A 144,179-nucleotide genomic window follows, 5' to 3' on the forward strand; every position below is an offset into this window, starting at 1 on the left:
TGCACTTGGTCGAAAGCTTTCTCAGCATCTATTGATATTATCATATGGTTTTTATATTTCTTTTTGTTGATGTGTTGGATAACCTTGATTGATTTTCGGATGTTAAACCATCCTTGTGTCCCTAGAATGAATCCTACTTGGTCGTGGTGAATTATCTTATGGATGCATTGTTGGATTCTGATAGCTAAAATTTTATTGAGGATTTTTGCATAAGTGTTCATTAGGGAGATTGGCCTGTAGTTTTCCTTTTTTGTGTTGTCCTTGTTTGGTTTTGGTATTAGTGTAATGTTGGCTTCATAGAACCACACATGCTATAATTTTTGATAAATCAATATGGTGTGCTTACTATGTTTCAGGCACTATTTTAAGAGCTATTTAACTTAATTCTTACAACCACCTTATGATCTTGGTATTAATATTACTCCCATTTTATAGATGAGAACCTGAGGCATTAGGGGGTTAAGTAATTTGCCTGAAATCTTCAGTTAGTGAGTGACAGACCTGAGTTTGAATCAACATAGGCTGGTTGCAGAATCCATACTCTTAGTTACTATTTTATATATATATATATATATATATGAGATATATATATATATATATTCATCATTGTTCATTTTTGTACAGTTTTTGATTCCTCCTCTCAGGTATTGTCTCCATAAAATTCTCACCATCAGGTTATCAGTGAACCATCACCTTAGTCCCTTGTGCTCTTCCTCCCTTTTTTTGATCCCCTTTTCTATCCCTCTTGCAGAATGTCTCTGATTTATAGTTGCCTGATAGTTTTATTTTTATTTTTTTTTTTACTGATCCCTTACTTGGTTCCCCTATTTTCCTCCTATCAGTGAAACCACCCAATATTTTTCTTTTTCCTTTTGCTTATTTCACTGAACATTCCTTCCAGCTCCATGTATGTTGCTGTGAATGGCATGAGTTTATCTTCCTTGATTGCTGAATAACATCGGAGTGCAGGTATCCTTTTGAATCAATGTTTTTGTTTTCTTTGGGTAGGTTCCTAGGAGTGCAATTGCTGAGTCATATGGTAGCTGTTTTTAGTAATTTCAGGAAACTCCGCACAGCTTTTCATAGTGGCTGGACCAGTTTGCATTCCCACCAGTGTAGGAGAGTGTAGCAGTGCAGGAGAGTTCTTTTTTCCCCCCATCCTTGCTAAAATCTTAGCTACCATTTTTATTGCTCCAAATAGTGCTTGTCATTTTCTCTTCCCTCTTATTACCATATCAAGAGCATTTTCTTCTTTCTTAATGTTATTTGTAAAAGTTTTATAGCATCTCAATGCTTGGATATGCTAACTCTTCTATTTTTGTCAATTAAACTTACTCTTCTATTTTTAAAGAATTGTTAGTTTGTCCTTTCACCCTCTCCTCTCCTCCTCTCTCTCCCTCCTTGTCTCCTGGTATGAACAATTCTGTACTAAGCCAGCTTGAAGTAAAATCTTTATACACCTATATTATGATTTCCTTAGGTTACAGTGCTCAAACTGAAGTTCAGCAAAAGCTGAATTTAAAGTATTTGTGAACAACAATTTTGAAAAGTGAACAATTTTTTTGTTGAATACGTTTGGAATATTAGGAGCTGCTTCAAGTGAATTTCTTTAAGGTCCTCCTGTATATCCTCTTAGCAGATTTTTTTCCTGCTAAATATTCATTTGGTAATCAGCCTGGTACAAGTGAAAATATGTTCCTAAACTGAGGAGGCATTATGACTGTGGGAAGAGCTATAAATGATAATGGAATATTCAGAATTAAAATTCAGGTTTACTGAACAAGTACTGTAAACTAAATCTGTATACTTAATAATACAGTCAAGAAAAACTAAAGATCTTTCCTTCTGAAGACAGAGCTAATTAATCTTTGTCAAATCGTTTTTAAAATACTTGTCTTCTGGAATAATTTAAACTCACTGCTGGAGGAATTAATCTATCCTTTGCCATTTGTAATTGTCGACCTGACAGGTATTTACATTGGGTTTTTTTTTTTTTTTTTGGTAATGTTAAATGTTTATTGTGCAAAATTAACATTAGACAAAATGTCACCCTTTGGTTGAAAACATTGAACATTTTTACTTTTTGAAGTGTCAGCCCAAATTCACCTGTTTGAATATGGTGCTATTCCAGGAGAAGGTCTCCAGCTGGTTGATTATTTCCTTTGCTGACAGTCTCAAACACACAGCATGGTCACACCTGAGGCCTAGGTGTTTGTGTACACACATGTCCCTGTGAAAACAACTGTATATTGGTTCAATAAAAATACATGTAAATGTTTTCTACCTCATCAGTCAGAGCTCTCAAAAATATTCAAGTGCAGTCATTTTAACATTTATTCACTAATCAATTCAATAAGCATTTATTGAGCATACTATGTCTGCACTGCTTTAAATGCTGGATTGCAAAGATGAATGAGAAGTGCAAGGAGTTTATGGTATGTGGAAACATAAGCCAGGTGATCATAGGTCACTGGATATGTGAGATGCGGTCATGAATGATGATCAGTGAGTTAAGCAGTAGCATGAATCAGAGCGGCCTACAAGCAAGCAGCAGACACGAGTGCTCACCTGTGCTAGGACATTCCTTAGGTAGACAGTGGCAGAAGGGATTCTAGACAAAGAGAAAACAGTGTTCAAAGATACAATTATAAAACAGCTTGCAGTACTCTAGGATTTCAGTGACCAAATACTGCTGGAATCTGAGCAGGGGCTGCAGAAACAGCCCATATCTGCTCATCCTTGAGTTCCAGAAATTGTGTGCTGCCATTGGTCATCTTTAATATTTTAAATTTTTTTATTTAAAATTTTTTTAAATTTACTTTTATTTTTCAATTTTCTAATGTCATCATTCATTTTTGTACAACCTATGATTTCTCCCCTGATATGTAGTCCCCATAAATCTCCTACCACCAAGGCACCTGTGACCATCACCACAGTCCCTTGTGCTCTTCTCTTCCTTTTCTTTTTTTTTTTGCTTTTTTAATTTTTTTTTAATTTTTACATCATTGTTTATTTTTAAACAATATTCATTCCCCCTCACCCTTCTCCCTCCCCTGCTCTATGCTTCAGATCTATGGTTTGCTGCAAGTTTTGTCTTTTTCCTGATCCTATTTCAGTTTCCCTATATTCCCCCTACAAATGAGACCATCTGGTATTGTTCGTTTCCCTTCTGCATTGGTGATGTTTACATTAATATTTCAGACCTATGGGAAAAATCCATGGCTCTCAGGTAATTTCTGAAGCTGCCTAGAATTCTACAGTTAGGATTGATTTGTTTGAGATTAGTCTTGGTGCTGTTGTCATTTCTTTAAATGCAAATATCCCTAGGAAGATATTTATCATCGTCCCCTTATCACCAACTGTGGCCCTTGCAAAACTGCTGTGCATAGGTTTGACTTCATATATTCTATGTAGTCTTTGTTTTTTTTTTTTTAAGTTTCACCATTTTTTTAAAAGATTTATTTATGCATACAAAAGCTGGGATACAGGCCAGAGATACAGGGAGGGGGTGAGAGGACTCACCAGAGACAGAATAGGGAACAGATCAGGCAGACTGACATACACTGCTGAGGGGAGCAGCGGGCGAGACAGGAGAGGTCTGCTGCGCTGTGTGGGTTTCTCCCTGGCCAGCCGGGGATCGAACTCGTGCTGCAGAGGCTATGGATTGCTTCATAGTGGGGTGCTTAACCCCTTGCACCACCAGGGAGGCCCCTATGTAGTCTTGGATAAAATGTTGTTTAGTGGTTGTGAGGTGAGAGCTTACATTTATTTCAAGAAACTCCAAGTCTTGTAGGAGGAAGGAACTATAAACATGCAAAGGACTCAATGTTAGATCTAAATAAATTATATGCAGGAGATTTGATAAGATTTTTTTCTTTTTTAAGCAATCATTTTTTTAATTGTTCTAATCTACTATTAAGAAAATAGTATTACTCTGTATAATTTATGATTAGATTTACACACCTCCAAGACCATTTAAGAACCAAAAGGTTGGTACAGATCCATGTTTCACATTACTTTTATTTTTTTTTGTGTGCGTTTTTTTTTTTTTTGGGGGGGGGTGGTTAATTTTGTGTATTTTTTACATCGTTTTTCATTTGATAAGATTTTTATAAATTCCAAAAGAAAAAGTAAATGTAGGATTTACTAGTAAGCATCAAAAGTCTGAAAATGGGCAGGAATACTGTATTCTATTATATTGAGGGCATCCGTCTACTGTTTTAGTAATTAGTCTTTAATTAGGCCTTTATGAACTACAGTTCTACTGGGTGGGTCAAACAAGAAAGAGAATGGTCTATATAATTCTTTTTTAATAAAAGTAGTAAACATTTTTATTCTTTGAATTGAGGTAATATTGGCTTACAGTGTTAGTGTTTTAGAGGAATAGGATCCCTCCCCTTCAGGTGTTGTTACCATAGTGCACCCACTACCAAAGCACCCCTACTCCATCGCCATAGTCCATTGTGCTCCCTCCCCACGTTGTTTGCACCCCTCTTCTCTCTCTCTCTGGTAGCCTCAGTTCTTTCATCAGATTTCTAAGATTTGTTACTAGTTTAGCTTTATCTGATACTTTGTTTTGTTTCTCTACATCCCACATATAAGTGACACCACCTGTCACTCTCCAGCTCCATCCATGTTGTCACAAATGACAAGAGTTTATCTTTTTTTAATCACTGAGTAGTATTTGTGTGTGTGTGATCCACCCATCTTTTTTTTGGCACCTAGTTGATTTTTATAATAAGGTTATTGTAATTAGTACTACAGTAAACATAGGAGTGCGATTTCTATTAGAATCAGTGTTTCTGTATTCTCTAGGTAGATGCCTTGAGGTAGGATTGCTGAATTGTGTGTTACACCTATTTTTAATTTTGAAAGAAACTTCCATATTTTCCACAGGGGCTGAATCAGTCTACATTCCCACCAACAGTGTTACAGAGTTCCTTTTTCTCCACATCCTTTTCAGTGCTTGTTTCTGGTCTTTTTGAAATGGGCCATTCTCACAGGTATGAGAGGTATCTCATTGTACATTTTGACTTGATTTTCCTGTAATAATTTATGATGAGAATTTTTCTCATGTACTTGTTGGTCATCTGTATGTCATCTTTGGTGACATGACTATTTGGTACTTCTGCCCTTTTTTAAAGTTGGTTTCTTTGTTTTCATGTTTCTTTTGTTGAGGTCTTTGTAGATCTTGTATATCAGCTCCTTGTTGGATGTATGTGTGCCCATATTTTCTCCCATTCAGTAGGATGTCTTTTCATTTTAGTAAGTCTCTTTTACTGTGCAGAAACTTTTTAGTTTGATGTAGCCCAGTTTATATTTTCTTTTGTTTACTGTTGGACATGATTTCTTAAAGATAAATCAGTGTTTTACCTGTTTCTTTTATTTATTTTATGGTTTCAGGTCTTACGTCTTTGATCCATTTTGAGTTGATTTTTGTTTTTGCTTTGAGATAGTGGTCGTTTCATTTTTTGCATCATTTGTTGCAGAAAATAACTTCCCCAGCATGATTTGTTGACAAGATATTCTTTTCTCCATTGTATATTTGGGCTCCTTTGCCATAGATTAACTTTACATATAATTGGGTTTATTTCTGCATTCTCTATTCTATTCCATTGGCTTGTGTTTTTGTTGCAGTACCATGCTTTTTGATTATCAAGTTTGAAGTCTGGAGGTGTGATACTTCTCTTTTTCCTTTTTTGTCAGGATTACTTTGGCTATTCAGGGTCTTTGTGGTTCCATATGAATTTCAGTAATGTTTTGAGTATTTCTTTGAAGAATGTCATTGGAACTTTGGTAGGGATTTCATTGACTGTGTACATTGTTTTGGGTAAGATGGCCATTTTCACACTGTTAATTTACTGCATGAGCAGGGAATCGCTTTCAATTTCTTTGCGTCTTCTATTACTTTTAACAATGCCTTATAGTTTTCTTTGTATAGTCCTTCATCTCCTTCACTAAGTTTACTCCTAGGTATTTAATTTTTTTTTGCATGTAATTGTAAATGGAATGGTTTTCTTCACTTCTTTCTCTTTTAGCTCATAGTTTGCATATAGGAAGGAAACTGATTTTTGTGTATTGATTCTGTCATCTGACACTTAACTGAATTATATTGTTTGGATTACTTTTTTTTTAGTGGAGTCTTTAGGGTTTCCTATGTGTATTATCAAGTTGCCTGCAAATAATAACTTTGCTTCTTTACCAATTTGATTTCCTTTTATATATTCTCTTGCCTAATTGCTCAAGCTTTGATTTCTAATGCTGTTTTGAATAGTAGGGGTCTTTACTATGTCTTGGTAGAAAAGTTTTCAGTTTTTCACCATTGAGAATGATATGGGCTGTGGGTTTGTCACATATGACTTTTTATTGTGTTGAGGTTTGTTCTACCTATCCCCAGTTTTTGAGGGTTTTTATCACAAGTGGTTGTTGCATCATGTAAATGCTTTCTTGGCATTTATTGATATGCTTATATGATTTTTATATTTTCTTCTATTGATGCAGTGAATTATGTTGATAGATTTTAGAAGTTCAACCATCCCTTTGTCCCTAGATTAAATCCTGCTTGGTCATGGTTTATAATCCTTCTAATGTATTGTTGAATTTCATTTGCTAAGATTTTTTTCAGGATTTTTGCATCTGTGTTCATGAGGGAAATTAGATTGTACTTTTTTTTTTTTTTTTTTTTTTAATAGAGGCATGCTTTATTTATTTGTTTGCTGGTTTGTTTGTTTGTTCTGTTCATACATGCACTGGGTACAGTCAGAAGCGCGGGAGGGTGAGAGAATTCACCAGAGCCAGAGCGGGGAGCAGAGCAGGCAGAAGGACCGAAGTACACTGCTGAGGGGAGCAGCGGGCGGCAGGAGAGGTCTGCACGCCATGTGGGACCCTCCTCCGGTGGCCGGGGAGCAGCCGGGGATCGAACCGGCGCCGCAGAGGCCGCGTGCAGCTTCGCAACCCAGCGCTCAACCGCTGCGCCACCGGGGAGGCCCTAGATTGTACTTTTCTTTGTTTGGCTTTGGTATTAGGGTACTGTTGGCCTCATAAAATATTCTTGGAAGTATTCCCCCAATTTTTGGAAGAGTTTGAGAATAGTAGGTATTAACTCATCTTCGAAGGTTTGGTAGAGCTCATTTGTGTATGTAATTATTTTCTTACTATATATTTATGAGTGATTACTGAGTCAAATTATATGATCAGTTTAGACTGTTAGTATGATTTTCAGTATAGCTGTAGCTGTTTACCCAGTCATGTGTAGTCCATAAAGGAATTTGTTTCATCCTAACTGTTAAAGTTGGTTATTGTCATTCAAAAGTTTTTTTAGGGGACAAAAATTTTATCAAGATGAGATAATTTTCACTGCAGTTTGTATTTTTTTGTTTTCCAATGAGGTTAAACAATTTTCATTTTTGTTTAATAGTGGTATTTTCTGTTGTGTGTCATTTTCCTGCCAGTACTGTGATCCAAAAGGAGGGCAGGAAAAGGTATTTTTGCAAATAGAATAAGACTGGAGAGATAGATACAATGCACTGCTGCTACATCACTATCTTTTTGTTTGGTTTGGTTTTTTTTTTTTTTTTTTTTGTAGCAAGTGAAAGAAAACCTCACTCCAAATGGCTTAAATAAAAAAAGGAAAATAAGTCATTTACCTAACTGAAGAGTTTTGACAAAACAATTTGGCTTCAGTTACGGCTCAAATGATGTTATGACCCATTTCTGGGTTCTGTTATATACATTTTGATGTAGTAAAAGACTCCAACAGGCTGGTCACTTGTGGTTGCTAAGTAGCTGCAGTTGTTCTCACTCTTTAATTCCTGATTAAGTTTCATATTGCAGAGTGGAGTCTCCCTCTTGTCTCATTGGGTCTGTTTGAATCACCAGAATATCCTGAACCAATCACAGTGGCCTGGGAGAATGTGGTGTTGTGATTGGCCCTGGCCTGTCAAGTGCTCAGAGCTAAGCTGAATTGGAGCTTCACACTAAGCACTAAGGCTTAGAGAAGAGGAAGCTCTCCAGTGAGACAGTGGAAGTAAAGCCAATGGCAAATTAAAATGTTGTAGCTTCATCATTGTTTGGGAAAATGGAGTTTCATGAAGGGCATCCCACTGGATATACAAGTGATGGAAAGGCCTGAAGATCCCTTGCCTCTTGTGCTGTGAGCCTCGGGATTGAGCTGAGCCTTTCTAGTGAGCAGGCTGCCCTGCACTTCCCAAGGCCCCATTCCTTCCTCATATTTCAGCCTGCCAGGATGTGCTTTGTCAGCTTTTGTACCCCTCTTGTGGATCATGCTGAAGTCCATTGCTTCCTAGTTTGACCACCCCCAGGGTAGTCAAGGAGTTTTTCAAGGAGCTGGAAGAGCATTGATGATGGGTGGTTGTTAAGCTATTGTCTCTCAGTGGCAAACTCCTTTATTACTCAGCTTTGTGATCTGGAGCTGGGACTCTGCTAACCACACTTGTCACTCCCTGTTAGTTCTGCCAGTGGGAGCTGGGAGCTAGCAGAAGCTATGAAGCTGGAGGAGGAAGAAAGGCATTGCACCTGCCCTATTTCTGTAAGCCAGAAATGTGCTTGTCTTGGCCTGTGATACTTGCATCTAGTAGCAGCAGTTGGTTCCAGTTTGTTTTTTTAACATTCTAAGAATCTACCTCTTGGTGTCCTCCCAGTGAGCACCTGCTAGCTAGCCTCTCCTTGGGAGTCTGCATCCAAATCTGCTGGATCCTTTAACTTTTGAGAAATCAGCATCAGCCAAGCAGCATCATCAATGCAGAGATTTAAGCTGGAGTTTTTCAGCACTCTGCTGCCTTTCAGCGTACATATTTTACAATACCAGTATCTTTTCTTTGCTGACTGCAGGCAGCTGCTTCCTGCAGTTACTCCATCTAGGATGCCTCAGTATCTTCTTTTGGTCTTTTCAGTTTTCCTACACCTGGATAATAATTCTTTACATGAAATCATCTCAGTTAAAGTAATTGGTGTGCTGTCCATTCCCTTACTAGACCCCGACTGAAGGCATCCAGCCTACTGCAGGGTCTCTTCATTTGAACTAAACCCAATGAAGATCATCTTGGTGGAAAATTAATATTGACTTCTCATTGCCCTTAGGATAAATTTTGTTTGGCCATCCCTGATTTGATAACTGCACCTCTGACCATGACCACTTGAGCTTGCATTTTATGCTCTAGGCACATGGAACATCTTTAAGTTCTTCCAGTGGTGTGACTTTCAGACTATTAATGTACAATTCCTCCTCCTAAGTAAATTGATGCTTTCCACCTCTTATCTGGGTAACACTTACCTATTCTTCAGGTTCCAACAGGGATGTTATTTTCCCTGTGAAGTTTTTATTTCTCTCTTTCCCGTGGTATCCATGGGATGGTGGCCTTCATTTAATTGTTTGATTGTGTCTTCTTCCCACTGGACTGCAAGCTCCTTTAAAGGAGTACCTGGAACTCAATACGTAGTTTAACAAATATTTGACAAGGACTTCCTTAGAAAATCTCATTGCTTTCTTTTTACTTTTTTGGAGCAAGGACAAAAATCTAGCTACCATTACTGCTGATGCAAGTCACACCCTAAATGATTACCCAGGGTTTCATGTCCCATCTAAGGGACAAGTTAATGTTGTGAAAATTGCCAAAGTGGGACTCAAGGGCAACAAACAGGATGCCTTAAAGACCTGCGATGTCTCTGAGGCTGCCACATGTCACTCCTGTGATGGAGGTGGACAGGGATCAGCTATTGATTCACCGGGTTAAAAGCCTTCCCATTACCCACAGCAGCTGAAGGCATCATGTCAAAGATAAGCAGCAGATGAAAATGAAACCTTGTCAAGTCCTTACACATATGATTTCAGGATGCTAATGAGAGGCATTGGATCAGAGGGGAAGTCTGTGAATGGTTGTGCAGCTCTGAAGCGGCACCATGCAATGAAAGAACAGAGACTGTGGAGTCAGGATTGGCTTCAAATCTTGGTTTTGCCCCTAACTCCTTTGGGAGATAAGAAACTTGTAAGCTTCTTAGACCATTAATCTTTAATGGAACTGGTAGTATTACTTTCTTTGAAGAGTACTAAATGAGGTAATTGATTTAAAGTGTCCAGCACAGAGTTAGGAAATATTGGTATTATGTGAAAAATGATCAGATCAGCAGAGCTCATCCCATTCATTCATCAGTTCAAAAAATATCACCAAGGATTTTCTAAATGATGGTGCTATATAAGCAAAGAAGTTAAAAAATGTCTTTCCCTGCATGTAATTTTTACCAGGAGGGGAAAATCTGAAAATGTAACACACCAATAAACAAGAGGATGACAAACTTGCCAGTTGATTTAATAACGTTCCTAAGATTTTTTTCCCCCTGATCTTGGATCAGGTCCAGAACCACACATTAAATTTAGTTGTCAGTTTCCTTAGTTTCTTGACTTTAGAATAGTTCCTGGGCTTTGACTTCCGTGACATTGACATTTTTGAAGAATGCAGGCCAGTTGTTTTGTAAATGTCTCTCCATTTGGGTTTGTCTGATTGTTTTCAGAAAATGTGTTTTTTAAGGTGATGTAGCCAGCAAATGGCAGAGCAAGATTGACCCCATGTCTCTTGTACATTTTCCTCATAAAAGCCATCTGGTGACTGGGAGGTCAGAAGAGAATAGGTCAGGAGAATAGTCCTGTTAACATGACTGGGGTGTTACATAATAGCAGTACTGACACGGCAATAACCAGAGAGAACATCTCCTCCCAGGTAAAACTACCTTTTTTTTTGGTTTTCCTTTAGTAGTTCCACGTCTGAGTGACAAGTGTTTAAAAATCTGTAGTTATTTTATTACTTTTTTGTATTCATCTCTCAAGGTGATGATTTACCCTACCTTAATAGGGCAGCTGGGATAAACATTTGGAAAATTAAGCCAAATGTGGGTGAAATGCTACAAGACCATTTCAATTCTATCATGATGTATTTTTCAAAATTGTAGGACATTGAACAAAATGCACTAAAACTAAAAAAAAAAATCTTTCTATTTGAAAATTCTTTTTTAGGGCTGAACAATTGGTGCATCGAATCTATAATTTACTCAAATGTTGGGTACTTTATTATATTGGCATGCTAAGGGTTAGCTTATTAAATTTCCCTAAAGGGGCAAGTAATTGATGTTCTGAGCTCATGTTCTGCTTCCCATTTTTGAATTGGACCTCAAGTACACTTTACAATTTGTCCAGGTGTTATTAAAACAAAGTTCTCCAAGGTAGTCCTAAATGAACCCAGCCTTTCTCATGCCTTCTCATTTCTAGTTGAGCATCTTTTCCTCTGCTATTCCAAAAGTGAGGTTAGAAGGATATTACTAGGTGGGTGTCACTGGGGGTAGACCCTACCCTACTCAATTATTTTTACTGCAGGGCCTAGTGGGGATGTATAGTGACTGGAAGTATTTCACATTTTATGTGTTTTTTTGGGTGAGATATGTTAGAGGTATGTGGATTGTTTATTTATATTGTAAAAATTAATCCAAAATTATTGACTCACTGTTATAATCCAGGCTCTGTGCTAGGTTGTGGACTGAACAAATGATTAACTCACATATTCCCTACCCTCAGGGGATTTATAAGCATATGTGAGGAATGGGTGAGGCAATTATGTAGGAAATATGTCAGATGCTCCAGGGAGGCAAGTTAGATTTAGGAGGAAGTAGAGTGAGTGTGTTTAAATGTGTAATTTGGTTGGTAACAGATGCTGTTATCCCCTGGTCCTGGTAAAGAAGGGAGTCTTCACTAGAACAATTAGACAAGAGAAGGATATAAAAGGCATCCTAAATAGAAAAAAAGATAAAAAGCTATCATTATTTGCTGACAATGTGATAATAGCCAAGATATGGAAACAACCTAAATCCCTCACAACAGGTGAATGGTTTAAGAAGGCGTATTTTACACACACACACACACACACACACACACACACACACACACACACACGGTGGGATATTACTCAGCTATCAAAATGGGTACTCTTGCCATTTGTGTCAAAAGAGATGGCACTGAAAGATATAATGTTAAGCAAAATAAGGAGATAGAGAAGTCCTGGATGGTGTCACTTACAGGTAGAATACAGAGAAACAAAACAAAGGGTCAGATAAAGCCAAACTAAAAAATTAACCCTTGAAATCTGACTGTGGAATGGGACCAACCAGAGCAGGAGTAAAGAGAAGTGATAACAAAGAAGTGAGGGACTGTGGGTTCGCTGGTGGGCATGCTATGGCAACAATGCCTAAAGGAGGGTCCTATGCTTCTGTAATGTAAGTAGTGATGTAACTAGTACCAATGGTAACTGAGTAAAAAAATCGTATCTAAAAAAGGACAAAGGCAGCAGAGAAACCTTTGCCTTGTTGAAAAGTTTTATAACTCCATGTTATCCACTCTCATTTAACATGGAAAACTAATGACAGAGCCTTTCAAAGATTGGAAGTATCAGGAGACCAGAGAATTCAAACAGCTTTTGGAATTCTTCACAAATGCTTACCGTACCTTCCTCATTTCTGAGACAGAAGCTGTTCAGTACAGGGGTGCTGATCAGTTTGTGGTGGTTTTTTTAATTCCCTTCTCTAGGTGAATTAGTCATATTACCTCTGCAAAGAACACCTACTTTTCAGGAGTCAGTGGTTTTCAATCCTTTGTACAGTGGGTTTCCTACCTTTTCCAGTCGTGTTTACTCATTTTCTTAATAAAGGCAGTTGCCCTCTGGTTGCTGGGTTGTGCACTTGTGCACGTGCTGCGCTCGATCTCTCTCACTCTCTCTCTCACACACACACACACACTTTGATTAATACACAGAATGTTGCTCTCTACACTCATAGACAGCATTTCACAGGACTCCTGAAACAGATGTGAGATCATAATGAGGGTTATAGTTGTGTTTGTAGTGAGTATTGAGGGTGGAAAGAAATGGTAGAGGGGAACCTTCAACACAATGAAGTTTATCCTCTAAATTCTTACCTATCTCAGAGAAGAATTCTGAGAAGAACTGACTTGAAGGCATTGGGATAGAAACTGTGTTCTAGAAAATAGGTGTAATATTTGCAAACATCTGGATACTGGAGGAGACATGGTATATTGCATTAGAGACATTGAGAGTAGCTCAGTGTGACTGAGGAGTGATGGTGTGGGGAAGTGTTCAACCATGGAAAAGCTTTGGAAGTCTCTTTTTAAGACTTCCATCCCAAGGGACATAGGCAGCTCCTGAAGTTATGCAAGTGATAGGATCATATGTATATTTCAGGTGGCTACAGTAGGAAAAAAGAATTAGAGGGATAAAATTGGAAGCACAGAGCCCAACTGGAAGGCTGCGATGGGATAGTAGCAGTTGGGATGGGGAGAGGCAGAAAAATGACATTATTATGGAAGAGACTTGATGAACTGCATGTGGAGAGGGAGGGGGAGGAATCAAAGATGAACAGCCCAATTTTCTCAGCACCTGTCCTGGAACCCACCCTTGGTCTTGCACTTGGAAGCCTTCCAACATCCTTAGTTCTACCTGTGTCAGGATCTTGTGTCTTGGCATTTACCTCAGACCCCCTGGTCTTTGTGCCCTACTGGTGCCATGATTACAATTCATGCTCTAAACGCTGGTCATTACCTGACCCCAGGCTGGGTTTGCTGACGTCTGTCCTGGGGGTGTAGTCATAGGACATTACAGTGGTTAAAAGCAGGGAATTTAAAGTTAATGGACATGCCTTCAAGGCCCAGCTCTGTACTTACTCTTTGGTGTGACCTTTGACAACTCACTAAATCTCATCCATAACATAATAGAGCTATTGGGGTTATGAGGAGTAAATGAAGGCACAAACGAGAAACCCAGTGCTGCACAAGGCAAGCGCATAATAAAGGCAACCATGGAAAAGAAGAAAGGAAAAGGGAGAGACTGTAGAGAAAGACGATAGGGTTTAGTTGTTCTTTCTCCCTTTCTCTGTACAATCTGCAGTGTGACATAACCCAGTAGGATAATAAAAATGGTCATTTGGATAAAGAAGAAAAAGAATCTCTTTCAGCAGGTGATAGGAAGCAGATGCACCAGGAAAGCCCATCCTGGCTGTGTGAGAGTTTTAACTGGTTCACCCTGGACTAGAGCCAATTGCCTAAGGTGGGTCGCCCCAGCCTCTCCCACCTAGCATGGTCCTGCTTCTGTTTACAGCGGTCTCGCTCCCTCCACTCACGTGGTCTTCACAATTTTTATCTTTCAATCTCTGTCTTCCTTTACTTTATTCATCCTCCTGCCACCGCCCGCCTCCAGTCTCTTCTCACAAAGGCTCTGGGTGTTCGTCCAGTAGTCCGGGCACAGGCATGATGGAGAAATTCACATTCTGAAGACTGCTTTGCCTCCTGGACTCTCACCTCTAGGAAACGTTGAATCGTTTTGCCTAAAAACTTGGCATATCCTTAAGCAGAGGCATTAATGAAACTGGGTATGCTACTTAACGGTAGCACAGCCATGTCTGCCTGTTTGTTATGCTGGCTCTACATAGCCAGCGTCTGTTCTGACTGGTGGGCTGTTAAGTGGCATCTTTTGTGGTTGGTTGGCTCCAATGTTATACTGGATGTTAGGGGTCAAATTGCAGAGCCCTCCAATTCATTTGTTGAATCCCTAGTACCTAGTACCTCAGAATGGGGCTGTGTTTAGAGAGAGGGCCTTTGAAGAGGTGATTAAGTGATAGACCACTAGGGTGGATTCCAATTCACTCTGAGTGATGTCCTTCTAAGAAGAGGAAGTTTGGACACAGGGAGAGACAGTAGGGATGTGCACATGTAAAGAAGAGGCCCTGTGCAGACACCGTGAGAATGGTCAGGCTTCAGGAGACACCAGCCCTGTCAGTACCTGATCTTGAACTTCTAGCCTCCAGAACTGTGAGAGAATAAACTGCTGCCGTTAAAGTCCTCCTCTCTGTGTATTTGTATGTCAGACTTAGCAACCTAACACATGGATGTATTTACCACTATAATGTACTATAATTACGAGTAAGTGCTTGCTGAATACTAGAGATAACAAAGATTATACCATTTCATCCTTAGGTACTGTATAAATAGTCCATTTCCTCATTTCTAAAATGAGGAAACAAACTTGGAGAGGAAATGACTTACCTAAGTCAAAGTCACAGAGCTAGGAAAGAGCAGGACGGGACTCTAGTCAAAATCATCCAGACCTCAGGGCCTGGATGCGTTACCACTGACTACAACTGCCTAGAAACACTGGTCTTTTGGCCCACTTCCCTTCCCCCCAATGTGAACAACACCCCTCGTTTTCCTCTCTGGCTCTGTTTCTTTCCTTCAGAGCACTAGCTACAATTTTTCATCCTAAATGTAATCTTACCATTTTTTCAACGTCCACCTCCCTCACAGCTCCCACAGTGTAAGCTCTGAGCTTGTCATCATGGAAGATGGGGTTGATTGTGGAACGAGCAGGGTAGAAAGGTCTCTTCATTTTTCTGCCAGGTGAAAGGAGGCCAGCCTTTTGCACATGGCAAAATGATCAACATCAGTGGGCATTGATAAGTGACAGCAGCCACTGCTGGGCTTTTTAATTTATCCCTTAATATTGTACACATGTGGCCTCAGGCCTGGCTCTCGTCACTCACCCTTCCGCCCGCCCAGAGGGGCGTGTGCTCCTTGTGGCTCTGGCCATGAAGAGCGGCACCTGGCTCAGCGTCCCAGAGCCATTGTCATGCAGGTAAAGCAGGAGGCTCTGAGCTGCATGGGGCGCCACTGGGGCTTCCTTTGCTTTTATTGACTCTGTACCCTGGTAGCACATGGTGATGAAGAGGTAGCTGCTGATTCGGGGACTAATGAAGTCTAAAAAAGTGGTGTCAGTCTGTTATGCCATATTGGAACTCCTCAATGAGAAAGATCGCAGTAGAAACTTGTTTGGGGGTCATACTGTGTTAATCACGTACTTCAGCCAGTGGAATATTATGTGAGTGGTCATTATTTTTCCCATGATGTTTCCCCTTGAGTAGAAATACTATGTACATTTCCCCTCCAACCTGATTTAATAGATTCTCTAGGATTCTGTACACCTCCGAAGACTGAATTTCATAACGATACTTTTCTCTGCTAATTTTTATTTTTAGGTTTCCTTCTCCCTCTTCCCTTTTTCAAAAAAAATCATTTAATGCTTTCAGAAAGGATGAATAGTATTCTACATTTTTATATTCAAAACACCACTCCTGCACAATTCCATTGAATTCTTTGTTGGTCTCCCCCCCCCCAGTTATGGTTATAAAAATAATCTAGAACTAATTTGCCTAATGAATATGCAATTACTGCAAGAGGCTTTTGAAGTTTCTGAAAACCTTCAGTCAGCATCTTTCTGGGATGTGGTGATGAATGTAGCATCAGGCACTTGGAAACTGTTTCTAATTTGGCATGAGCAGGTATAATTTTTGCACATTTCAGAGCTGGGCACAATGCAGTAATTTACTGTGTGCATACATATCATGATTAGCTGCTGTGGTTGCTTTCTACCTAGTGTGTCTCCCTCTCCTGGTGGGATGGATGTGCCCATGCTACTTGGGCCCTGGGGCTGGTGGAGAAATCAGGTGGTGATAGAACAGGCAGGAGGAAGGGGACAAGGTTTGTTTTTGTCTTGGCTCAGGCTGGCACTCAGTAAGGGCAGCCATTTTTAATGTGCTTATCTGATGCAAGGGACTTTTTGTATGTATTAATCATAATGCAGAGAACAAGGAAATGTTATCATTAGTTAGTAAGGAAAACAAGGCTTGGAGAGGTTAAGATTTCTAAGATCACACAGGTATAAGGGTGGATGGAGCCTGAGCTTTTAGACATTTATCACGGATTGTTTTCTCTGCAAGACTGTGTTCTGCGCTTAGGCAAGTCGAGAAATGAACTTGACCCCAACCCTCATTTCAGACTGTTTATCTTCTGGTAGAACAGGAGAAACAGCAATGATATATAACCAAGAAAACTTAGAATAGAGACAAGATAGAGGGTTATGTCATGGAAATGGAAGCAAAGGAAAGGGAGAAAAATTTTATCTCCTTGGAGGTACAATTTATCCTCAGGGAGGAGGGAACTGATGTTCAGAGGTTTCTGCTCCAGCTCCCTGTCCTGACTCCAGTATACATTCTGTTTTTAAAAGTGGCCCCTGGATAGAATTTTTCAGAATTTGTTTTTGACATGGCAACCAGATTCCTCCTGTGGACTTTTTTTCCCCCAGTACCTGAGTGAAGAAGCCAGCTGGGCATTCTCATTGCTGAAGCAGGCAGAAGCTTGCCACCTCCAACCATGGGATTCATTAGCCTCTCCTGTCAAATTGCCGTGACCACGAAGGTGTGAAAGGCACAGTGACTTCCCAGCTCTAGCTGGGGCACAGGCCCTCCTGTCCCCAATAAAAGCACCCAAGGCCTGCTGTCAAGTGCCGGAACATGACATCTTGCGAGACTTTCTGTGGGATTGCTTTTGTTTGCTTCAGCAGTGGGACAAAGTGGGTTCTCCCATACTCAGCCTGTTACACATTTTTTTTTTCTCTCCTCGTCCTGTGTGAATATCAGTATGCTTTTGGCTGCAGGTGGCAGGATCACCCCTTGTAGCTTAAGCAGATAAGGGGCATTTATTATAAGAATCTTAAGGACTAGACCTAGAACCAGCAAAGTTGTTAGGAGACAAGCTGGTTCCCCTCGTGGTAATTCTCTCTTGGGTCACATAGACTTGTGCTTCTGCTTGTTTCTTCCTATCTGTTTATTTTTCTTTCTCTACCAGCAGTTGTCTCTTCTCATATGTTCATGCCAGAACAAGGCTTTTCATAGCTCCCAAGTGTCCATCTTCTCAGTTTGAGTTACCAAAGAAGCTTAATTGTGTGTGAATTCTCTTGCTCCAAGAAACAAGCCTAATTATTTGAGGCTGGATCTAATTAGCTGTAGTGGTGGGGGGTCATGTAATGTGGACATGACTTCAGGGCCATGGGTGGGGTGCATTTTACAGAAGAAGTCAAGGAACAGGCAGTTATATAGGTAGTGATATATTTATACACAAGTCATCTGATGTCTTTTGATTATTTTCTTGGGAGTCAGTGCAGCATGCTAACGAGCCATAGGAGGGCCATGGAACAAATGGAGTTCACATGCACCCTGTAAGACAAAAGTTGATGAAGCTATCCATATAATTCAGGGAAAAACCTACTGCTGAGGGAAAAGGGTTGGGTTGTTTTGAATTAATTTGGTCAGTTAATGTTGTTAAAATACACAGGGTAATTGCTTAGGGATCCTCATCAAAGTATGAACAAGAGTTAAGTGGTTCTCTCTGGCATAGGAACCCAACACTACCACCTTGTCACATGCCTTTTCTACAAGGAGTTCTCTTTGGTATCACAGGGCACAAGAGATTTTTTTCCTTCTCAAATTTCCAAAGAATTATACTTTGCATTTCTAGTCTATTTTGTTTCCTTATGTTTATCTGTATGCTAATGGTCCTGATAATGTTTATTTCTGAGGACAGAATCTTAGTTTTACTTTCCCTAACCTGATTATAGTGCCTGAACATGGTAGATTCCTAAATGATATATACATTTAATGATAGGAGTCACTTTTGTGACCCATAGTAAACCAGAACAACTATTAGCTAGTTCAGAACTCTTTGTATCAGGAAATCTTCATTTGACAATACACTAATCAAATAAATACACTAGTGCTGACAATGTGCTTAGCATTGTACTTAGTGCTGCTAGGTAAGTGGCTTTGTAGTTTATTGGTTAAGACCTTAGGAGCCTAACCAGAGCCTTAGTCTCCCCATCTGCAAACTGGGGGCCAGAGTGAGAGAAGTGTGATGATATTTTCTTAGTGGGCTTGTATTGTATTAGAAATTATGCATCAAAAGCATCAAGCATAGAGTAAGTCATTTCTTGGTTTAATTGTATAGGAATGAATTCTCATGCATAACGTTCAAATGCAAGAGAAGTACATTTCTTTGTTTCTCTGATTCATATTGCATTCTCTGATCTCCCTATTTCCCTAGGAGAGAAAATCAGTTTCTGTTGTATTCCAGTACCCTCTAGGCCTTCCCAGGGTGTGAAAAACTTCCTTAGATCTCAGTTGTCCTCTGTAATTGGGAAGGGCACTCCGGTCCTCAGTCTGCTCTACTCCCCACTGATGAACTTGTCCAAATCCTTGGCCCCTAAATGTAGGTGGTTCTGCATCGTTTTGGCTCTACTTGTGACTTATCTTGATCTCTAGTGTGGATCCCAGTGCTACGATTTGTTCTATTCTGTTTCCCCTGGGCTGAGAAATCTTCCACTTTCTTAGTTTGACACTTATCCCCTTCTCCCCTAACAATGAATGCCTGAGGCAAGGTAGAAAGGGGTCTACTTGGAATCTGGCAACTTCTGCTTTCATTTCCTAACCATCAAAGTTGTTGTAATCCTTTAAATAAGGAAAACAAATCTAAAAACTTGATTACTTCTTGATGTTGGGGAGGAATAATGACATCCATTCTTTCCATTTTTTTTTTCTACAGCAACAGCAAGCAAATAGAAGTTAATGCATCAGCAAATCATCTGGTATCATGCTTCCCCAGCTGTATCATGCTAAAGGTCTACTCGTCTTTCTGTTTTTAAAAATAGAGCTTTGCTTCAGAGCACTGTGTGTGTTCATCTCCCTCTTCTTGGGACATTCCCTCCACCTGTTCATAAATTGTTTTTTTGTCACTGTGTACTCTAAGTCCAAAAGTTATCAATTCAGAGAACTTTCTGGAAGACCCTTCTTAAAGTAGCGACTGCTCTCAACTTTGGTCTAGAATTGAATTAAAATCTTAGAATTTACCACTACCTTGACTTATCTTGATTTTTAACTGTCTCTCTGTGCTAGGGTATAGTTACCCCAAGAATAGAGACCTCATCTTTTTCTCCGCTGTATCCTTAGCACGATGCCTGGCACTTACCAGGTGCTTAGTAAATAGTTCTTAATGAATGAAAGACTTAGTTATCCTGCCAAATAGAAATAACAGTTAAAAAGTTGATGAAAGGAGTTATATGTAATACTTGTTTTTAGGTTGCTTAAAATATTTTGAATGAATATTCAAAAAATAGTTTGAGGGCCAGCCCAAAGGTTGTGTGGAGAATCTGGGAGAAGTAAGATAGTATACATACACATGGAGATAAATATATATATACACACACACAACTCCATGTATATATGACTGTATTTGGAAAAAAGTTAAGTTCTTAAATCTCTAATGCCTCTTTCAGTAACATTAAAGGTAAGATCTTTATGTCTATTGAAAGGGGACATGGATTTACAGAGCAATATCAATTTAAATGCTAATAGCAGAATCATTTTTTTGCTGACTCCCTCAGCATTACTGGGAATGAGCTAAAAATACAGAGAAAACCACCTGGGGATCCTGGTTCAGAAGTGTGGGTATGGGACTTTGAAATCTGCATTTTGAAAAAAGATTCTGTAGGTGCTTTTGCTTCATAATCAAATTGGGGAATCTGAGTTTACCCTAGAAGTCTATGGGATGTCAGGGAGTGAATTTAGAAAGGAAGATCTTTGTAGATGGTGCAGAATTTTACCTCAAAGAACAGGATTTCCAGAGGTTAACTCTCATGCTCACTAGTGAATTTTTTTTTTTCTTGGTCTGGCATTTGTACTGTGTTCTTTAGTCTCCTCATTTTCCATTTTGTGTGGATTTTAGGAGGGAATAGATGTTCAACTGTTGCTTTTGTACCTATTGGAGCAGTTGGGGGATTGGAGCCAGTGAGGATTAGTGGGTATAAAAGAGGATGGGGCAATAGGCATCAAAGGATCACCTCCAGTGGGCTCAGGAATGTGAACTTCCTGTTGTGAAGTTGGGGGGTTGTAGGGGGGTTGGGGTGGCAGGTGTTTGGGGTAACTCAGCCTGGGCTTCAGTGGTGGGCTTTTCTATAGGGCAATTGGAGTGCTCTGACCCTGTTCAGGCTACAGCTGTTCTGTTAGAAGTCTCAGATTCAAGTTAATAGTCCTTACTCTGTGCTCCCACCTCTGCAGCTGTCCCTCAGGGCACCTTCCATCTTGAGTACCTGCTCCTGCACCTCCTCATCCAGGCAGAGCCGGGTCTCAGGAGTGGGAGGTTGGCCCGTGTCTGAGTCATCAGCTGTAGAGGCTGCACTGTGGGCGCTCCCCCATCTTGTGGGTGGTACCGCCCTGGTATCACTCTAAATGGAATTCACTTTTCTCTGCCCCCTGCAGTCAGGCTGATGGGCCTGTTGTGTGTGGTGGGGGTAAAACTTTTCTGTCAGGGTTTTTTTTTGGGGGGGGGGGCTTTGTTTTACTACAGTTTTTCTGTATGTGTTTGGAGGAGGTGAGCCCAGTCTCTCCAGTTTGCTGCCATATTGTTGGATTCCTCAGTGGCGAATATTTTTTTTTAAAGATTTATTTATTTTTATACAAGAACTGGGGTACAGGCCAGATGTGTGGGAAGGTGAGAGGATTCACCAGAGACAGAGTGGGGAACAGAACAGGCACACTGCTGAGGGGAACAGCGGGCGAGACAGGAGAGGTCTGCTGCACCACGTGGGATTCTCGCCAGTGGGGATCGAACCCGCGCTGCAGAGGCTGTGGACAGCTTCACAGTGCGGCATTCAACCACCTGCCCCACGAGGGAGGCCCATCAGTGGTGAATTTTAATGATCATTCACACTGTTCCCAGCGCTTGAGGTGAAAGGTGGTGGTGCTCCACTTATTTCCTTTTTCTGGTTTCATTTAAACATGAAATTATATTATGAAACACTTCAATAAATTACAGAAGTAATTTCTGTATCCTGTGTATCCATCATCCAGTTTCAGCAATTACCAATTGATGGCCGATTTTATTTCATCCCCACCCTGACTTACCCAATCTGCAGATCTGAAGAATATTGACACATGATAAGATATTTAGATATCACTTAAGATATATCATTACTGATTGATAACTATTTCTTTCTGTAAAAATGAGGACTCTTTAAAAAAATTTCAAAGCCATCATCATACTAACACAACTGATGATCTCTTCATTTTGTGAAATATTACTCAGTGTCAACATTTTCTCATATCCTCAGAAGTGCTTTTTCACAATTGGTTTTAGTGAGGATCCAAATAAGACCCATATATTTTAATTTCTTCCATCTCCTTGTTATTTTTGAAATTTATTTTTGACAAATCTGACATTTTTGGTACAGTTTCCCAAAATGTAATTTTTGTTGATTTTATTCCTGTATTGTCATTCCAAAGCTTTTCCTGCCACCCTCCCCCTCCATGTTTTCTACAAATTGGCAGGTTTTAAGTCTTAATCAGATTAAGGTTAGATTTTTTCCAAGATTATTCCGTAATTGATTGTCTTTATTTTTATCAGTAGCTGCCTGATGTCTCTTCCCTCTTTTGCCATGGTAGCAACCACTGAAAATTATTGTCTAGACACATGATTTTTATAAGGCATTCAGAAATGGTGATACCCTAATTTTATCATCCTTTCTTCTTTGATTAGTTGTTGTGTTTCTATAATAAATAGTTTGATTACTCCAGGATAACAGGTTAAATGCTTGATTTTTTTCCCTTTTATTTAGCTGTTTCAAAATAAATTGGTTCATTGGCATCTACATTAGTCTTCTCAGGCTGCCATAATAAAATGCCATAAGCTGGGGTCCTTAAATGATAGAAATTTATCTTCTCACAGTCCTGGAAGTTAGACTTCAAAGATCAAGTTCTGGCAGAGTTTAGATTCTGGAGAGACTCTCCTCTTAGGTTGCATATGATGCCTCTGGCTGTGGGCCAGAAGAGACTGAGCTCTCCATTGTCTCTCCTTAGAAGGACACTCATCCTATTAGATTCGAGCCACCTTTAGAATCTTATTTAAACTTAATGACCTCCTATAGACCCTATCTACCAAATACAATAATTTTGGGGAATAGACCATCATATAAATTTTGGAGGGGGCAGTGGGGTGGGGAAATACCATTATCAATTGGTACAGTATATTTAAACAGATTTTATGTGTTTCAGTCCATTGCAGTTATTGTTTCTAGTCTTCATTTTTTTTCATGTCGGTGTAGTATGGACAGACCATGTTGATTCATACAAAGGTTCAGCAAACATTTTCTGTAAAGAACAAGAAGAAACACATTTGTCCCTTTCTCTTCTCTTCCTCCTACCCTTCTCATTTTCCTTCTTCAGTCTTTTAAAAGTACAAAAAACACTCTTGAGGGCTGTATAAACACAGGAATGTGGTTTGGCCCAGGAACTGTAACCTACTGATTCCTGAGTCAATTTGATTGATAACCATTTGTTTTGTTTACAGACTTTTACTGTAATAAAATTTGCTGCAGTCAATAGCATTTTGCATACATCTTTTGCTATTTTTGCCTTTGGGATGGAGTTTTAGAAGTGAGACTTATCAATGGGTTAACTTATATGAATCCTGCTAGATTCTTCCAGTTTCTTCATGGGTTCATTCTATTTTGTACTAGAAATGTATGAGAATGTTTATTTCTCCCAACCTTGCCAAAAGAGTAGATTGTTAAGCTTTATAGATTACTCATCACTTTGTATGAGTAATAAACGTAGTCTTAATTTGCATTTCTTTTAATATAAACGAAATCGTATTTTTCACGTAGGGTAAGAATCATTTACTTTTTTAAAATGAACTGTTTCTATCTCCTGCCCATATTTCTATAATTTATTGATCTATTCTCCATTTTAAGAATATGACATATTATGCCTGAAAAAAGTGGCAAGTATTTTTTTGTGGATTGTTGTTTTTATTTTTAATTGAATTTTGCTATATAGAAGTTTTTATTTTAAAAATTTTTAGGTTCAAATTTAGCAAACTTTCCCCTTATTGCCTCTGATTTTCAATCATATAAAAATGTTTCCTACTTTCAAGTTTAGAGAAATTCATGCCTATTTTATCATTTATATAGTAGTAGTCTTAAATTTAAAATCTTTGATTCTTTGGGAATTTATACTGGTGTGTGTGTGGGAATGGATCCAATTTTATCTTTTTCCATATGACTCTCCAGTTATCTCAGTATCACTTATTAAGACATTTATCCTTTCCAACTCATTTGAAATGCTGAATTTGAATTAATGAAAAAAATTCAGTTATGTAAATTCAATTATTGAATGCTAACTTTCCATGTGACTAGGTCTATCTCTGGATTTTTTATTTGTTCCATTTGTCTTTCTGTCTGTTCATGCACCAACCAATAAAATACTGGTTTAACATAGGTTTAAAAAATGTTTTTGTATCAAACTCATCCCTCTTATTTCTCCTATTTTTCATAGTTTTCAGAAATTAACTTTATAATTGACTTTATCTCTAGGAAAATAAAACGTGACAGCATTTTGTTTGAGCTCATTAAGTATAAAAATTAACTTGAGAGGATTGACAACTTGATATTGACTCTTCCTAGCCAAGAAAAGTTTATTTCTTCAGGGCGGTTTTTTGTGTCTTTCATAAATATTTTGCAATTTTTCTCATGTATATTTTGCTTAAGCATTTTATTACTGTGATAATGGTGTTATTGTTCTCATAAATGGGCTTGGCCCTTCATGTGTCTTCTAACAGGCTTTTGCTTAAATGTCAGTCATTTTACAGTTTACCTTTCCTTATCTTTCTGTTTTGAGTGCTTTGAATTTTGCTTTCTTAGTCTAAAAAAATTTTTGTAGTTGGATTAAATCCATTTACATTTAGTTTAGTGATGTGCTTGAGACAGTTAACCCCAACTGTGTCATAGTTTTATGTGCTGTGATGTGGTATATACTTGTGCATGCTACATATGGAGTATTTCACTATGGGTTTATTTTATTTGCTTTCTATGTCTTTTCGATACATCTTTTGGCATTCAGATAGGTCTGAATTTTTGGTCTACTGGCTATTCTCAGGTTAACATCTTTATATAATACATGTAATGTCCCTGGTTTTGGATAGTGTCTGATGTTTTTCTACTAGAGGCAGTGTTGCAACTAGCTAGCAATCTCTTCTCTCCATTCCTTTCCTTTCTCCGTAGCACCTAACAAAATTTGATACTAAAATAATGTCATTTTCCCATCACTTAATACTTACAAAGCAGTCACAGAGTTTAATCTCCCATCTCCCTTCTTCATGCTCTTTCCTTCTGTTTCCATTTTGACTGGCTATTCCTGAAAAAGGAGGAAGAGAAAAATGACAACATCTTTCCTCACACCTCATCCCCCCTCATCTCTCAGAACCGGAGAAGTATGTAGGCTGGGGAATAAGAAGAGATTTTGACCTAAGGCAACCATTTTAGTAATCTTTTTTGAATAACTTATTTACCTTTGCAACATCGGGGGCTATTCTTAAAGTATTTAAAGCATTATTCAAGAGCTTTATAAATGAGAGATAATTACTATTGTGGGAAACAGTAACCCACTATCCCTTAATCACCCTGTGGGAAATGAGAAAAACTGAGTGGGGAGGTAGTTTATAGTCCCTCCATGAGTCTGGAATTAGGATCTTGGAGTTCATCTTTTAGCAAGCATCCTGTACTCAAGTTTCATTGGAAGGTGAGGCACCTCCACTCAAGGGGGCAGTGCAAGTGTATCTAATGGACATATAAGTGGTAACCAGTGAGGAACTGAAGAGATATTTGTCTCTGAACAAACTGAAGAAAGAACACCTTTCTCCAATTATTCTAAACTGTACATGTCACAAAGCATATGAAAAAGGAAAGAAGCTTCCTTGAGCTTAACTGAAGTTGAATTTTCCATTACTAACCTAGCCATCTGATAGAGCTACAGACAATTTTTGGTTTTTACATTCAGTGCTGTGGAGTACAATTCTTATCTCAAGGAGTGAACTCATAACATGTGTATGGGACAGCAGGCTGGAATGGAAACTGCAACTGAGTCAGGATGGAGGATAAGGGGAACCGAGACCTTGAAATGCTAGAGTGTAGTCATCAGAGCTTTTTGTTGGGAGCCTACAATTGTGGTGGGAGGCATCCATATGGTGATTCAAATATATGTCCTTTTCTGTAGAGGTCTGGTGGGTTTGGAGTCTGTGGTTCTTGTCTACCTGGCTCTTCTCTCTCTCTCTTGTCCAAATAATTGTTTCTGACCATGTGGGAGCTTTCCAGCTGCTCCCTTTACCTGAGTCTTCTGTCTGTTCATCCCTCATAGAATCAGAACATCCATGCTTAGTTGTCCTGAGCTGGAGAAGGGACCATAGGGAAGGATACAGCATCCTGGTGTTCAAAGCTCTTCAGAGTACATTTTTCTGGACGAGTTATAGAATTCAAATACAATTGGGTGTCACTATGAAAAGTTATGTGTCCCACATCTAGAAGAAAAATTCAGCATATCAGTGGAAAGATCAAGACTCCTTTAAAGTTAGGGAAATGATGGCCTGGTCGTACTTTCTATCTGCCCCTTTTCTTGTTTTTATTAAATTTTTTTTTAACCCAAAGCCTTCCTGTTGTGAAATAAAAGTCAATGGAGAGTTTACTTGGATCTAATTTTTGGTGTCTTTAATGAGTTAAATCAAGGCTGACTGTTAAGCGTCTCTTTCCTTTCACATTTTGTATTACATGAAGGAGAAATGAGAGAGAAAAGTACACAGGAGGAAATAAGCTCTCATCATTTGAAGTGAGTTTCACCCCCCCACCCCAGGCTCTGTGGGGAATTCTGAGCAGTAGCTTCAATAAAGCCTTTCCTTATGCCAAAATTGCTTTTAGATTTGGCTTGTTGTGGGTCTCTTTTTGTGAACTTCATCACTGATAAAGGGAAATGTTGATTCTTATATGGAGCAAGGGCAAAATAATGGCCTAAAATCGTAGAGTAGCTCTATCCAAAAATTTCTAGAATGTGATAATTCCCAAGCTGTCCTCTCCCCAGTTAATGAAGATACTGATTTTCCTTTTTTCAGTACCCACGCCATCCATGTCATTCCAGACTGGATTTTTCCATCTGGGGCATACAAACTTGGAGGAATTTGGGAAGATGAGATGGGCAAGAAGGATGGGTGACACATACCTTGAATAACTTAACAGGTGTGCCATAGAAGAAGTTGTATGTGAAGGAAGTAGGGGGGAAAGAAAAGTGACAATTTTAATTATCCCAAGTTCAATATATCCTACTCATGATATTTAAGAATACAAGTAAAGAACTTGAGTTATTTTTAAATTCTTCTTACTAGTTTCAGGACTGGCGTTCTTTAATTGCAATAACATTCTAAGGCTAGTCTGGATAGGTAGTGCTGTCATAAAGTTGACATTTGTGTTTCTTATTATGACAGTTTAGTTTCTGGTCTCCAGCATGAGAAACAGGTTATGTCTTACATATTAACTCTGACTGAGTGATGTAGCTTCTGGAGCCCTGTGTTGGGAAGGATTAAGGAACCTCATTTTGGTTATGGTGGGAAAGAAGATCCTGATTGATGAGTAATATTTGCATGCTTGCTACTTGATTATAAATGATTCATATGCCATAGATTCTGCCCGTAGTCACTGGAAAACATTCTTCTTTACTTTCTTGAAATCAAGCTAATGTACGAGAAGATCTCTCAAACTCTGCTGTTTACAATTGCTTTTTGCTTTAAGACTAAGTGGCAGAATAATAACAAGTTTTAACAGAGAAGACGGGAGTGAATTAATTAGCACAGCAAAGGTTCCCCTTCCAGCTTTATTAAGATAGAATTGACATGTAGCATCATGTACGTTTAAGTGTGTAACTGGTTGATTTGATACACCTATGTATTACAAAGTGATTACTACCAAAGCTTTAGCTAATGCCTGAATCATGTCACATAACTGCTATTTCTTCTTTGTGATAAGAGAATTTAAGATCCATTCTCTTAGCAACATTCAAGTATATAATACAGTATTATTAGTTGTCACTGTTGTCACTATGTCATATATTGGGATCTCTGGAACCTCTTCATGTTATAACTTGAAATTTGTGCCCTTTCTCAACAACTCCCTATTCCTGTATCCCCTAGTCCCTGGTAATCACCATTTTAGTCTGTTTCTATTAGTTCAACAATTTCAGATCCATATATATAAGGATATTGTGTGGTATTTGCCTTTGTCTGACTCATTTCACAAACGCAGCAAAGGTTTTAATGGAAGGGACGTAATGTCTGACAGGTTCTGTGAAACAGAAGAATTGACCTTGATCTCACTACTCTGTTGGGCCTAAAAGTTTCACTGGAGCTCTGAGCACAACATAGGCTAAGTTCAAAAAGTCAAGCACTCCGTCCTATGAATTATTCATATTGACTACATCAACTGCCTGGAATCCCTACAGCAAAAATTCTCAACCCCTTTTACCTTAAATCGGCCCATCATTTCATTAAAGAACTTGGCTCTTTGTAAAGACAACTTTTCTGAGAAGAACATTTCTGTAGTTATAGGAAGTTGGTTTGTTAATAATAGCTTCTACTTCTGGGCCAATGTTTTGCATATATTAGTTTATGAATGCCTATTAAAATCTTGTGAGATCAATATCATTATCCCCATTTTATGCTGAAACAACTGTTGTTCAGAGAGGTTATATAACCAACCCAGGTACGTGGTTAATATATGAAGATCTTACCTTGTACAGGTTAGGCCTTGAGTTCTTAATCACGTGCATACTGCTAATATGTTTACTTGTTTGCTTATTTATTATCTGTGGTACATTTTTATAGTCTAAAAGTTCATTTTGTTGTACTTAGTTTTTTCATATAAGTACCGTATATGCATGAAACCATGGCTTTGGTTTAACTTATTTCACTGAGCATAATATGCTCTAGGTTCTTTCATGTTGCAAATCACAGATTTCATCTTTTTTAAAAATAGCTGAGTAGTCACTGCATGTATGTACCACATCTTTTTTAATATAATCATTCATTGGTGGGCACTTAAGGGAACAACCTAAGTTGCTGGCTATTGTAAACAGTGTTGTGAAGAGCATGAGGGTGCACATCTCTTCAGATGAAAGTCCAGTGAACTTGAGGGATGAGAAAATTGCAGTTCTCTAGAACCCAGAGCGTGAGATGAGGCCATAGTATGCATGGATTATGAAGATCCTGAGGCTGAATTCAACTCCATGGAGTTTATGGAGCCAAATAAAAGAGACACAGAGAGGCTGGGAGTAAGGAAGGGATGAGTCAAGGTGTGATTCTACTTATGCATATCAGTAAGTAGAATCTTGTGTTCTCTAACAAGTTTTTAAATTTAATTAGTTTTGAAGTTTAACCTGAGTAGCTGCCATGTGCCGTGCAGTGTGCTGGAAACAAGGGGTACAAACAAGCAAGCACAGAATCCATCCCTATATGCATGGAGCTAGAGTCTTCTGCTAGAGACTGAATATTTTTTCTTCTCCTCAAATTCATAGATTCAAATGTAATACCCAACACATTGATCCTAGGAGGGGTGGTCCTGAGGAGGGGATTAGTTCATGAGGTTGAACCCTCAGGAATGGAATTAGTGCCCTTGTAAAAGAGAGCTCTCTCCTACCAGATGGGACACAGAAGACATAGCAAGAATATGACCCTCCATGAATTGCAAAATGGGCTCTTACCAGATACTGAATTTGCAGGCACTTTGATTTTGGACTTCCCATCTTCTAAACCCTGAGGAATAAATGTTTGCTGCTGAAGCCATAAAGATCATAGCATCCTGAGCTGACTATGAATAGGCTCATGAACAATATGCAGTTACTCAATTGACTTGTCAAATACATGTAAAACCAAATATATTAAGTGCTTTGAAGACAGGTACATGGTGTTATAAGAGAGTCTGAGAAGGGTGTTTGACACCATCTCGAATCCAGAATAGCTTCTTTGAGGAAGAGATGGTTTAAGTGACTGCAAAATGAGTTAATTTAGTGAAGAGCAGAAGGAAAAGACTTTCAGAGAGGGGCCAGCATGTGAAAATGATAAAGGAGGAGAGTGTGATGCAGGAAGCGGCTAGAGCAGGGAAGGGAAGGAGGGCAGCTGGAGAGGTGAGCAGGGGAAAGACTATGATCTTGGGTTCAGAGTTTTGGGCTTACCCTGATCATTCTGGATAGTCACTGAAAGATTGGCAGTAAAATTACATGACCAGGATTTAATTTCTATTAACCTGAGGTACGATGGTTAATAAACAGATTGGAGGGAGAGAAAACAGATTGGAGGGAGAGAAAACAGAAGCAAGTAGTTCAATGTAGTTCAGGGCTATTGCAGAAGGGTTGTTGTCTAAAATACTGACCATCTCCCAAGGTGATCAGATAACAGGAGTTTTTTTAGTCCTCTCTGAACTGGTAGCATTGGGATAATGACATCCAAACAGTCGCGTCTAAACCTCCATATAGAGTGGTGTACTGGTGAAAAGCGCTAGCTTTGGACACATCTGTGATTATCTTTTATTCGCATTCATTGGTTGTGATGATCATTATTCATTTATAATAAATATTTGATCTCCCCTTTATTTTCCTATTAAATATTATTTCCGATCCAATATTTATAATCTAGTATTTTTCAGCACCAGCCAGTCTCCATGTTCCCAATTAAATGTAATTCCATTTCTTTTTCCTAAGTAATTTGCTTCGGAAGAGGTATGCAGTTTCTTTCTAGTCCATGAGAAATGAAGGGAAGGGAAGAAATGAGAAAATTTGGGAAGTACTGAGATATGCTTCTGAGGAAAATTTCTACCTTTTAAGAGAAATCCATAGGAAATGACTCTGGATCATGCACACAGAATTGCCACAGTCTTTGGCTGGTAGAGCTGAGGGACTTGGGGGAACTTTGTATTCTAACAGCACCATTAAGTGGCTGGTCATTGAAATCAGTCATCTTTATATCTCAAACTTCCTCCAGCCTTCCCAGGATGGGAGATAGTAAGTCTTTAATTTGAACTTAGGTTTCTTTTATTTGCAGAGGAAAATATTGAAACCAATAAACAAGCTATGTGGATTTGGAAAAGGTGATTTCTCTCTTTGAGCCACTTTCCTTATCTCTAGTGTAGATAATAGTTATATGACTTGCTACATTAAGCTATAGTTGTGACAACTGTATTATGCAGTTCACCATCTGTCTGTGCTTAACCAAGTGCCGAGCAAATAATTGCTCAATAAGTGGTTGCTGTGGAGATGGTGATCCCTTTTCATACGTGAGTCAGTGAGGAAGGCCTGATTACACACAGCTATGTGTCTATGGATAATATACTAACCAGCTATTGGGAAATACATAAATAGCTATGCTTTCTTTTTTTCTACCTGAATTATTATTCAGGGACCTATAAATGTTTTGTAAGCTGCCTAGATTACTTTTAGGGGGCACCTTGATCCCCATTTCAATATAATAGATTAGACTGACTGCTTAGATGAGTCAATTGTTAGAAAACTATCTAATGGCTGGTAAGTGAAAGCAGACTCTTCCCCATGACAGTGGCTTCCCTGTCCTTTGTTGAAGGATTTCACAAATATGATAACCACTATGTGGGGATCATTTGGGCAACACTTACTTACTTTGTTGCAGGGGAGCATTGAGTCAATGTCACTATTTCTTGAATGTGCAGATCAATAGCCTAGTTTTTCTTTCTTGAAATCTTAATAAGACTTTTGGTCCACTGTCAGCACTTCACAAGATAGGTTGACACTCCTAAAGTGAATTGGATGATTCAAAGCCAAAACCTGCTTTTGAGCATCAAGTCTGAAATCCAGTCCCCTGCCCCTCTTTTTGTCTCTATCTGAATTCATTAGGTGATCTCTAGTGTTTTATCTTCTCTGAGTGTGCTCCCAAAGGCCACACCTGCTCAGCCACTGGGCTTCGATGCTAAGCCTGTTTGTAGTTAGCATATTGATTTTTGCAGAAAGAAAGCCAACATTTGCATATAAGGACATCAGGGCTTGATACGTTATCATGTGCATGTCACAGAAAGAAAGCTAGAATTTGAAACATGAAATAACTTGGCCAAGTCACTAGTTAGTAGGAGGTTGAGGGAGTTAGAAGCCAGGCTTGCCTCACTCCAAAGCCACTGCGCTGAAGAAGCAGTACGAACCAGTTACTACCTGATCAAAGTAACTGACTCATCTAAACAGTCACTCTAATCTATTATATTGAAATGGGTATCAAGGTGCCCCCCAAAAGTAAATGACAGATGCCTGTGTCCAGTTGATGGCTCTGCCACCAGCTGACTGAAATCCTGGGCAAGTTACTTAACTGCTTTGTGCCTCAGTTTCCTCACCTGTACGATGGGAATAGTATTAGTACCGACATCAAATGGTGGTTGTGAGGATCAAGTGAATAAATATTTGTGATCTACCCAGAACAATGGCTGGCACAAAATAAATACTAGGTGTATTCATTAAATAAAATAAAAAGTGCCCCTTGCCATCAGATAAATGTGTCTGAATTTCAGTATTTCCTCCTTAAAATCAAAGTCATTCTGTGCTTTGTAAAAGATGTAAATATACTTTTGTGCAAGTTGCTTTTTCTTGACAATAAAATGGCAGGTTAGAATTTGAATGCACGTCTTCAAAACTGGAAGCTAGTGAGTTTCCTTCCTACTTAATGGAGTAGCAGAGGGAAAAGCTTCACTAAAGCTATTAATGCTAAGACTAACATTCACACAAGCTTCTTAGACTTTTCAGGGCTTATTCATGAGTGATCAGGGATTTTCCTTGCATACTGAGACTTAAAAATCAAATATTTCAAATAAAATCCCACTACAATGCATACATACCTATATTCACTAGAGGTTTCTCATATCCTTTTTGTCTTTTACCATTAACAAAGGCTCAATTTTTAAACTCATTTTAGCTACCCCCCCTTTTTTTTCTTAAAAGAGGTTTTAAATATTTTAAATTGGTCACATGTAAATCATTTTTAAATGTCTGCATTGGTTCTGAATCCATGTGCTATAAATAAACACAAAAACTGGAATAAATTTCATTAGCAAGTAAACATAATACATATCACAGAACACTTCACATAAATTCCCTTCTGTGCTTGTCAAGCAAGGACTCGAGAAATGCTTGTCTCTGCAAGCTGCACCAAGACTCATAAATTGCTTCACAGAATGAGGAAATATTCAGTAAACACTGACAATTAATAACCACATTCCCAAGAGACTGAAATGGGGCTACTATACACTCCCAAAAGACTAAGGAAAAGTGTCCTTACACTGTCCTTGAAGGCTCTGCCACTGAGTGCCATGAATGGTGAGGTGGGCTTAGTTGGTGGGGGTAAGAGACATATAAACTCAAAATTCATTATTTTTGTGTGTGGAAAGTTGTATTTTCCCTTCCTGGAAAAGATTCCTCCTTTTCCTGGAAGCAACACCCCTATCCTCCTTTGATGAACCCCAGTCTTTCCACTGTCTTCAATATGGTTTGGGTAGAGGTGATTCACCCCTTCTGCGTCAGGGTAGAATGTGATCCAGAATTGGACAATCAGCAATATCTATCCTTTTAACCACAATGATTGGTCCAGGGTTAGGCAGATGACCCAAGACAAGCTAATAAGACTCAATTCCAGGCTTTCTTTGAAACTGTCAGGGGAAAAAAAAAAACCTGTATGTAGACTTGTAGCTAAAATAGGTCCCAAGTGGGAACCAAATGCTTGGAATTGAAGTTCACATAAGCCAGAGAGACCTAGCAGTGAAGGAATTCTCCATGGAGATATCATTTGGGCACTTTGCCCTATGCAGGGAATGTGAGAACTCTGGGTCTGGGCACAGGGTGGTGATAAGTAGTGATGAGACAGCTGACTGGGGGATTGGCTGGAGCTTGATATGCCAAGGCACCATGCACTGGGCTAGGACCTTGGGCAATGTGAACCACAGGAGGAATGCTGTGCTTAGGGGTGCCTGTTCCATTGCTGGCTATGGTGGCTGAATTGAAAATGCACTGGAATCTGAAGACCTATAGGCAGGAAAGCTGATTTGGAGGCTATCAAAGCAGCTCAGGAAAGCAATGAAATATTCACTAATTCAAGTCCGTGAATAGGCATAATGGCTGTCTTTTCCTAATCCTGCATCTAAGGCAGATATTGTGAATTGATCACCTCCCTCTCACCCCAAATTTAGTGTTCTCAGCACAGTGTCCCTGTCATTGCAGTTATTTATGGATACTGCCACTTGAAACCTACCTGCTATTCCAGACCATCCAGTCAGTAGTCAATGCAGGTGCTAAAATGAGACCCTAAGTCTCTTGGTTTTACTCTTGTTTTTGGTTCTTCGTGTTGTATCTTAGAGATGACATTCTTCTTTTTTGACTTGTAGAAGTAAAGAGATGAGTGTTTGCTGAGCAGGAAAAATATTTTGAGTGAAATCTCAGTCTCTAAGAGAGACTGCAACTTTTCTTCTTGTTTCAGTGCAAACAATAGCCATGGTCCAGCAGCCAAAACAAAGTTGATTGACTCCATGGGGGGCACTGTCTAGCCCAAGCTACTTTTAGTATGTGCATTGCCTTGAGGTCACAGCTTTAAATATGACCTGTGGCCATAAGAACCACCATCTGACAGCTCTTGGCAGCTGCTGTAAAATGAGTTATGAGTCTCAGGAACAATTCTTGTAGCTTGAGTCTGCTTCAACAAAGCCGTTATGGAGTTACTACCAGGGAGGGAGTGATAAACTGAAAGGAAAAGGAATAAATGGAGACAGAACTGCTCCCATCCACCTATCAAAGAGGTTTCCCCACAGCCACCTCGGGGCCCTTTGGGTTAAAGGCTACAGTGTGAGCTTTCATTGGAGAAAAGACACTGTTAGGCAGTAGAGTGTACATTCTTTTGCTGGTTCAAAGACATTGATTCAAAAAGCAAGGACCAGAGTGGTTTTGCTGTTAAAAGAAGTAGCCTATCCCCAGGAGAGCAGAGAGGAACTATTTTCCCCAGATCCATCAGAAAAAGGATATTAGGATCATACCAAGTTTGCATTTAATTAGAGTAATTCCTTATTGTGACAGAACCAGAGACCATCCCAGTAGGTAGCTAGGTCTTAGATGAGAAGATTTGAATATATATCAAAAAATGTTTTTTCACAGTACTGTCTGGGCTATAACTGTTTCTCTGTCAGCTGTGACTAGGGCAAGTATATCTCAAGTCACACCTAATTCTGAAAGATGCATAGTGGCTGTAAATACATGGTGTTGGATAGGATTCAGAAGTTGCATGTGAGATCAATAGAAGGGGACTCCATGATCAATTAGTAATGTCTGTCATGGGGCAGGTTAGCTGAGATGAGGCATGTGTGCCACACATTTGTCATCCCTAGTTCTTGATACTCCACTTAAATGGTGGGTCTCTCAGGAAATGATCCTTGGCTTCTTCATTGCAGTACTTTGCAATATGCATGGCATGTACTATGTTTATAGATTTGCTGATTCTGTCATTTCCCCTGATACTGAATCTGGAATTCCAGAAGAATTAGGAGTCATCATATTAAATCTGACTGCAAATTGCAATTAAAATAGTGGGAATCCAGGGAAGGGAATGGAAAGGATTAGAAAAATCAATGCATTTAGGTGAAAATAAGCTTTTACAGAAATATCTGGGAGACAGTTTTTCCCTATATGTGAACCAGTGATAGTCCATCAATTTTTCCTTTTGATCTGACATCTCCCTGATTTTCTCTATGATTCCATTACTTGTTTCCAAAAAGCAGATGGTAGGCAGAGAGGAATGGTTGGTTCATTGGTCAATTTTGCTTGGGATCCCATCAACAAAATGGTAGATAGAGTTAAGAACAGCAGTAAGCATTCATTCACAGTGGGATATTGATCTAGACAAATGCCTACATTGGACCTGGGATAACCAAATTATAGCTAGAAAAAAATGATCTGCAAGTACATCTTGCATACTCATCTAGTTTAGGCACTTCTTGACAAAACTATGGACTGTTTTGTCATATCTCCTTTGGTTATGCTGTTTATTATTGTCACTATATTGAGATATTTCCCACCCTTAGGACAGTGCCCTCTTTTCCTGGGAAAATACAATCTGTTCCTCACAATATTTTCTCCTTTCAAACTCACCCAGCATTCTGGATCACATTTCTCAGTCTTTGCTGTTGACTCAGTCTTTGTTGACTGTATGCCAGCAAGTTATTCTGAGATAGCTCATGTATTCTCTTCTAAAGGGAATGTATAAGCATAATGATTTTTTTAGTGGCTTGTTTATTTTTGAAGTCATGCAGTCATCATCATAGTGTGACTCTCAGGCTATGATGGCCAGTGGAGGAAGTACTTTGGGTTACAGAGGTTTCAATTGAATTATAGAGTTAAGCAGATAATTTTTCTGCTTGAATACTTCCAGGCATTGGATCTCAACCTGCAATCATAGCGCAAGTGAGCTGTCAAATGGTGATCAATAATCAAGCATGAGCTGATTTTTCGTGTGATTAAAACCAAGTCTCTTGGTACATAGTTAAGTGGGTCATGCAGTACTGTATAAAATTGGGTATGACTTGGTGCAAAGAAAATACATATAGTATACCATTAAGCTGGTGCTGAAGATACCATATGTTTACTGAAACCTGAAGAAATCCAGGTCTTGCATTCATATATATAAAGCAGATTTAAGGCAATAAATGCTTCCATTTAAACACTGGTTGAAAGTAACTCTTCTAGAGTGTTTTGTGCCTTTCTCCATTTCTAGAGAGTAGATTGATGCCTAGCATAAGAAAGGCACTCAACAACCATTTTATAATATAGAGAATAAGGTCTAGATTAGCTTCTGCTATGTAAACCAGTCTTGAATGTTAGATGATTTTGCATTTTTTTCCCAAAAGAGTAAGATTAATTTTTTTTGCTCAACTAAACATACACTTTTCTAAGTCTGTAGAGGAAATAGTTACTGATGTACAAATCACATTTAAATTATTTAGTTCATTTATTATATATATTTATTTTAGGAGGTAATACATTAATTTAGAAGTACTGTCCTCCATTTTGGTATTTTTTGAGACAATTTTATTCAAACTTTTCAATTGCATTTTTGATATTATTGTCTTTGACATTTCTCTTCTCCTGATCCTGTACTTTCTGAAGGGTCATGTTGTTCAAAGGAAATTTAGGCTGTTGCCCAAAGACATTTCATAGTTGACAGTACAAAACTAAATTATGCAGAACCCCATTGGCACCAATCGGCCTGATATTGGTCCTGGAATTCATTAATTCTTTATTGTAAGAGTTCTCTTGGTGGTTTAGAAAGCACTGCTGTTAGTGCTGGAACCATTGAGCGAGCACATGTTTTCTCAGACTGCCCCATTAGTAATAGAACATAACAAGAAGTCTTCTTAGATTCACTCTTGGGTTCTAGTCTGTCTAGAGAATTAGGAGGAGGGCCTGGGATCCAACAGATCAGAACAGCGAAGAAAGAAATGGAGTCGGGTCCAGATCTGGACTAGATTGTGAAGGCTTTGAAGCATGAAACTAGATGGGCTGGTAGAGATAATAGAATTCAGCATCTTCACAATTTTGAAAAGAAACACACAAATGTCTAGGGGAACCTTGTGTCCCAGCTCATGTCCTCCTTTTGTCTCTAAAACCCATACTCAGCCAGTGCAGTCTTTCTACAGAGAAATCTGTGGCTCCTGGTATTGCTCACTATTAACTGTGAACCCTTATGCAAGAGACTTGGTTTCTATGAACTGAGCTTCATTTTCCTCAAAATGGGGTAATCCAATGGTGATTTTGTGGGCAGAGATGAAATTGTGCATGTTACGTACTTGCCCAAAATCATGACTCATATACAGTGGCTACTACTGATACTCTAAACAAAGAATACAGTAGGTCTTTTTCTAGGTATTAAATGCCTGCCTAGAACACATTTCCCCTCCCCCATCTCTTTACATCATACCCATTATGCATTGATTCTAAATATAAAAAATAGCTACTAAGAATTCAGTTACCCTGTTAAATGAAGTTGTATTGTGTTATTCACACCAGCTCCCTTTACCTTCTGAAATCTTTTGCATGCTTTATGATTCAGATCAAATAATACCTTTTCCAGGAGGCTTCTCTGTCCCTGTCAAACTGATATAGCAATGTTCTGAATGCTTTTCATTGTATAGGGTAAAGGTAGGATGGTGTATGTGTTCTAATTCAAATGTGGATAATAGCAAAAAGTATTATCCAAATACTGTGATTTATTCACTTGATGGTTTGACTTGAAACAAAAAGAAGTAGAGTATTTTCTTTCCTGCAATGCAGTAACAGGACATCCTGAAGCCAAAACTCTTTTTATTTTTCCTCCTTGTTTGAGAAAATGAGCTCAGCTCCTGACAGAAGCACTAAATTAGATATTGGTAAAAGCTGGTCATTAGAGTTTCAATTAACAACTGTCTCATTGCTGCTCAGTCAGTACATGTAATTGATAGAGATGCTTGCAGAGTCCTGCAGACATCAGCTGAGCATTCTCCAAAATATGGCAACTATCATTTTCTCTTTCTGTCATCACTGAAAAGCATAATTTAAAAACATCCTTTTCTTCTCATTTGAATTGCTCTATCTAGAAAAATTGATAGTGCATTTACATGAGGCTGGGTATTCAGAGAACACATTCTGAATCCATGTCTCTCCACCCAAAGGTTAAGGGTAAATCCAAATAACTGAAGAAACAATTTAAAGAATAAGACAGGAAAGGCTTGTTCTTGGCTCCGTTTCCTGCCATGTCCTCCCGTCCCCCCTTTTTTTCTGAATTGGGACATTTTCCTTTTAACTCTTATCAGCCTTCAGTTCTGAATACTCAAAACTTTCCAGCAATTAGGCCCTTATCTGCTTTTGATAATCAGTTTAACTGACATTTGTTGAAAATTTATCATGTGTAAAGCACAGTGAAAGTTTCTATGGGCAATGTCTTAAAACAAAATTGTAGAGGGTGAGGCAGAATGGTGGCCGAGGGATGATGCTAGGATCGCCTTCTCCACAAACCCACAGCTAGATTGCAGCAGAGGAAAATCAGTTACTCCTGAAGGAAAAAGAGTTATAGCACATGGTAGGAGTAATAAACCTAGAGGAGAGCTAACCCAGCAGGCAGTGGAATAGGCCAAGCAGGTAGCCCTCCTGGAGAGGGCCCTGGTGGCCCAGGGCCCTGAAAGCAGCAGACCAGAACAGGCAAGGCCTTTGTATTGTCACCCTTGGAAGGCCTCAGCAAATGTTGGAACTGGACCTGGAAGAAAATCTCCCTCAGTACGCCCCCGCAGACTGTGGCACAGACCTCCATGAACTCTGGGGTGGGTCCTGGGTGCAGACTTGCCATAGCAGGCCTCCGCAACATCAGCACAGACCTTGGTGACTTCCAGGATGGGTCTGGAAGCAGCCCTATGTGCAATATCTCTCAGCAGACCTCAGAAAGCCCATGGAGGGAACTTGGAAGCAGACTCACTAAGGGAGGCCCCCCCAAACCTCAGCAAGTTCCAGGGGGCTCCTAGATGCAGACTCACCACAACAAAGAGCTCAAATAAATAATCACATCTTAAAGAACCAGGAAAAGAAGAACAAATTTCTGAAAAAACAGTAAAATGAAGGAAATAATAAAATTAAAGAGGACTTAAATGAAATAGATGTCAAAAGTCAGTTGAAATAGTCAATGAAACAAAAAGCTGGTTCTCTGAAGAAATACAACAAATAGACAAATCTCTAGCAGGACTTAATAAGAAAAAGCAGGAAAAAAACCTAAAAGAATCAAAAGAGAAGTTACTGTAGACATCTCAGAATTACATAGAATCATGAGACTACTATGAATGTCTTTATGCCAACAAATAAGAAAATATAGAAGAAGTGGGCAAATTTTTAGATGCATACAACCTTCCTAGCCTGGATTAGGGAGAAATAGAAAATCTAAACAGAACAATTACAAGCAAGGAAATTGAAACAGTAACCAAAGTCTCTGAAAAAACAAAAGCCCAAGATAAGATTTTATTTTTATTTTTAAAATTTTAAATATTTTTTTACATCATTTTTCATTTTTGCACAATGCATGCATTTTCATCTTAGTTATAGTCCCCATACAATTCCCACCCTCCCTTGTTTTGATCCTACTCCCCCTCCCCACCCCCCATAGTGTGTCTCTGGTTTATAATTGCTTGTAGAGGGATTTTGACTTTTACTTCATTATAATTAGTCTTTATCCTGGTCCCTTGTTTAGGTTTACCCAAAGGACACAGAAACATTAATTCAAAAGGGCACCTGCACCCCTATGTTTATAGCAGCACTATTTACAATAGCTAAGCTATGGAAACAACCCAAATACCCCAAAATAGATGACTGGATCAAGAAGATGTGGTATATATATACACAATGGAATATTACTCAGCAATTAAAGATAAACTCATGCAATTTGCAGCAACATGGATGGAGCTGGAAGGGATCATGCTCAGCAAAATAAGCCAGAAAGAAAAAGAAAAATAACAGATGATCTCACCTGTAGCAGGATTTAGAAGATCAGATGGTTTTATTAGTGAATTCTACCAAACCTTTAAAGAGGAACTAAAACCTTTCTTAAACTCTTCCAAAAAACTGAGAAAGGGGGAAATGCTCCTAAATACATTTTATGAGGCCAAAATAACTCTCACACCAAAACCAGACAAGAGCATCATGCAGAAAGAAAACTACAGACTAATATTCCCAATGAACACAGAAGAAAAGATCCTCAATAATGGTAGCAAATCAAATTCAACAATGTATTAGGAGGAGAATCATATATCATGACCAAGTAGGTTTTACTACCGTGATAAAAGGGTGGTTCAACATAGGCAAATCACTCAGTGCAATTCACTATATTAACAAAAAGACAAAAATATCATGATTGTATCAATGGATGCAGAGAAGGCATCTAACAAGATGGAACACCATTTATGATGAGAACTTTGAGTAAAATAGGAATAGAAAGGACATCTCAATATAATACAGGCCTATATAACAAACTCACAGCTACCATCAGACTCAATAGTGTAAAGCTAAAAGCTTTTCCTTTAAGATCAGGTACACAGTAAAGATATCCACTCTTACCAACTATTGCTGAATATAGTTTTGGAAGCCCTACCTAGAGCAATTAGGCAAGAGAAGGATATAAAAGGAATCCAAAGGAAGAAGTAAAATTATCAGTATTTGAAGATGACACGATCATATATATCCACAAAAAGGAGCCAAGAATATACCATGGAGAAAGGAATGTCTCTTTTCCACATGGTGCTGGAAAACTGGACAGTCACATGCAAAAAAATGAAACTAGATCACTCTCATACCATGCATACAATTTAACTCAAACTGGATTAAAGACTTGGATGTAAGACATGAAACCATAAAATATATGAAGAAAAAATAGACACTGCATGCTAAGACATTGGCATCAGTGTTGCTATGGGGATCTCAACTCCAACAAGGAAAGAAAAAGCAAAAATGAAGAAATGAGACGAAGGTAAAAGGTTTTTTTTTGTACAGAGAAAGTATCATTAAAACAAAAAGTCAACCTGATGAGTGGGAGAAAATATTTGTACATCATACATCTGGCAAGGGGCTAATATCCAAGATCTTGAACTCATACAACTCAACAAAAAGAAAGAACACAGTAAAAAAAGGTAGAAGAACTGCACAGATGCTTCTCTAAAGAAAACGTACAATTGGCCAAGAGACACATGAAAAAATGCTCAACATCAGGGAAATGCAAATCAAAATCAAATAAGATTCCACTGCACTCTTGTAAGAATGGCTGCCCGAGCCCGTGGACTCGTCAACGAGGTTCTCGAGGGGAGAGCAGCGACCTGAAGAACAGGGGTACACCACGGAGGGAGACACGCACACTCTTGGTTCAGCTATCGCAGGTCTCTTTTACTTTCGGTTTCGGCGGGGCTTTATAGCTGGGGACCGGAAGCGGAAGAAGCAGGCCAACAGTGCCTAGCCAATGATCAAACACATAACCTTATTTGGTGCGCCGGAGGCCGTCATGCGCACTGGGCCAAAAGAAGCACAGCTAATCCTGGAAGGGCACATGCCCTTATTTGGTGCGCCGGAGGTCGTCATGCGCACTGGGCCGAAAGGAGCACAGCCAATCACGGAAGGGGGAAGTATCCTGATGCCATGAGGTAAGGCGCCAACAAATGGCCCATAGTAAAAACAAGCAAGCAAGTTATTAAAACCGAGAAACAACAAATGTTGGTGATGATGTGGAGAAAAAGAAACCCTTGTATACTGATGGTGGGAATGTAGACTTGTCCAGCCCCTATGGAAACTTGCATGGAGTTTCCTCTAAATAATAAGAATAGATACACCATATGACTCAGGAGTTATATTCCTAGGCATATACTAAAACGAAACAAACACAAAATCACTAATTTGCAGGGATATATTCCTGTGCTTATTGAAGCACTATTTACAATAGCCAGATTATAAAAACAACTCAGATACTCATCAACAAAGCAGTGGATTAAGAAAATATGGTATATATACTACTCAATTATTTTAAAAAAAAAAAGATAAGCTCTTGGCATTTGTTATAATGTGGATGGAACTGGAGGTTCCCATGATGCTACGGGAAATAAGTCAGAAGGAGAAAGATAAATACCGCATGATTTTACTCACGGGTAGACTATACATATATAGAAAAACAAAGGAACTGACAAAATGAGACCAAAACAAACTGGAAATAGGACTGCAGAATTAAGGCTGCAGGAAGGGGAATTTTGGTTTGGTAAAAAAAGGGTTGGGAGCCAAGGGCCTATGGTAAAGGACTGTGGGTGCTTTGATTGTGGGTGTGTTGTGCTAACATACATCTGAGGTGAGAACTTGTTTCCTTAAATTACAGTGTTATGTAAGCCAGTGTTACCTCAATAAAAGAAAGTACTCACAGAGACAAATAAAAGAAAATCGGTGGAAGATTTCATAAAAACTGTGATGATTTTAAGGTAAAAAAGTAATGGCATACTGAGTAGAATGTGAACAAACTTTCACTTTTTTTTTTTTTTGAAGTGTAGTACGGCAAGAAAAACGATACACAATGAAAGGATGAAATGGTAACAAGGAGGCTTCTTATTGTAACTGAGGCTAAAAGGAACCTGCTTGAAAGTTCCAGATGGAAGTAATTAGATGATGGTACTTAGTCCTGCAGGGGTAATGGCTGAGCCCTCTGTGGGGTTGAGTGAGTAATACTGTATTTTGCCATTTGTAAAGTGAAAAGTGCACTGGCTTGATCTGTGTTCCCCATAACTGTCGATATCATTTTCTGCAGGATCTGACCCTCTCAAACTCCAGCCTTAGCTCCTGTTGGACTCCACTTGTTCCATCCACTCCGTGCACAGTTTAGCACGCTGAGCTCTTTTTGCCTCGAGCCCTGCATTTTCTGTCTCAAACTTCCATCTTTCCAGTCTTGGCTTAAATACCTGTAGGGAAAATAGTTTTCAGGCTTTTCTGCCCTCCCACTATTAGGATTGCCCTGCCTGATGGGGCACCTGCAGTTGTTACATTGTTGTGTTGTTTACTACTGTGGGCCATGGGAGGAGTATTGAGATAACCCCAAGAAGGGCAGGAGAGGGGCAGGAGAGGGGCAGGAGAGTGGCAGGAGGAGCCCAGAGTGAAGATTTGCTGGGGACCTGGAGGCCTGCTGGCCTCCTGGCCCCCGGCACCCCTGCCTGCCGTGTACCTGGTTGCTGAAAGACATGTAAAGCTCAATAAAAGCCTGAGAAAACCACCGAGGGCTCCAGGACTCTCCTTTACCCGTCTGCTCGGATCATAGAAAACCTGCTCTGTGACTGTCCTGCCCCTACAATACCACATCTTCATGAGACTTTCCTAGAACACACTACTGACATACCCTCCTCTCAGTTACTCTTTATTTTACTAGTCAGTTTTATTTCCTTCTTAGCACTCAATCCTTAACTCTCTTGCTTGTTTATTGGTGTGTGTGTTCTGTTCCACTCCCACAAAAATGTAAGTCCAAGGTATGGACTAATTCCAGGAGTGCATGTTGGCTAGGTATGAGTTGAGGTGTGAGGCCAGCTTTTGATCACCTTTTCTACCTGTCTTATGATTTTTCTTTCACTCTTTTAATATTTTTTGGTTCATAATCCTGACAATCATCACATCAACTTTTTTCCTCTTTTTTAAAGATTTTTTTATTTTTGTTTATATTTCACATTATTGTTCATTTTTGTACAATGTGTACTTCCTCCTCTCAGCTGTAGTCCCAGTAAAAGTTGCTACTGATAGAGCATATGTTCAGGAGTGTCTTTCTGTTTCTTGCTTTAGCTTGTTGTCTTTGTGGGGATGTCCTCTTGTTCACTGTTGTGGCTTCAATGCCTACCTAGCTCATTGCCTGGCACACAGTAGGTATTGAGAAATGTTAATTCAGTTGTCTGCCACAAATTGGCTGTGACTTTGACATGTTTTATTACTTCTTTCACGACCAGTTTATTGATCTGGGGAGAATGGGGGCATACTGGTACCTCACTACTGAGATGTTGAGAGGAGGTGTAAAGATAAGAATGTAGAATGCTCCATTTATCATAGATTCTAGAATGGAAATTTCATGAACAAAAAGTGGGGTTCTGTAAGTATCTGTCTCTCATGTACAAATAACCTTCATTTTTCTGTCCCTGAGGCAGTCAGCATTCAAGGAGTCTAGAGTTTGCTCCTGATGCATCTGTCAGCATTTACAAGCTCATTTTACTTTCAACTTTCAGCTAATGTGTCCTGGATGAGGCCAGAGGGTAAAGTAATTCAGTAATTGCCAGGTCTGAGTTGTCATTTTTATTTTTATTTTTATTTGAAAACTTTTCCAAACCAATTTGCTATTTTTACAAATTTCACAATTGGATCCATTTTAAAAGGGAAAGAATAGCATTATGTACCAGACTTCTTGCATGCTTGCCGGCTGTTCTTCTGAATCAGCTTTTATTGCTGTTTATTAGATGTCTTCCCTTCCAGCAAGTCTAACAATAAACTCTTGAATAGCAAAGGGAATGATAACTAATATTTCTACAAATCATTACTAATCAATATAGTATTTATTGAACAAACATCATGGGCCAGGCACTGTACTAGATGCATTTTTCTACATGTTCTAATTAATCCTCCAAATCAAACTCTGAGAAAGTTAGGTTAGTGCTATTTTCCCTGTATTATAAATCAGGAGGCTAAAAACAAAATGTCCATGTCATTTTCCTAGGTTATCACAACAATTAAGTTAAAACCAAGGAATAATCAATTTAAATTCTGCACTTGTGAAGAGCTCTTATAAACATATGTAAAATTTTCTTTGCCTGTTATATAATGAGAAAGTGGATGGATAGATTTTAATTAAACTCAAAAGATATATTTGGGTCAATCGAGATATAAATACAAGCTTTTTGACATGATTTACCTCAGTGGCATTCTGCTTTCAGTAATGCCAGATAATGTTATTTCTTATCAAAACTCTGCACGAGGACAACTAAAAGGGCTGGATAATATATTGAAAAACTCCAGGTTAAGGTTTTAGAAAATCACTTTTGCAGTCAGGACTTGAAGAGCAAAGATTTGAGAAAGAAGAGAATCTTATAGAGGCAATGACATTCATTGCTGCCTCTCTCCTTCAGGTGATTGTTGATTTCAAGAGCAGTGACTGAGAGCTTAAGAAACTGAATGTAGCATTCAAAATATTCATCAGTTTGAGGGGTGAAACTGGAAGTCAGAGTTTTCCAAGGAAGAAAGACCTTCATAAAATCTTAAGGATCCAGTTAGCATCCTAGGAATAATAGTGGATTGGAAATAGATTAGCTCTCACAGTAACTCAAATATAATTTTGTGGACTGTCTTACTCTGAGATTGGATCTGTGTGATCTGGGACACTATGGGAGGATAATATCATTGGAATCTCAGGTATTGTCTATATATTCATATATAATAATCAAAATTTCAGAAATAGAAGATTTTATCAAAATAACAATAAACAATAAGCAATAAAAACACATCAATCAACCTATAGGAGATCCAGATACTATAGTCAAAATGATTATTATTATGTTTATTAATGATTATTAATATGCTCAATGAATTGAAAGACAAAATATAGTATTTTGACAGAAACTTGGAAACTATGAAGTACCATTTTTTTTTTAAAGTATCAATTTTTTTAAAGATTTTTATAATTTATGCATACAAGAACTGGGGTGCAGGGCAGAGGTATGGGGGGTGAGAGGATTCACTGGAAACAGAGTGGGGAGCAGAACAGGCAGAATAACTGAAATACATTGCTGAGGTGAGCAGCAGGTGAGTCAGGAGAGGTCTACTGCGTCATGTGTGTCACCTCCCTGGCCGGAGATTGAACTCGTGCTGCAGTGGCTGTGGATAGCTTCATAGACTGCTTCTTAACCCCTTGCATCACCAGGGAGACCTGAAACCTGAAAACTATAAAAAAGAGAATCTAATAAAAATTTGGAACCAAAAATGCAATAATAGAAATGAAGAATTAAGTAGATAGTTCAAATAGCATCTTAGATTTAGCTGATGAATCATTGAACTACAGGGTAGAAAGAGAAAATATCCAGATGCAAGCATGAAGAAAGAAAATGATGGAAATACAGAAGAGCATGTAGGAGACAAATGAAACTGGGTGAAAGATCACATATGTGCACATGCTCACTCACACCCACACACATATGGTGTGTGGTCCAGAAAATGAATAGAGGATATTACAGAAGTATTATTTGAAGATAGAGTGGTAAGTTATTTTTCTAAATTGTTAAAAAAATATCAATTCATTTATTTAAGTAATTGAGTCACAAGTCCTAGGTAGGAAAATACAAAGAAGACCATACCTGCATTCATTCTACTAAAAGTGAGGCAAATCAAACTGGTCCAACCACTATGGAGAGCTGTGTGGAGATTTCTGGACCTACTAAACATAGAGCTTCCATATGATCCAGCAATTCCACTCCTAGGTATTTACCCAAAGGACACAGAAACATCAATTCCAAAGAACACCTGCACCCCTGTGTTTATAGCAGCACTGTTTACAATAGCTAAGCTTTGGAAACAGCCCAAATGCCCAAAAATAGATGACTGGATCAAGAAGATGTGGTCCATATATACCATGGAATATTACTCAGCATTCAAAAAAGATAAACACATGCAATTTGCAGCAACATGGATGGCGCTGGAAGGGATCATGCTCAGCGAAATAAGCCAAAAAGAAAAAGAAAAATACCGGATGGTCTCACTCATAGCAGGAATCTAGAAAACTTAAATAAGGGACCAGGAAAATGAATAACTATAAGAAAGTGAAAATCAAAATCAACAAAATACTATGAACCAGAGACACTTTTTTGGGGGTGGGGGCCGGGAGGGGAGGGATTGGGGTCAGAATGGGGCATGTGCAGTTGTATGGGGGAATATAAAAATAAAATTTATTATTTAAAAAAAAATAAAACTGAGGCAAATCAAGGCCAATGAGAAAAAATAAAAGCAGAGGAAAATTGTCTTCAAGGAATTAAAAATGGAAGTGAAAATTGACCCTTTAACAAGAACAGTGAAACTCACCCTACTTTCCTTACTAAATATAGCCATACTCTTGAAGATGAAGTTTTTTTATGTTCAAAAATTTTTGCCATATGTGCATGGATTTACTAACAAAATATAGCATTGTTTGAATACTTGTCAGGATTATTTAGTGTTTAACTCTGTAAATGATATCATAGTCCACCTTTATATGTGCAAATTGGAATACTACTCAGCTATCAAAAAGATGAAACCTTGCCATTTCAACAAAATAGAACTGGAGGCAGGGTTAACTCAAAGGGAGAAAGGCAAATACTGGATTATTTCACTCATATGTAGAATATGAAAAAACAAAGAATCAGAAAAACCAAACAAAGCCTTGAAATGTGACTGCAGACCAGAGGATAGCAGAATATGGGAGGGACAGGGACTCGGTGGACTATGGTGAAAGTTTATTGGTTCTTTGGTGGTGTCATAACATACATTTTAGAGGTATGAACCCATACCTCTAAAATATAGACAGTGCAATAAATCAATATTACCTCAATATGTGTAGTTAAAAAGAAGGAAATATTTATTATTTCCTTTTCAGTGCATTTTATCAGTTTTGCTTTTTACTTTGTTGGAAAACAAAATAGTAATTGCTGTCTTTACTGTGAAATTTTTCTATTCCCAGTTCTTAAATATGACAAAAAATAAAAATCAAATCATAGGTAGAGAGATAATTAAAAAAAATCAAACATATTTTGGAATATATTCCAAAATACAGTTAATTCTTGGATGTGTCTCCTTGGCATATGTGCAAGAGTTTCAGGATACACCTGTGAGTAGATTTATTTGAGCAAAAGGTATCTACATCCATATCACAATAATTTAAAAAGATGTATGCTTATCTTCAAGTTTATAAGATACCAAATTCCTTACCAAAATGAGTGGTAAAAGAATTTCTACTTCCCACAGTGGTATATGAAATTTCCCAATTTCTCTACTTCATAAGCAGTACATGGCATTGTCAAGTTTCCTTTTTTGCCATTAATGTACCTGAAATTGCATCTCATTATTGCTTTAATTTGCATTTTCTTAATTATGTTTACCATCTTTTATGGTGTTATTGACTATTCAGATAATCTCTTCTGAAATTTATCTCAATCTTTTTTCTATTTTTCTATTTATTTTATTCCTTATTAATTTGAAGTAGTCCTGTATACTATTCCTTTGCCAGTTATATGTGTTACAAATATCTTTTATTACTACCTTGTGTTTTTCATTTTAAATTATTTATGTTACATTTTTGTTGAGGTTTGAAATAGTCAAATATATCTATCTTTTTCCTATGGTTTATACTTTATATACACTATTTAATAATCCTTTCCTAACACAGTACCATAAATGTGCTATTCTATATTTTCTAAAGCTTTAAAATTTTGTCTTTTGCACTTAGGGCTTTAAACACACCAGCAACTGGCTTTAAACACCAGGTATAAAATAAGATTGTAATTCAATTTCTTTTATGGCATTGATAGCCTCCATTTACTAAACAGGGCATCCATCTGTCTGTCATCCTTCCAGCTATCAACTCTTTATATTTGTTTTTTAGATTCTGTGTATGTTATTGATCATTTTCTATGGCCTTTATCACATTATCTTAATTACTGTAGTTTTTACTATTTGAGAGATAAATCCTCCAACTTATACTTAAAAGTTATTTGAATTCTCTTAGCCTTATCTCTGCCAAGTGAATTGTCTGTTCTTGAAAAATACAGTGCTCTGTTTTTAAATTCTTTTTAAAAAAGAATTATTTATTTATGCATACAAGAACTGGAGTACAGGTCAGAGAGATAGCGGGGGCCGGGGGGAGACAGGGTGGAGACAGAACAGTTGGATTGCCTGAAACACACTGCTGAGGGGAGCAGTGGGTGAGTCAGGAGAGGTCTGCTGTGCCATGTGGGTAGCTCCCTGGCTGGGGATCGAACTTGTGCTGCATTGGCTGTGGATAGCTTCATAGTGCTGTGTCTCAAACCCCAGCACCACCAGGGAGGTTCTGCTTTTTAATTCTTGATAAAAAAACAGATTCCAAGAAACTTTGTGTTCTATTAAAGAAAAACACAATGTAGGTGCAGAAATAAGTGCCAGTAAACACAAACCCTTAAATTGGGATACCCTAGGAAGTGTTGGAGACTAAAACTGGAGACTCCATGCCCTGTCTGAAGGGGGCAGATTCTCTTTAACTTCTGCTGATTTTTCAATCTGGAAATATAGAGTCAATGCCAGAGAGAAAATGAAACTGAAGAGAATATGAAAAACTGTATTTTTTACCCCAAAGCTATCATTGACCCCAAAGCTATCATTCCAGTGCCAAATCTTTGGACGCTGAATGATTGAAACAGTTCTCAGGGAATTTGGCATGGGGCATTTTAATAAATGAGTTTTGGATGTCAGAAGAAACATAGTCTACCTGTGCTCATACCTGTATGACCCCACCTCCACCTTGTCCTTCTCCCTTTTATTTTCAAGTAATGTTGTTGTGTTCTATTAGAAGTGGGATTTATACTTATTCGCTTACCCATCCACATCCTATCACTTTTAGTATATAATACTTATACTTCTGCAATTACATCCTAATGTACTAACACCCAAAGTTGCATTAGAGTTCCATGTAGGAGATAGTTTTTCCTTCTATTAGGTACAATTTCAAACTTGCTATGTAGGGACCTTCATAAGTGATCTGTTATAGCAAGAAGTACATGTTTTTGGAAAGACTAATCTATTATTTTATTGCTCTTTTGGTATTTCACAATGAATTCTTTTGAGGAATAGACTCGGGGGTCAAGCATCAGTTAATACAGGTATAAAAAAAGCACCTACAATCTAAAACATGATCTTTGGTTGAAGTAGCTTCGACTCAAGCTGGCATGAACCATACCAAGAATTGGCAAGTGCTGAATAATGTTAACACCTATTTTATCAAAGAACAAGGCAGGGCAACAGGTCATGTCTTTTCTCCTCACTGCTTCATAGGTGTTGAAGGGGAAATACGCTATTAATAGGCTTTATTTGGTAAAAACTAATGCCAGGGGGCCTCCCTGGTGGCGCAGCGGTTAAGCGCTGGGTTGTGAAGCTGCCCGCAGCCTCTGCAGCGCTGGTTCGATCCCCGGCTGCTCCCGGCCACCGGAGGAGGATCCTGCATGGCGCGCAGACCTCTCCTGCCGCACCCACTGTTCCCCTCAGCAGTGTACTTTGGTCCTTCTGCCTGCTCTGCTCCCCGCTCTGGCTCTGGTGAATTCTCTCACCCTCCTGTGCTTCTGACTGTACCCAGTGCTTGTATAAATAAATCTTAAAAAAAAAAAAATTAATGCCAGGGATCACATCATGATAAGATATAAAAATACACAAATGTTGTAGGTTCCTCCCATCTTTTATGTTTGTTTGTTTATAGTATCTATTTTCTGACAGATCTTTATAAAAAGAAATTCACACATTGCACTGATTTCATGTCAGGGTAACTTTACTCCCTCAATAAATATTTATCCCCAATACTATGGGAATACTGTTACATCCAAGACAGGTATGATTCATACTCTTCTAGAGTTTACATTACATAGCAAAGAGAAAGGATCAACATTAAACATACAAATAAATGCTTTTAGATAATTTAGACTGTGGTAAGTTCTTGGGAGAAAATTCAACCAGGAATGGGATAGAGTGTGTATGTGAGAGTGGGGTGAGGAAGACCATGTCATCTTAGGTTAGCAGTTACTCTGATTATGCCAAAGTATTGTGTATCACTAGCACGTACAGAAAGCACCCATGTCAGGGTTTATCCTAGTGCCCAATTTAGTGGGGGACCACAGCATGGAACAGATGAAGTCAAGGATCTCACAGACTTAATGATAACACCACAGTAGTAGCAGTAATGTTGGGGTATGAGTGTTGGGTCCCTCTGAGAAAGAAATTGGCAGAGTCTCCCTTTGGAGGACATAGCAAGTTTATTAAGAAAAAAATCACTTGCATAGATAGAAACAGGTGGTTCTTTAAGGCAAGAATTGCATTTTGCCAGAGCAAGGGGTGTTCTTATACAGTGTTCTTTGGTGGAATTACATTTGTGGTATTTATCACTTTGTGGAATTTTTGACTTTGGAGTTGGGCTGATTTTTCTGTAGCGAATATTAATCTTCTCTACCCCTACCTCAGTTCCTGATCTTGAGAAACTCCATAGTTAATAACTTGCTAATTACCCCTAACCTCACCTCTGGTTATATCTATCTTTTACTGCTCTAAACTTCCATCAAATGCCCCTGACCATATCTAGCTCAAAAACATTTGGGGAGTTGAAGGATGGAGGTCGAGCTTTCCTAACTGCTCTGGCTGGGGCAGGCCGTAGAGCTGTCCCAGTCTCAGGATGCTGGCACCCAGGAAGCAGGCAATGTGAGCAACAGGAGTTAAGGTGTTTGGCTCGCCCAACAAGGTGGCTATTTATTTTTTATAGCAATCAGCAGATGTTTCTGATGCTACTATCAACCCCAGAAGGATACAGAGAATTTTATTAGAAATATAACAATATTTCAAGTTTCCTGTAATGTATTGTAGCCAGTTAATGGTTAATTATGAGGTAGGGGGTAAAAGGTGTTCAATTGAATGCATTAATTGTTTTTTTTAAAGATTTATTTTTATTAATTTATACAAGCACTGGGTACAGTCAGAAGCGCGGGAGGGTGAGAGAATTCACCAGAGCCAGAGTGGGGAGCAGAGCAGGCAGAAGGACCTAAGTACACTGCTGAGGGGAGCAGCGGGCGGCAGGAGAGGTCTGCGCGCCATGTGGGACCCTCCTCCAGTGCCTGGGGAGCAGCCGGGGATTGAACTGGCGCTGCAGAGGTTGCGGGCAGCTTCGCAACCCAGTGCTCAACCGCTGCGCCACCAGGGAGGCCCGAATGCATTAATTGTTAATCCTAAAAAGGGAATGGAATTCAGTGGTCAGAATTCTGTTTATTCCTAAATTTTTAGTCTGAAGGGTTTTTTGTTTTTTTTTTTTGCATAATGGAGAGGATCTGCTATGATAGTGCTACCACCATCAGTAATACTACTAGTAATAATAATTCTAGCAAGGATAATGCAATTATGAAGTGTTTTATGGGTCTTTGTGTGTCTTACACTGGAGTTACCTTCTAAATGGTTATTCATTATTTTCATTTTATCTTGATAAAATTTTCTTCTAACAGTGAAGTGTATGATTTAGTTATGAGAACTGCTTTTTTTTTTTTTTTGTACAGAAAGGTCCTAATCTGGGCAAGTCTTTGAAACTTTTACAAGGAGAACACATGGTTGAAATTGGATAGGTATATTGTACAGGGTAAATTTGAGAAGGTTAGGTTCTAGAGTCGCAGAGTGCTATCAGTATTTCAGTGCATCTGAACACCTTTTATCTTTTTATGATCAGTTTCTGGCATGAATTGAATGTGAAAAAATTCAATTTGGAAGAATTTTAAGGCCTAATCTCTGGTCTGAGGCTTAGTGGTCTTTATTTAGACTCCATAAAAGGTAAAGTTTCATTCTCTGGTTTATTATCTTCTGCCTTGAGCAGTTTACTTCCTCCTTCTCTATATAGAATAATTTTGATGAAAAGATAAAACTTGAAAAGAGTGGAAATAGCCTAGAGAGGCAGAATGGATGATTATCTCACCTCCCAAGAATTATTCTCATTTAAAAAAATGTAATTCAGTAATACTTCTCCAAGGGCTACAGTTTAATCTCTGGGTTAATCCTTTAAGATCATGTGTCTTGATAGTTTGGAATCTTTACCCCCAAAAGAACTCACAGGCAATTTTCTGTTGTTTTAAGTTGGGAAACTCTGAAAGAATATTTCCATTCCCTTTAGATATGTATCTGCCTCTTTTGATGGATAGAAACAGCTGTTTAATGGCTGCCTGGCAACATTGTTCAGTGGCTGAGGACAGGCTGAGCCAGAGTTTCACCCAGCAGAACACCCAAGGGCAATTAGAAAGACAATGTAATTACACAGGTTGGAAATAGGTCAGGATTTGGGACAATCACCCAGATGCTTGATAAAGTAGCTTTGGGATTTGAATACCTCTGGAGTGAGAAGTTATTTGGGTTGGTGTGCCTGGGCCTCTCTTTGTCTTGTCTTGAGCACTCATGCAGAACGAGCAATTCTGAGTGTACTCTTTAGGTATAAGCTTTGGTAAATCTTGTTGTCAGCGTAAGATAGAAACAGATTAATAGATACTGGAAGCAGTATATCAAAGTGGTCATGGGTTTGATTGCTGCACCTCTACTTAGCTGGGTGACCTAAGCAATATTATTTAATTAGTCAAAGTGTCAATTTTTTCATTGCTGTATTGGTATATGAACAGTACTTATATTAAAGGAGTGATATATATATAGTGTTAAATTAAGCGCTAGGTATTGGAAAAATTACTCAACAGGATGTAAAAAAAAGCGAAATCTCACCCTTCAATTGGTGTCATGTAACCTTCTAAGACCCTCTCTCCTATTCCTTGAATTTTCTTTCCAAAGAGTCCACACTCCTGGCTCAGATGCTGTACAAACAAAGGCATTTGTTTCATTGCAGATATGTGGATCTGGACATATGTAAGCCAGGTTGCCAACCAGGTAGAGATAAATTTTGTCCAGGTATCACTGATGGACATGTGCACTGGTAGAATAAATCTCTCCTTCATAGACCATTGATTGCCTATGGCCTGTAAGCCAGCATGATACTGATCTCTCAAACATTTTTGTGAAACTTTTTCTCCAGTTGTAAAAGACATTTATTTAACTTTTGCTATTTTTAAAGCTCATTAAAATGGTGGAAAAAATAACATCAGACCACTTTGGAGGCTTAAGTTGTTGAAAGAATGCAAATGTTGCATACTCAGAGGGACCAAATACTGATACTGTAATTTCAGGTTTTCAGGCCTAGTCTCCCAGACAGGAATGGATCCCAGGCTGTGGTGGCAGCACTGAGCTCCAGCCATTAGACCACCACGGGTTGGTGTCTCACGAAGCTGCAGCAGGAACTTCACTGACTCTCAGGCAAACAAACGAAAAGAGAAAGAAAATGTTTATTACGGAGAAAAGGAACAGAAATAAAACAGGACTCCCCGGCAAGTGGAACCAGGCCAGGGAGGGACAGGAAGCCAAATGGGCCTGTGTATAGGGCATATTTAAACCTTTTTTCTGTATTCCAAAATCTCCTCATCCTCTGTGATTGGCTTTCTCGGGGGCTGTGCTTCCTTGGGCAGCTGTGTCCAGCTTTACAGCTCGTATCTTAGTCTTTCTTTTACTGTCCCTGTCCTAGGTCTCTTAAAATTTACTTTCCTGATTAGTTTTAAAATTTGTTGCCTTCATTAGCCCTCCTGGGTTTCTCTGTCCTTATCTCAGAAACTTTTTCAACTCCCAAAGTTCCTGCCTGCACTGGCCGAAAACTGCCTTAATTAACACTAACTTGCCCTAGGACTCAATACTATGTTAGTTGAAAGAGGCCGGCACCAGGACATACAGGCTTGAGTCCAAATCTTGGATCTGTCACTTCTTTACTATATGGTCTCTGTCAGCTTATATGAATTCAAATTTCCTCCTCTTTAAGGTGGAGAGGCAATTTTTTCATAATCACAGAAATGAATGAAAAACATTTATCCAGAGCTTGGAATATGGTATGCAGTTAACACTTAGTAGGTATATATTATTTTCATTATTTAGAATTTATTCTAAAAAACACATAACAGGACACAATTATTTTACATAAAGTAGACTCTACATTACATAACATTCTAAGTATATATTAAGAACCATTTTAAACTCTGTGATTACTAAAACACTACAGCTGTCCTTAAGGAATTTGTATTTCACTTGAAGAGACATACACATAAACAATCCAAGACAAAACTCCAGAGTACTTAAAGAAGGCGTGAACATGTTGTAAGGACAAGGAGGAAACAAATTAATTCCACATTGGAGGGAACCAAGTAAATCTTTATGGAGGAAATGTCCTGACAATTCGGTTTTGTTATGCAGCATTCTTATCGAGGGAGCTCGGAGGTAGGACTAGGAAGAGCATGGATGGAAATAAGGGAGGTCACTCTGGCTGGACACTACTGAGTGTGGAGGGGTATTGTAGAGGAGGTTGAGAAACTGAGTTTAAGTCTTGATCCTGGAGAGCTCTGTAATATGTAAATATAATTTTTGTATATATATCTTTTTTACAAATGACTTCATTCATTCATTCCCTCATTCAGTGACATTTATTTGGGGTCTACTCTTTACCATACCCTGTTATGAAGATAAAGGAAGGAACTGGTTAAAATCAGTAATGATGATGATGATGATGATGATGATGACGACGATAGAGAGGAAGGGTAGGAGGGAGGGAGAGAGGGAGATCTCCATGAATATGCCACCATTACGGAGTGCTAAGTGTCTTCAAAGTCAATGAAGAAGGGAAACACCTTGAAAAGTGTTTTAACTCACAAGTCAGGGGTCAACAAGTATTTCCCTGGGAAATGACACTCTTCTGAGATCTGAGGAAATGAATCAGAGTTAATCAGGTGAGAGGGGTAGAGGAATAATATTCTGAGTGGAAGAGACAGCGTGTTTTCTAGTGTAGAGGTGAAATTGCAAGTTAGTTTTTGGTGGTGCATTGAGTGCAAAATGGCAGAATTTGGAGGGATGAGAGGGTCTTAAGAGTCTTGCAGATCATGTTTAAGAGTCTGGACTTTATCTACAGGACCCATGGAATTTTAAGCAGTATTTGCTTTGTGTGTGGAGGGATCAACCATGTGCATAAACCAGTAACATTGTATTTTAGAAAGTAACTCTGAGCAGATTGAAGAACAGGTTAGCAGCAAGAAGAGCAACTTTGAGGTTACTACAGCCATTTTGGCAAATGTGTCTGTATTTACCTTTCTCCAAAATTTACCCATATGTGGGGGGAAGGAAGGCAAGCTATTTCCTAAATCATAGCTTCCCCCAATCCTGATTTGCATAATGTGGTTGTGGGGGAAATCACATGGTTTATATCATGTTAAGCAATGTTTCTAGCTACTGCTGAGAAGAACCAAGGCATCTGTTCCCACCCAGTGGGAACAGTACAGGGATCCTACTTACTTCTGCCATCAGGATGCTGGGAATGTGGCCTTTACAATACTGTGCAGTATTTGCTGGTTATCAGAAAACATCTCATAAAATTTCTCCAGAAATGGTTGCATTGATTTCCAAGACAACCCCCATTTGAGTATAGATGTGACAAGCAAAGAAAAACAGCGCCCGTTTACTGTAATGAGCCCCCGAGCTGTGGCATCTGCTCCAGGCAGATACAAGTAGGGCGCTGATTTGACAGCGATTGAGTACACTTGTGAACTTTTTCTTTTTCCCCTAGGAAATCAGAATAGCAAACAGCGTGCTATTGGAGTGTGTTGATGCAAAGCTTCCTAACGCAGTTCTTGTCTGATACGTTATTCAAATGAACAGTCCTGTGGAATAGCTGGAGATGATTGGAGCTGCTTTCCTCTATCCTGTGAATGGCTCTTTGCTTCTACTATGGTTGAGGGGGGTGGGCAGAAATGTGAATTAGTTTGCCATTCATGCTAAGACTGACACAGATCTCAGATTTGAAAATCTCTCACTGGATGGGAAGTGATTTGATCTAGAACTTGCTCCACCACTGTGTTTGCGGTGTTTGATTCTACATAACAAGTTACTGCACACTTAACACAAGTTTATCATCTCAAAGAGTCTGTGGGTCAGAAGTGTAGGAGTGGGCTAGTTGGTCCTCGGTGCAGGGTCTGCAAGGTTGAAATGAAAGTTTTGTTCATCTGTGTCCTCATCTGGATAGGGAAAAATGTGCTTCCAAACTCTCGTCAGTTGTTGGCAGAATTAGTTTTCTTGCAGTCAAAGTATTGCGTTTCCTGCTTTCTTGATGTCTGTCAAGTGGGACTGGTCTCAGATCCTAGGGCTTCCTGTTACACCTGTCCATGGCCACCTCTTCACACCATGCCATTTGCCCCTTCAAGGTCACTGCAGATGATCTCCATTTATTTCTCAGACTGCCTGTAAAGGCTCACTTTATTAGGTCATATTCACCTCCAAATCCTACTCTGTAATAAGCTGAAAGCCACCTGACAAGGGATCTTAATTCCATCTGAAAAATCCCTTCTTCCATACAATGTAGCATAATGAAGGAGTGAGATCCTATCACATTCACAAGTCCAACTTGTCTTTAAGGGGAAGTGATTATGCAGGATTATAGCCCAGAGAGTGAGAATCTTGGGAGCTATCTTAGAGAATTGCCAACCACGATTGCCTACCAACTCCTGTCTGTATGCAGGCCCCTTAAACTTATGGAGAATATTTCCTAATTTTCAAAATAAGTATATTCAGTCTTGTCTGCTCTGAATAAGTAGAATTCCAAATGATATGATGATGGTGGTTTGTGAATTGGCAAGTGCTGTGCATTCATGAGAAATTGTGCCCATGGAGACTGAGCAGCTTTCTAGAGGTCACTTTTTTCTAGCAGTCACCTTTAGAAAATGGTTCTCAGAATGACTAATTCTTTACTGTTGGACATTTAGGTGCTTTATAATTTTGGACTGCTGTAATTAGTGGGGTCAAAGGGCATGAACAATTTCAAAGTTTGGTTTTGATTGATATTTTGCAAAATAGTACTCTTAGAATGGTGTCAATGGTAACTACTTCTAAGTGTTCAGAACTCGCCCTATAGTATAGAAGGGCGCAGGGCTCTGAGGTCTGTGTTAGTACAAAGTTGAGGGAAAGTGGCTTCTCAGAATGGGTAGAGGGCCATGTGGGGCTTGAAGTTACCATTGTAATTACCTTCAAAGACTCAACGTCTCACTTCTTCTGTAAGCAGGCCTTCACCGTTTTTAATTTCTTTTATCTTAGCATTCCTCCTTATTACTGGTTTAGAAGTTTTTTTAAATAGCATGATAAGTTCATTCTGAGAATACAGGGCCACATTTTCAGAGAGAGAAGCTCCCTGTTTGTAGCTGCTGTGGCCACATAGAGCCTGGAACATGATTTTTCCATGTTTTATTTTGTGTATTTTAGAGGAAAATTGCTTCTAAAACATGTGCATTGAGTTAAGTTACACATAAGTTGATACATTAATTTGGAAGAATAGTGTTGGTGACATTGGGGAGTACTTGCATTTATTTGTTATCCATTCACAAATATTTATTGCATGCCCGTGATGTATGAGGCACTATTATAGATGCTAAGGATCCATTGATAAATAAAACAGCTCAACCCCCTCTGCTCTCATGGTGCTTACACTTAGGTAAAGACACAGTCGGTGCGATGGTAGAGACTTTAGTCTCCAGGAATTTTGAGATGTCTTGCTATATGGCCTTATTGATCCATATCTTGTAAGCCTGTAGGATAAAGAAGGGAAGCATGGTTATTCCCACTTTGTAAATGTGAAATTGAGACTGGAGGACCTTGGGTGAGTCACATTGCTCATAAAAGGAAGAGCTGGCCAAACTTAACAGATGGTGCTCCTGGAGCAAGGCAGCACACAATTTTATGGCTTCTTGGATTACCTACTAAGACAGTGATACTCTGAGGCCATGACTTAACAAGTGGTATGTCTAGACTCTTTTAGGCATTTTGATTCCTTGATAGAGATTTGGTTATGTGATAATATTCTGTAGGCGGTAGAGGGCCTGTGGAATGTGGGGAAAGAGTACAAGAGTAAGCATCTTCTGGAAAAGTTCTGTAAATAGGGACTGGGTAGATAATGGGCCAGGAATAGATCTGCTCTGATATTTGTGAGTGGAGTTTGATTTACCAAGAACATCACAGTCACTTCTTTCAGTTATGTCTTTGATCCTGTCAGATAAGCAGAATTTGTAGTTTCACACCATTTCCATACAAGGAAAACTGAGTCATGAGAAGTATGTCAAGGGACATCCAGACTACATGGATGTCAGAGACAGAACTTGTCATCATGGAGATAGGTAAGTACCCATAGTCCATGTTTCATATGTATATTTTCTCTTGGAAAATTCACTGAACTTTGGAATTCCACTAAACAAAGAAAGAATGCGATGATGCTGTGAGTATTATAAATACACTTTGTGTATGTTTACTCATTCACTTGAGGAAAAATTGTGAAACAAAGAAATTAGGTTTTGTGGGTTTTTCCTTGCCCTTTTATAACATACCTAAAATAAATAAATTTTGGACAGGTAAAAAGGTATCAAATATATAAGGCACAAAAAGGTAGATGGCAATTTTTTTTTTTTCTGACTTCCTTCCTCCATCACCCAATTCCTCTTCCATTGGCAGCCTGTGCTGGTTCCTCCCCAGTTTTTGGTCCCCTTTCATTGCTCCATTGCCCTAAGTTTGCCCATTGACTGTGGAAACTGATCGCCTTCAGAGAGAACAGCTTATTCATCCACCCAGTCCACCCAGGCATCCATCTAGACATCCATCCATGCATCCGTCCATCCGTCCAAAAAACGTATTTTGAGTGCCTACTCTGTACCTAGTACTATATTAGAATCTGGATTTGCTGAAACCAAAATTATAATCCTGTACATCAAAGAACACACATTTTTGGAAATGTCTTTAATCTTTCACCCCTCTTAAATCTTAAGTGCCTTGTGTGTCCCTGAATGAGGGCTCTGCTCTCTGCTAGCTAATCTGATAAAACAATTTGTGTTAAGATTTTAATGGCTAATTACATGCTATGCTTTTCAGATAATACCTACATAATAGAGGTTTTCAGTTCAAAGGATTTATTTAATGTAAAAAATTTGAAAGACACATGAAAGAAGCAAGTTTTAAAGCATGGAGCAAGATGGCTTTTTATTCTTAAGAGAGCAGTAGAATGTACGTGTCCCTAACCTCTTTTACCTCAGTTTCTGCAACTGTAATTTGGGGCTGAACTCTCCTGCATTGCTGATGGGAGTGCAAACTGGTCTAACCACTATGGAGAGCTGTGTGGAGATTTCTGGACCTACTAAACATAGAGCTTCCATATGATCCAGCAATTCCACTCCTAGGTATTTACACAAATGACACAGAAACAGTAATTCCAAAGGGCACCTGCACCCCTATGTTTATAGCAGCACTGTTTACAATAGCTAAGCTTTGGAAACAACCCAAATGCCCAAAAATAGATGACTGGATCGAGAAGATGTGGTACATATACACCATGGAATATTACTTAGCATTCAAAAAAGATAAACACATGCAGTTTGCAGCAACATGGATGGAGCTGGAAGGGATCATGCTCAACAAAATAAGTTAGAAAGAAAAAGAAAAATACCGGATGGTCTCACTCATAGCAGGAATCTAGAAAACCTAAATAAGAGACCAGGAAAAAGACTAATTAATACTAAGTAAAAAAATCAAAATCAACAAGCAACTATAAACCAGAGACACACTATGGGAGGGGGGATGGGGGCAGGGGCGGGGAGAGGAAGGACTAGGGTCAAAATAAGGGGGGGTGCAATTGTATGGGGAATATAACCAAAATGAAAATGCATACATTGTGCAAATATGAAAAATGATGTAAGAATTATATAAAATAAAATATTAAAAAAAACAAACAAAAAAAACATAGGAACTGACAAAATGTTGAGATGCTCCTTGAAAATAAAAAGACTTAAAAAAAAAAAGAAAAAAAAAAAAAGAAAAAAAAAGAAAATAAAAAGACTTGAAGAACACCCTTGCCTTTGGGCTGGCGCACAACATGGACAGGTACGCTTGATTACTCGCACTCTTCTCCTCAGAGCATGTGGTCTTCCTGCTCTGGAATCTCTTCTTGACACTTATTTGAAGGCCCCTTGGATCCACACTGCAATTTCTCAGCCCTCAGAACTCCTGGGCTGAGGGAGCTGGTGTTAGTAACCATTCCTGAGTGCCGCTGTGTGTGAGCAGCTTCGTGTGGTGAGGTGGCCCACCTAGCAGTTCTGGCAGATCAGATGGGAGAGGATTCATGTTTGACCCTCAGAGACTAGGAATAAATTCCAGTCAGTGCAGGCAAAGTAGCATTTAAGGCCCCCTTCCTTGCCCAGCCCTGCTCCTATTGTGATTTTTCTCTTGACTTTCTGTATGTGCTCCACACCGTGCTGGGCTGCGGTTCCTTTCTCTTGCTTTCTGGGAAGGAATTCCAGTCATTGAACAGCTCTGTACACAAGGACTGAGGTGGAGAATTATACTGCCTTTTAATATTGTTTTAATTGAGAATCGAGATCATGACTTAAATTATAGTTTGCCCGCCTTCGATTTCCATTTTCTGCCCATAAAATGTTCTGTTAATAGCCAGAGATTATAGTTGTTCCTGAAAGAACAGGAGGAGCTGTCTGTGATAAAGGGGTTCTTCCTCTAAGTTCAGGTAATAATTCAAAAATCTCATTAAGAATACATTTCTTGGGAATCTTTCATATTTATTGAGAAAGCATATTTAATAAAGAAAACATACTTTATGGGGGTCGTGTGAGGATATGAGGTTGAGTGGGGCATAAGAAAATATTAAGTGTGTATATATGTTTATTAAATATATATATTATACTTAAAAGAACCTATTCAGATTGCCTGATTGCCCTATGGAGATCATCTGTTTTGGATAATTAGATGCTTCTGTATAAAATACAATGCATGCATGACTTCCAACTCATGTATGTAACATGTTTCCAAAAATTCTTTAAAAGGAAGGCATCACACCCTCCATATCAGGCCTGATAGGTATTTTTAAAACTTGCACCTCAAGTCTAAAGAATTGGTTAAATCAGAAATATTGTAGCATTGCACATGTTAATCATTTAGTTAGCTGTTTATCAATAGGTGTTAAGGCCCTGAGGTGGCGTCAACTCTGTGTGTAGGGGGCTGCGAAGCAGTGAGTGTGGTTGGCATAGTGAGATAAAGATGAAGTAAGAATTAACCTGGGACCATGATTATGCAGAACTTGGATTTTATTTTGTGTGAGAAGAGAAGGCACTGGTGGGAGGTCTTCTTTGAGAAGACCCTTGTAGGGACATCAGGATTCTCTTAATGGTTCAGCTGACAGAGGGGTTTTTCTGGATATATTTTGAAGGCAAAACCAACAAGAATTATAATAATAACTTTATAGTTGTTTTAATTTTGTTGTCCATATATGGTTTTAATGGTGACTCTTTAAAAGACACATTTTGAGTAGCCAAGCATTTCTATTTCCTGACAGTGTCAGAGACTTAGTGTTATTCAGAAAATTTTTCCTTCAGAGCACTAATTGGCTCTCTCTAAAGATTTGCTTAACCAAGCAAGTGAATTATAGTAACATACATTAAGTTTTCTCTGCACAATCAATTCCAACAATTCTGATTAGAGAAACAAAAGATGTTAGGTTTTTTTTAAAGAAATGCCCGTCATTTCCGCCCTAGAGCCGACCTAAGAATTTCTAGAAATGACACAATATACTGTCTGTGATCTACTGTGACTTGTTTTTTAATTCATTAATGTGTTTCTGAGGTTCATCCATAGTGATGTGTACAGCTAGAACTTATTCATTTTCATGGCTGTGTGAAAATCTATTCTTAAATATATAGCAAATGACTTCGCTTTTTCCTTGACAATGGTCATTTGAGGTGTTTGTAGAGTTTGTCTTAGAAATAATAATGTTATATATGTCCATTGACAAATGTAGGCAAGAGTTTCTGGATGTGTATGGCTGGTGGTGTAATTTCTGGGTCCTAGAACATATGAAAAAGTTTATCTTTAAACGTTAGGTAGTGCCAAATTATTTTCCATTAACAAATGTACCAATTTATAGAGTGTGAGACATTTAAGTGCTTACCAACTCTTGATAATGTCAAGATTGCATAATCAAGCTTTACTTATCTCACAGGTATAAATAGTATCTTTTTATGCATTTTTCTGATGACTAATGAAGTTGACCATTGTTTTGTGTTTATAATACATTTGCCTTTTACTTGTGTGAAATTCCTGTTACTATGTTTTGCCAGTTTTTCTATTGTATTGTTTATTTTTATTATGTATGTGTAGGAGCAATTTGGATATAACTGGTACTAATTTTTCATTGATTACTCAAATTACACATTCTTTCTGGTGTCTTTTGATGATAGAAGTTGTTAGTTTTAATGTAAGCAAATTTATACATTTCTCTTATAATTAAAACTTTTAATGTGTTGGTTTTAAATAATTTTTCACTTTGAGTTTACACATTCCTTACTTTGTTCTACAAGCTTTAAAAATTTTCCTTTTACATAAAGCTTTAATTCATTTGGAATTCATTTTTGCATAAGAAATAAAAAGGAATATAATTTTATTTCTTTCCCTGCCCCCTTCCCACACCTCCCCCTAATTTGGGGAACTGTTTATCCCAGAACTTTTTATTGAACATTCCTTCCTTTTCTCAGTGATCCAAAATGCAATCTCTGAAATACACCAGGTTTCCACAGATCTATGATTGTTTTCCACTCTGTGTAGTGGTTCACTGGTTAATTTGTTAATGTGTGTTAGATTCACTTTTTTTTTTTTTGATTTCTGTGATTTAGTTTAAAAGAAGTTTTGATACTTAGTTGCAGAAGTGTTTCCACTCTTCTTTGTCCTGCTTCCTACCAATTACCTTATTCTTTTTACAGATGAGGCTTGTCTATTCTTTTTTTAATTTTGTATATTTTTTACATCATTTTTCATTTTTGTACAATGTATGCATTTTCATCTTGGTTAAAGTCCCCGTGAAATTTCTACCACCCATTCACCCGTGAACTATCACTTTCCATCCTTGTTTTGATCCTACTCCCTTCTCCCCGCTGTAGTATGTCTCTGGTTTATAGTTGCCTGTTGATTGATTTTGATTTTTACTTTATTATAATTAGTTTTTTTTCCTGATCCCTTATATGGATCCTCTTCTTTCTGGCTTATTTCACTGAGGATTATTCCATTTACAGCACCATGGATGGAATCTTGTCTATTCATAAAGAAGATTATATTCAATTAAAATTGTACTGGATATATACATTTATGGGAAATTGACATAATATTTAGTTTTTAAAATGTGACTTATGATCCTTTACTGCTTATATGTAGGAATATAATAGATTTACTTTTATTTTCAATTAAAATGGAATATTTCAATCTTTTTATCACTAAATTTTTTTTAGTTCTTTAGTAAATGTCTTTTCATGTATTTGATGTTTCTTTTCTCTATTTTACCAAGAATTTTTTTTTGTTATGTACATTGGTTTACAACCCTGTATGTTATCCAGAGGTATAGGGTGATACCTCTTCAGATACGTGTTACCACACCCACCTACCAACTAGGCACCCACAGTCCATTGGGCCCTATCCATGCTCTGCCCACCAGCCCTCCTCCACTCTAGTAGCCTCAACATTCCCATTAGATTTCTGGGGTTTTTTATTGGTTCAGCTTTGTCTGACCCTTTGTTTTGTTTCTCCATATTCCACATATGATGGAACAATTCAGTATTTGTCTTTTGACCTATTTCATTTAGGATAATCCGGTTACATATGTGTTACCACGAATGGCAGAAATTCAATAATGTTTTTATAGCTGTGTGGTATTACATTTTGTGACTATACCACCTCTTCTTAAATCGTACATCTGTCCTTGGGCACTTGGTTGTTATCTTTCATAGCTTGGCTATTGTAAATAGGACTGCAGTGAATGTAGGAGTGCATATGTCCATTTGAATTATTGTTTTTGCATTCCTTAGGTATATACTTATGAGTGGATATGGTGGATCAAATTGGAGATGTATTTTTAATATTTTAAGAAACCTTAATACTATTTACCATAGGAACTGTACAGGTTTACATTCCCACCAACAATGTATGAAGGTTTCTATATCCTCACCAACATTTTTTCTTTAATTCAATCTGGGTCTTTTAATTGGTGAGTTCAGGCCATTTACGTTTAAGGTGATTATTGATATATGAGGCTTACTTATTTACATTCTTGTCCGGGCCAGCCGGGCAGATCAGCGGGGTACCCGGGGGAGGAAGCAGGGGCTTGGTATGGGACAGGGGTACGCGAGGAGTGGAGACAAAGCCAGGATCATCGCCAGTCTCATTTATTCAGGAATGTGTACAATGTTATATAGGGTTCAGAGGAGGAGGTCTCTCGTTATCTCTAGCAAGGAGAGACCACCAATGCAAACAAGCCACGGTAGCAAGCAGGGGGGAAAGGTTCAGTCGTCACAATAGGAAACTTGAAACCTTCCCTGGAGCTAACATTCAGTACCTGCTTCAGGCAAGAACCCGGATGTTCAGGTCTGGGCCTCAGGTCTGGGCCCCGACACATTCTTTTGTTTTTGATTGTTTCATCTTTTTATTTTATTTTTTTTCTTTTTCCATGTGAATACTATCTGCCTTTTCATTTGGACAGCTTTCCCTTGTGGTTCTCTATTTCTTCATTTCTTATTCTAAGTGTCTGTAGTCTAGGTTTTTGTTTTGTGGTTGCCATGAGGATTGTATTAAAGTTTCTATATCTGAAATAGCCTTTTTGGCATTCGTACTGATTTACCATCATTTGACTACACAGATTCTGTCCTTTTCCTTCCTCCCTTTAATGTTTTTTTTGTTGACTCATATCATTCTTGTTTATACTTCTAATTTTGTGTTACTATTGACCATCTTGGTCAGGTTTTGTGATCTTGTTTTTTTTCTTTTAATGTAGAAGAACTCATTTCAACATTTCTTGGAGGGCAGGTGTGGTGATAGTAATTTCCATTAGCTTTTTCTTGTCTGGTAAAGCTTTTATTTCTTCTTCATATTTGAATGGTAAATTTACAGGATAGACTGTTCTTGAATGACATTTACATCTGTTAGACTTGTAAATATGTTATTCCACTGTCTTGTATGTATCTGCTGAGAAATCTGATGAACATCAGTTGAGGTCCCTTTGTGTGTTACATCCTATTTTTCCCTAACTGTCTTTTATGTTTTTTTATCATTGACTTTTGATTATTTAACTATAATGTATCTTGGTGAAGGTAATAGTTCATTTTTGTGTTCATTCTGCTTCTTGAACTTCCATGTTTAATTCTTCCCTTAGGTGTGGAAAATTCTTAGCTATTATTTCTTTGAATTTGATCTCTGCTTCCTTTACCCTTCACTGTTCCATTCCACCTGTAATACCCATTATCTTTATGTTTCCTATTCTAGTGGAGTCTCTTATTTCTCATAGTTCATTTTTTCTTAACTCTATTTCTCTTCTTCCACTTGGATCATTTGCAGATTTTATCTTCAATTTTGAAATTCCCTCTTCTACCTGATTAAGTCTATTAAAAATGTTTATTCATTTTATTTAGCATATATATATTTTAAATCTTCAGTCTCTTTAGTGAAGAATTCTTTTTGCTTTTCTTTCCTAAGATGCGGTGCTTGCCTTTCCATGTTTGGATTAAACTGCCAGGATTCTGTTGAGTTATTCTAAAAATGTTATTCTCAAATCTTTTTAGGTTCTTGAATTCTTTATTGGGTCTCTGGATTTCTATTCTTCTCTTTCAGCTTTTTCATTTTTTTTTCAAGATTTTTTATTTATTTTATACAAGTAATGGTGTACAGGCCAGATGCATGGGTGGGTGAGAGGATCCACCAGAGACAAAGCAGGGAGCAGAACAGGCAGACTGACAAAATACACTGCTGGGGGAGCAGCAGGCGAGACAGGAGAGGTCTGCTGCACCATGTGGGACCCTCGCCGGCTGGCCTGGATTGAACCGGCGGTGCAGAGGCTGTGGACAGCTTCACAGAGTGGTGCTCAATTGCCTGTGCCACCAGGGAGGCCCTCAGCTTTTTCATTTTGTGTTCAAATGCTTCTTTTCTCCTGGGAAGGTGTATTTCTATGTTTACTTTTTCCAGTAGGGGTGCTGTGGCTTTAGCTTCAGTTGGAGGCAGGTGATGGTAGGGAAGTTGGCGTCTGAAAACTGGGTATAATACATTGCAAAGCAAATCTTGTCCACTGCTTCATGGAGCCAAAGGTCCTACTGAGTTGGTGCTCCTTTTTGTGGTGGGTGGCATGTGGCACACCAGTCAGCAGATCTCTTGGCTTTCCAGCAGGAGCTTTCGAGAAGGCTCTGACACCAGTGCTGCTGCAGTTAGATCCATGGCTGAACCCAGTGTATATGCACAAGCATGTCTGCACTCCTCCCTGAAGGACTTCCTGTGCAAGGTCAGTGAGCCTACTCAGTCCAAGGTCACCATATTATTTAGTTGACTGGTATTTCTTTCACCCTGGCTGCAGCTCCCCTATTCTCTGCCCCAGTACTGAGTGACCAACCTCACAGCTAGATATCCATGTTTGTTTCCCATAACTGGTGATAAACTGATGAAATTTCTTGAACACAATTTATTTTTTCTGTAGTGGTATTTAGGAGAGAGTTTCATCAGACCCTCCTTATTCTTCCATGTAGTGACGTAGAGTCTAGTATTTCAATTTTTCCATCAACTATTTAACTATTTCTTATTAACTGTGAAAACCTTTAACATTTTCATTTCACAATTGTAATCTTTTTTCCCAAAAATATTTCTGGTGGGTTTTTTTTTTTTTTGACATTCCATTTTTCTTTTTTTAAACACATCACATGGAGTTATTTTATTTTTTTAATTCTTGGTCATCTATTTTCTTTAATATTTTTTCCTAAAAATTTATGCATACAAGAACTGGGGTACAGGACAGAGGTGCGGGGGTAGTGAGTGGATTCACCAGAGACAGTGGGGAGCAGAACAGGCAGATTGACTGAAATACACTGCTGAGGGGAGCAGTGGGCAAGTGAGGGGAGGTTTGCTGCATCAAATGGGTCAGCTCCTGGGCAGGGGATCGACCTGTGCTGCAGTAGTTATGGATAGCTTCATAGTTTGATGCTTAACCCCTTGAGCCACCAGGGAGGCCCTTGGTTATCTGTTTATAAGTATCTCTTCTAATCATTTTTTTTTTTATTTTTTTATAAATTTTATTGTTATATTCCCCATACAATTGCAGCCCCCCCATTCTGACCCCAATCCCTCCCCTCCCGCCCCCGCCCCCCTAAAAGTGTCTCTGGTTCATATTTTTTTGTTGATTTTGATTTTCACTTTCTTATAGTTATTCATTTTCCTGGTCCCTTATTTAAGTTTTCTAGATTTACCCAAAGGACACAGAAACATCAATTCCAAAGAACACCTGCACCCCTATGTTTATAGCAGCACTGTTTACAATAGCTAAGCTTTGGAAACAACCCAAATGCCCAAAAATAGATGACTGGATCAAGAAGATGTGGTACATATATACCATGGAATATTACTCAGCATTCAAAAAAGATAAACACATGCAATTTGCAGCAACATGGATGGCGCTGGAAGGGATCATGCTCAGCGAAATAAGCCAAAAAGAAAAAGAAAAATACCGGATGGTCTCACTCATAGCAGGAATCTTCTAATCATTTAATTCCTGTCTGTTTGTTGAATCTTATTGTGTATTCAAATTTGGTCGTTAATCTGTGGTAAACTTGGGAGTCTAACTTGAGAGGTTTTCCTCCAAAGAGAAATTATCTTTGATTCTGCTGAAAATCAAGGATTACTATTCCCACTTCAGGGTACTTGACCTAATATGTGAGTCTCAGATTCAGTTAAAATGTTGATTTTGCTAATTATTTAGAAAGGTAAATTTGAATTCATTTTCTTCTGGTTACATAAATCTGGCCTTTGTAAGAATGTTAAAAATATTACAGACAACAATATGTAGGATATACTTCTCTGTAATCCCCTATATGCCTCTACAAGAGTGCCACATTCCATTGGTCCATGTTTTTTTTTTATAATTTTTAAAAAAGATTTATTTATTATGCATATAAGAGCTGGGGTGTAGGCCAAAGGTATGGAGGGTGAGAGGATTCAGCAGAGACAGAGTGAGGAGCAGAACAGGCAGATCTACTGAAATACACTGCTGAGGGGAGCAGCAGGCGAGGCAGGAGAGGTCTGCTGCACCATGTAGCTTACTCGCTGGCTGGCTAGGGGATGGTGCTTGCTGCAGTGACTGCAAAGAGCTTCACAGTGCTGTGCTTAACCCTTTGCGCCACCAGGGAGGCTCCTGGTACATGTTTTTAAAAACGGGAATTAATTTCAAGATCAGTAAATTTTAAGCTTACTGCACTTTGGAAATACCTGGGAGGACCTTTGAAAACATGAATTCTTTCAGCCTAATCCAGGTCTGCTTACTCAGGCTCTCAGGTGTTGGGGGTTGAGAGACTAGGGAAGTGGGACTAGCAATTTGCATTTTTTATAAGCCATGAGGTGATTCTAATGGATAGCCAATTTTAGAAACCACTGATCTAGAAATCACCTGCTTTGTTTTTGCCAGTGAGAGGTGTTTTAAGGGCTCTTCTCTAAAACTCATTTATCAGTCTACTCATTTGCTCATTCATTCCCCAGACTCATGTACTCACTGAGCACATATTTGATGTATGGGGTACATAAGATTAATAAAACATATTTTTAAGTATTTTATAGTCTATGTTGTGTATTTAGGCATGCATGAGATATTTACATATCTTGCATAAGCATAAGACAGACAAAGTCTGGTTCTATGAAGGGAATAGCCATGGGAATTCTTCTAGTGCTTATTGCAGCTATTGGCCAAGAAAGGAAGTTGAGACTCATGGATACCAGAAGCCTTAAGAAAGAAGAATCAGAAGAAAAAGAGAACGGTGTCTTCTATAAAGTCTTGTAGTCATTTTTTCTGAGACTCAGTGAACACAACATAGGAGTTTTCTTTCTGTTAGTTTAACCAGGCATTTGAATTCCCTGGAATTTTAAGAGTGTAACAATATACTGTCTTTCTAGACATTGCTAAATAGCTGTTAAAAATGGCTTTCAGCATTGAGTAGCTGTGTGGTAATAGAACCATCAGGAGCAGAAATATGACTTCCTGCCAATAAATATTTACTACTAAGGTTTGAATTTATGGCAACAATTACCATCTTTATGCTGGTTCTCTGCTAATAAGTTAATGACCACTTATCTGCACGTTCTGTCCCTCATCTCTTTCGGTTTATCATTAGTTGGGTAGGGTTGTAATGTATAGACTGAATCAAGGTTTATTCAGGACTCTAATGATTCTTTCAGTTTTTAACTTAGAGTGTTTAGGAAACACTTTCATACTTTTCCTATGAAGAAAATCCACCTTTTATTATAGGTTATTTCACCCAGCTTGTTTCCTTCATTGCATTTGTCACAGGTTGCAATTATATGTTTATTTGTTCTTTTTTCTTATTTACTGTTACTCTCTCTCCCTAGAATGTAGCTATTTCAGAAAATAGATTGTTTGCTTAGATCATCCTCGTATCCCCAGCACCTAAAGATATTCAACACACAGTGCTCTTAGACATTTGTGGAATAAATGAAATGCTAAAGTGCCATAACATTGTGCAATGCTGAATTAGTATCTGTGGAAATGAATCCAAATTTATACCAAAGTTACTCATGGTTTTGTTTCATGAGTAGTTTCCTTCTCCATGTTTTAGGTAGAGTTCAGTACATATATTTTAACTAGCTCCACTCTCTGTTGTGGCTGAATGCATCCTAAAGATGGGTGCCAGATCAGTTCTTGCAGACCATTTTATCATTTCATGCCTTTGCTCAAAATATTTAAAAACTTAAGTTATTTAGATGAAAGTATAAAGTACTCATGTCAGTGCTTCCTCCATTCTCCTTTTTAGCTGTCTATTTCAACTTTACTCTTGATTCTTCTATGCTGAAACTTCTTCTCCACACCACCCTTTGCTTACTTCAAAAATATCATGGACATTTCCTCTTAATTACATGGTTTTTTCCCACTGGCATGCTATCTATTTTTCTTTTTTTTTAAGATTTATTTATTTATACAAGAACTGGGGTACAGGTCAGGTGTGCAGGAGGGTGAGAGGATTCACCAGAGACAGAGTAGGGAACAGAACAGGCAGACTGAGGAGATACACTGCTGAGGGGAGCAGCGGGCGAGACAGGAGAGGTCTGCTGTGCCATGTGGGACCCTTGCTGGCTGGCCGGGATCGAACCCGCGCTGCAGAGACTGTGGACAGCTTCACAGTGTGGTGCTCAACCGCCTGTGCCACCAGGGGAGGCCCTCTATTTTTCTTTCTATTGAAATTCTAACAACCCAACTATTTTTTAAAAATATTCTTGTTTATTTTTTCCATAATAAAGAATTTCTCCCCTCAGGCACAGTACCATAGTTTTCTCACCACCAAAGTACCTGGAGTCCCCCACCACACTCCATTGGCATCTCCCCCCAATTTTTTATCTATTTATTTTATTTATACAATAGCTGGGGTACAGGCCAGAGGCACAGGAGGGTGAGAGGATTCACCAGAGACAGAGCGGGGAACAGAAAGGGCAGACAGACTGAAAGCACTACTGAGGGGAGGAAAGGGCAAGACAGGAGAGGTCTGCTGTGCCATGTGGGAATCTCCCTGGCTGGCTGGGAATCGAGCTCATGCTGCAGAGACTGCGGACAACTTCACAGCACTGTGTTCAACCCACTGTGTCACCGGGGAGGCTTCTCCTCCCCATTTTATACTCTACTCCTCTCCTCCTCCCCTCCTGAATGTCTCAGATCTATGGTCAGCTTTCAAGAATCAGTCTTACAGTTTCTCTTTGTCTGATCATTTGTTTGGTTTCTACAGATTCCACATATAAGTGAAACCATCCAGTATTTCTTTTACTCCTTCTGGCTCACTTCACTTAGAATAATCCCCTTCAGCTCCATCCATGTTGCTCCAAATAGCATGAGTTTATATCTTTTTTGTTTGCTAAGTAGTATTCAACTACGGATATTTACTACATCTTTTTGATCCATTCATCTGTTCTGGGGCATTTAGATTGTTTCCATATCTTGGCTATTGTAAGTAGTGCTGCAATAAACATTAGAGGGCAGGTTTCCTTTTGAATTAATTTTTGTTTGTTTTCTTTGGATAGATATATAGCAGTGGATTGCTGGATTATATGGTAGATACATCTTTAGTCTTTTGAGGATTCTCCACACATACTTCCATATGGGCTAGACTTGTCTTAATTCCTACAGTGTAAGATGACTCCTTTATTCTCCACACCTTTGCCAGCACTTGCTGTTTGTGTGTGTGTTTTTTTTTTTTTTTTAAATATGGGCCATTCTTACAGGTGTGAGGTGATAATCTTACTGTGCTTTTGGTTTGCTTTTCCTGATGATAAGTGATGAACCTTTTTTCATATGTCTGTTGGCCATCTGCATGTCTTCTTTGGAAAAGTGCCTGTTTAGCTCTTTTGCCCATTTTTTGATTAGGTGGTTTTGTTTTTGTTGAGTCATATAAGCGCTTTGTAAATTTTTTTTATCAGTACCTTGTCTGATGTGTGGTATGCAAACATTTTCCCCCATTCAGTAGGATGTCTTTTTATTTCGATCACTATCACTTTCACTTTACAGAAGCTTCTTAGTTTGATACAATCCCAGTGGTTTTATTTTTTCCTTTGATAGCCTTGCTGTTGGAGATGAGTCCACAAAGATGTTTCTGAGGTTTATGTCATGGAGTTTCATCTATGTTTTTTTCTATGTATTTTGTGGTTTCAGGTAAAGGGTAAAGACCCAATTTTATTTTATTTTTTTCAAAGATTTATTTATTTATTTATACAAGCACTGGGTACAGTCAGGAGCATGGGAGGGTGAGAGAATTCACCAGAGCCAGGAACAGAACAGGCAGACTGACTGAAATACACTGCTGAAGGGAGCAGTAGGCGCGGCAGGAGAGGTCTGTGCACCATGTGGGACCCTCACCGGCGGTGAGGGATCGAACTGGCGCTGCAGAGGCTGCGGGCAGCTTCACAGTCCAGCGCTCAGCTGCTGTGCCACCAGGGGAGGCCCAAAGACCCAACTTTTTTTTTATTTAAATATTTTATTTTAACATCTTCTTTCATCTTTGCAGAATGCATGCATTTTCACTTTGGTTATATTCCCCATACAATTGCACCCCTCCCCCCTTATTTTGACTCTAGTCCTTTTTTTCCCTGCCCCTCCCCCCACCAGTGTGTCTCTGGTTTGTAGTTGCATGTTGATTTTGATTTTTACTTTGCATTGATTAGTCTTTTTCCTGGTCTCTTATTTAGGTTTTCTAAATTCCTGCTATGAGTGAGACCATCGGTATTTTCCTTTTTCTTTCTGACTTATTTTACTGATCCTTTCTAGCTCCATCCATGTTGCTGCAAACCGCATGTGTTTATCTTTTTTGATTGCTGAGTAATAGTCCATTGTGTATATGTACCACATCTTCTTGATCCAGTCATCTATTTTTGGGCATTTGGGTTGTTTCCAAAGCTTAGCTATTGTAAACAGTGCTGCTATAAACATAGGGGTGTAGGTGCCCTTGGGAATTACTGTTTCTGTGTCATTTGTGTAAATACCTAGGAGTGGAATTGCAGGATCATATGGAAGCTCTATGTTTAGTAGGTCCAGAAATCTCCACACAGCTCTCCATAGTGGTTGGACCGGTTTGCTCTCCCACCAGCAGTGCAGGAGAGTTCCTTTTTCTCCACAACCTTGCCAACATTTGTTGTTGCTAGTTTTTTAATATGTGCCATTCTCACTGGTGTGAGATGGTATCTCATGGTAGTTTTGATTTGCATTTCCCTGATTACAAGTGATGTTGAACATTTTTTCATATGCCTGTTGGCCATTTGCTTTTCTTCAGAGAAGTTTCTTTTTAGCTCTTCTGCCCATTTTTTGACTGGATTATTTTCTTTGTTTTTGTTGAGTCTCATCAGCTCTTTGTAGATTTTTGTCATTAGTCCTTTATCATTAGTGTTGTGTGCAAAAATGTTCTCCCAGTCAGTGGGATTTCTCTTTGTTTTGATTATTGTCTCTTTTGCAGTGCAGATGCTCTTTAATTTGATGTAGTCCCAGCTGTTTATCTTTGATTTCACTATCACTGCTTTGGGTGATGTGTCTGTAAAGATGTCTTTGATGTGCATGTCATGTAGTGTTTTGCCTATATTTTCTTCTATGTATTCTATAGTTTCAGATCTTATGTCTAGTTCTTTAATCCTTTTTGAGTTGGTTTTTGTCCATGGTGTGAGTTAGTGGTCAAGCTTCATTCTTTTGCATGTAGCTACCCAGTTTTCTCAGCACCATTTATTGAACAAACTTTGTTTGCTCCAATGCATATTCTTTGCTCCTTTGTCAAATATTAGTTGACCATAAATCTGTGGGTTTGTTTCTGGATTTTCTATTTGATTCCATTGGTCCGTGTGTCTTTCTTGTTCAAATACCATGCAGTTTTGATGATTATGGCTTTGTAGCATAATTTGAGGTCTGGGAGTGTGATGCCTCCATTCCCTTCTTTTTTTCAGAAGAGCTTTGGCTACTCGGGGTTTTTGGTGATTCCATATGAATTTCATAAATAATTGATCTGTTTCTTTGAAGAATGTCATTGAAAGTTTTTTGGAATAGCATTGAATCTGTATATTGCTTTTGGTAGCATGGCCATTTTGATAATGTTAATTCTTCCAATCCATGAGCAGGGGATGTCTTTCCATTACTTTGTGTCTTCTTCTATTTCTTTTAACAGTGTTTTGTAGTTTTCTTTGTATAGGTCCTTTACCTCTTTTGTTAGATTTATTCCCAAATATTTGATTTTTTTGTTTCAATAATAAAAGGGATGTTTTTTTGATTTCTTCTTCAGATTTATTGTTTGTGTATAGGAAGGCTACTGATTTTTGTGTCTTGATTTTGTATCCTGCTACTTTACTGAACTGATTGATTAGTATGATTAGTTTTTCTGTGGAGATTTTGGGGTTCTCTATGTCTATTATCATATCATCTGCCAATAGTGATAGTTTGACTTCTTCCTTCCCTATTTGGATTCCTTGTATGTCTTTCTCTTGTCTTATTGCTCTGGCTAGGACTTCCAGTATTATATTGAAAAGCAGTGGTGAGAGTGGACATCCTTGTCTTGTTCCAGATCTTAATGGAAATGCTTTCAGCTTTTCTCCATTGAGAATGATACTGGCTATTGGCTTGTCATATATGGCCTTTAAAATGTTGAGGTATGTTCCTTGTATCCCACGAATTCCAAGGGCTTTTATCATGAATGCGTGTTGTACTTTGTTGAAAGCTTTCTCAGCACCTATTGATATTATCATATGGTTTTTATATTTCTTTTTGTTGATGTGTTGGATGACGTTGATTGATTTTCAGATGTTAAACCATCCTTGTGTCCCTGGAATGAATCGTACCTGGTCGTGCAAAGCCCCAACTTTTATTTTATTTTATTTTTATAAATTTTATTTTTATATTCCCCATACAATTTCAACCCCCTTATTTTGACCCCAATCCCCCACTTTTCCACCCCCCATAGAGTGTCTCTGGTAAGACCCAACTTTTAATGAAGACTTCAGATCACTCTAGCCCGTGGAATTGTTCCTTCATTCTTAAAATCCCAGAACCCAAATATCCTTTTATATTTCCCAATCACAATATATGCTCATCTAATTTTGATACATAAGCTTTCGTATATGTGTGAATTGAAAGTTCATGTATCGAAAAATACATGTGTGTATCTATATATAAAATGTACACATAAAAGGAGCTCATAAATACTTGTGTATAGACTCATTGGTAATATCCTGTGCTCTTTATTCATATCCTAGTCATAAGGTAAACATTCAAAAAGTAATTTTTGAATGAATAACTAAATTTTGCATGAGCTTACGTTGAAAACAATCTGTATCTGGCATTTCAGGTAAATTTCATCTCTTTTTCTAATAGTGGTTGCTTGATATTGGATACCTTAAAGACAAAGTGGAGAAATCCTGTTTCAGCAGGATGAATACCATAACCAGCATGTTCTTCCAGGACAGGGAGAGGAAGCATCAGGTCTGATCCCACAAGGTCATTGGCATTGTATGAAACAGCCTGTTTATTTGTGGAAAATGGTGGTGACATATGGGCAGCTTTCTATTGTTTGATCTATTACTTGTTGATCTTGAATTTCAGATAATTCCTAACAATTTTTTCTACCATCTAAAAATACTGATCTCCCTTCTGTCAGAATTCATGCCAATGAATTAGTTTAGCCTGAATCTATCATTGACTAGCTGGTAAAATATTTAGATCATTTAGGTCATAGAGCAATGACTAAACATAGCTTGCAGTCTAAAGGCATGTAAGTCTGATTGCTGCCCTTGTGAAGAAGAAGAAATGAAAATCAGTATTCTGGTATTAATTAGAATGTAGGGTTATTATGCACCATTGCTAATACATAGGTTAATTTGTCTGCTTAAATGTTACTTACAGGAACCTTGTAAATTAATAAAATGTCAAATTTTTCTTAGATCTTAGAGTCTTTGATCAAAATTCTACTATTTCATTCTCATATCAATATTGGAGCTTATCATAGTAACAGTTTCTAATCACTTATGTTCAGCAAGGTTAGCTCTACTAATGTGCTTATGTTTTCTGCTATGAACTATTTTTTGACCATATGGAATCCTTAATTTGCGTTTAGTGGTTGCCATCCATCTTCTCAATGGACTACAGAACAGTGACAAATGACTAATCACTGAGGGACGAAATGCTGGGATTCAAACCAGGACAAGCTGCTAATGAGAATTTTTTTAGCATTAAACATTTTAATCCTACTTCTCAAGCTGTATTTAAGATACGTAAACAAATTCTTCAGTTGTTTAGTACATTGTACTCTATGTTATTTGAATCCCCATTTTGAAAACAACTCTTAAAATCTGGACTTTAAATCACATGTTAATTCTGATGTGCAGGTTCTGGTTGCCTGGATGTCTTAATGTGAAGTCTGAGAGTTTGTTGGAGAAAGTGCTCTCTGCATTTATTTGTCCTCCAGAATAGTTACTTGATTTTAGAATTTGAAAAGGAACAGGAATAAAAACTTTGTTTTCAAATGAAGTATGTGGATTTCACAATTAGACGAAAAGAGTCTTTCAGTATTTTAGTTGATGTTTGATTAGTGGAACCACCCCTAAACTGTGGTTCTGAGGTTTTATTTGCAGGATAAATGCTAACTCTAATTAATATGTCCTTATGCTGCCTGTCTGTAAAGCAGAGATAAAAGTGTGTTGCCTTTTCACTGTGCACTAATAATCTCCCTTTAGGTAAACCTAACCAAGGAGTAAAGTCAGAGCTACCTAAATAAATTGAGTAATTAAGTGATTCAGACAGGGGGAATTATATTTGTAATCTTAATTTTTCAATGTGTGAGCTCTCTCTCTTCCCCTTCTGTGTTTCTTTCCTTCTCTTTTCCACTCTCTTTTATTTTGTTCTGTTTTCCTCAGAGCCCAAATAGACTTTTGAAGCTATAATGAGAGAAGGAGTATTTGGAAATGCAAACTATCAGCTTTATCTGTATTAATCTTTTTGGTATACCGAATAACCCAGGTAGAGATGATGGGCATAAATTGAGAAAATAGATGTATAAGCACTAGAAAATGATGGAGGGTAATAATAAAACTTATTGAAATGTAAATTATTTTACTTTGATTATACTGAAAGAGGCACACAACTTTGATGGTGCCATTTTTCTAGGGAGGACAGAGACATTAGATGAATCTGACTTACAAATTGCTCTGCACTGGAGGGACTGGGACAATAACTTGTAAAATCTGAAGATCCAAGTAAGGTTCAAAAATCTGAAGTCTTTTTTTTTCTGTAGACTCTTAGTGCCTAGGGCCAAAGTATGTCACATATTATAATAATGGCTTCTAGTTTAGTACCTGGCACATTAAGGTGTTAAGTCAGTTTGTTAAGTGAATGGATAGATGGATGTGTAGATATGGCCAACATAGGGTTCATTAGCATCTGTAATTCGACTTCTTTTGTCTGTGATGACTGACAATTGACTTGCTGTTTCCAACTTGAAATCTTTATTCATCTTCCCATTTAACTCATACTTAAAAAGACTGCTGTTTTTCTTGGTGTCAGTATCAATTAACCTGTCAAAGGTTGTGTCCAAGGAATAATGCTGTAAGTGACAATGAGAAAAATAACTGATATGTTATGAGCCATTTACTGGCTCTGGTTTTCAACTTATGTGTGTATTTTTGTGTGTATCGTGACTCTCTTAAGCTGTACTACTTTTAAAAGTCATTTATTGTTCAAAAATTACAAAATATCATAAGTAAAGCCACTTGTTACTCATGAACCTATCACTTAGAAATAATCACAATATTTTGGTGCATATTCTTTTTTTATTTTAAGAGAATTATTTTATTTTTTAAAATCTATTTATTTATTTATACAAGCATGGGGTACAGTCAGAAGTGCGGGAGGGTGAGAGAATTCACCAGAGCGGGGAACAGAACAGGCAGACTGATGAAATACACTGCTGAGGGGAGCAGCCCTCGCCGGAGCTCGGGGATCGAACCGGCCCTGCAAAGGCTGCGGGCAGCTTCGCAGCCCAGCGCTCAACCAGTGTGCCAACAGGGGAGGCCCTGGGTGCATATTTTTATCAGCTTCCTTATTAATCCCCCTCATGTAAGGTCCACACACACATTAAGTGTACTATATATGTGAACATGTTATCAAATATTTCCTTTTCATGCATTTTTAAGTGAACATAATTTTTGAAAGCAAATTAGCATCAGAAAACAATTACTGGTATTTCTATGATCAGTAAGGAAAAATGTTAGTGTTCTTATTAATGCGTGATGGGTTAGATATATAGTGGTAGGCCCCAAATAGCATATAATATTGCTTATTGGTTGGTACAGATGCAAAAAGATTAGCTCATTGTTAATATAGATGTGGGGAAATAGGTGTATCTAAACTTTAGTTGTGGGACTTAACACTGGTGCCTTTTTTTCCCTGGAGAGTGTTACTTACATATTTAAATTTTTAACAGAAAATTACATATATAAAGGGAGAGAGGTTGTCATTGTAAGTTTCTAAGTTATCTGTCACCTGGGTTCAAAAAGTAGAAATTCATAGCTAATCTCATTTCATTTATACCTTGTTACTACTCAGTAGTTCCAGGTATTTTGAAGCAAATCTTATATATCACATTATTAATAAATATTGTAGTATTATAGCTAATAAATAAGGATGTCTTAAAAATGTGATTATAAAACCATTAGCAAATTAAAAAAAAATGAGACTCTAATATCTTCACTTGATCTTAGCCAAAAGGCCAAGTAGCGATTGACTCTAATATCTTAATATCACTGCTGTTCAAGTTTTCCAGATTGTCCCATTTTGTTTTCTACAGCTTTTTGCTTTGATTTAGTGTGTGATATTTGTGATTTTTTTTTTTATAAAAAAATTTTTCAAGAGCCTTTGAGTAATCAGTGATGCCCGAGCACTTTATCAGCTAAGGTGACCTAAAATCAGTGCAGTAAGGCTGCTGTGAACATACTTATTCCAACCCAACATTCACGTTACACAGGTTATTATTCTCCATAGTCCACTTTGCCTGAAAATTGTGGCTTCCTTCTTTGTACTATGGGATTATCTTTTCTGAAATATAGGCAAATATTTGCAATTTTGCTTTATTATTCTCATCCCCTATATTTTGATTTATTCTTTCATAAGGGTGTGTGTGTGAGAGAGAGAGACAGAACCACTGCTAACTCTGATGTTATGGTCAAATCAATGTGAGTCTCAAATTCTTGTTTGGAAAAGAAGCAATTTGAATTTTTCAGATATAAGAATCCTTGCTTCTGTGAGTTTGGGCATCAGGTATTTTTCTGTGGTTTTATGAGAACAACAAATAATTCAATATTCTCATCAGTCTGAGCAGTGTCAGTTTCCCTCTAATGTATTCACAGTTTTAACTTAATGTCAGTGTTTTTCTCAGAGTTGCTATAAAGTGGAGCATAGGTGAGACAAAGAATCTGACAAACTGGTCTAAGGGCTATCTGGAATAATAAGCAAATGTGATTTTGAAAAAGAACAGAATAGGAAAATTTGTCCAATAAAATTAAGATTTATTTTAGAATTGCAGTAATTTAGGAAGATTGATACAAGTTCAAGTATAGGCTGACATGTTGATGTAACCCCTGAAATTATTAATATTTTCAATAGATAATTATTGACTATCTATTATGTTCCTGGAGTATTCTTGGCCTGAAAATTTAGTAGTGACCAAAACACAAAAGGTTTAGTTTTCCTTGGGCTTCCATGTATGAGAGAGAATATAACCAAGATGAAAATGCATACATTGTGCAAAAATGAAAAATGATGTAAAAAATGTATAAAATGAAAAAAGTAAATAAAAAATACGAAAAAGAGGGAGAATAATTAGGCATATATATAATATATGCAGATTGTGATTAATACTATGAAAAAAAGAAAATAGTGTGAGAGAATAGGGAATACCTGAACACCTGAGTGTGATTATTACTGGGTGATGAGAAAAGACTACCTGTGGAAGTGACTTTTAGAACAGGCACAAGAGTAATAAGAATGAACCACCTGATTGGAGTGGTTTAAGGTTTTTTTTTAAATTTTTTTATATATATTTTTTACATCATTGTTCATTCTAAACATTGTTTGCTTTCTTAAGTGTGATTCAAACTCTCTCTAATCCTAGTACATCATCTGTGTGTAGCACACATAAGCATTTACACAGATTAAACAGTGGACCTCAAACCAATGAGGAGCTGATGAGTCATTCAGAAAGTGGTGTTTGCTAGATTATCTGAACAAAAGACATTGTGTACTTGCAACAAACAGCACAAAATACAAGTGCACTAAAAGTTTTAATGTAAGTAAAACTGGAAAATACTACTGGGAGATGGGTAGAAGTGTATATCATCTTGAGGTGGGAAAAAACATCATAACATAAAAGCAATAAAAAAAAAATCACAAAGGTGTGTTTGCACACAACACTAATGATAAAGGACTGATCACAAAAATCTACAAAGAGCTGATGAAACTCAACAAAATACAAAGAAAATAATCCAGTCAAAAAATGGGCAGAAGAGCTAAAAAGAAACTTCTCTGAAGAAGAAAAGCAAATGGCCAACAGGCGTATGAAAAAATGTTCAACATCACTTGTCATCAGGGAAATGCAAATCAAAAGTACAGTGAGATACCATCTTACACCAGTGAGAATGGCACATATTAAAAAAACGAGCAACAACAAATGTTGGCGAGGTTGTGGAGAAAAAGGAACTCTCCTGCACTGCTGGTGGGAGAGCAAACCGGTCCAACCACTATGGAGAGCTGTGTGGAGATTTCTGGACCTACTAAACATAGAGCTTCCATATGATCCAGCAATTCCACTCCTAGGTATTTCACAAATGACACGGAAACAGTAATTCCAAAGGGCACCTGCACCCCTATGTTTATAGCAGCACTGTTTACAATAGCTAAGCTATGGAAGCAACCCAAATGCCCAAAAATAGATGACTGGATCAAGAAGATGTGGTACATATACACAATGGACTATTACTCAGCAATCAAAAAAGATAAACACATGCAGTTTGCAGCAACATGGAAGGAGCTAGAAGGGATCATGCTCAGCGAAATAAGTCAGAAAGAAAAAGAAAAATACCGGATGGTCTCACTCATAGCAGGAATTTAGAAAACCTAAATTAGAAATCAGGAAAAAAGACTAATCAATACAAAGTGAAAATCAAAATCAACAAGCAACTATAAACCAGAGACACACTGGTGGGGGGAGGGGCAGTGAAAGGAAGGACTAGAGTCAAAATAAGGGGGAAGGGGTGCAATTGTATGGGGAATATAACCAAAACGAAAATGCGTACATTGTACAAAGATGAAAAAAGATGTAAGAATTATATAAAATATTTAAATAAAAAATTCACAAAGGAAAAAATTAGAAAAAAGTCTAGTAATTGTGGCAATGATTACAAAGTTCATAACATAAGCCAGTAAAACACCAACATCTCATTTAAAAAGATAACAAGATACCTGGATAGGTAATTCCACTACTAGGGATCTACCCAAAGGACACAAAAACATTGATTTGAAAGAACACCTGTACCTCTGTGTTCATTGCAGCACTATTTACAATAGGCAAAACCTGGAAACAACCCAAATGCCTAGAAATAGATGATGGGATCAAGAAGATGTGGTCCATATACACAATGGAATATTACTCAGCAATCAAAAAAGATAAAATCATGCCATTCGCAGCAATGGGGATGGAGCTAGAAGGAATTATACTCAGTGAAATAAGCCAGAAGGAAAAAGAAAATTATCGGATGGCTTCACTTACAGGAGGGTCATAAGGGAACCAAATAAGACATCAGTGTAAAAAAATAATAACAGTATAAAACATAACAAAGCAAAAACAGACAATTATAAACCAGAGACATCCTGCGGGGAGGAGGAGAAAGAGGGATCAGAGGGAGGGAGGGAGGAGCACAGGGGACTGAGGTGATGGTGCACGGGTGCCTTGGTGAAGGAAATTCTATGGGGACTACACCTGAGCGGGTGGGGGGAAGAAAATATTATTTAAAAATGAACAATGATGTAAAAAGTTAAAAAGATAAAATAAAGAAAGAATAAATACAAAGATTCTCTGAACTTATAAAAAGATTCAAACTCACTAGAAATAAAATAGGTTTTATTGAAAGCAAAGGGAGTGATGTGATTTTTTGTTGTGATGCTAAAGAAAAATGATCACATGCTGTGTTTTAAATGGTAGGTTGATCTGCACAAATTCAGGTACTTTGCATGTAAATTGTACTCTACTAACCTTTGATCTTTACTTTTTGTGCATATATATTAAAGATATTAAAATGAAAATTCACCCTGTATAGGGCAATTTGGCATCTGTTTCTCCATTTTCAAAGAGAGTACTCGGAGGTAGGGATAAAGATTTCAATGCAAGGACATTGGCCAGAGCACAGTTCAAAAGAGGAAAAATGGGTAGCAGCTTAAATTGTCAGCAGCAGAGGAAAGGACGACCATAAGATCATGCAACCTGGAAAGTAAGCTTTCGCCGAATTTTAGAGAATAATGGGCAATACTCAAGATACAGTGTTAAGCATAAATACAGAAGTCTAAACTGCAGTAGGTGTTTCATGCAAAAAAATGTCAATTTTGTGTTTATACTGCCTTCCACAGCTCATTCGCTCTACCTTCCTCTTTTTTTATCTCTTACTCTGGAAGAAAATATAACCAACAGTTGACAGGGTAATAGACCAAAGGTAAGATTATAGATGGTTTTTATTTTCTTATTTTCTGAACGTTTTACAATGAACATATATAACATATATAATGTTTACAATCAGGAGAAAATGACTATTGCCTTGAAAATAAAATGCAGGCTCAGAAATAGAAGTGTGTCTATTGAAATAGTCCATGCTAAACAGTCTCCTTTTCCTGGCTCCACATGACTCCCACCACTGCCTAGTGAAGGGCAGAAGGAGGCATAATTGTGATTGTTTTTGAGAGTCCATGAATTCAAGATTGGGCAAAGGAGTGAAACTCAGAGTAAGAGCAAGTGCTTCAGGGAGCATGAGGTTGGGCTGGTTGCCTTCTGATCACCCAATGAGTCAGTTCCTTTTAACACATATGTCCTCTTCCCTGAGTTATTTGTACGTCACCTTACTACCATAACTAAAATCTTAGAGATTAAGATAATCACCTCCTGTATGTAAATATGAGTACAAATATAAGGATGACTATCTCTGGTGAATAAAGGGGCTGTGAATCATCTGTACTTTACAGCAGTCAGAAGGGAGACATTTGAGGGAATAAGAGTTTATCTCGTGTGAAAAGGAACTGACAAGGCTTAGGCAGCTGGTATCCCGCGCAGGGTTCAGGGCTGTTGGAAGTTGGGCTGCTCATGATGGTTTAGACAACATAAACACTGGGATCCTGGGGTGGAGGAGCAATTAGGATCTCAGGTTCTAGGTCCAGGCTGACTGGAGTTTGAATTCTGGATTAAATGATCGAGCCATTTGGATAAGTCCTTAACATCTCAACTTTAGTTTCATTACTTCTGTCATGTGAAAAATGCTTACGTCTTGGGGTAAGAAAGCATGAGGGTAAATAAGGGTGTGCCTGGCACATTGTAGCTTTCAATAAGTGGTAGTGATGGAGAACATGGTGTTGGTGACATTGACGGTGGTTAACAGGGGCTTCTAAAGGAATGGAAAGGCACTAAACACAGGTGGATGATGATGGGGATGATGAAGGGGAAGCAGAATTGTCTTTTCTCTCCTTCTGGTAGTCTGAAGCTTCTTATGCTTAAAACCCAGAAATTGGGCAAAAATAATCAGTATAAGACATTTTTAGCTTTTTTTTCCTAAGTGGGTGGTATCTGGTATGGCAAAAACAAAATCTTCCTTGTTACTCATTTGTTAGCATACTTCAAAGTAAATTACTCAGCGTAGCCCGTGACCTGTAACAATCAATTTATCTTCAAAACTTGTTTCCTTCCAGGAAATAGCTGCCTTATCCAAGGAGAATCTGAGACAATTACTAGGGAATCAAGGAAATGGAAATGACATTTTACAGTTGGGTTACAACTGAATAAAGAGGAAATGCTTGGGCTGTTGGTAAAGTTTGTCTGGTGTACCTTATTAGAATGTAACAGAAGCCCACAAGGAATAGCTAATAAAATTGAGTATAAAGTATCATGGTTTTGCAAAGTGATAGAGAAAAGCCAAATTTTACTATGTAAGTCCCTCTGTAAATATCATTAAGACTAAGTTTGGTATTGCCCCAAAAAATATATTTTAGTATCTCCTGCAAAATTAGAGCTGAATTTTACGACTCTTTTCATGGGTATGTGCTCTGTCAGCAGATGTTAACTGAAGATGCATGAAGAGGAGAAAGTCATCTTGACATCAGCCTCTTTCTAATGCTTGCTAATGTATAAAACATGTCAGCCACCAGAGCCTAAAGGCTGGAAGTAAGCTGCATTGCTACAGAGAACAGCATAAGTCTATATTCTCTAAGCTTGAAAAGATGTGTTTTCACAAAAACATAACATGCCACCTAGTAAACTGTTTTATACTCCTTTTCCAGTTCCATGATAGCAGGGAAAGCCACATTTAATAACCAAATGCAGAGTTGTTTGCTGGTGATAGTGGTGGTGTGGTTAACTCGGTGTTCCTCAGATCCGTGCTGTATCTTTATTTTATTGATTACAGTTATCCAATTGTGGCTAATGACTCACCAGTCATTCATAGCATTGACCTGTGCCAGGCCCAGCTGGACCCTGGGGCCATTCAGCCTTCACAGTAACTGCCAACTTTCACTGAGTAGTGCATATATTTTATATGTAGTCACTTCTCTTTGCATGTTTTCTTTCCTTTGGATTAGAGATTAACAAGGATTATTGAGAAACAGTGGTTTGTGGTTTAAAAGGTTATAGCTACAATCCTGACTTGGAACTATAATGTTGAATTTGAACAAGCTGTTCAAGTTCTCTGGGTCTGAGATTTCTCTTCAGTAATAGTAGGGGGTTGCCTTTTTTCTCTTTATAGTATGTGATGAGTCTGACCTATACTTTGCCTGGTGGTGTGGGATGTATCAGGACTTCTGGAGGATGGACGAGAAACCTAAGACATACACAGTTCATATGCGAAGGGAGCGTAATTAACAAAATGAGCTGGTATATGGTTAACATGAGTGGTCAGTGATTGAGTTGTGAGCAGATATGAAACTGTGTTAGGTATTTAGTTAAGAGGTCTTAGGGGCTGACCTGGTGACCTAGGGCCTAAGTCTCAGTGTTATTACCACGAAGGCATGAGTTTGATCCCAGCCAGGGAGCTACCCACATATGGTGCAGCAGACCTCTCCTGTCTTGCCTGCTGCTCCCCTCAGCAGTGTACTTCAGTACCTGTTCTGTTCCCCACTCTGCCTCTGGTGAATCCACTCACCCCCTGCACCTCTGGCCTATATCCCAGTTATTCTATGTGCAAAAGCAAAAAAAAAAAAAAAGCTCTTCAAGCAAAGCTGTGCATGATTGTGGAATGGGTCAGGGGAGGGCAGGTGATGGTGAACTGCCCTCCTGAGTGAAGCTGCATGTAGACAGCAAGATTTATATAGCTAGTGATAGGGGGTTGACCCTGCTGGGAATACAGTGCATTCCTGGCAAAAGACTCAGCAGGAGCAAAGGTGAGGTCATAGGATGAGTGATACAGATTTGGCTTATCTCTACTCTTTTGTTCCCTGCATTTTTCATTATGATTTTGCTTATAAGAATTCTGAATGTGTGGGTCAAATCACATCTCCCCTTCTTTTCCTTTAGAGCTCTAAGGATGAATAACGATGGACTTGAATATTTGGATAGGCCTGATGTCTTTTTAGATCTCAAGAGCACAGAGGATTTATTGTGAAATCATGGCAGTGATTCATGGTCTCACAATCTTCCACCTGTGATGATACCCGGGGGGGGGGGAAGTTCACACATGAGGTATATTCTTCTCAGGGATCTACCTTGGATTCCCTGATTCTTGAGCTGGGATTCTTCCCCCTCAGAGAAGGTACACTAGAAAGCAAATAAACAGGGCTGGTGTTTAGGGACAGCCTGGCTCTTTCTGTTAAAACACAGTCCCATGCGTACTTGGCAGTAGGAGCACTGCTAGTTAGTAGCGAGGATTGATATCATTTATTGAGTGTTTATTACGTGCTGGGCATTATGCCAAATGCTTTAGGAAGATTGTCATTTTTGCTGCACAATAATCCTGTGAAGCAAGGACAGTTACATTTATATTTTCTTATTGCCTGGATACACATCTTAATTAATTCTACTCCCATTTAATTCTAATTGTGGTGCTATCAAATGTTTACTTTGTTATCACCATCTTGCCCATGAAGAAATAAACTCTGGGAGGGACGAGGAGTTGTACAAGTGTCTCCCTGGTAATCAGTAACAGAGTTGGGATCTAGGCTAAGTGTTGGTGATCCCTGAAATGGTGTTCTTAATCATAGAAACGTGATTAAAAATTCTATGTAGCCCCCCTCACATCTGGTCACATTGCAAAAGGAGGGCTGTCTGCATAGTTGAGAAATCTGATGTACAGAATTGTTTTCTTTGATTTTTTTTAAGGTGCCCTGAATACAGCTAATTTGGAATCATGCAGTTTGGAGAAAAAAGATAACTGGTAACAATGGGACACTCGTGTTTAGAGCAACAGCATTTGCTGTTTAGAGTAATGACTAGAATAATGATGTTTTCCCTGACTATGTGGTGCGTGGCTGGCCCTCAATTAATCTTGTGCAGAGCGCAGGTGATGCGTTCAGTTTTGCTGGGAGCTCTTAGGTCAGTGTAAAATCACAGGAGTATTGCTCCCACGTGACCCTCTGGCTCCTCCATCTGCTTAGGGTCCTGTGTCATATAGGCAGAATAATCAATATGCATTTTGATGAAACCATTTCATCCTAAATGTGGAATGTGATGTTCATATGGATGGAGGGAAGACGTTCACTCCAGAAGCAAAAGGACGGGGCATGGCAGGCAGCAAGTATGCATGATGCAATAAACTTATAGAATAGGTTTGGGGGAATCAAAATAGGCAAGGGGCTTGTCTGACTGAATTGTGCAAATCTCTGCTGTACCTGTGAATGCAGATGCAATCGTTCTACCTCTCTCCTTGTGTGAGAGTGATGCCAACTTGGGGAAGAACTGACCTTTATGTCTAAGTTAAGTATCAAACAAACAAATAGAATATTTATGCAGGGTGAGAGATTATGCTAGGCAGTAGGAAAACAGAGGGGAAGAAGACATGCACAGCTTTTTGACTACTTTGGGTTTATGGTGTGGCCTGGACAAGTGTGATAATTGACAGATACACTGGTTCTGGTGAAAGAAAGAGGATTGTTCTGACAGGGAGTGGAAGGGGTCTAGGGAAAGGTCAGCCTCAGGAAGGGATAGCAAAAATGTGACTGAAACCTGAGTAAGTGTTGGCTAAGCAAGAGAGAATCTGTATGTTAGACCTAGAGAAGAGCTATTTGAAGGGCAGGAGAGACAAAAGTCTGGTACTGTCATGTAGTAGAGTTGGGTGGTAGGAAGGGGAATTGTGGGGAAGCTAGAGGGAAAAGATACCAGGGGAGATTGATAGGGATGACCTACATTAAAGATGGCTTTGTAATTTGTAGCATCAGTATCGAGATTTTATTCTAAGTCTTCAATGGGAAGTTTTTGAAAGGTGTCAGGAAGACGTGTTAAAATGTGAGCATCAGCTGATGCTAGAGACCTCAGGGTAGTGCTAATAGCTTGCTGGAGGAATTCAAGTCCAATATTATCTTTATATGCATTTCCTGCATTGTCTGACTGTATTTTTCCCCTTCCCTCTGCAATAGCACAACATGCTGTGTTTAGGGTGATGTTTAGGATGACACCTGGTTCGCAGAATGTTCTGAACCCAGAGCCCTGATGAGTTCAGGTGACTAGATCATGACAAAGCTGAGGCTGAGGGTGGGATCACGTAGGTTGTGGTTATTTTCCCACTCTGTCCTTTGGTCACTGAGCTACCAGTGTTACAAGGGATGATACGGGGAAGGGGTGAGTTTGGAATGGCTTCACTGAGGTCAGCAGAAGACAGCGAAGGGGCCTCCCCTGGTGGTGCAGGTGGTTGAGCACCACGCTGTGAAGCTGTCCTCAGCCTCTGCAGCACTGGTTTGATCCCAGCCTGCTGGGGAGAGTCCCACATGGTGCAGCAGACCTCTCCTGTCATGCCCGCTGCTCCCCTCAGCAGTGTAATTCATCAGTCTGCCTGTTCTGTTCCCCGCTCTGTCTCTGGTGAATCCTCTCACCCTCCCGTGCATCTGGCCTGTACCCTGGTTCTTGTATAAATAAATAAATAAATCTTAAAAAAAAAGAGAAGGGTCAGTGGCATAATCTGTGCAATGAGACGTCCCGCTTAGGCCTTGGAGTCATGTTAGTCTGTTAGAGAGGTGTGCACAGAAATTAGCTATCCAGAATTGGGACTATTAGTCTGCTTGGTTGGATGTCTTAGATCAGTCAGTATATACCAGTGGACAATGGAGTGGGCTTCGCTCCTGCTTTTAAATAAACCAGTTTAATGCTGATCTTAAGATAAAGGGGTGCTGCTGTTCATATATAACTCTTTTCCTGACAGAATATTTTATAACTTGGTCATCTTGTTCCATGATTGCTTTTGGTATCTGTAGTTCATTGTCATTATCCAAGAATGTAGTGCCTTGCTACTTAAAATGGTTGCAGGCAACACAAGTTACTGTGACAGATTCCGAGAGTGCTGTAGTCTTGATCTGAAGGTTTATAAGAATCTCAGACTGATTCTGAGTTTCCCATAAAATGTTTTGGGAATGGGAAATAGATTCAGTTCCTTAAAGGAATAGGGATAATTGTGACTATTTGGAAATTTGTTCACTCTGCTTGGTTAATTGCTACTAATTTACCAAACACCTGTTTTATACAAAGTTGTTTTCTAGGTGCAGTGTAGGGTAGGAGGTGACTCGGGCAAGGTCCTGCCCTTAATCACTGGAATAAGAAAGGTGATATAATAGCAGAGTGAGGATATACTGCTAAAATGTGAATGCATTTTCCTTCTTTTCTATCAGATTGGACCTAATAAAGTAGGAGTGGCAAGTACCATGAAACTTGCTCAGCATCACCTCGTTAGTCAAAGAAATAATTGACTCAGCTTCTTTTATGCCTATGTGTGAGATTTTGAGAAGTCCTTATTTATTTAGCATGAAAAGATGACATGTAGCTGAGTCAATGAATCACTGTAGCCAGTGTCCATAGACAGTTCTAGTTTCTTTTTCTGATTTTAAGTAGATGCAGGCTGCATAGTCAAATTACATATTCAATAAACCTGATACTTGACTCCTCTTGTCATGGCTTGACAATATCCTTAAACGTCAATGGGCCAGAAAATACAATTGCACAATTATTGCTCTGACCGATAGCAATAAAATTGATGGATGAAATGATAAGGATTAACTAAGATGACATGACCAGAACCACATAGCACCCACGAGAACTACCTCTTTCCTACCGAAGTATGACTATTGCAAACCCTTCCCATCCAAACTAATAATTTGCATCAATCACATATGTGGATATTGATTTTTCCTCTAGGGAAGTTTCCAAATTGCCAGTTAGTGAATACTTTATGCATGAAAAAATAATATTGTATACATTTCCTTGCATTTCTCTAGTGTTTGCATTTTTCGTAGTACACTGAAGGGCATTTATGTCAACTTGATTCTCACGCCCCTTTAAGACTGAACAGATATTAATCCTTCTACTTAAAATTTGGAAAGAGCGCAACAGTGATGAGATGAATCACTCATGATTTGTACAGTGGTACTAACACTAGAACTAGGTGTTCAGACAAACATATCTTTGTCAGGGGGATTAAAAACAAGGAACCTAGCTGGGATCAAGTCCTAACCCTACCACTAAGAGGTGTAAGCTTGGTCAAAGTTCACATCCCCTTTAAATCTCCGTTCTCTCATATGTAGGATGACGTTAATGATACAGTTTACTTCTAGCATGATTGTAAGGATCTAGCAAGGTGGTATGTGCACAGGACTTAGTATGTGCCCAGCACGTGGTATGTTTAGACACAGTCAGGTGTCACTAGGACAGTCTCCATCACGTACTGTGTTTTACTGTGGTCTGCATTAGAAGAGTAAAGTGTTGCAACGTCAGCAAATAAAAGAATAGGGGAGCATCACTGTCTTAAAACTGTCTGCATTTAATCTCAGGCAACTTGCATTCATCCAAACTGCCTTCCCCAGCAAGGACTGCTCAACATAGTCTGTTTCTTCTTTTTTGTTGGTGAAGGTTTTACTTTTCACACATCTTTCACCACAGCAGTCTGTGATGATTCTTCTAATTTGGCCACATTTATCTTTTACTCCAGAAAAAAAGAGAACTGGACGTATCTGAGCATGCTTGAGGCTGGCAGCCTTGAACTTGACTTGTACCTCCATCAAGCTGTTGCTTGAAAGGGTTCAGATATTCTCCGAGTGAAAGTTGGGATGTTGGGGGTCACATTTGCTGTGTAGGAGGTAGAATGGGTGGTTGCATGTGACTGTGGTCAGTATAGATGGTGTCGGTAGACACTTGATTTTAGTATGTGACAAGGTGAGACATATCTTCTTCAAGATCTTGCTCTCTTTGGATGAGGCTTATGGCAGCAAAGTAAAATTGTCCGCATTTTGGCATAATGGATATAGTATCCAGCTTGCATTATGTCTCAAGTTGAAATTGCTGAATGTAGGGACAATTAGAAATATTCTCTGGAAAAATTATTCTGGAATATTCAAAGTTATCCTACCTTCCTTACTCCCTTTTTGTGTTCAGTTTCCTATAATTCATTCATCCATTTATGCATTCATTTGTTCTTAAACTAATATTTGCTGAAGATGGGGACCTACTGGTGAGCAAACTGCAGACACAATACTTGCATTTGAAAAGCTGATTTCCTACTATAAGAGGCAGACATTAAATAATAATAGGAGTCTGGCAAGGTGACTCACCTCCTCCATATATTCAGATTACAGCAGAACAAAGCTTATAACCCCTGTAGGAAAAATGGACAACTATAGTATATACCGGGAGCAGTGGCCTGCTGGGAAGGGGTAGAAAAAAACTGTAATCGAACTCTGCTTACAGTGAGAGCAGGTCAATACAACCAAATGAGAGGAAGGGGTGGCTGCTGCATGGAAATCTCTACATTTGCTGACTCGGGTACATGACTTTGGAGACCCAGCACTGCATGGCATAAGAAGGTGCATGGAGTTGGCACACAAGACAGAGAATGTACTGTTGGAGAATTGTAGAGGTTTTGGCTAGGGCTATCAGACAAAAATAGGAAATAAAGTGAATCCAAGTCAGAAAAGTAAACTGTCACTATTCACAGATGGTATGTATAGAAAACCCTAAAGATCCACTAAAAAAGCTATTAGAAGCAACAGGTGAATTTAACAAAGTTGCAGGTTACAATATCAACATAAAAAAGGCTGTTGCATTTTTTAAAAAGATTTATTTATACAAGCTCTGGGTACAGTCAGAAGCATGGGAGGGTAAGAGAACTCACCAAAATCAGAGCAGGGAGCAGAACAGGCAGATGGACCAAAATACACTGCTGAGGGGAGCAGTGGGCGGCAGGAGAGGTCTGCGCGCCATGTGGGTCCCTGGCCGGTGGCTGGGGATCAAACCAGTGCTGCAGAGGCTACGGGCAGCTTCTCAGCCCAGCGCTCAACTGCTGCACCACCAGGGGAGGCCCAAAAGTCTGCTGCATTTTTATATACAAATAATGAAGAAGAAGCTCTAATGAGGTTAAACTCAATTCATAATTGCTTCAAAAAGAAATATATCAGAATTAACCTAAGTGAGGAGTTAAAGGACTTGTACAAGAACTATAGGATGTTATTAAAGGACATCAGAGTAACACAAAGACATGGAGGGATATTCCATGTTCATGGGGACAATCCATGTAGTCAGATGAGTAGCCAACCTAATAGGATATGTAAATTCTCATTGAACTATTGGCAATATTTTGGAAAGAATTTGAACAAAATATATTGAAATTTATATGGAACTGCAAATAGCAAACACAATCCTGAGAAAAAAGGGGAGAAATGGAGATATCACATTACCTGACTGCAAACTTTGATATAAAGCAGTTGGACTAAAAGCATTATGGTAGAGCCACAAAAATTGATAGGTACATGGATCAATGTGATAGAAACAAAAGCCTAGAATTAAATTCATGTAGATTGCAGTGCCTAATCTATGATAGAGCAGCAGTGACCACAAGTGGGACAGGACCATCTCTTCAGTAAATGTCTCTGGGAAAACTAGAAAACCACACTGTGGGGTAAATGGTTTTCAGGCTTTTCTGCTCTCCTACCATTAGGATTGCCCTGCCTGATGGACCATCTGCAATTGTTACATTGTTGTCTTGTTTACTTCTGTGGGCCATGGGAGGAGTATTGAGATGTCATGGAGGAAAGCAGAAGTAGGAGAGAGAAGGGGAAAAAGAAGCCAGAGAAGCCCAGAGTGAAGACTTGCCAGGGGCTAGGAGGCCTATTGGCCTGCCAGCCCCCGGTACCACTGCCTGCCGTGTACCTGGTTGCTGCACTGCACGTAAAGCTCAGTAAAAGCCTGAGAAAGCCACTGAGGGGTCCAGGACTCTCCTTTACCCCATCTGCGCCGATCATAGGAAACCTGCGTTGTGCCCTTCCTGCCCCAGCACACACTTAAAAGAATGGAGTTGGATCACTATTTAACTCCATATACAAAAATCCGGGTGGATTCAAGATTTAGATATAAGATTTGAAACAATAAAATATATAGAAAACATTGGTGATATGGACTACTACCACCATAATAACGTTTTTGTAGACTTGATCTCTATGGCAAGGGACATAAAAACAAATTGAAATAATTGGGATAATCTCAGTTTTTAAATTTTTACACAGCAAAAAAAAAAAGAGGATTAAAAAGACATCCAACTGAATGGGAGAAAATATTAACACAATATGTAACTAGCAAGGGTTAATATTCAGGGTATATAAAACACACAACTCAATAATAGAACAGCAAACAACCCAATTAATACATGGGTAATAGATATGAACGAATAAAAGGCCACTAGAAATATGAAAACTGTTCATCTTTCCCAATAAGAGAGATGTAGGTTAAAACCACAATGGATATTGTGGACTATTGTTGGGGTCTTTTGGTGGGGGGCAGCCTTTTTAATATGTGGCGTCCTCACTGTCTAAAATGGAATAGTCCATTTTTTTTTTAAAGATTTATTAATTTATGCATATAAGAACTGGAGCATAGGCCAGAGGTGTGGGGGTTGAGAGGATTCACCAGAGACAGAGTGGGGAACAGAACAGGCAGACTGACTGAAATACGCTGCTGAGGGGAGCAGCGGGCGAGACAGAAGAGGTCTGCTGTGCCATGTGGGTCAGCTCCCTGGCTGGAGATAGAATTTGTGCCGCAGTGGCTACAGATAGCTTGAAAAGAGTTACATAAATTCTGGCCTTTTACCCAGGCAGAGGAAGAACAAGAGGTACTTCAGGAATGGTGAGGTCAGGGAAAGCAGCTCTCATACCTGGGTAGCCCCTTGCAGTCTAAGCACTGGATTAAAGACAAAGGGTTCCTTTTATACATAATTGTCTTTGTATTTGTTAAATTGATAGCATTGTTTTTCAACAGGCACAACCATTTGCTGCAAAGTCCCCAGACAAAGGATGGTGGGGAGGATAGGCAAACGGGGAAACGTGCAGACATCCTGAGATGGCCTTGGAGAGACAGACCAGGTAGACTGGCTGACCAACCCTTTAGGAATGCAACTTTGTTTAGGTAGGAGTGTTGAGACCCCCAGCCATGAATCTTCAAAGAGTTGTGAGTAAGCAAACTTGTTAATTGCACCTGGGCTGGAAGTTCTGCTGGGATCTTTATTATATCCATTTGCTCAATAATATATTTTCTCATCAATGCTGAAACTTAACCCCTTGCGCTACCAAAGAGACCCAATATTCCATTTTATTTTATTTATTTTTTAAAAGATTTATTTATTTATACAAGCACTGGGTACAGTCAGTAGTGCAGGAGGGTGAGAGAATTCACCAGAGCCAGAGCGGGGAGCAGAATAGGCAAACTGACAAAGTACACTGCTGAGGGGAGCAGTGGGTGGGGCAGGAGAGGTCTGCGCACCATGTGGGACCCTCGCCAGTGGCAGGGGATCGAGCCGGTGCTGCGGAGGCTGCGGGCAGCTGCACAGCCCAATGCTCAACCACTCTGCCACAGGGGAGGCCCCCAATATTCCATTTTAGACAGTGAGAGCCCCCCAAAAAAGACCCCAACAATAGGATGTGGAATACGAGGAATATATTACAATATAAGTGGGGATGTCAACTGATAGCCATTGTGGAAGGTGATCTGGATTTACCTCAAAAAACTAAAAGTGGCACAGGGGTTAAAGACAGCACTATCAAGCTATCTCCACCCAGGGATCAACCCACATGGTGCAGCAGACCTCTCCTGACTCACCCGCTGCTCCCCTCAGCAGTGTATTTCAGTAGATTTGCCTGTTCTGCTCCCCACTCTCTCTGGTGAATCCTCTCACCCCCACACCTCTGGCTTACACCCCAGTTCCTGTATGCATAAATAAATATATCTTTAAAAAAACCAAAAAATCCTAAAAATGGAAATGCTGTATAACCCAGCAATTTCACTCTTGCACATCTATCTAAAGAAAGTGAAACCATCAATGCAAAGAAAAAGTCTGCCTGCCTACTGGAGCACTATTTAGAATAACTAGAATATGGAAGCAGCCTAAGTGTCCATCAATAGATGGTTGGATTGTTAGGGGGAAAGGATGTCCTGAGCAAACTCCATACAGGCTTTGTGGACTCCACCCCCACTCCATCAAGACACTGGGAACTACAAATCCCATGACCCCCAGAGGGAGGTTGCGAGGACCTGAGGGTGGAGTTAAGCAGTCATTTTCTCTGCGAATATCACCAGCCATGTGAGTGGGGCTTGTTCTCTCGGTCAGGCAGTGCTTGGTCTTGGCAGATCATTTGGGATTCCAGGTCAGTGGAATGGGTAGGACGCATATAAGAATTTATCTCTCTCTTTTTCTCCCTGAGTTATTCATTTCCTCATTTCCTCTTTCCTTGTAAATAAACCTTTGATTAACCTTTTGTGTGTGCCTGCAGTTTAAGTCCCCTTTAAGCATGCGGGTGAGGACCCACAGTCAGGCAACCCGTTTTATATCGGGGTTGCTCTGTAACAGGATCTGAAGATGTGGTATTTCACACCATGGAATATTGTTCAGCCATAGGAAAGAAGAAATACAGTCATCAAGAAATTGGAGGGAAAGGGGGCGGAGCAACATGGCGGCGAGGAGACGCTGCGAGTAAGATCTCCCATTAAAAAAAGTTAATAGGGAGGAAAAGCGGCAGGTCCCAGTGAGAACTGGGACACGGAAGATAAACGGGTGACTCCAGCAACTACCCGAAGAAGAAAGTGGCCATAAAAGAGGACTAGAAGGGAGGGAGGCGCAGAACCCTGCTCCCCTCCCCCACCCACAGAGTCGGCACTCTCCGACCAGCAGAGAGGAGGAAAACACCAAACCAAAACGACCCACAAGAACAAACGACGCAGCAAGCGGGACTGGGAGTGGAAAGGAACTATTGCAGCCACCACACCCCGTGAACGGGAGCTGAGGCGAACCCTGCAGGATTCGCTGCGGCAGTGAGCGAACGGCTCTGGGCGCCATTAGAGAAGAACAAAGACCCCGGGAGACGCGCACACAGCCCGGGCTGCCGGTAAGCTTGCATGGGAAAGCGGCGCGCTTGGCACGCTTGAAAAGAAAACGTGGACCGGGATCGCAGCGGCCCAGGTCCCCGCGCCTGCGACCTAGGCTTGCGGGGAGACGCACGGAGGTCCTCACTGAGGTGAAGGTCCCTCCCTGAGTAAGCAGGAACCAGGCGCCCAGGCACGGGAGAGGTGCAAAAGGCGCCATTCCCGCGCCACTGAACTGGGCTACAGCCCGCGTCCTGGAACTGAGGGCTTTGAACTGAGACCCGGGGCACGAAAATTCGGGGCGTGGGTTCTCCACGACGGTGGGGCACAAGGCAGACACAGCACCCCAAAGCTGTTGAGGTGTACCCTACCATTCCCGCTCTGTTCCCTGTCCCACGGGGTGGGGGGAGGCGAAAAACAGCCCCCCAAGGACAATAGGAGAGATCTCTGGCGCCACCTAGCGACCAGGAAAAAAAAGTCACTAACACCCCATAAAACAGGAAATTTCTTAAGACTGCTTGAAAAGGGCAGAAGGCTTCTGGAGGACCCAGTGGCCAGCGGGAAGTTATTCCATGCCAGGCCCCTTCCGACCAGCAGTCTGAGCCCACAGAGGGAGCAGGCACCCACGTCCGGGGCAGACCGGGTGCACAGAAGAGTGTGCCTGAAACCGGAGGCGCAGGGACTGCATCCCGCTTCGCCATTTGAGAACAGGGACATTTCTTCAGTAAAAACTGCCTAAAACCAGCAGAAAGCTCCCCCAGAAGACAGAGATGGCTCCTGGAAGAGCCAGAGGGGAGCGGAGAAGTTCACCCAAGATGTCAGTCAGTCCGAGCAACACAGTGTCCCAACGCATACGACAAATTAGAAAACAGACAGTAGGGAGTAGAAGAACCACACGCAACCTAACAACTCCTCAGGAAAGAAGCACACCACAAAAAGAAAACCACTCCCCAGATTGCAACGACAGCAACTTGGAAGAACTTCTGAGCCTTCCAGAAAGAGAATTTAAAATTGCCATGATTAAAAAAGTGATAGATCAGAAGAAGGAAATTGAGTCCCTAAAGAGGGAAAACAATGGTCAGAAGAATGAAATTGAGTCCCTAAAGAGGGAAGTAAAAGAAATGCAGGAGATCAAAGAATTAATGGAGGAACTAAAGAACTCCGGGAAAAGCAAGGAAAACAGAATAGATGAAATGGAAGAACGAATAAGTTCTCTTGAAGACACAGAAATAAAAAGAACCAAAACAGAAAAGGAAAGAGAAGTACGAAGGAAAAAGAATGAAGAAAGACTTCGGGAACTATCTGACTCCATGAGGAAAGGAAATATAAGAGTTATAGGAATTCCAGAAGGAGAGGAGAGAGATGTAGGAACAGAGAAAATATTCCAGGAGATAATTGAAGAGAACTTCCCAAATGCAAAGAAGGAGCTGAAAATTGATATACAAGAAGCAAGAAGAACACCAAACTTCCACGACGAAAGGGAAAACACAGCAAGACACATAATAGTAAAGCTCCCAAGAATCCAGGACAAGGAAAAAATAATGAAGCTGACAAGAGGGAAGAAACAGATAACATTCAAAGGAAAACCAATCAGGCTGACATCAGACTTCTCTGAAGAAACACTACGGGCAAGGAGAGAGTGGAGGGACATAGTCAACAGACTCCAAGAAAACAGATGCCAACCAAGAATACTCTATCCCGCAAAGCTCTCTTTCCTCCATGAAGAAAGAATATGGACCCTCCCAGACAAAGAGAAACTCCGGAATTTCATTACGAATAAACCCCCACTCCAAAAAATACTACAAGGAATCCTAAAGCCAGAACCTCAGAGGGACAAATAACAACGAAAGAAGACCAAAAAAAAAAAAGTTATTAAAAGAATAAATAAAATCAAAGGAAAGACAAACATAATGGCAAATAAGGATGCTAACATATCAATATTAACTCTAAATGTAAATGGACTAAACTCTTCAATAAAAAGACACAGAGTTGCAGCCTGGATTAAGAAACAAAACCCAACCTTTTGCTGTCTCCAGGAAACACATTTAGCTACAAAAGATAAAAATAGGCTCAAAGTCAAAGGATGGAAAACAATCCTACAAGCAAATGGGCCAAAAAAGAAAGCAGGAACAGCTATACTTATATCAGATAAAACAGACTTCAAACTCAAAAAAATAAAAAGAGACCCCAATGGTCACTACATTATGATCAAGGGGACAATACTTCAAGAAGAAATAACACTCATTAACATATACTCACCAAACGAAAGAGCACCAAAATATATCAGACAACTGTTGTCCTCTCTGAAAACAGACATCAGAGAAAACACATACGTAGTGGGAGACTTCAACACACCACTATCAACAATGGATAGATCAACAAGACAAAAAATAAGTAAAGAAACTAAAGCTCTAAATAAGGACCTAGAGCATTTGGGCTTAACAGACATCTATAGAACACTAAACCCAAAAAAACCGGAGTACACATTTTTCTCAAGCGCACACGGATCATTCTCCAGGATCGATCACATACTGGGGCACAAGACAAACATCAACAGATACACCAAGATTGAAATCATACCAACCATCTTTTCTGACCACGAAGGCATCAAACTAGAAATAAATCATAAAAAGAAGGCAAGGAACTATCCTACCTCATGGAGATTAAAAACCACACTACTGGAAGACCACTGGACTAACGAGGAGATCAAAGAAGAAATTAAAAAATTCTTTGAATTGAATGACAAGGAGGACACCAATATCCTAAATGTATGGGATGCAGCAAAAGCAGTAATAAGAGGAAAATATATAGCAATAGAAGCTCACATCAAAAAACAAGAAAGAACTCAAAGAAACAACCTAATCTCGAAGCTCAAAGATCTAGAAAAAGAACAACAAAAAAAACCCCAAACCAGTAGAAGAAAAGAAATAATAAAAACCAAAGCAGAAATAAATGAAATTGAAACTAAAAAAACAATCCAAAAGATCAATGAAACCAAGAGCTGGTTCTTTGAAAAAATCAATAAAATAGACAAACCCCTAGCCAGGCTCACAAAGGAAAAAAGGGAGAAAGCACAAATACACAGGATCATCAATGAAAGAGGAGAAATCACAACGGACACAGCAGAAATCAAAAGAATAATCAGTAACTACTATGAACAGTTATATGGAAACAAGTTCAACAATCTAGAGGAGATGGACAAATTCCTACAACTCTACAATCACCCAAAGCTAGATAAAGAAGAAATAGAACACCTAAACAGACCAATTACAAGCAGCGAAATTGAAATGGTAATCAAAAACCTCCCCAAAAACAAAAGCCCAGGACCTGATGGATTTACAAATGAATTCTACCAAACATTCAGAGACGAATTAGTGCCTATCCTTCACAAACTCTTCCAAAAAATTAAGAAGGAAGGGACAATACCAAACACGTTCTATGAAGCCAATATTACACTAATACCAAAACCGAATAAGGACAACATAAAAAAGGAAAACTATAGGCCAATCTCCCTAATGAACACTGATGCAAAAATCCTCAATAAAATTTTAGCTATCAGAATCCAACAATGTATCCATAAGATAATTCACCACGACCAAGTTGGATTCATTCCAGGGGCACAAGGATGGTTTAACATCCGAAAATCAATCAACGTTATCCAACACATCAACAAAAAGAAATATAAAAACCATATGATAATATCAATAGATGCTGAGAAAGCTTTCGACAAAGTGCAACACCCATTCATGATAAAAGCCCTTGAAATTCTTGGGATACAAGGAACATACCTCAACATCATAAAGGCCATCTATGACAAGCCAACAGCCAGTATCATTCTCAATGGTGAAAAGCTGAAAGCAATTCCATTAAGATCTGGAACAAGACAAGGATGTCCACTCTCACCACTGCTTTTCAATATAATACTGGAAGTCCTAGCCAGAGCAATAAGACAAGAGAAAGACATCCAAGGAATCCAAATAGGAAAAGAAGTCAAACTATCACTATTTGCAGATGATATGATAATATACATAGAGAACCCCAAAATCTCCACAGAAAAACTAATTCAACTCATCAATCAATTCAGTAAAGTGGCAGGATACAAAATCAACACGCAAAAGTCAGTAGCCTTCCTATACACAAACAATAAATCTGAAGAAGAAGAAATCAAAAAAACCACCCCTTTTATTATCGAAACAAAAAAATCAAATATTTGGGAATAAATCTAACAAAAGAGGTAAAGGACCTATACAAAGAAAACTATAAAACACTGTTAAAAGAAATAGAAGAAGACACAAAGAAATGGAAAGACATCCCCTGCTCATGGATTGGAAGAATAAACATTATTAAAATGGCCATCCTACCAAAAGCAATATACAGATTCAATGCTATTCCAATCAAAATCTCAATGGCATTCTTCAAAGAAATAGAACAATTATTGATGAAATTCATATGGAATCACCAAAAACCCCGAATAGCCAAAGCTCTACTGGAAAAAAAAGAAGGAAATGGAGGCATCACACTCCCAGACTTCAAACTCTACTACAAAGCCATAATCATCAAAACTGCATGGTATTAGAACAAGAACAGACATACAGACCAATGGAATCGAATAGAAAATCCAGAAATAAACCCACAGATTTATGGTCAACTAATCTTTGACAAAGGAGCAAAGACTATGCATTGGAGCAAAGAAAGTTTGTTCAATAAATGGTGCTGGGAAAACTGGGTCTCTACATGCAAAAGAATGAAGCTTGACCACTACCTCACACCATACACAAAAATCAACTCAAAATGGATTAAAGAACTAGACTTAAGACTTGAAACCATAAAATACATAGAAGGAAATATAGGCAAAACACTACGGGATTTGCACATCAAAGACATCTTTACAGACACATCACCCAAAGCAGTGATAGTGAAGACAAAGATAAACAGCTGGGACTACATCAAATTAAAGAGCTTCTGCACAGCAAAAGAGACAATAACAAAAACAAAGAGAAACCCCACCAACTGGGAGAACATTTTTGCACCCAACACTAATGATAAAGGACTGATCACAAAAATCTGCAAAGAGCTGATGAGACTCGGCAACAACAAAGAAAATAATCCAGTCAAAAAATGGGCAGAAGAGCTAAAAAGAAACTTCTCTGAAGAGGAAATGCAAATGGCCAACAGACATATGAAAAAATGTTCAACATCACTTATAATCAGGGAAATGCAAATCAAAACTACCATGAGATACCATCTTACACCAGTGAGAATGGCACATATTAAAAAAACTAGCAACAACAAATGTTGGCGAGGATGTGGAGAAAAAGGAACTCTTCTGCACTGTTGGTGGGAGTGCAAACTGGTCCAACCACTATGGAGAGCTGTGTGGAGATTTCTGGACCTACTAATCATAGAGCTTCCATATGATCCTGCAATTCCACTCCTAGGTATTTACCCAAAGGACACAGAAACATCAATTCCAAAGAGCACCTGCACCCCTATGTTTATAGCAGCACTGTTTACAATAGCTAAGCTTTGGAAACAACCCAAATGCCCAAAAATAGATGACTGGATCAAGAAGATGTGGTACATATATACCATGGAATATTACTCAGCATTCAAAAAAGATAAACACATGCAATTTGCAGCAACATGGATGGCGCTGGAAGGGATCATGCTCAGCGAAATAAGCCAAAAAGAAAAAAAAAAATACCGGATGGTCTCACTCATAGCAGGAATCTAGAAAACTTAAATAAGGGACCAGGAAAATGAATATAAGAACGTGAAAATCAAAATCAACAAAAAACTATGAACCAGAGACACTTTTTGGGGGGGGGGGGGCGGGAGGGGAAGGATTGGGGTCAGAATGGGGTGTTTGCAATTGTATGGGGGAATATAAAAAAAAAATTTAATATTAAAAAAAAAAGAAATTGGAGGGAGTTTGGGGAGAATTGTGTGTAGTAAAGCAAGTTAGAATGACAAGGAAAAATTCTGGACATTTTATTTTTTTTTGGTATTTTCATATTCTTTATTTTTTAATATTTTATATAATTTTCATTTTGGTTATATTCCTCATACAATTGCACCCCCCCCCTTATTTTGACTCTAGTTCTTCCGTTCCCCGCCCCTCCCTAATCCCCCCCTCCCCAGTGTGTCTCTGGTTTATAGTTGCTTGTTGATTTTGATTATTACTTTGCATTGACTAGTCTTTTTCATGGTTTCTTATTTAGGTTTTCTAAATTAACTCTGGAAATTTGTATAGCAGGTGATTTGAAGATGAAATGCTTCAGATACATAGCGGAAATTAATGAACAGTGTGAGAGCTCTAAGGTTAAGAGGGAAAGGGGAGGGAGAGAAGAACAAGGGAATATAAAGGACAGTGATGGGGGAAAAAACATAGGAGAACTATGGGTGACTTGGTGGTGTGTGTGTTGAGGTAACAGACATGTTGTGTGACCATCCCAGGCTGGGGAGGGTCATTGTCGGTTCTCACAGATGAAAAGAGAATTTTGGAGATTTCGCTGGATTCTGCAGTTCTTTAATGCTGAGGTGGGACCTGTACACAGGAAAGCAGACAGAGCAAGAGAAACTCCAGTAGCCACACAACTGATATATTGATGAAAATACAAGGTGCAACTGCTGTTTGCTAGATCCCAGAATGGTGGGAAACATAGCATTTCAAGGTATGGGCTATCTGCTATATGGAAGGTAAAAAATAGGCTGATTTTACTCATTTTCCTGAAATACATCTGAAGTTTGAGTTTTCTCTAAATCATATAAAGTGTTGTAAAGCAAAGTTGCCTCAATTAAAAAAATGAAAAAAGAAATAGCAAAGGGGTAAGATTTAACCAGGCCTGTGGCTGACACATATTATACCATGGAAGCTGATTTGTTTAACATGGAAGGTCAGGCCAAAATTTTGCATTGTATAAAAATACTTGTATGGCTGTCATTGCAACTAACAAACAAAAAAAAATGATATTTGGCATTTTCCCCATTCATCTGAACTGAGGATACTCTTGTCTGGTAGGTTCTAAATATATTTTATTATATATATTTTTTAAAGATTTATTTATTTATACAAGCACTGGGTACAGTCAGAAGTGCGGGAAGGTGAGAGGATTCACCAGAGACAGAGCGGGGAACAGAACAGGCAGGCTGATGAAACACACTGTTGAGGGGAGCAGTGGGCGAGGCAAGATAGGTCTGCGCGCCATGTGGGACCCTCGCTGGTGGCCAGGGATCAAACCGGCACTGCAGAGGCTGCGGGCAGCTTTGCAGCCCAATGCTCAATCAGTGCGCCACCAGGGGAGGTCCTTCTAAATATATTTTAAATAAAGTAGTTACATGTGTTTAAAAAAAAATCACATAAATACATAGTTAATCATCTGTTAAAATCAAAGGTCCATGAAGAATGTCGAGTGGTGCTATAGTTATACACTAGAATATTATTCATCAATAAAAAAGAATGTACTGGGCCACACTGCAGTGGAGATGACCGTTGAGCACATGTTGCTAAGTGAAAGAAGCCAGACACAACCAACCACACATTTTGATTCCATTTCCGTGGAATATCCAGACTAGGCTCATCTATTGAGACAGAAGTATATTAGTGGTTTCCAGGGGGAAGAGTGATGGCATGGAGGGGATGGGGGGCAGCTGCTAATTGATTATAGGTTTATATTTTGGGTGATGAAGATGTTTTAAAAGTGAAGATGTTTTAAAATTTATGGTTGTGAAATTCTGTGAATATATGAAAAACCACTGAATTGTTTAAATGGATGCATTGAGTGGTATGTGGATTACATCCCAAGAAAGCTATTATAGTCACAAAAAGACCTTTGAGAAAACATAGAAGTCAAGGTGATGTAATCTGTAAAGCCAGAGAGGCTGTCTTGAGGATATGATGTCAGAGTGGAATTCTTCTAGGTAAAGAATGGTCAGGAGAATGGGAAAGAATATTCCTAGGATAAGAATGTTTGTGGAGTATAGGAAGAGCAGGAAGAAGGACAGAACAGCTGGAGCCTTGAGACCAAGGAGAGGAGCGGTGCAGGCTGGGCTGGAAGATCTTGATGACCATTTACTCTGGGCACACCCTTTTCAGGATGCAAACTATTTATCATCTAATGCAAATTATTTATCATCTAAGAGAAGATACAGGAAGAGGATGTAATGTAAAGATGTTCAGAAGTCTTTTCTTGCACTTAAGAGAAATTTCAGAGCATGATATGATAAGGTTTGTATTTTAAAGATTCTTCTATGTTGTTGTGTAAAGACAGAACTAAAGAGATCATAAGCTTTAAGCCTTAGAAGAGGAAACTACAAAGTCCCCTTTATGCTGATTTCCTCCATCATCTTTTAATTTTTACGGAATCAATGAATGAGCAGCATGGAGAAATGAAACTATTCATAACATCCAATAATGTCATGTCCCATATAAAATTTAAGCGTTTTCAAATGCATAAACCATAGTTTCTCTGTTCAAATTTAGGTCAATACGCTGCCTCCAGTGGGACACAGTTTTGGGTCCTTCAGCATCTCCCTTTATATATTAGGTTGTTGAGAAAAGACTTGTGTCATGTGGCTTTATTGACCTAGTACCGGGAGGTAGTAAAGGGCAGGAGGGGACTCAACTCATGGGCTCTGGAGTCAGATCAGGCATTTGTTCTGAACCAGACCTAATTGTCAGCAGCAGAGAATGAACTCATGGCTTCTCAGGGCATCGTAAAGGAGCATCCCCTGACATTTCTCCTTGTCTGGAGATATACCATCCTCCATTACATGCGACAATGACATTAGGTGAGTGCTGGATTGATGGGGAAAACGCTCACGTGAGCGCAAAAGCCAGTCAGGACTTGCATTCTAAGTTTATAGAATTGTTGGCGAGGAAAGTTGTCTTCTCATCAAGCATCTGAAAGGACCCATTTCAGCAGCACCAGCACTACCACCTCTGGGAGAAAAGGGAGACACGGTTCCAGGTGGAGGGTGTATTAGAGTTCTATGGCTGAAATAAGAAATGATCACTAACTCTGTGGCTTAAAACAACACACATTTATTATCTCAGTTCTCAAGGCCAGAAGTCTGACATGGGTCTAAATTGCACTAAAATGAAGATGTGAGCAGGGCTGTGTCTTTTCTGCAGGCTTTTCTGAATTTTCTTTGAGAGAGTGCCTTCATGTTACTTTTTTTTTTTTTTTACTCAAGACCACTTTCCTATATCTTCACAGCCAGCATCATTGGCCTGAGTCCTTCTTGTGGTGTAATTCCCCTGTTTTTCTCTTTTCTGCCTTCTTATTCCATTGTTAAAAACCCTTGTGATTGCCTTGTCACCCTCTGGAGAATCCAAAATAATCCTCATAAAATCCTCATATTTTAAAGCTGATTAAGAAATTTAATTTCATCTGTAACCTTAATTTCCCTTTGCTGTATAGTATAACATATTCAAAGTTTCTGGAGACAGAGACTGGCCCTCTTTGGGACCCATTATTCAGTCTACCACAAAGGGAAAGAACAGTTTGTGGGAACTTGGAGGTAGGTGTTTGATGAAGACTTCTCCAGTCCCCTTCTCAAAGAATGAGACTACCTGAAACAGTCTATTCTCCAGTTATCTGGGGACTGGATATTATCTTCAGTATGAAAGTAGTCAGAGGTTAAATGGATAGAGTATTTGAGGCTGCTGGGATATAGAAAAAATGTTGGTTACTAGACTGTGAAGTGATACTCAGAGTTATGTGTATGTGTGGGAGAGGTGTGGATGGAGGAGCCTTTACTCCTGCAATTTGGTATGGAAAAATATCTGTATTTCCTTTGAGTTGAGTAGAGACTTCCGAAAGCAGCCTGCTCCTCCCTGTATATCCTTCCTCCAAGAGGGCATGATCTGTCAGGCTGAGGACACATGAACAGCAAAAGTTGTGGGTTGGACTGCCTGGGATAGGACGGTGTTGGAGTAAGAGGTGAGAATCTGTAGTCTGGGGGACTGTTACTTTTTGAGTTGTGCTCACCTCAAAAGATATTTTGGAGTCCCCATCATCTTAGAATGTGACTTATTTCTCCAGAGGCAATGAAATGACTGGTGTCCTTATAAAAAAGGAGAAATTTGGACACAGACAAATATGTAGGGAGACTAAGTGAAGATAAAGACTGAGATCTCGGTGAAGATATTACATGTCTATGAACACCACAGATTGCTAGCAAATCACTTGAATCCAGGAGAGAGGCATGGGACAGATTCTTCCTCACAAGAGACCAAACCTGTCAATACATTGATCTTGGACTTCTAGCTTTCAGAACTGTAAGACAGTAAATTCCAGTTATTTAAGCCACCCAGTTTGTGGCACTTAATTATGAAGCCCTAGCAAATTAACACAGGGTCTCTGAATAAATATATTCCAAAGTCACAGTTGAGCTGGGAGGGCTGGAGGAAGACCTGGGTGCCTCTGCTGACTTATCTTGTTGAAACCACTGCTGAGCAGTTCACCTGCTGGTGACTAAGCAGGTATCATCACCATAGCACCTCGAGTCACATTGGGCAAACAGTAAATCCTTAAAAGCATTGTTGTCTGGTAGAATGTTTATAGTATGTAAACATCTAACACTTTGAAGATGCTCCAAAAATACTCCTTTGTTTTCCCCTGAACAATAAGCTTGGGCACTAAAAACCATTGCAATCCATGAGTTTTTGAGATCATCAGGGGAAACCAGAATTGGAAGCTGATGTTCCAGCGCAAGTCAGATCTTATTTCCAAGAGGACCTCTGGTCTTTTCTTATACCCCATCACTGTATCAAGAGGCTGTAATTCAGCATAACATGAATAGTTTTTCCAGCGTCAAAATTCAAATGTTTGTCTTCGTAGACCCTGATAATGAGAATAGATAATATTGAAATGGAAATTAAACACACTAGTAACATAGTTACAGTCTTTTAAAAATGGTAATTAAAGAGACTGTATCTACTTGGACTTGTTAGGTTGAAAGATTTAACCTAACAATTTCTGCTTTAGTAAAAGCATGTTTTCTTATGACCTCCCGTCACTTAGTACATTCCTTCTTTTTTAACTCATCCATGAGAGTGAGATGAACAATTTAACTACATTGATTTGTTTGCCCTGTCTGTAAGTTATGTTAAATTTAATTCTATCACGTTTCATCGCATAGATACAAACTGTTCTTGGCAGTTTCTCATTCTGTGCTTTTCATCACTATATAGGTCAGACTGGTGAGAATATGATTTGATGTTCTAGGTGATGATGTAATTGATCACTTCTGTAAAATCTTTTCAGTGTTTCTTTGAACTTCATGAAGGAAGCATATGCAAATGGGAAGAGTTTCAAGTAGCAACAGACCCGACGGAGCAGCCCGCCATGCTGCTTTATCAGAGCTGCAGTAAAATACATGCCACTTCCAGTGGACTGAATAAATCTTTGAGCTGGTGGTGGGGTGGCAGACACAGTGCATAACAGCCCAGCCCAGGTTTTCAGTGACCTGATGACTCTTCTTTAAGAGGACTATTGTACTAGCACACGGACAATGATTGGCTGCCCAGCATTGTTCATAAATAAGGGTAGCTGGTTGCAACAATACTCAAAGTAGCCGAGATTGCATTGTTATTTATGAGGCAGGTCTGGGAGAAGGAGGATCTCAAAATGCAATAGGAAACACCACCTTTCCCCCTTTTAGAAAATAGCTGACTGGTAGAAAAATCCTAAAAGAGAATGGAAGCCATTGTTACATGCATTTTCATGTTCTAATCTTAACCTTATAGATGGTAAATAACAAAATCATTATAATGCAGGGCTTACAGTTTCCCCCTGAAGCACATTTATCTGTCAGATTATAGGTCCAATTAATTGGTTGGTTCAGAGACAGGGCATACACACACACACACACACACACACACACACACACACACACACACATCTAGTCACTGAGAATAGTCAGGGATAACCAATACTAAAAAACATTTTTTTCCCCTTGATCTCATTTCCACTGATAGAGCTGTTGGTTGGTATATGATTGTTTACTTGGCGATGGGCACAGTCTGCTGGGACAGGGGGCAGTGTTCTATCCCTGCTGTGTGTTCCTCGTGGTGGCATTCCCCTTAGCTGTACTTGGCCTCTTCCTCACGCTATCACTCTCTTTTGCAGGAAATTAATTGATTTGATTGGCAAGTTTGGGAGAACTAGCTAAGGGTTCATGGCTCAACCACTTCTTCTGCATCTTTGGAGGACTGTCAACAGGAAGCATTCCTTCTGTGCTTCTTTCTGTTGTAAGTTCTACAGGAGCAGACCACCAAGAGTTAGGCACAACAGGGTCCAGAATTAGCAGTAGCTGTGACTGAGGAAGTCTATCTAAATGACAGATGAAGTATCTGTGAACCTAATTGTCTCATAAATATAGCAATTTCTCCAGTTTCAGGTTTATTGGTAATAAGGCAGATATCTTCCTTCTTTTAACTCTTGTGATAATCCTCAAGTGGTTCTGAATTCTGATTGGGGCAATGAAGACTTATTATTTGTTGTTTATTATTATAATAACTTAAACCTAGGAAAACACATATATGCATGCTCTGGCAATAGGAGAAAATGGGCACATGGACTTCTGGTATAAATAAAACGTGTTTTGTAAAACATAGAAAATATAAATAACCAAATAGAGATCTCTTTTTTTAAAACTTGGAAGCTTTTAAAAATTTTTTCTTTAGTGTGTATGGACGCGTTCCCTTCTGTAACCTCTTCTCTTTCCTCTCAGTACATTTTCCTTTCTCTTTCTCTTTCCATTATTGTGCATCTCAGATGTGGACAGATTGATCAAGGGATTAACTCTAAGGTGTGTGATAAAAGAAAGACGTTACATCTAATTCTAAGAAAAATTTATAACCTGCAGTGCATCTCATTAGCCCCAGTCTTCAACTGTGGGGCCTGAGAACACATGAGTGGGGTGGCAAAGTGCAGGTGCTAGGAGTGTCTGCTCTGTGTCTCTATTCAAACTGTGGGTTGGTTGTTTATTCTGATGGAGTTGGAAGAGTTGGATGTGTGGTTTACCTGGTAGGAAAGAAGTGACATGTGGAAGCATTTTATAGCTTGTAAAGCATTGAGAACATCAACTGTTTCCCAGTCTCATGCCTCTTAGTTCTTATTTCAGTGTTTGGTAGTGATACGGGGCTGATGGTGGAGTTGCTGTCACTATTGCTGGACTATTTCAAAGACCTGGTGACTTGAGGTAGATAGAAGATATCTGTTGCTTTTGTAGCCTAGCTTCTACTCACCTTCTTCAAACAGCACCCTGATCACCCAGAGGAATACTTGGTTGCCTATAATATTAGTAAGCTAAGTTGCAGGTAGAGTTGACTCCACTCCAGAATTCCTGGGTTGCTGTATGTTGTGTTTGGGTACTTAGAGCCTTCCATTTCCCGAGACACAGGAATTGTGTCAGAAATGGGTAAGTGATCTAGTGAGAGCCAATGAGACAAACAGAGATGTTGGCTTAGACTTAGGCACGTTAGCGTATAGGCCTGGAACTTCTGTCAGCCATATTGCCACCCCCAGGAACCTGCAAATGAAGCAGTGAGTGTGGAGTTGAGGATGACATCATCTGAAATCCTGTATGCAGGGACAGCAGTTTTCCTGGAGTTTTTAGTTAAGTGACCCAGTAAATGTCTATTTTTGCTTGAACCATTTATTTTTGTCTCTTAAAACCATTTATTTTTCTCTAACAAGGTCTGGGTGAGCTAAAGAGTTGATAATTCCTGCAGGCTGACAAGAAGTGACCAAACTTTCTTGGCTTACAGCTGCCTGCATTACTGATTTAGAAATTGTGTGCAATACATGAGAGGTTAAATAGACCTTTTCTTAAGGCTTAGCTTTGGAGATGTACAATTGAATTGGGCAAAATATTATATTTTGCTATTCAAGTTGGCAGCAAAGACACTTGGTTTGATGCAGCTAGCAGTGCCAATGTCAGAATTAATATATTGGTCCCATGTCAAAACAATAACAAGGCAAATCACCTGGAAGGGCAATTCAATCTCTTAGGCCTTATCGCCTCTGGCAAATGGAGCACAGAGCCACCTGCCTCCTTTTGCTAGATACAGGTTGGGGGAAGCTGAGCTGCCAACCAATTTAGGTTTAGAAAATGGCTCTGGGAAATCAGTGCTGTCTTAGTGGCAAAAATGCTCTTGCAGTGGTTTACTAGGGGGTACTGTGAAATTTTTGGATGTTGGGAATAAAGAAGACGAAAACCTGTTTGGGAGGAGACTGAGTTTGAAGTCGGAAAGGGGAACCACTATTTATTTCTTTCTTCAATTTGAATATTTGTTGAATTGCATTCTAAGTGTCACACACTGGGGTTAACAGTGGTCTGTAGAGATGCTTCTCTGGACAGAAAACAAGCATGTAAAGAAGTGAATAAAAATGAAAATATAGCTAAAACTTAAAAATAGAGTTAAAGAGTAATAGGGAGAGGAAGGCCTACCTGATAAGAGTAACAATGAAGCTGACAGGTGGAGGTGAGAAGGACCCAGCTGTGCAAGGAGTGCAAGACAAATATTCTAGCCAGAGGAAAGAGCACATGCTGAGGTTGGTATGGGGCCAGCAGCGTGAGGGTCATTCAAGGGCCTGGAGAAAGAAGTGGCATAAGCACCATGACCACAGACAGGACAGCTTTGTTTATGGTAAGGTTGCAAGAGAGTGACTCTGTAGTTCTAGTGAGGTGTGCAAAGACTATGGACAAGACTTCTAAGTTCACTCTAATAAAATAGGGAATCAGTGGATGCTTGCTGGTGCTTTTTGGTGCTGAGAGCAAATGTGGAATTTTCGAAGGCAGTTAAACCCATGTGTCTATTGCAGTTTTTGCTCGCAGGTGACATCTATAGAAGTATAAATATTTGGGCCTCCCCGGTGGCGCAGTGGTTGAGAAGCTGCCTGCAGCCTCTGCAGCGCCGGTTCGATCCCCGGCTGCACCCCGGCCACAGGAGGAGGGTCCCGCATGGCGCGCAGACCTCTCCTGCAGCCCACTGCTCCCCTCAGCAGTGTACTTTGTCACTCTGACTGTTCTGCTTCCCGCTCTGGCTCCAGTGAATTCTCTCACCCTCCCGCGCCTCTGACTGTACCCAGTGCTGGTATAAATAAATAAAAATAATAAATATAAAAAAAAGAAGTATAAATATTTGTTTCCGAAATGAATATTGACAGTTTAGGGAAAAGACAGTCCATCAAGATTCAGATATCTGTGTTTGTACTTGGATTCTGCTGCTGATTATACTATGCAATCTTGAGCAAGTTCTTTTTTTTTTTTTTTTAAATATTAAATTTTATTTTTATATTCCCCCATACAATTGCAAACGCCCCATTCTGACCCCAATCCTTCCCCTCCCGCCCCCCACCCCCCAAAAAGTGTCTCTGTTTCATAGTTTTTTGTTGATTTTGATTTTCACTTTCTTATATTCATTTTCCTGGTCCCTTATTTAAGTTTTCTAGATTCCTGCTATGAGTGAGACACCTCTGGACCTTAGTTCCTCCTCTGGAACATTCTAAGGTTGGAGGGGATGCTGAACTTATCATTACTTTTTATTGAAAGTGATAGAAAACTTGTCCAAAATCATATAAGCAGAAAGGAATGTATTTGTTCATTTATCTGAGCAATCCAAAGGCCGTGGCTTCAGAGATGCTTGGATCCAGCAGTGCAGATTAAATCACCAGGAATCTGATTCGCTAGTTCTTGGCTCTTTATTGGCTTCACTTACCAGGAGGTCCTGTCGGTGGAAGATTTTCAGCAGCTCCAGGCTCACATCAGTGGTAGAGTGAGAAATCCTGTGCAAAAGCTATTTCTCTCCTAAACTATATTATAAAAAGTCCAGGATGGCATGTTGACTTGGGCTATATGCTCATGGCTGACCTGTGAGCAAGGTTTGGGAAATAGCATTGACCAATCCTGGCTCACATGCCCACCCCTGGAGTCTGTAAACCTCACGATCAACAGCAGGACAATAGAGGTTGGAAATGAATGGAAGAAGGAGGAATGGCTTCTCAATAGACAATCAACACATATCTATGAATGTTTTTTATATTTTGAACAATTCCGTGAATCCTACAGTGGCAAGTCAGTCCACCACAACCTCCTCCTAGTTGAGATTAGTCAATGACTGCACATATTTTCTCTCCCTTACAACTCTGACAGAAAACACCAAGTTTGTATATTTGCACTGTATAAATTATGGTATAATCACCCATCTTCTTCAACTTCTGTTCTTTATCACATCCCTATGTAGTCTTTGTCATGGTATATTTTCCCCAAAACTATGTATAAACAATCTTTTAACATAACGCATCTCTCCTCGAAGTATCTTTATCATTCCTGCCTATATTCCTATTCTTGGCCATATTATTCTCACCCTCTAAAACATTACCTTCATGGGGACCTATACTTTTCCATGAAGGATTGACACATGCTCATCTGCTTTTCTGATTTACATTTTATACCTCAAGGCATCTTTTTGTCAGTAGATTCTAGTCCATTATTAACTATTTGAAATGTACAACTTTAAAAAATGAGATGATTCCTGTACCATAACATTTGCCTTTTAAAATATACAATTCAGTGGATTTTAGTCTATTCAAAAATTTATGCAACCATTGCCATTATTTAATTTCAGAACATTTTCATTTCCCTAAAAAAAACCCCTGTACTCGTCAGCAACCATCCTGATTTACCCTTCAGAAATGCACGCCTTTTGTTTTTCAAGTTAGTTCCGTGGGGGCCGTAGCTGAGAATTATACCTTTTAAAACTTATTTTTAATTGAGGTAACATTGGGGTACTCCCATCAGGTGCTACCACCATATTGTGTGGGGACATATACTTTTTTGTGTATCTCTCATAGAAGCCCTGTTGTGGGGCCATTGGAGGCTTTAATGGAAATGTACTGAATGGATCTCATTCTGCTGATTGCTTCAAATTAAGACCTAAGTTGTAGAGGAAAGTATAGCGAGCAGGGTTGTTTTTGTTTCTCCTTTTGTCTGCCACTAGCCATGCCCTTAGTTAAATCCCTCCCTCTCTGTTGGTCTTATTTCCTTCTTTGTGAGGACGGTGGACTCGGTGATTTCTGTGCTCTAGTGTCTTCCTCAATTCAACCATGGTGGCATGCGCCAACCTGGGAAAAATAATTGGTCAAAGCCTCAAGCTTAGCCTTGGTTATTTTCAGGGGAAATTTACATTTATTTGTATTCAGAGGCTTCACTCTGGAAATTATGAGCCAAAATATCGTGTCGAATTAATGGCATAGAAAGGCAAAAATACACAAATTGTGCACTGTACTTTATTCCTATCTTAGAGACTAAGCATCTTTCCATTTCCACCTAATGAACATTTATGTCCATACAATTTCAATCATCCTTCAGTTCACCAAGGGTACAGTGTCTTCAAGAACATCTTAGGAATAAAAGTGAGTCAATCCTACATTTCATGTTTCCCAAATGAGTGGTTCAACGTCATGGAAATGAGGTCAGAATGGTAAACAGACACCTGCTCCGTATTTCTCCTTCCAGGGAGATGAAGGTCAAAGACACCTTTCTGCTTAACAGATCCTTCCCAAATGGGTTGTAAACAAGAGTGCAGTGCAGCCCCAGCTGCCTTGGGAAGGAAGAGAGACATTTGGAACAGCCTTTAGAGGTGTTGAACATACGTATGTTTGATTCTGTTTTCTCATCTCTTTGCGGTATCTTTCTTTCACAACATGAAGCCACTGATTGAATGAAGTTAGAATAACTTTTGACATAGCTAACCAAAATAGATAGCAAAGGGACTGGTTGCTAAGCACAGCTCTGCTGGGTTCTCTGGCTGACAGCCTGTATTAGCATGTAGGGCTTTGCAGAAGCAAATTCTTATTGGTGGCTAGTTGTTTAAAGCTGCTACTGCCTCTTAGGTATTAGTGAGTCTATAGAATGTATGATATTAAGGAGGAATTAGTTCAATTATAAGTCTCCATAACATATAGAAGCTGCTTGGGGTTATGACTCATTCAAGCATATATTCAACAAATACTATTGAGCACCAGCTATATCTTAGGTATGTGGTAGTTTCTGGGGATATAACAGTGAAGTCACAGGTCCTGTTTTCATGGGTTCAAGCTGAGAAGCAGGGAAGGGAAGATGAGAGAACAGGTGTGGTACAATAGTGTTTATTAGTGTATTAGTAGTGTCCTAAGACATTCTTCTCCAAAGACATGCACTCTCTTCTCTTTTCATTCCCTCTGGAAAGTGATTGCACTGATGCTCTGAGTCTTAGGGTTTGGTGATGCAGACCTGAGGAAAAGGGAAGAGGTAGACAAAATTGAGAGAAGGAAGAGGATAGATTGGGAAGGACGAGAGTCACTCATCCCCAGCACTTGTGCAAAAGGGATGTTCCTCGTAATGTTGGGGGAACAGGTGGTGGAAAAGGCATGGGATGAGAACATTTGGGGGCTCATGGGAAGAATATTTTAAGGTGCATTGTGGATTTTGTTTGTCATTTGGTTTCCAGGAAAAAATGTTAATAAAAGTTGGCACTCTTTATTGTTAAAAATGCAAACAGTACCAGTACTTATCAGTATGCTGAAATATAAATACTTCCTGTCATTCCATCCTACTCCCTCAAGTCATATGCGAATGCCATGTTCCAGAAGTAACCACCATAAAACCAAATTGCAGATTATATCCATCTAAATGTTAGCATATATGTACAGATATGAATACATGCTTTAAACAAAAGACTGTTTTTTCATGTTCTGCAACCTTTTAAACTTAATATAAAAGCATATTTTCAGGTAGTAGACCTATATATTTTTTCATTTTTCATGAGTCCTGTGGCATTTTATTAAATGGAGAGGCCTTAATCTCCCTTCTGAACATTTATTACAGTATTTCCAAGAGCATCTTTTTACATGTCTGTCCATGTTTATTAAGCATTTTTGTAGAATAGATTTTTAGGAGTTGGTTTATTGCATTATAGAGAATATACATTACATTTTTTATAGACTTCACCAAATTACCCTCTAAAAGTGTGTCATATTACTCAATACAGACAGGGCTTAGGAATGAATGTTTTTCACATCATTAGCTCCATCTTTAAAGTCAGGAATGGCAGTGTCTCTGGTAATTTTGCTTCAATATCCTAAAATTTTTCAGGCTTTTTTTTTTTTTTTGGATAGGCACAATTGTCTCGCAAAGCCAGATTCACTGCTTTGTGGAAGAGCAAGTCTTACAGGTTAGCTCAAAATATGCTTTGGGGGGCCTCTCCTGGCGGCGTCAGCCTGTTCTGTTACCCCGCTCTGGCTCTGGTGAATTCTCTCACCCTTCCACGCTTCTGACTGTACCCAGTGCTTCTTTAAATAAATAAATAAATAAATCTTTTAAAAAAATGCTTTGGATAGGGAAGAGTTAAACTTTGATTTGGAAATATTCTAAAGTCAGTTCTTAGCTGCTTGGAGGGTTCTGAAGGACACAGAAGTTGAGTTTACTTTAGCTGTCAGCATTTCTTAGGGCAAAATGTATCTACAGGCTTCCCAACTTCATTCACCAACCAACTGGGGGATTTTCAGTCTTCCCAGAGGAGATAGTTAGCTAATAAGAATTGTTCACGCACATATGTGCCTGTGTCAAGTAAATAGTAATGAACCATTTGGTCCATAGATATAAGAAACAACAAGGAAATATTTCTGTTCCCTTTTCTTCAAATACATTATCTCCCGCTCCTTAAAATATCTTTCCTGATTAATTATTGAGTGTGCACACTTTAGCTCTCACCAAGCTTTTAATACATTATCTTATTTAATCTTAACTATGTGAACTAAGTATTAACATTCCCATTTAAGACAGAAACCAAGTGTCAGAGAGTTTATATAATAGCCATGCAGCTAGGTTATGGCTGAACTAGTATTTGAAACCATTTTCTTTTGATTCCAAATCCCATGTTGTTAACCACTGTGAGCTCATGAGGCAAAGCAATATCTAATAATAAATTTTTCACATCTCTTTAGAGACTTTTTTAAAACCATGTGGTAAGATGCTTCCCACCTTATATTTTTTCTCACTGACACATCTCTTTTCAGATATCATTTTGTGACTAGGAACAGATCAGCTTCATTAATAAGTCAATATGTTCCCTAATCACAGAAAGAAATGGTTCACTGTTGTGATTCAAACTGTAGAGTTGGTTTCTTTGATTCAAACCTGGGTGCTGCCAGTTACTAATTGTTGGCCTTGAAAAAGTTACTAAGTCTCAGATAGTTTATTTGTAAAATTAGCACAATAAGTTTTTTTTTTTTTAAATTTCGTTGAGTTACTGGTCTTTTGATAAATCAGTTCTTCCACTTGTGGTCACTCAATTAGCTGTACCCTCACATGAAATGTTTCTCTCACATGGAAATCTTTCTGTATTTCTGCCTTGGCTGCTCATTCATATTTCTTTTCTTTTTAAAGAAGATTTATTTATGCATACAGAACTGGGTGTAAGCCAGAGGTGTTGGGGGTGAGAGGAATCACCAGAGACAGTGTGGGGAACAGAACAGGCAGATTGACCAAAATACACTGCTAAGGGGAGCAGCAGGTGAGTCAGGAGAGGTCTGCTGTGCCATGTGGGTAGCTCCCTGGATGGGGATTGAACAGTGCTGCAGTGGCTGTGGATAGCTTCATGGATTCTTAACCCCTTGTGCCACCAGGGAGGCCCTGTTCATCCATATTTCTTATCCTACTCTCTCAACACATTAACTAATAAATTTGATCTCCTATGTACATAAGCCTCACATAGTTCAAACTCATCCTGCATCAAATCAGTACCAAATAGACCTGACTAATCCAGCTTTTTCTTTCCCCATCTTATTTTCATTTTGGGAAAACCCATGCTTTTTCAATTAAAAACCTGGTTCTCACCTATAGCCAATATAATAACTAATGGTAAAAAACTAAAACTTGTCTTGTTTAGGAACAGGACAAGGATGCCTATTATCATCACTTCTGTTTAATTTAGTATTAGAGCTTTTATCTAGAGCAGTCAGACAACAGCAGGAAGTAAAAGGAGTACAGATTAGAGAAGGAGTGAAATTATCACTAGTCACAGAGGATATGGTGCTATATACAAAAAGCCATAAAGACTCAATGAAAAAGTTATTAAAGACAGTGATTAGAGTGGCAGGTTACAAAATCAATGCACAAAAATAGGCTACAATTTTATATACAGTTGATAAATAAGAAGAAAAAGAACTTAAAATAATTTTCTTCACAGTCACATCAAAAATAATCAAGTACCTAGGTGTTACCTTTACCAAGGATTGATACAATGAAAACTACAAGACATTATTAAAGGATTTAGATGATGACAAAAAGAGAGCAGAAGACATTCCATGTTCATGGAAAGGGAGAGTCAATATAGTCAAAATGACAATTCCCATCAAAATACCAACACTATTTTTCAAAGAAATTGAAAAAAAAATTAAAATTTATATGGAACCATAAAAAGCCTTGACTAGCAAAAGCAATTCTGAGAAAAAAGTAGAGAATGGGGGTATCATGTTACTTGACTTTAAACGATGCTGTATAGCAACAGTAGTTAAACGAATATGGTCTTGAAATAAGATTAGGCACATGAATGAATGGAACATAATCAAAAGCCCTTCCCCCCAAAAAAAATCCATGTATATATCAAGGTTACTGACAAATTAAGTTCTTTCACCAATCCAATGCCAAACAAGCCCCCCCCCCCCAAAAAAAAAAAAAAAGGTTCAAGCATCAGAGAGAATTTTATGCATTGGTCAAGGAATGTGGAAGAGAGTTGGTGCTTTAAAGACCTTCTCCCCAAACTGAGGAGAAGCAGGGACTTGTATGGGAGAATATGAAAGAGGGGTAAAGACTAATGATCTATGTCAGCATTTTCAAAGAAATAAATTCTTTGGATTCTGGGAACTGCATTTACATCCCTTTTTCTTCCAAGTTTGTTCTTGACCAGACCTGTCATGGTGCTGGTGGGTGTGTATTTTACTACGGTCATGAGGTTGTGGCTTAACCTTTGTCTGTCTTCTGCCTCAATCTTCGTCTCAGCCCCACCCCTCTTGCCTGTTTTTCTGTGGTTTTGTCTGAAAAAAGACAAATAAGGCAGGGATGAAAAATAAATCCAAGAAAAAATAAAGGGGAAAAGAGCAAGTACAAGAAACTAAAGGTTATCAGGCTCAGTGACTTCAATACTTAATTCTTGGTATAGGAGTCATCCCCATACAGTGGGGTAAGGAGAGTCTGTAAGCAATGGTGCTGGGAAAACTGAATGACCATTTGTAACAGAATGGTGTCCTTTTTTTTTTTTTTTTCTTTTGACTGAATCTTTCTGTTGGCTTTTTGCATATGGCTCACCATGGCCACTACCCAGACTTACACCTAAATGATCAGCTGTAGCATGCATCTCTAACTACTAGTTTCTGTATCTTACTTCAAGTTACTTCTAGATAAAAAGCCACAGTAGAGAGAGAATTATTGGTCAGCTGTCCAGTGTGTGTCCCCAGTCCAGTCAATAGGAGTATTACTTAGAGCTGCCCCAAATCTCAAGGTCACAAACAGGCAACCCCTTGGTATACAAGTCTATCAAAACCCCTTCAGGGCAGGAAAAATGTTTTGCTTTTTTGCATTGTTCAGAGCCACCAGTAAATAACTGGCATCTTCTAGATGCTTAAGAAATATTGAGTCATTGGAGATGTTTCAATGTTTTTGAATGGCAGATACATCAATCTCCTATAACATTTTTAATGTTTATTTTTATGTCCAAAAAGGGCAGGTTTATTAGAAAAAAAAGGAAAGGCAAGGAAGAGACTTGCACAGACACAAGCGAGCAGAAAATGCTGACCATTCCCAGGGCAGAAATCATTCTGAGATAGTATTCTTCTTTTGGAGAGGGATCGATTCCTTTGTAGAATGTTATCTGTTGATTAATTAATTACTTCAAGGATAAGTCTGGGTTAATTTGTATGGACCAGTGATGCTCTGTAATGGCCCTCAGTCTTCATGTTCCAATCTCTGGTCCATTTCCCATAACAGTCGAGCCTAAGGATTTCCTGTGCCTAAGGATTTCTCATTTCTATAGCAAACTTAACCACTATGTTAGTCATTTCTGCACCTTGTCTAGAATTTTTTTAAAATTCAAAGTTCTAGTTTCACCTTTGGAGGAACAGCTCAGTATGTCTGAAGAGGGCCTCAGGAATATGCATTTCTAAAATATACACCCAAAATAAATTTGATGTAGGTGATCCACGCACCATACTTTTTTTTGACATTACTGCAATGTGAATCATACCTGGAAATCTCTTTGTGGACTCCACACACTGAGTTCCTTTTAGATCTTGAACCTCTTTTCTCCATTTATATAATGGGCCCAGTAATTATCTATTCTTATATTTGAAGGTGAATTTGAAGGTTAATTAGATAACTTCAGAAATAAGCTTTAGAACTTTTTTAGAGCCATACATATAAAAGATGGTGTTAACATCATCTAGACAGCTTCTATATTGCTTGAATTACCTCAAATTCTTCTTAACACTCACTATTTCCTGATGACGACCCCAGAATGAATAAGACCTCATCAGTGTTATATTGTCTCTTCGGGAATTGGACCTGTAACTCTTAAATCACTGCTGCTTGTCCTGAGTAAAGTTCTCACAGGGGCAATAGAGGAAAGTTCTTGGAAACGCAAACAAAATGCAGTCTTCAACTCTCTGGGTTTTGAAAAGCAAGCATTTCTGACTATAAAAGATCCATTTTGAGGAGCACTAGCTAACAAGACTTCCCCATTACACACATTGTTTAGTTACAACAGGGTCTGACTCTAAGGTCAGTGCCATTTCAAAGCAGGGGAAGCCTGGGAGAATTGCCAAGCAGCTTCTTGAAAGAGTGAGCCCTTCAACCTCTTTCTCTCTTTTCGCCAAGCTCTCAGCTGTGGCAGGCTGGCTCCTGCTCTATCACCTCCCAGAAGCTCATTCATTCCTTAGCGTTAAAAATGATTGCTATTTCCCAAATGCAGTGGTGCCCTTGGAGTTATTAAGTGTCTTAAGTGCTATCTCCCTTTATTCCATAAGTTACTCCTTGAAGCTATTTCCCTCCTGGCTTTTGAGATCTCTATTCTCTTTGGCCTCTACTTCTGTCATGCTGGTGGTTACTTACAAATCACCACCGCTGGTCCTTCCTCCTTTTTACCTCAGGGTTTTCATAGTTTCATTCGTGTTGTTATTCAGGCTCATCACCTCCCTTTTTCTTCAGCTGTAATATATTGGCAGTGGGCCTCCCCTGGTGGCACAGCAGTTGAACACTGGGTTGCGAAGCTGCCCGCAGCCTCTGCAGCACCGGTTCGATCCCTAGCCACTGGCGAGGGTCCCACAGGGCGTGCAGACATCTCCTGCTGCCCGCTGCTCCCCTCAACAGTGTATTTCATCGGTCTGCCTGTTCTGTTCCCATCTCTGGTGAATTCTTTCACCCTCCCGCACTTCTGACTGTACCCAGTGCTTGTATAAATAAATTAAGTCTTTTAAAAAATAATATATTGGCAGTTGATCTCCTATATTAGACATCTGCCTTGACCTCTTTTTTGAACTCATATTCCAATAGCTTCTAGAATTTTCCATTTGCACAGCATATGATCAGTTTACATGGCCCCAAAATAAGCTTATTGTTCTCCCTACTAAGCCTATTCTCCCTTTTATTAATTATTAAATATACTAGCATCCATCAGTAAGTTTGTAATCACCTTCGGTCCCTTCATTGTTTCTGCCACTTTTTCTTGATCTCCCGTGCTGTTGTCCTGGGTCCAGCCTTCACGCCATTTGCCATGTGTCTTAAGGGCTGTTGTGACATCCTTGTTCGTTGGCCTTCAGTCTTTTCTCACTCCGATCTAAGAGTCATGGTTATCACAATTATTCTTCTAAAATACATATAACTCATGTTGATTTAAAACCTTGGCTGTTTGGTATCTTTAGTCGCGTTGGATAAAACCCAATTATTCAGCATTAGGGTTTTTCACAACTGGTCCCAGTTTGCCTTTCCAATCAATGATTTCTCTCCTTGTTTTACATCTAAAGAAAGTGGGGCCAATAAAAGTTAAGTAACTGTCCGAGATCACGTAACTGGCAAAGGGTGGAACCATATTCTCCTTAATCACTCTATTGCTGTCTTTACTGGAGACCCTCTGAGTCCTCACATGTGAAAGAACCTTTGTTCATGCTGCCTCTTCAGCCTGGCTTTCCTGCCCAACTCCAGTGTACCTCAAGGCCCTGCTTAAAAGGTTATGAAACTTTTCAAATGTTGTGTGTCACAGTAGAATTAATAGCTCCTCCTTATTTGTTGTTTGATTTATATTACGGTGACATTGATTTACATTGTTTATTTTGTTGATTTACGTTGTTGTTTGGATGTATATGACCCCTGCTTTCAGTGCGGTTACCATTGTGCACCCACCTCCAAAGCACCCATAGTCCATTGTGCCCCCTCCCTCTCTGAAAGTCTCAGTTATGTAGTCAGCTTTCAATGGCAAGTTTTTGGGTTTGGCTTTATCTGACCCTTTGGTTTCTCTATATTCCACATCTAAGTGACTTTATAGTATGTGTCTTTCTCATTTGATTTAAGCATAACCCCCTCTAGCTCCCTGCCTGTTGCCGCAGATGACCTTAAGAGCTCCTTTAGAGTTTCTCCAACATCTTCACAAACCTTGATCCAGTCAGCTGTATCAGTGAGCCCCTTCTGAAATGTAAGCAGCAGACAACCTGACTCAACAATTAGGGGTACTTCCTGCCTCCTGTTATGGAACAGTGTCAGGATGAGACTCGATGGGGTGAAAATAGGAGGCAGGTTCTTCCTCTCTCTTTTTGGTGTTGCTTCCATGTTCCTCAAACATCTCTGTGGTCCTAAAGCTGATGTGAAGCTATTCAGCCTAGAAGAGAGGACTGTGTCCCTTTCCCGGGAGTCAGCAGAATTCATTCTATTTGGACTGATGTAGGTCACTCCTATCCCTGCTAGACAACTGCCTTTGAGGGGTGTCATTACATTGAGCAGATAGTCCCATGCCAGACCTCATCCTTAAGTCTGAAATGGCACCAGCTTTTCTGATACAAATGGGTTGCAAGAGCAAAGGACGGACACTTTAACAAAAGCCTGCTGATACCAAGTCAAGGGCAAATGGATTCTAGATAGCCCCAACCAGTAAAATGACCCCTGAGTGACCATTATGATAATGGATCAAAAAGACAGGGGAAATGTGATCTGGAGGTAATTGTCCTGCTTTCCACTAAAGACTCAAAGCCCTGCTCTGTTTCTGTGGAGGAGAAAGGCACACCATGTAATGCTTCACTTTTCTAAATCATTCTGACATTTGGAAAGGGAAATGTGTTTGGGTACAGTCTGCTTTTGGCTGTGGGAGGCTGACCTAGAAGGTCTGCATTGGTGAACTTACCAGATATGGGATGGCTTGGTCCGTGGGGAGACCAGAAGACAGGAGGAGGGTGAGATTGGGTATTTATTCCTCTGACTCCTCCCTGCTGGACCTCAGTTGGCACCAGCCCTGTTAGCTGTCAATCAGCCCTCTTTATGTACCTACTCTCTCTGAATACTAAGCCACTCTGTGCCATTGTTTCTTCGTACTGTTGCTATTCCTGGGGTTCTGCATTGTTGATTTTTCCAAATGCTGCCCACACCTTTGTGAAGATTCTTTTTATCAAACTTGTTGCAAATTACACAGTTGGAGTATGCCATCTGTTTTCTGCCAAGACCCTTACTGATACAGTGGGTAATCATCTCTCTTCTAGCATATTTTCAATCACTGCGGTAACGCTTTTCCAAAATAGAATGATCATGCCATCAGGCAACGGTAAATTTTCTTTAATTGGGAGAAAGTGGAGTTTCTTCAGTCAACTTTGATTTGTGATTCAGTCACTAAGTTAAGGGAGTTGTAACTTAAGGATAAAAGCATTAAGCAGAAAGGACATAAAGGCTTTCTTTTTAATTAAATGATTTTTTTTTTGGTAAAAAACAAGGAAGACTAACTTTATACTACTATTACAGCTTTAATCTTTTATCTATTTGTTTTTATATATTTCTAGACACAGGAAAAGTTGCAATCATGCCAAGAATTCCTGTAAACCTATTGCTTGCATTTGCCCAATGTTTTACCACATTTGTTTTCTTCTCTCTCTCTCTCCCCACTGTGCAATATTCACTGGTTCCAAAGTTAATAGTGGTACAATTCTACTATCTAATTTAGAGATACATGGATTTGGGGATGGAGATTTTAGAACACTTGTTAAGGAGGCACCTCCTTTTGGTTTGCCATTTGGACAAGATTTCTCTTGATGTATGTAACTGTTAATAAATAAAACCCACAAACTTTAGTATTTTTATATTCTGTAGTGGCTTTAGCAGGAATATTTATTCTCAACTGAATTAGTACATTTTTTAGCTACTAAAGGAAAAATATTTGTGTAGCTGGCTGCGTATAACAATGGTATCTACCACTCAAATTACTGATGTAAGCTTTCATGTCTGTATAACTGAACATGAATGTTAACCAAAGAACACATGATCTAAAATAGATACTAATGTTTTTAGAAAAATCAGTAAACATTTTCTTTCTTTTATACTGGAACTTAAGTCTTTGATAATGACCCTAGTACTGAAGACTCCAGTGGATAGATATTATTAGACTTTTTTTACATGTAAATAGTTGCGTTTTAGTTTTTTATTCAGTTATGTCCCTTGACTAGCCAGTTTCTCATTTAGATATATTTCTGATGCTATTAAAGTTTGTTAGAGTGAATGTGTTAACCATTTTTTTGATAAATCCTTTTTTATATTATTATTGAGATAATAGTTTACAACATAGTATAGGTTGCAAGAGAACATTCTGTCACCACACACACCACCAGATATTCAGGCACTACCTACTACAACCAGTTGACCCTTTCAACTGATTCCCACCCTCTCCTTCCTCTCTGATAACAACCATTGCATTGTCAGAATCTAAATGTTTATTGGCTTTTAGTTTCTTTACATCCCACACATGTGGGAAATCATATAGTATTTTGTATTTCTTTCTCCTTCTGATCTTTTTCACTTAGCATAATCCCCTTAAGACCCATCCATCCATGTTGTAAGTGGCAAGGCATCATCTTTTGATGGTTGTATGGTATTCCATTGTATATATATACCACAGCTTTTTTTATGAATAGCTAATAACACAGTTCAAGTAAGGAATAGTTTGCAGTATTGTTGAACTTGGTTGATTAAAACAGTGCATGTTTAAGGCCATGTAATTTTTTTTGAAAATTGAGGTAACATTGGTTTTCAATATTGTTTATGACTTAGAGTTATAAGATCTCCCCCTTCAGGTGTTGTGATCATAGCACACCCACCATCAAAACACCATAGCCCTCTGCCATAGTTCATTGTGCTTCGCCACCACATTGTTCTCTCCCCTCTGGCAGCCTCAATTCTACAGTCGTCCGGAGCCGCCTGGAGCATGCGCCGTGTTGCGCATGCGCGCGATGAGTTAGGTTTCGATTTACCATTTCGCCTTCTGAGAAACCACTGCGTTTTCCTGTAAATCACGTGAGACTGGGAGGTACGATGGGAGGAGCTACCAGGGTATAAGAAGGGAACCACGAGAGAGGATAGGAGACTGCGAGAAGATACTGCGAGAGATTCCTGCGAGAGGAGCAGGGAGAAGGCCAGGGAAGGTAGAAAGACAGGGAAAAGAAAAACATGTAAAAGTAAGAGAAGGTAAGGGAAAAATAAAGAAGCAACCGCTAGCGTCAAGTTGTCTCAAGCCCCTCATTTCAATCCTCAGCCCTTCTCTTTTCGTGCCTTACGAATCCCGCGGGTCGGGACATACAGTAAGATTTCTAGGGTTTGTGATTGGCTTCTCTTTAGATGACCTTTTATTTTCTTCCTATTCCACAGAAAAGTGACACCATCTGGTGTTTGTTTTTCTCCTGACTTATTTTATGCAGCATGACCCCTTCAGTTCCATCCATGATATTGTAAATGGCAAGAGTTCATCTGTTAAATTGCTGAGTCTATACCGTATCTTCCCGATCATCTATCTTTGGGCACTTTGGTTGCCCAAAGTGGTTCCATCACTTGTCTATGTGAGTAGTGCTGCAGTGAATGTAGGAGTGCATAGATCCCTTCAAGTTAGTGGGTTTTTTTTTTTTTTTTAATTCTTTGGGTAGATACTTAAGAGTGGGATTACTGGGTCATATGTTAGGTCTATTTTTAATTTTTTTGAGGAATCCTCAATACTGTTTTCCATTGTGCCTACACCAATTCACATTCCTACTGACAGCAAACAAGTGTTCCTTTTCTTTCACATACTTGCCAGCATTTATCACTCCTTGACCTTTGCTGAAGACATTCTAACTGGTATGAGATAAAATCTCATTGTTGTTTTGATTTTCATTTTCCTAATGCCAAGAGTGTAGGACTTTTTTATGTGTCTGTTGGCCATCTAGGTCTTGTTTGGTAAAATGTTAATAGACAGAACCTCTGCCTATTTTTTAGCCAGTTATATGTTGTTGTTATTCTGTGAGTCATTTATATATTTTGGATATTAACTCCTTGTCTGATATATGGTCTAAATATAGTCTCCCTTTCAGTAGACTGCCTTTTTGTTTTCATGATGATTTCTTTCACTGTGAAGAGACTTTTTTTAGTTTGAGCTCAGCATTTTAAAATTTTTTTCTCTTTTGTTTCTGTTGCTGTTGGAGACAAATCCTCCTATTTTCTTGTCTGTATTTTATAGTTTCAAGTCTTATATTCTAGTCCTTAATCCATTTTTGAGTTGATTTTAGTGTATGGTATAACATAATGATCTAGGTATTTTTTTAATGTAGATTTATTTAAGAATTGGAGTACAGGCCAGATGCACGGGAGGGTGAAAGGATTCACCAGAGACAGAGTGGGGAGCAGAACAGGCAGACTGACTGAATTACACTGCTGAGGGGAGCAGCGGGTGAGACAGGAGAGGTCTGCTGTGCCACGTGGGACCCTCGCCGGCCGGCCAGGATTGAACTGGCGCTGCAGAAGCTGTGGACAGCTTCACAGCGTGGTGCTCAACTGCCTGCACCACCAGGGGAGGCCCTGATCGGGTTGTTTTATGTGTGACTGTCCAGTCGTCCCAGCACCATTCCTGGTAGGGATTTTCATTTTTCCACTATGTGGTCTTGGCTCCTTTGTCACACATTAGTTGTTAATGCCTGTGTGGTCGTGGTTTCATTTCTTGGTTCTCGGTTTTATTGCATTGATCTGTGTACCTGTTTTTATTCCAACACCATACTGTTTTGATTACTGTACATTTGTAGCACAGTTTGAAGTCAAGGAGCATGATATCTCCATTTTAGTTCTTTGTCAGGATTATCTTGGCTATTTGAAGACTTTTTTTGTTATACAAAAATTTTATGATTTTTTGGGTTCTATTTCTGTGATGAAAACCATTGATATTAATGTGGATTGTGCTGAATCTACATTGCTTTAAGTCAATGGCTATTTTAATAATATATATATGGTTTTGCTCTATTAGCATTGAATTTTTCCATTTCTTTGTGTTGTCATCAATATCATTCCAATAGTATCTTATAGTTTTCAGAATCCAGCTCCTTAATATCCTCGATTAAATTTATTCCTAGATCATTTATTCTTTTAGGGGAGGTAGTGAATGGTATTGTTCTCGTCATTTTTTTTCTCTGCTTACTTACTGTTTTTTTTTTTTTAAAGATTTCGAGCCTCCCCTGGTGGCGCAGCAGTTGAGTGCTGGCCTGCGAAGCTGCTCACAGCCTGTGTAGTGCGGGCGAGGGTCCCACATGGCGTGCAGACCTCTCCTGCCATACCCACTGCTCCCCTCAGCAGTGTATTTCATCCATCTGCCTGTTCTGTTTCCTGCTCTGGCTCTGGTGAATTCTCTCACCCTCCCGCACTTCTGACTGTACCCAGTGCTTGTATAAATAAATAGATAAATCTTAAAAAAATATTTATGTGTATAAGAACCGGGGTATAGGCCAGAAGTGCAGGTAGTGAGAGGAATCACCAGAGACAGAGTGGGGAGCAGAACAGGCTGAATAACTGAAATACACTGCTGAGGGGGGCAGTGGGAGAGACAGGAGAGATCTGCTGTGCCATGTGGGTCACCTCCCTGGCCGGGGATCCAACTTGTGGTGCGGTGGCTGGGGGCTGTGGATAGCTTCATAGTGCTGAGACTTAACCCCTTCCCCACCAGGGAGGCCCTAGACCAGTGTTTTCTTAATGATTTTCTGTCTGGAGCATCTATTCCCTGAAGTAAATGGGGGTGAAGTAAAATCCCCCACTATTGCTGTGTTACTGTCAATTTCCCTTTTTAGATCCATTAACAATTGTTTCATATATCTTGGTGCATCTATGTTGGGTGCATATATATTGATGATTGGAATAGCTTCCTAATGTCCATCTTTGTTTTTTATTGCAGTCTTTATTTAAAAAGACAAAAGTATATTTTGTCTAATATGAGTAGAGTTGTTTCTGCTGTCCTTTCAGCTCCATTTACATGAAAGTTTATTTTCTATTCCTTCACTTTCTGTCAAGGGTAAGCTTGAAGTAAATTGCATGTAGGCAACATATAGGTGGGTCCTGTTGTTTTCATCACCCTGTCTTTTGATTGATGAATTTAGTTCATTTACATTTAAGGTGATGATTAATATGTATAGATTCATTGCTGTTTTGCTAGTTGGTTTCTGGATAAATTTGTAGTTTTTTCTTTTTTTCCTCTTCTCATGAGGTTTGATGTTTTTCTTTACTGGTGTGTTTAGGTTCTTTTTTCATCATTTCTTTGTGTTTTTACTATAGGTTTTTGCTTTTTGATTATTGTGTGAATCAAAAATAAGACCACACACATGCACGCACACACACATGCACACACAGTTCCACTGAATTGATAGGTATTGATATTTGAACACATTGCTAAACTGTACCTTTTAACTTCCTTCTAATGGTTTATAGTTTTGGTGTCTCATTTACATATTCATGTTATATGTTTTCCTTGACTATTATAACTTATTTTTTGCTGCTCATGTCTTTTAATCATCATTTGGCCTATATGTTCACTCATTTTACTATGGGCACATACTTTTTTTTGAGGCTTTCCCCATCTTTTGATGTTTTATTGCCTTTTGTTTTCAGTTTAGAGGAGTTCTTTTGGCATTTCTTGTACTGCTGATTTAGTTGGGATGAAGTCCATCAGCTTTTCCTCATCTGGAAAACTCTTATCTTTTTCAATCGAATGATAGTGTTGTTAGGTGCAGGGTACTTTGTTGAAAGTTTTTTCTTTCAGCACTTTGAATATGCCTGCCACTCTCTTTAGGCCTGCAGAGTTTCTGTTTTGAAGTCTACAGATAGCCATATGGGAGTTTCCCTTGTATGTAGCATACTATTTTTCTCTTGCTGCTTTTAACATCCTCTATCTTTAATTTTTGCCATTTTGATTATAGTGTGTCTTGTTTTGGTTCTCTTTGAATAGCTTTTATTTGAAAGCTTTTATTTATTTATTTTATTCTCTGGGCTTCTTGGTATCTGGATGTCTGTTTCCTCCTGATTAGGAAAGTTTTCAGTGATTATTTCCTCAAATATTTCTTCTGGTCATTTCTCTCTTTCTTCTTCCAGTGTCCTTTAAATCAAATATTATTCCTCTTGATGTTTTCCCAGGGGTCTCTCAGGATATTGCTATTTTGCTAGTTGGTTCTTCATTTATAGTTGTTTTATAAGTTGTTGCTCTTTATAGTGATTTTTGTTTCAGCTCACTTACTGGTTCTGTTTATTCAGTCTACTGTTAGACCCCTCTATTGCATTTTTTTTCAAAGATTTATTTTTATTTATTTATACAAGCACTGGGTACAGTGAGAAGTACGGGAGGGTGAGAGAATTTAGCAGATCCAGAGCGGGGAGCAGAGCAGGCAGAAGGACCAAAGTACACTGCTGAGGGGAACAGCGGGCGGCAGGAGAGGCCTGCTTGCCATGTGGGACCCTCCTCCAGGGGCTGGGGAGCAGCTGGGGATCGAACCAGTGCTGCAGAGGCTGCGGGCAGCTTTGCAACCCAGCCCTCAACCACTGCGCCACCAGGGAGGCCCTCTATTGCATTTTTTTATTACTATTATTGTATTCTTCAGCTCTATGACTTCTGATTAGAGGTTTATTAATATTTTTAGTTCACTCATTCTTTTCCCCTACTCAGTGAGCATTTTTATAATCACACTTCCTTTGCTATGGTGTACAAGGGAATGGGGAGTTTGGCACTGCCTTTGCTGCAGTGCATATGGGCCAGTGGGGGAGTGGGGCTACCTTTGGGTTGGGCATGGTGGTGACGGTACCACTTTGGTTTGTGAGGTTAAGGGCCTTGTAGTGGGTCAAGCATATGCAAGGGCCTATAGGTGGTAAGGTATGGCAGACCTTGGGCTATAGGGGAATGTGGCTGCTTGTAGTGTCTGCTCACAAGTACTCAATATTTTGGGAGGTCTTAGGTGCAGCAGTGTGGCTTGCCATCAGACCAGTAGGGACTCGCGGGGGCCTGGTCTATTTGTGTGCCAGGGTAGAGCCCCTTTTTTATTCTCTCTCTTCCCCCAGCTAGCATGGCTACTTCCCCGAAGAGGGCAGAGCTCTTATCTGGGACTTCCCCCAGGGTCTGATGTAGGAGGGTGGGTTTAAAGATGTGCCTTCCATGCTATTATTGGCAAGGTTGTGAGAGATTTCTGAGATGGTGCCTGCCGGTGACTCTGGCCCTAAATGATTTTCTAGTATCCCTTGCCTCCCAGGTTAGTGCTGCAAAGATAGTATCTAGGGTCCCATCACTTCTGGGTCAGGTGTATTCAGATCAGTGTTATTGGTTTGGGTCCTGGGGCAAGTCTGTCTGCTCACAGACCAATAAATAGCTGGTTCTTCATCTCTGCTTTATCCTCAGCCTTCCTGTGCTCACTTCCCTTTGGTCCTCAATGTAGGAACATACATATATATATGTATATATATGTACATGATATACATATACACACTATCACACACACACACACACACACACCCCCACACCCACACCCATATATATAAAGCTCAACCCTCTTCCTACTCTCCAGGGAGAAGTTCTGTACCTTACAGATAATTTCCCATCTGTGCTTCATTTTTCCTGCATTGGAGTTTCTTCCTTGCCAAAAGTGTCTGTCTCTCCTGTATGTCTGGTTGCTGCCTTTGTGGATGCTTTATTAATTTGGGTTTCAGGTTTGCTTCTGTGTCTAAATATCTACCCCTAAATATGGATTAGCCTGATCCCAGGAGGAGGGAAATATAAGTTCTTACTGTTTTGTCATCTTGTTTTCTTATCTTAAAGGTCTTTCTTTAGTGTAGGAAGCTTGAATTTTGAAACTCGTGAAATAGATTCTGGGGTCTCATTTTATGAAGTTCTGGTTTACTAGGTTCCAGCTCTTCCCACTGGTTCATCATGTTCTAGCCACAGAGGTGGTTCCTCAGTCCTGTTCTTCAATTACTGAAGTTGTCCCTGCCTCAGCATCCTATACTGGAAGCTGTATGGTTCCACTGATATCTCTGATTACAGTTAGACTCCATAGGATTCATTTGAATCCCTTCCTCCTCTTCACATGCGTGTTTTTCATTCCTCAACAGTGAGAAACTTGGCTTCCATTATGCTTAATCTATTTATTTGCTTCATCCTCCAAATTGTGGGTAAACTTACCCCTGTTGGTCTGTGGTTCCACTTGTAACACCTCACTGGGTGGCCTTCCCATCCCTTTCCATGCCCTCCTGTAACTTGTGATGGAAACTGCAAGAAAGAAAGGTTGGAATAAAGGAAGGAAACAACTTCATTTTTGTTTTTACAGTGTTTCCCACATAATATTTATCTTTTTAATTGTAGTAATTTTTATCAAGGTAATGTTGGTTTACAACACTGTATATGATTTAGAGGTGCATGTTTACACCTTTCCAGATGTGTATTACCACAACACACCTACCACCTAAGTTCCCATAATCCTCTGGCACAACAGCTCCATCTTTGAAAATGAAGTTGTAAAGATAATCTGCTTTCTGGATAGGTTTTGAGATAAAGCAGTGAGATAAATATGACATTAAATATCATATTTACTGAATGAATAGATAGCCTGAAAATAATAAAAAATCCCCCCAGTTTAGCAAAGTTGAAGACACCAGTCTGGTATTTAGTTCCAAATATATTACTGGTTCACTAAAAACTTGAGCAATGACTTAAGTTTATTTACTCATTCATTACTTTATTCAAGAAATATAATTAAAACATCTTTTACATTCCAGAAACTGTACTAAGAGCTAAGTATATAAAAATGAGCAAAATTAGTGTTAACAGTTATAGTCTGGCTGAGAAGACAAATACCTCAGGAACAACCACTATAAATTGGGGCAAGTGCTTTGTTACAGACACAGAGGGCGTTTGGGGAGCACTTTATGGGAATGCAGACCACATCTGAAGGAGTGATCAAGAAGCTTTTCTGGAGAAGGTGACAATTAAGCTACAACCTCAGGATGAAAGGGAATTAGCAAGGTGAAGAGGAGAGAGGAGTATTTGGGGCAGGAGTAGCATGTGGGAAGGTGAAAAGAGCATATTGTGTTAGAGGAATTAAATGTTCACTGGGGTGGTTGCAGAAAGAGTGGGGGACATGGAAGCTATGTGGTTGGAAGGGTTTATAGGGTGTTGTGAGTATGCTGTGGGACTTGGGCATTATTTAAGACTGTGATGAGGAATCTCTGAAGGCTATAACACAGCAGAGAGCCATGCAGTTAACTTTGGAAGCATTGCTCCAGGGTCATGACAGAGGAGGTACAGATCAGGGCAGGAGAGTAAGACCAGAGGCAGAGCAAGAGTTTGGATGCAACCAGAGTTATCCAGTAGTAGGCTGATGAATTGTGGCCTGGGCAGAGACCATGAATATGGACAGAAGTGGATATCAGTGAAAGGTGTTCAGACATGGAGTCAGTAGAAATGATGCTCTTACATAAGACGTCAATGTAAAAAAATAATAATACAAAACACAATAAAACAAAACAGACAATTATAAATCGGAGACATCCTGCAGTTGAAGAGGAGGGAGAGGCATCAGAGCGAGGAGCACAGGGGACTGAGGTGATGGTACACGGGTGCATTGGTAAAGGAAATTCTATGGGGACTACACCTGGGGGGGGCAAATATTTAAAATGAACAATGATGTAAAAAATTAAAAAAAAATAAAAAGAAAGGATGCTCTTATCCCTTGTGCTAGCAAATTTTTTCCTTGAAATTGGGAACACTAGAAGTTGAGTAGGTTGAGGTGGCAAGGGGTAGATTGATTAGGGGCCTTGAAAAACTTGTAAAATGAAAGGATTGGATGCACAGTAATGAAACCTTATGATTTTCATATCTTATTTTGTCCTCATGAGGTCAAAGCAATTATAGAGTTGTAGAGGGATCTCCAAATGCGTCCCTTCTTTCTAGGTGTGTTAAGTGTGTTAGGTTCAGGTGTGTTAAGTTCAGGAAAAAAGAAAATGTTTGCAGTGCTTAATATTTAAACTGAAACAAAAGAATGGGAGTGAGGAGCTGGCATAAGCTGGCAGATATGTCAGCTTTCATAAGCCTGAAAGAACAAGATTCATCATTCTACACTTAATAACTTGGGTGATTTTAGATCTTCGGTGGCCAGCCTAACTTTATTGTCCTATAATTTTCAATTCTGTGATTTGTGTTTTCTCTTACCTTGAGTGACACTCCCGATTGCTTGTGACTTTACAGTTGCTACAGGGAGTCGTTATATACAGATGGCTTTTAGGAGGGGAGTCAATTTGGTAGGCATTTTCCTTGATTACGATGCCTTCTCTCTGCACTGATTGTTACAAGAGTAAGAGTGAACATGCTTACATGTCAAATGGAGAAAATGTTTTCAGGGTCTTGAAAAAGGAAGAAACACAGCCTTTGGCAGATGATCTCTGTGTGACTATACTCTAGTGGAAAGGCCGCCTGGTTCCTCTAATTTATTCACATAGATTTTTATAGGCAGTGATAAAACCTCACCAACATGAGGCACCAAAGGAAAAATCTGAGCAGAATTTGCAATACAGAGTACCTATTGATTTGGGCATATAATTGCATTTCGCTTGTTATATGATTTCATTTTCATCTCTTGCAACCTTGCAAATAAATACAAAATCTTATCAGACATACCTGTATCCATTTTTTTTTGTTGTTGTTCATTCTACTTTCTTCCAAGAGAACATAGAAAAGGAAATGTTGTTTTATTTGAAGCCAGTTTTATTTTTCTTAACTTTTAAATAAACTTTTTGTTACATAATGGATGCAAGATTATTATGGAAATTTCAGAAAATAGAAGCCAATGTTTTTCACCTGCATTTTCTTCATTTGAGGAAAGGCCTGATCTAAATGAATGATCTTTGAGTCCAGAACTGTGGGAAACAAAAAGGACACAGTTGACCTGTCTGGTTTGTTTATATTCATACATTTTTGTGATCTGTAACAGAAAGGTCTTGTCACTATCCCCACATAGACATTTTCATGAGGATTAAGAAAACAAGCTAGGCGGTCATGGGTGTCCTAAGTAAATTTTGCTGCCAAATTTTCCTCCCAGAGGAAAACAAAATATATTCCTATTTGAAAAGGTGTCCTTTTTGAGGTCTAACTATGAGACTTACCAAGTCAGACATTAGGCTAAGTATTTCAAGTGTAATTTCTTTCCTCTCCATGGAATGTCTGTGAGGTAGACATTGATCTTTAACAAAATGGAAATTTAAGTAAATTAAGATGACCTTGTTCCAGATCACAAAGTTTGCCCTCTTCATATCTAGGCTTAACTCTTTTCTTTCTTCTCTTTAGCATGCGCCTGGGTCCGTCTCATCGGAAGTAGAATAGTCATTTCTTTGGTGAAAAACAGCTTAGGTGCAATGTGTCTACCTCCAGAACACCTGATCATTGCCACTGAGGTAGCTCATGGTCTGAGGGGTGGAGGGGTGGGTAAGGAGAGGAAGCACTTCCTCTCTGCTCTGCCCAAATCGGAATCCAGGAGTCTGAATCCAGAGGAAAACATTCCTTGTGTTACTCTGGCCTGCTCTGATAAGGAATCCCTGCTACCAGTTGTTTCTTTCTCCTTGCTTCCCAGTGTAGTTCAACCTCAAATACATGAACCTCACAGTTGTTCCTTATTTCCCTTTTCCCAATTCTGTGGTTGGAAAGGGGCACATATACCTTTTACTCCACATTGCTAAGTACAGTGTCCTTCCTCCATACCATGTTTAAATCTTAGAGATCATATTTACTCATCTATGTTTTAATTTTAAGTTGTTCCTAATGAGTGGCTTTTTTTGTTTGTTTTTGGAGGTATCAAAAAATACTGAGCATTAAAATAATTACTTTCAGCCGAAATCATTCTTTTCTCTTGCTCCTGTTTTATTTCCTTGATTGCATGGCAACTTACAATAGTTCGAGAATGCCTTGGGAATAATGATCGTGATAATATCATGAACGTGCACATAATTTTGTATTTTATATTTTGTGAAACTTTTTTTTGGTAATCTGAAGTAATGCTAGTCTCAGTTTAGATACAGGGAAAAGGAGGTTGTGTGGGACTAACAGACACATGACCTTTTATCCCCCCTCCGCTCACTGGTCTCTCACAATGTCCTACTTACTGTTGTTTTATAGGTATTTAAGTAGATCTTTTTTCTTCCTCCATTTTCACATTTAATTAAAAACCCATTTGACAAGTTGACCTTCATTTTTTTCATATGTAAATCAAGACACCTTCCCTTGCTCTAGCTGACACAGACAGCAGTCTCATGTGGATGTGTGCTTTGTTATAAGAGCGTTGTGGCTATAAGCTGTTAATATCCCATCTTACCCTCCCTTGCCCTCTCTTCTCCTCTAGTACTTGTAAGGTGGTTTTTCTCCACTCTCAGAGCATTCCAGAACACTTGACAAAATTGGTTAAACATGCAGATTCCTAGGTTCTGTCCCCAGAGGTTTTGAATTAAAAGAGTGAGGCCTGGGGCCTCCCCGGTGGCGCAGCGGTTGAGTGCTGGGTTGCGAAGCTGCCCACAGCCCCTGTAGCGACAGTTCGATCCCCGGCCACCGGGTGAGGGTCCCACATGGCGCGTAGACCTCTCCTGCCGCCCGCTGCTCCCCTCAGCAGTGTTTTTCGTCAGTCTGTCTGTTCTGTTCCCTGCTCTGGCTCTGGTGAGCATCCTCCCGTGCTTCTGACTGTACCCAGTGCTTGTATAAATAAATAAATAAATCTTAAAAAAGAAAAAAGAGTGAGGCCTGGAAGTCTGCATATTTAAAAGACGTCACAGATAATTCTGACTTGGGAGATCTGTGGGTCACATGGCAGAAAGCACTGCTCTAATGGGCCTGGTTTCTACTTTCCTGGATGAACAGCTTCCCTATGACTTAGAGCCCTGGTATCTTTATATCCAAACCTATTGTGCTTCTTTTCCCTTCCCTGTGCCTTGGTAAACTTGAACAATGTGGAGGAATAGAACCACTGAGTGTATATAATAAATGATATTTACTATGATATTGAAGTTTGTTCTCCTCCTGTGAAAACATTGATTCATTTAGAGAAAGGTAGTCTTTTGGGTGCAGGGACTGAGCAAACATAAAGTAGATGCTGAAGTTCAGAAGCAGCCTGACCAACCACAGAAAAGCATGTTGTACATGTGGGTTCTACTCCTGGTTCAGTTACTAGTGCTAGTGCTGTGACCTTGTCAAGGCTTTTTCCCTCCCTGAGCCTGTCACGATGTTTGTAAAATGGTACTTGATCAAGGTTAGAAATTCTCATCAACACAGAGCAGAGGAGTGTGTTCAGGTCCTTCAAAGAACTCTGACCACAACGGGAAGTAGTTCAGCACTGGATAAAATTTCTTTCAGGTATCGTATCTTATCTCAAATACTAATTTTATTTTTGCCTTTGACTCTATGTAACCTTACTTTAATGTGAAAGTATATACGTTGAGTAAAACAAATCCCCCATGACTGCACTTCCTGCTGCCTCACATCCCAGGGGTTTCTGTATTTGAGTTTGAGAACAGACCAGATGATCCCAAAGGTTCCTTTCACTTCTCTGGTTTTATGATCTAGGATAACTCTTGAAGTAAATTTATCATTTAATGTACTGACCTCTATTTCCAAATCGGATGTTCTTTGATGGCTATGGAAAGTGTTCCGAAGGAAATGCTCACCTAAAAGGTGACTGTCATTTTGCTATAAACGATCTAGTGCTAAATTTATTGACCTGATTCACAAAGGATTTTGTGATTCTCTAAGCTCTCTTTGAGCTCTGTATGAATTCACTGGCCTCAAATTGAACTTGTACTTGCAAATAGTTATCAGAGTGTGGGTTTGAGGAAAGAAAATCCAACTTGACATGAAAACCCATGCTGAAATTTAATGCATCTAAAGTTTATTGAGGGCACTTTGTCACCCTCATTAAATTTATTCATCTTTCTGTATCTCAAATCACCTGTCTTTGAACTTCTTGGTCACTAATGATCTCTCCAAATGGGACATTTCTTGACTTCTTTGCTCTTAGAGAGAAAGATAATTTGACAAAAAATTCAAAGCAACTTGAATTCTGTTATATTCTGTAATAAGACCTCACTACTATTATAGTATACATCCAGTGAACTTAAAAATAACAAATTTTGGGCCTCCACGGTGGCGCAGTGGTTGAACGCTGGGTTGCGAGGCTGCCCGCGGCCTCTGCGGCGCCGGTTCAATCCCCAGCTGCTCCCCGGCCACCAGGGGAGGGTCCCACATGGCGCGCAGACCTCTCCTGCAGCCCGCTGCTCCCCTCAGCAGTGTACTTTGGTCCTTCTGCCTGCTCTGCTCCCCGCTCTGGCTCTGGTGAATTCTCTCACCCTCCTGTGCTTCTGACTGTACCCAGTGCATGTATAACCAACCAAACAAACAAAGAAACAAATAAATAAAACATGCCTCTATAAAAAAAAAAAAAAAAAAATAACAAATTTTGTGGGGAACAGAAGAGATACAAATTAATATAGAAATACATGTTTCATATTGCAGAAGCCAACTATTTCCTCGGATACATCTCTAGAGAGTGGTGCTAATTAGCTGCCATATCAGCTATGTTCTGGTGAGACTCTAATCTCTTGAATGGACCCTAATGATTGAATTCATAAGCACTGATCTCTAAGATAACAGAATGCAATTTGTTAATTTATGTTAAGAAATATAATTTATAAGGGGCTTGGTATGTAAGTCTCTAACCATTTGCAGGTCACATGGAATTGTATGCAAGAAACCAGATGATTTTTTTGCACCTTGCTTGTTAAGCATGGAATTAATGAAAAACTTGATTGGATCATCTTGAAGGTTGGTAGGGCATTACGTTATGACACAACGATGCATCCATCTCTCCCAAAGGCAGATAGCTTCATGCACATAGGTGGGCCTCACAGTGATAATGGGCATGAACTTGGCATACAAGCAGCCTGGAATCAAAGTCTCACTCTACAGCTTCCTGGCAGTGTGACTTTTGGTACCTTTCTTGACTTTGACCATCACCTTCCTCTTCTGTAAAATTCTGCTCTGCCTCATTTTGTTCTTTTTATAGATATTAAATTGTGTTAGAAAATCCAGTCGTCCACATTTCCTGGTTTTGGAGTACACCTTCGCGTCACCCTGCCCCCCACAGTCACTCAAACTTCAAATTGAAATTTCACTCGATACGATACCTATTCTCAGAGAGAAAAGTGGACTGAAAGAAAATTCTTATCTCATAAAAGAACCCAATGACTAACTTTATGAACTGTTTGACTTCTGGGAGAAAAGTGAAGCCTTAGTGCCCCCATTTCTTTCCAGATGGCCTCCAAATGTGACAATTACTGATAGTCAAGTTTTCATAGAGAAAGGTTTTTGGAAGAAAAAAAATGCCAATTTCAACTCAGTGACTGTTCTCAAGACCTCATTAATCTCTTCGTGTTTCCTGAGGCTGCTCCATGAAGCCATTGGCACTCTAAATTGGAATTTTACTGGCTACTTTTCTTTTAGAGAGAAAGAAAGTTTGAAGGAGATAAAAATTTCAGTTCCCAACAGGTTATTTCATGAATTATTTAGATTTGAATAAAGTAATGAAAATCATTGACAGGCAAGCAAACAAATCTCCCCGAATATTCAAGAATCACAGAAGGGCCTGCCTATCAGTGATTATTTCAAAGATATATAGTCACAAATTAATGTCCATAAAAAATGTATTAATTGATTCGCTTCTCTTAAGGCCAGACAGAATTCACCAGCCTTTATAATAACAGAAACTGATTGTTATTGAATGCATTCAATAAAGTGTATGAAAGAGTTATTAAATGCCTGTGCTGTGGAATCACTTGAGATGCAATGTTGACTCAAAGTTGACTTGACCACATGGAGAATACAATGTAGTGGGGGAGTCAGGTAGTAGTGAAGGGATTTAGCACATGCAAATGTAAAATTTCAAATGGGTTCCATGCTGTGAGGAAGGAAGCTATGAGTATATAATCACTATGAGTACATAGTAGGAATATTTCACCTAGAGTGGAAGGTCAGTGAAACTCTCCCCGAGGAAGTGACCAATGACCTAAGATGTGAATATGCATAGACGTGGACTGAATGAAGAGCAGGAAGGAGAATTGAGCTGTGGAAAGCCCACTGGGCAAGAGGATGAAGTGAGTTCAAGGGGTGAAGGACAGTGGCCCTGGAGGTCAGAGACCTCCGTGCTTAGTACTTAATCTGATAGGATTTGTCCAAAGGACACAGGGATAACGAAAAGCTGTCTTAACTTAAGCACACATGGACAATGGAGAAAGGAAGAAAAATATGGAGAGGAAGAAACAAGAGCTTGTAATATGTACTTATCACTTTAATATGAATGGTGAATTTTTACTGGAAATGAGGAAAAAAGATTTATAAACTGTTGCATGAGCCACTGACGGTAAAACACAACTGCCCTGTGTACTGCTTTCTGACAAAAGGGCTACTTTTACTATCCATATGATCCTAAGGTGAAGTCATCTTTTTTTTTTTTTTTTCAATCATTTTCTGTTTTCCCAAAACGTGACATCTGGGGAGCCATTTCTTCTTACAATGTGGAATGGAGAGGGCAGGTGCTAGGACAGTCACGTGACCTGCCTAGGTCCCTCTGGCTGGCAGTAGGTAATCACTAATATTTGATCACTAAGATCTGAACAACATAAAAGAAACTCCATTTTCCCATTGGAATGCGTAGTATTTTTTCACTCTTAACTTGGGAATGGGGAACCCCTTCCCTTCCTACCTGCTACCCCAGAGAATTTAATGGCAGTGCGTGGGAGGTTGCTTGGCTGGGAACAGAATGCACACAGGTGGCCAAACTAGGGTGCTGTTTGGGAAAGGACTGGGGACAGCAGAGGACATTTAGCAGAACCAAGGGTGGGCTTAGCCTGCAGTTTATGGAGGTCTTTTAAATAGTGACCATTACTTAGAGAGCTAACTGCTGTTACTTGTTTGCTGTGCTGCTTCTTTATTATTTAAAAAGCACACTTATATTTCACATTTGTCCATTGAGTTTTAAAACACAAGACAAATATATTATTTTTAGTAGAATTTATATGTATTCTTATATGCAGAACATAAATCTCATTTTTCTTTCACTTAAATGTATGTACATATAATTTAAAAATTGTGTTGACCTATAAATATTGCAATTATTTTGCAATAGTTTGGGGACTTTTCAAAATTAGAAAATTAGAACCAAGAAAACAGAACTGGCCCATTATCTCAAAACCTAAACATTTCTTTTTGAGGTGAAAACACCATGTGGTAGAAATCAAATCCATTCACGTGGTAGAAAATAAAATCAAAATAGTAAAAAGGAGTTAAAAAAAAAAACCCAAAATGTCTTCCACTTCCCAGGTTCTCTTCCAAGAACAAGTCAATTTTCTTTCTTGTGTGTATTTCAGGAAAATACCCTCACAGCCCATATAGGACACGTACACAGCAGAAAGGGGTGTATACTCTGTGGTAATCTGCCTTATTTTGCTCAGTAAAACATCTGCAAGTTTCTGCAGCCTATGGGAGTGTAGTTCTTCAGTTTTATATAGCTGGGCTTAACTTCCAGCCGTACTGCTGACTAGCTCTTGTTGAACCTATAAATACCTGTTTCTCTATAAAATGAGGATGTCATAGATCTCTTATATTGTGGTGATGATTATGAGTTCATCCAGAAAATATATTTAAGAACATTTCTTGGTACGTACTAAGCTTTGTGCAGTGCTATTAACGTTGTGTTAACATGTGCTGTTATTTAATATATTAGTTTTAATTTTTTATTTGAACATGTAAAGATATATATCACTTTTTAAATTTTCCTCTTAAATACTCTTTGATATAGAAAAATTTAAACAAAACAAGAGAAAAGTATGAAGAAGTATTCTATAATTATTCTAATTATACTTAACACCCATCTTTAGAAATTATCAACACTTTTGGAAACTTGTTTCATCTATCTCTGCCAATGTTCTCATAGGATATTTTAAATCATATTACAAGTATCATTTCATTTTACTTATAAATATTTTATAGTTTACAAACAGGCTTCTAAAAGTAATCTTTTTGCCATTATCACATCTAATATTACTTACTATCTTAATATTTTCTAAAACTAGATCCACAGTTAAATTCTCTTCTTGTCTCAAAATATCTTTTTACAGTTGATTTGTTAAAATCAGCTTTCAAACATAAACTGTAGATTGTATTGGCTGTCACACCTCTCTGCTCTCTCTTTGTCCCATAATAGTCTTTGGTCTCCTCTCTCCTTATTCTCTAATTTGCCTTTGACTTCTTGGAGAAATCGGGTCTAATCTAATGCCTCATATTTGAGATTTGGGTTCATGTTATATCACTGTTCCTTCCTTTTTTATGTTACCTGTAATACGGCACTTTAATCTAAAACCTTGGTATTTCCTAAGTGCTAAAATATGTGTCCCATTGTAAGGCCCATCTTCCTAACCATCACAGGGTCTTCCTTTGGGGATGCATCATAACTTGGTTAGTTTTCTCTGGACAATGCCACAGGAACTGCTCTGAGCAGGTATCTTTGAGCACCCGTGTGAATATTACTGGAGATGGAAATTCATTCCAAAGGGAGGACCCCTGGGATAATTTACATCTCTTCTTATTTCTTTCTTTTTTTTTTTTTTTTAGTTTGGATATATGGAGGAGACTATATAAAAATCCAAACAGCCTTTGTGGAGAACTCAAATTACAGAATATTAAAGCTAGGGCTCCAATTCCAACAAATACAAATAGAATACACACAGTAGTTAGACAAGTAGGAGATGCCAGTTAGTGTGGTTCAAATGTGTACCTTGTGTCATGAAATACAAGATACTGTCAACCCTTCAAGTGACATAATTTTAGTTTACTTTCTTATCTAAATATAAGTTTCAACCACACTTAAATACTTGGAGACAGCTACTTTCCTTAACATTTTAGTTTATTTCTTTGCATTTTTTATGTAATCTCAACATTTTTCATATTTGTGAATGTATCTTACAAATATCATACAGTAAAATGTCTTTTCACTTAGCAGTTATTTACTAAGCACTTTCTGCAATCAAAATATTTGATAAATGCATAAAAGAGCATAGAGTGGGTTGATCATAACTATCAATATTACTCTTATGTTTATATTTTATTATAAACATTTTGTGACTAACTTCAGTGTAACAAATATTTAGTTTTTACAATGTGAATATTTTCTCCAGATGGAAAACTTTTCCTGTGTTTTAGAGTATATTCTTCATAATCCAAAAAAAAGGGGAAGATTAGAAAGTGGCAGAGAAGAAAGGCAGGATGGGAAGGATTAGAGGAAACAAATTACCTCTTGGTCCAGTGCTCCTCCTATAGTGTGTGTTAAAGAGTCACCTGGGGTGTTTACAAAATACAGATTCTTGGCTTCACTCCCAAAATCTGATATAGTGGGTCTGGTTGGAGCCAAAAGTCTTGATTTTTTTTTTTAATATTAAATTTTTTTTAAAGATTTTATTTATTTCTTTATACAAGCACTGGGTACAGTCAGAAATGTGGGAGGGTGAGAGAATTCACCAGAGCCAGAGCGGGGAGCAGACCAGGTAGACTAATGAAATACACTGCTGAGGGGAGCAGTGGGCGTGGCAGGAGAGGTCTGTGTGCCATGTGGGACTCTCCCCGGCGACCGGGATGGAACCAGCACTGTAGAGGCTGCAGGCAGCTTCACAGCCCAGTGCTCAACTGCTGCGCCACTGGGGAGGCCCTTGATTTTGTTTTCATACAAATTTGTGGAAGTCTCTGACATGAATGGCTTGTGGCAAATACTTGGGGAAAAGTTGCCATAGTTAGTTCTTTAGGTCCTAATGTGCCAGAGAACTAGGATCCATGGGTGTCTTCAAAGAGATAGTCAAGTAAGAAATGGAATTTGATGCTCGTTAGTATCTCATCTTGGTGCTCTTAACCTCCCAGGCCCCACCCATCATAAATACACTGCAGGAGACAAGGAATAGGTCTCTGGTTACAAATAGTTTCTGTTTTTTTTTTGTTTTTTTTTTTTAATGGAATTGCTGAGCAAACATTAGAGGTTTGAAGAGCAGGGTTTGAAGGGGATGGCAGGCTGCCTTGCCCCAGTGGAGAGAGGACTGCAGAAAGACTCCTGTCTTCTAGGAAGAGGATGGTAGTTTGCCATGGGCCATGTTTTATCTCTGAGGGAGACTCCTCACTCTGGCTCTCTCGTTACCTTTTCACCATTTGGGAACCCAGCCATCAATCCCTCCTGTTCTTGTAGGGATGGCTGCTGTTTGGCTCCCTGGACACCTCTTACATGATTGGCCCAGATGATTTGTGATGATGCTGTCATGTACACTGAGTTATGCAGTGAGGCTTTCTGTTGATGGACTATGTGCTTTTGAGCAGGAAATGGCCTTATAAATCTCTCTTTAACAAGGCTTTCAAAAATTTGTTTCATTCATTGATGCTCAAAACTGTGTTCTCATATCAATAAACTTTGCACAGGAAAGATTGGTTGCTTGAAGCATCCCTCTGTCTTAGATGCCACTGAGCAACAGCCCAACCCATGTATCCAGACAAGGAGGATCTTATATTTTTCCAGGTACCCCCAAGCATTATATGCAAGGATAAGGGAAAATAAGGAGTAATCCAGCACTAACTATTTTCTGAATTAAAAAGTTTCATGAATGACAGCAGACAGGGTAACACACACAACAAGAACACTCTGTTCTGGTTCTGTGGATGTTTTAGTAGGTGAACACTTTAAACTGAGGGTATACAGGAAAATCTTGTTTGGTGATGGGAATGTTCTATAATCTGCCCCCTCTCTGCTATAGCCACCATTCATATGTGCCTATTGAGCCTTTGAAATGTCTTACTTTAATTTGAATACATGTACATTTAAATACATGTGGTTAGTAGCTACTATCTCAGGCAGTTCCCTTTAAGGTATGCAGTGGACATTCCTCACAGCTTTGAATTACTTAGAGAAAATG

The 144,179-nt window shown here is 39.1% G+C and overlaps 1 long non-coding RNA gene across 1 annotated transcript; it reads left to right on the top strand.

Moving 5' to 3' along the window:
• Positions 1–44,476: 44,476 nt before the first annotated feature.
• On the top strand, positions 44,477–84,876 carry LOC129145618 (uncharacterized). The gene is made up of 3 exons (XR_008551417.1): positions 44,477–44,642; positions 83,444–83,526; positions 84,767–84,876. It is a non-coding gene; the product is annotated as an uncharacterized LOC129145618 (long non-coding RNA).
• The last annotated feature ends 59,303 nt before the right edge of the window (positions 84,877–144,179 follow it).

This window comes from Talpa occidentalis, unplaced genomic scaffold (assembly GCF_014898055.3).
Source record: "Talpa occidentalis isolate TD23 unplaced genomic scaffold, MPIMG_talOcc4v2.1 talOcc4.13, whole genome shotgun sequence".
NCBI classification, from domain to species: Eukaryota; Metazoa; Chordata; class Mammalia; order Eulipotyphla; family Talpidae; genus Talpa; species Talpa occidentalis.